The sequence below is a fragment of the Artibeus jamaicensis genome, unplaced genomic scaffold (assembly GCF_021234435.1).
Source record: "Artibeus jamaicensis isolate MK-2021 breed Jamaican fruit bat unplaced genomic scaffold, CSHL_Jam_final scaffold_1019, whole genome shotgun sequence".
NCBI lineage: Eukaryota > Metazoa > Chordata > Mammalia > Chiroptera > Phyllostomidae > Artibeus > Artibeus jamaicensis.
This window is the reverse complement of record NW_026522025.1, coordinates 6296292-6440470: the sequence shown is the minus strand read 5'-3', so window position 1 is coordinate 6440470 and position 144179 is coordinate 6296292. Positions and strand designations below refer to the sequence as shown.

Genomic DNA, 144179 nt, shown 5'->3' with positions numbered 1-144179 from the left:
AGGCGGAGTCCATTACATTCCAGCCCAAAGGGTCAGCTATCCAAAAGCTGTAAGCGTCACACACCCAGAGGTGAGCGGGCTGGAGAATTGTCGTCACAGTCTCTGATGACCCTGGCTCTGTAAATACCAAAGACATTCCTGGGAGATGAAAGCCAGTTTCACAGATAGCATCCTAAGCTCTGCCAAACTCCAGGCATGCACTGGTCATCCAGGCTGGCTCTCTCTTTAAATAGCCTTATAAAATATAGTGATTGCTGTGAAGGGTGGTACAGGATGAAAGGCAGAAATTTTATCAGAAGCATAATTTATTTTCTCTATGTAGCCTCTAGAGACTCATCCCATTATTGTATTGGAATGATAATCATAAAATTCACGGGCTCTGATGGAAAGTTTTGGGGTTGTACTGAGGCTTGCAACTCCAAAGTCTTCTTTCCTCTCCCAGTCCCCCAATGAGGAGGGCATTGTTATTATCCCTGCTTTTACCAACAAGGCAGCTGAGGCCCAGAAAGGTTTAGTCACTTGTCCTTAGGCCTCAGCTATCAAGGAGCCAGGTCTTGTGTCCAGGGCTAATCTGGCTCACATTTTTCCTACAAAGTGACTTAGAGATTTTTTCAACCTCTGGCTGCCTCCACCACATATTGGATTGATGGGTGTCCCAACTCTGGTTAAATATCTGGCATGGCTGATTCCAGGGTTAGATAGCCATAATCTAGTTCTCTTTAGAACTATCTTTATAGTAGTGCCATTTTTTTTGAGCCCTTGGTATGCAACCAAACCATATACTAATAAATGCACAGTACCTCTAATCCTCAGATCAATCTTACATGGTCTAAATTTATGAGAACTGAGTTTCATAGATCACACATGACTTGACCAAGGCAACACAACCAGTAAGAAATAGAGCAGGAATTCAAATTCAAATTCTCTTAGGTCAAACCCACAGTGCCACACTTTTTCTCTTATTGAGTAGGAATCCTCTCTAGTTTCTGGATTCACTTGTGTTTTATCACTTGGCTTCTGAGATCCTCATCTATTCCATGTGAATACGACTTAATTCTGAGGGTTGTTTTAAGAATACAGACTATAAAATTAAGGATGTACCATTTCCTCAGGAAAAAGGTGGAATAAAGAACATGGAAGTCCAAGCTAGTTTTATTTACAACAGCCCAGTCGATAAAAGTAAAGCCATCCACAATAAAATAGAAAATAGTACTAACTGATGCATTTTCCTCAGCATTTACCTCATCCTCCTTAACAGGAGAATGGCTAAGTATTAGTGGTATATCAGTTTGTTAGAATATTATTTAGACATTAAAGTTTTTCTTCAAAAAATGCTTATGATTTGATGCTAACTAAAACAAGTTAGATACGCCAGTTATACCTCAATTAAAAAAATAAGCCCAAGTAAGATATAAAACTTTGCCTCTGGCATGATCTGAATCTCAACTCCACAGGAAATAAGACTGGAGTAAAATATATCTCAAACACTAATAACAATTATTCCAACAATTATCTTAATGTGATGGACTTATAGATTATGTGTTTGTACACTTCTTTATATTTTCTGTTTTCCCAATTTTCTCCAATGACCATGGGTCATTTTGAAAATCAATAAAAAACATGGAAATCAGAATAAAGCACCAAGAACTAACCCAAAAAAGGTCTCACTGGCCAAAAGATCAATTGACACCTTTTCAAAGCTCTTTCTTTTTTAACTGCCTGTTGTGCCGAAGTGTCATTTCAGCATCTCTCCTCTGCTCACTCATCTCGTTTGGCACCACTATCTTGATCTGACTGGGTTTAAAGAGGAAGCAAACACAATAGACTCAAGCCAGTCTTAAGGAACTGTCTGAGCTCGTGTTGCAAATAGGATGTGCTGATGCAGTCTACAAAAAACAACCCAAACCCAACAACCTCTTCAGCATCTCACTGAACAAATAGCTGGATGAGAAATTTACCTGAAAGGTGATATTCTGGCCTTGTCACCTGCTCCTGGAGGGTTAGCTGTTCTGGGCATGCCAGGGCAGAACCAGGCAGGGCAGGTTGCTGGATGAATGACTCTGGCCTAAGATATTTGCAGGTGACCTGGGGACAGCTGATTCTTAGCAGGGCAGCTTCCTACATTATATCTTCTGTGCTTGATAATATTATAACTGATTGCCTCTAGGCAAAAATGTCATTTCCCACTTGGTGGGGAGGGTAGGAAGGGAAAGGAGAGGAAGAGAATGTTTTCTGGAGTTGCTTCAACTTACATGATCAGAACAGCAACAGGAAGCTGAGCTCTCTGTGTGAGCGTTAGGTTGATGTTCCTGAAAATGGCAGAAGCTTAGCCTTCTTCCTGTCTTGCTGTTGGAGTGGCTGGTTTCTGAGGACTTTATTTTTTACTTTTATACAATGGAACTGTGTGAGAAGGGAAAAAATGTAGATCTTAGAGGGTGCATCCCCTTTGTTGGTGCTGAGGGGAGGGCGCCAAGGTCTTGCCAAGGCCATCCAGGCAGCAAGACAGGATTAGGACCTAGGGCACCTTGCAGTCCTCATTTGTCCATTATAGCACATGAGGGAGAACTGTTGGTTATTTACACCACCATCTCTCTCCACAGCACCAGTGCCTAAGCGGTGAGCCAGGTATCATGCCGAAATTTAGAAACATCATTCCATCTGTTATTGGCTGAATTATGTTGCCTGTGAATTCATGTTGAACTCCTCATCCCCAGTATTCCAGAATGTAACTGCTCAGAGATTTAAAGGCTCCCGGCCTTTAAATAGATAATTAAATTAAAGTGATGTCATTAGGGTGGGCCCTAATACCATATGACTGATGTCCTCATACAGAGAAGAACTTGGGACACAGAGGGGAAACCATGTAAAGACACAGGGAGAAGACGGTAATCTGCAAGCCATGGAGAGAGGCCTCAGAAGAAATCAGCCCTGCTGATGTATCTTCATCTTGGACTTCCAGCTTCCAGAACTGTGAGACAATCAATATTTATTCTTTAAGCTGCCCAGGCTGTGGTAGTTTGTTGTGGCAGCCAAGCAGACTCGGGAATACACCATCTTAAATATGGCCCTGCCCATCAGGATTACTGGTCCCAGCCTCAAATGAGGAAATGCAGGCTCAAAGTGGTGAAATAACTTGTCCAAACTCATAGTCAATGAGAAGACTTGATTAGAAGGCAGTCTCAGTGAAACCTAAGGCTTGACCATAGCTTTTAGAAAAAGCTGTGTGCAAGTGCATTGTAAACTGTAGATGGTTGTTGAATGAGCAGAGCATCATAAGGCATCTCCTCTTATCTCTGCTGTGCTAATTGGTAGTCTTTTTACAGGAACTTCCAGGTTGAGCTTGGTCTTGCAGGGGGGTGCATCCTGGAGATGCTTTGGTCTTCAATCCCAGAGGCCCATGTTTGGGCTTGGAGAAGGGTCCCCCCAACCTGGCTCCCAGTTGAAGGGCATTGTGAGGCAGTGGACTTGGAGCCAGGGCTCTGGGGCTCCATTTCTCTCCATCTGCCAGAGGCATGGGGTGACCTTGGGTGAAGCCCAAACTCTCTTGGCATTTGAGTCTGACCTTCACACATTCTGGTTTGCTCTGCCAGCTTTTGCTACCAACTTCTTTATGGGCATTTTAGTGTGTAGGAACTTATATTTTCCAATGGGCAACCAAATGTCATTGTTAATCACAGAAAACTTTAAGTCTTTTCACCTTCTCCCTTTTGCCTCCTTAATGCTAATGCTGGCTCATCCCTTCCATTGATCTTGGCTTAGCTGTCACTTCCTCAGGGAAGCCTTTCCAGCCTGTACCAGTTTTGCCTTTTATGAGCCAGGTTAGTTCCAAAACAGAGGCATATTTCCTGGTGTATTTTTCCCAGAGCCTAGACCTCTGCCTGGCATATGGTGGGCTCTCAGTAAATATTGATATATAAATTAGTAGTCTCTTTTATTGGCCTGCCTTTTGCTATTTCTTCACAGCACTCATCATAATTCTAAATTATGCAATTGATTAATTCCATCTCCCTGTTCCTGGCCACTGGGTTCTAACTCCATGAGGACAGGGACTTCGCTTTGCTGACTATTCCATTCTCAGCACCCAGCAGTTCCTTGAACAGAAGAGACTCTTTAAGAATATTAGTTGAATAAAATTAAATGAAAAAGCTTAAGAGGTCAGAGAAGTTTTAATTTATCCAAAAGGCATGGTATGCAAGTGAATTTCTAGCCTTAGAAGAGCTCACTCTACACTGTTCATTATTGTTATTCATTCAACAAATACCCATCTCTCTCTTCTTGTGCTAGGCAAATCGTTAAGAATTGTCTCAGCCTCCGTGAGGTCAGTCTGGTGGGGGAGGCAGGCATCAGCACTGGGGGTAATAAGTCAATGTGGTCAGTGCTGTAAGCAGAGGCAGGACCTGGGTTCTGGGCAAGTGCAAAGCAGGGTGCAGTCGATGCAGGAATCAAAGGATCATGAAGGGTAGAGAGGAAGCAGATTTTGAGCTAATATGCTGAAGCCTAAGTGCACCTAAGAGGAAATCATGGAAGGGGCATGTACTTGAGCAAAGGCCTAGATGGGGAAAGGACATGGCTGGCTGGGGAAGAGAGCCGTTAGGCCGCTTTCCTGGAGCTGCGCTGGGGGGAGAGGAGAGCTGCTGGGAGGTGAGGTGGGAAGGTGGGGTGGGCCCCGAAGGACCCTGACTGCATGGTCTCCAAAGACCTTTGTGAAAGGAGGAGGAGAGCCGTCTAGCTGGGACTCAGCTTTTGTCCCCAGTCCGGGCCCAGCTCTCTTTGATCCCAGCAAGGCCATTGTTTCCCCAGCACTGGCCTCTCTGCTTCGCAGGGGAAAATGTGGTCTTTGTTCTCCTGGGACTTTTTATCCCAGTCTTGCCCTGGTGGGGACAGGCTGGGGAGGGGCTCTCTGGGAGGATCCTGTCCCTGGCAGCTGAGGGACAAGGGCCGCCCCTGTCTTCTTTCCTCTGCCTCCCCGCCTTGTGTGGGTTGCACAGAGTCTGAGCACCCTTTCCCTCACCACAAACCACGCTGTGTTGGGGGTGGCGAAGGGATTCTGAGCAAACAGTTTCAGCTCCTTTATTCTAAAAAATTGCCTTTGCTAACATTTTTAGGCTGATCTTAATATGAAGCAAATGCACAAGGCCTGGTAAAACCTGGGTTTCAATCTTAGCTCAGGCATTCACTGTCGGTGTCAACCCGGGTAAGACATTTTACCTCCCTAAGTCTCAGTTGCCCCTCTGCAAAATCAGGAAAAGGACAATATTTACCCTACAGCATTGCCATGAGGTTTAACTCATTCATTGAATAGATATCTATTAAGCACTTACTACATACCAGGCACTGTGGTAGGTGTTAAATAAACACTGGAGAATGAGATGTGCTCCAGTTGACTTGACTGTGCTCAAGTTGAAGCTTACCAGGGAAGAAAGACATCCAAGGCACACTTGAATCCTGCAAGAAGAAATGCGCATTGCTAAGGAAGTGTGTAATGGGACTTCACAGAGTCTTGGGGGGCCAGGAGAGGGGCCCCCAGGAAGGTGAAGCTTATGCTGAGATTCGATGTTCATAAAAAGAGCCTGTGACTGGCAAATGGTCTGCCAGTGTTAGTTCCCCACCGCTGGGCTTTGGACCAGACGCCTCACCACCACCTGCTGGGTTTGAGTTGGCCTACCAAACTCCCTCTCCCCGCCAGGGAATGTAGCTGAAAAGGAGTGAATGCTGGGAACTGCTTCCTGGGGCTTGGAAATTGATGAAGACACAGACAAGGGAATGAACACCGGCCAGCTGTGACATTTTCTGTGTGCCTTCATTAGAGTGCTGGGCATGTGCTATCAGAGCTGAACTCTTGGCCCAGCTCTCCAGGCCGGAGAGAGGGGGGAGGAGCTCACTGACTGCAGCGCTTTGTAAGGGAAAACAACTGCTGCGCCTGTAACTTGATCGAAGAAGGAGGGGTGGCTGTCAGAGCTGTGAGGGGAAAGAATAGCTTTTCTTCTGAGTGTCAGGGGGAGGAGCCAGCCTTCGGAGGCAGCAAGTGAGGGGATGGCAGAGCTGAGCTGACTCAGAATTGGTGGGCAGTGCTGCTTTGAGCATCCTTGGGCTGCAGTGCTCCTCTGTCTGGAGCACCTTCTGTAGGCCAGAGACATTCACAGAGACTGTCCTTCTGCTGCCATTTTTACGGATGAGAAAGCTGAGGCTCAGAGAAGTGAAGTAACTTGCCTGAGGCCACACAGCCAGTAAGTGGTAAAGGGGAAATTTATATTCAATTCTCTATGTCTTTAAATCCATATTTCTTCCACTATATGATGCTGCCACATACATTTTTCAACAATATTTTCTTCTAAATTTTCTACATATAATAATGATAAGAAGACTCCTGTTTATGTAACGTGTTTTACAAAGCACTCCCCGGTGCTACTATCCTCATATTCCAGATGAGGAAATAGATCAGCCAGGCAGTGGACCCCCGAGTGCCACAGAGCCAGGAAGCCAGGGGGCCATGGTAGATGCCAAACCCCATGTACTCCCCACCCTTCTCTAGAGACCCAGGTAGGCTCCTCAGGTCTCCACTGATATCCAGCTTCATCTCCTGAAACTTCATGTGAAAAGCCCAAGTACAAACAGTCTGTTTTTCTAACAAGCTTGGAGCCTTCATTTTGTTTCTAACACTTGATAAAGTCAGCAGCCAAAAATCCCCTTTCCGGGGGCCCCTCCTTCTGGGGAAGGGGTGGTTGGCCATGTGTATTTTTCACTGGGGCTCCCACAAAGAATGTTGCATATAATATGAAACATGTGTCATTGGTGTTTGCTGGAGTGCCCCACCCCAGCCCTTCCCTGCACAGCTGGGAGCCCCTTCTGCAGGGCCCTGTCCGAGGGGCTGGGGTCGTGCTCCCCCAGGACTGCCTCCTCCTGAGGCAGAGTCAGGTCCTGAGCTCCCCGAGCTCTCCTGTCTCACTCCCCACTGCAGTCCCTGCCCCATCGTGGTTCCATTTCTGACTATGGATGGTGGAGCTGGGACTCACAGTCGGATATGTCTGAGTTCAAGCTGGAAACACATGAAGCATGTGCTCAGTGTGTATCTGCGAGGAAAATTACAGAATGAACAAGGGGATGAACCTTCCACCTTCCCTCTCCAGATGCAGCTAGGTGTGCTGTGATGTTTTGTACACTGTGATGGGGACCTTCACACTGGGGTGGTACTGGAGAATTCGGAAGCTAAAGGAAGAATATTGCTATTTTGTCATTTCCCCTCTTAGAAGACAGGATTGTCTGGAGCACGGGTTCTTGAACTTGAGTGTGCTTTAGAATCGCCTGGAGGGCATGTTAAAGCACAGATCGCCAGCCCCAACCCCTGTTTCTGACTGACTGGTGGGGCCAAATGATTTTCATTTTTAACAAGTTTCCAGTTGACATAGTACTGCTGGTTTAAGGCCACTCTTTGAGAATTACTGAAAGAAGGAAGGGAGGATAGAAGGGTGAGTGAGGGTTTGGGAGAATGGAGCGTAGGAAATGAGACTATACTGTGCTCATAGTTATCTTTCTAAAGCTCAGATTTGGATACGTGACTAACTTGCTCAGCTTTCTCCATGGCTTCCCACTGCCTGCAAGATCAGGGCCCCATGGTATCGTTTGGCACGGAAGACCCTCCCCAGTTGGGCTCCGCCTTCATCTCAAGCTTACTTAGTTGCCTCCACTTCCGTCTTTAACTGCCACCTCTTCTGAGAAGCCTTCCCTGACTCTCTCAGATGAAGTTTTGGCTTCCTTCTCTCTACTTCTGCGATAATGGGGTTGCATCTCTACCCATGGCTTTATCCCTCTACACACTGCAGTGATTTCTTGCTCCCTTTAGCCTGGGTCTTCTTATTTATCATTCTATCCTGGGACCTAGCCCAGTGCCTGACACAGAATAGGCACTGGAGAAATACTTGAGGACCGAATGGATCAATAATGACATTGGTTGTGCCTCTGTTATGAGTTCAGTGCAATCTGTGGAGAGTAAGGTAATTTGTAGTAGGTCATTCATGCATCTGCCCTGCATAGACACTATGCTAGGTGATAAGACTATTACTCTGAGGAGTGGGAGGCATAAGTAAGTCCTGGCCCACATACGATTTATCATCAGACAGGAAGACAGGCATAAACTAGTTAATTTCAGCACTGGTAAGAGGATTAATGGGGGGGGGCGTGGATGCAAAAGGGATGTATAGCTGCAAAAGGAACCTAGTCTGAGTGGGGTTGGAGGCAGGGATCAAAGAAAGGCTTCTGAAGGAGGTGACATCTAAAGCGAGGCCTGAAGGATAAATGCAGGGAACGTGAGCCAAGGCATGGTGCATCCAGGGAACCGAAATGACCATGGCAGAGTGCACAGATGTGGAGGCCTTGGCTGGGGGAGGAAAGCGGGGCTAGGTTTGGAACAGGCAGAGGTGGGCAGAGAGGAAGGGCCCTGTAAGAGCGATGATGGAGGAGAAGAGGGGGACCAGATGGTCCCGGTATGAGTGAGGTAAGCTACAGCAGAATAGAAAAAGCAGAAGAGAGTGACTGTCTCACGGTGTGGTCCAGTCTGAGGACCTGTAGAGGCCATCAAGAAGGGTTTCCTGGAGACAAGGTTGTAAAGAATAAGGAGGACTCCCTGACCGATGTGGGTCAGTGGGTTGGGCATCATCCTGCAAAGCAAAAGGTCACAGATTCGATTCCTGATCAGGTCACATGCCTGGGTTGCTGATTCGATCCCCACTATGGGCAGTTAGGTCTTGAACAAGAGGCAACCAATGGATGTTTCTCTCTCACATCGATGTTACTCTCCTCTCTGTCTCTCTCCTTTCCCCTCTCTTTAAAAATAAATTTTAAACATCTTCAAAAAATGAGGAGGATTTGGAAAGTGAAAGGAAGAAGGGAAGAAAGGTGAAGGGGAACCTGACGGAAGGCGCAGAGGCAGCGCCGAGCAGGGGCGTGGAGGGGAGGAGCCTGTTTGCAGAGCTGAGGGGACAAGCAACCTTCCTGGTCAGGGTTGCCTGTGGATCCCAGCCTGCTGGACCCCTGTGAGCCCGTGCACACGGCCTGGCTGCCCTGCGGGGGCAGAGATCAGCACCCCACTTTCCTGGGGAGGAAATCACACAGGAAGTCATGGGAATTACAAGAGGGAGCTCAAGGGGCCACAGGGTTTGTGTCTGTTCTTGTGCGAGGAGCTGACCTTTCCCTGATTTTTAAAAGCTCTTAGCAGCTGCTTTACCGGGGCGGACAATACAGTCCACTCCACAGCGGGCAATGGTTTCTCTTTCACCTGATTTTTGTCCTGCTCCAGTTGGCACTTGAAAACACGGTCAACGCTCTTGCCTTCCTTAAGCCATTTGACTATGACTGCCTCCTCTTCTTGGTTCCCTGCAATACGTTTTTCAACCCACAGCCATAGCAAAGGGGGGAAAGGTTTCTTCCTTCCCTCCCAAAGCTCACCACGTGTCAGGACCATGCTAGGTACGTTATGTGTGACAACTCACTTAGTCCACACCACCAATGGCTGAGGATGTCGTGGACAAAGACATGGATGCTGAGCAAGAGAGAGCCACTTGCCTGAGCTCACACTGGGAGGTGGCAGAGCTGAGATCCGACCTTAAATCTGTTTGAATTCAGATGAGCAGAATAAACAATATCAGCTGGGAAAAAAGCTCAGAACACAGAGGCTCACCAGAGGGTCAGTGTGCAGTGGGAAATGTTTCTGAAACAGGATGTACTCTTTCATGGGTTCGTACCTATTCACGTGCTAGCCTCCTTCCTGTCCTTCCCAACCTCCGCCCAGCAGCTCCTGTTTATCTTTTAGACACTCTGATGATGCCTTCAAGGAGCTCTGCCTGCAGGAGCTCCTCTTCCAACCTCCCATTTCCTTGTATGTATCCTTAGTGCACAATCTGTTATGGTGAATGTTTTCCTGGGTTCTTTTTCAACTGAGTATAAACTCCCAGAAGCAGTGTTTTGGGGGGTCTCCAAATGCTCAATGCCTAGCGCAGCACTTTGCTTACCACACAGAAGCTGCATCAGTAGATTCTCGTTGCATAAATGAGTGAACAATTGAAAGACTGAGTCTTGTCCTCAGATTTATTTCACCAGGGTTGACCTAGTAGCCCCATCCTCCATGGTAGGCCTAAGGAGATTCAGAGAGATGAAGTGGCATGCCCAAAGTCCCATGGGTAGCCAGAACAAAGCTGGCTAAACAAAACTGAACAAAGCAGCAATAGCCCACTGCCACCAGCAAACAATGTCCGCTGTCCTATATCACTTTGCAGAGATCAACCACCCAGAAATTTTATCTATGACTCTGCTGCTCTGACGATCAGGTCTGGAACTGCAGAGATTGCTAGGTGCCTGCGCAATATCCATTCTCTTCTTCTTGCTTATGAATGTAAGTTAATTGGGGGTTGCAATATGCCCAATTTAAAAAGGACATTTCAAAGCCTCCTTACCAGCAAGGTGTGGCTCTGTGCCCAAGTTCTGGCCTATGAGATATAAGAAGTTTTGGGGTGGGAAGTAGAGGAAAGCCCCTTAAAAAGGAATAGGACAGATACAAGCCTCTTCCTCCTTCTCTTTTTTTCTCCTTTTCCTTTTAGAATGTGACATAATGCTAATGACAGAGTTGCAGAATCAATCTGGGACCATGAGACAACCTTGAGGGTGGATGTGGTTTATTTTGAGGTTGAAGGAACAGAAAGTCAGGAGGAAGTTGAGCCCTAAGGACCATGGAGCCCTGAAATGCTTGCTTCTAGACTTCTTATGTGGAGAAAAATACAGATGTCTAATTTGTTTATGTCACTCTTATCGGCTTCTGTTTTTTTATCAGAAGACACAGGAAGGCAAGTAAGGGGTCACTGGCTCTGGATCTGGTGGGCTAGGCTGTTTTCAGAAATAGAGTCCAGAAAGCTGCCAGAGGTGAAGCCTGGCTGAATGGGTGTCCTGCAGGTCAGAGAACAGTTCAGGGCTGCGAAGTCCCTGTTCACTCGCCAGCACCACCTCCCCATCCAGGAGGAACTGGGCAGGGTGTGGAGGCTGGGAGACAGGTGGGTGGTGTTTCAGCTCTTTCCACAGCTGTCCATGACCTTGGATTGATCTCAGGTCATTGCGCTTTGGGGCTTGAATAGACTTTAGAGAACCCGAGTCTGTGTCAGATAAGGGGTCGCCTGCCCAGCAGCCATTTCCACTTCAGTTTTCCTTGTCAGAACACTGATTTTGTTGCGTATTATGTTCATTCTTTTTCCCTTTCACTGACTTGTTTAGGTACAGGGCATGTGATCATCCTCCTGGCTCCGATCCCCCCACCCCCACTCTATGAACTACAGGGGGCACATCTGGAAAAGTTTTCTTGATTCTTTTCTAAAGAAGAGGCCCAAGAAAACGTTAACCTCCTCTTGCCTTTGGGCATTACTGAGTGAGGGTGTGAAGCTGGAAGCTGCGGGAGCCATCTTGACACCATTAAAGAATCACATAGAGAAGGAGAAGGGGGGAGAAGGTAGAGAGAATAAGTAGCATATACGGTAGGCAGAAAATAGGCAGGGGGAGGGCAAGATTAGTATGGGAAATATAGAATCTAAAGAACTTGAGACACGTGGTCATAAACTAAAGGGGGGGATGGTGGGGGAGGGGTGTGCAGGGTGGAGGGGAATTAAGGGGGGAATAGAACAACTGTAATGGCATAATTAATAAAATATATTAAAAAAAAGAATCACATAGAAACTGGCTTGTGGCCCTGACACCTTCCGTATGTATGTATGTATGTACGTACATACGTATGTATGTATGTATGTATGTATTTTTAGAGAGAAGGGAAGGGAGGGAGAAAGAAAGGGAGAGAAATATCAATGTGTAATGTGAGAGAGAAACATTGATTGGCTGCCTCTTACATGCCCCAGACCAGAGACCTGGTCTGTAACCCAGGCATGGGCCCTGACTGGGAATTGAACCGGTGACACTTTGATTTGCAGGACAATGTCCAGCCCACTGAGTCGCACCAGTCAGAGTGACCCTGACACCTTTGAGTCACTGCAATACCCAACCTGGGACACCTACATTTGGACTTCTTACTATGTGAGATAACAGATAGTGTTATTATCACTTTTTTTCTTGCAGCCATAAGCATTCTAATTTAGATAGAATTTAACCTCTTCATTTGACAAGTGAGAAGAAGGAGAATGAAGCTCAGAGAAGGAAAGAAACTCTCCCAAGGTCATACTGTGGTATCACAGTGGCAACCTGGAATTCTATTCTCCTATCTTCCTCTCTAATAATCAGAAAAAACATTTTTCTGCATAACACATGGAGTCATTTTAAGAACAAGTAAAATTCTGCGTGTGTTTGGGATACATGGATATTATCTCAAAGGTTTTTCCCTTTTCACATGAGGAGTCACAGGCATGGGGTCAAGTCCAATTCTACTACAATGACCATGATTCCTTGTGACAACAAAAAGAATAATCATTTCTCAAATTTATAGAGCACTTCATCATTTATAGAGCTGGCCAAGGTTTTCATATCTGTAATTTCAACATTTGCCAAGGTTTTCATAGGCATAATTTCAACATTTGCTAAGGTTTTCATAGCTATAATTTTATTAGATTCTCACTAATGAATCTAATGGATCTAATGGAACTATGGATCTAATTTCATTAGATCCATAACTTCATTAGATTCATTAGTGGGGTGGGCCAGGCCAGAATTATTATTCCCGTTTTACAGATGAGAACCCTGAGGGTTAGAGAGGTGAGCTGATCCAGCTGAGGGAATCCCAGGCCTGAGGTGTGAGTGGATTAGTACAGGCCTACCCTCTACTCTTCGAAATGCCCTGTTTCCTGCTGTGGTCTAGGGTAAGGGCCACAGGACTCTGAAAAACAGGCCAAATGAGTATTGTTATTGCCACTTTAGACTTGAAGATGTCGAGGCTTGGAGAGGTGGACAATATGCTTAAGATCAGAGCCAGGCTCTTTTGCCTACAAGTCGTCATCTTTCCATGACTCCACAGCATTATCTATAATCATTCTCAGTATCAATACCTGACCTTGTGATGAGCAGGGCAGGCAGTTATAGCCGCCTAGTGTAGGGAACATGTCACAGGGGGAGTGAGAAGCTCAGTGACTTGGCTGAGATAACTGTGCCAGTAGCAAAAATATGATTCTGAGCTTCCTGACTCCCTGTCCATTGCTCTCCTCCCTCTCCTTCCCACCTCTATAGCCACAGGTGATATTGGCTTATGTTACCACTTTTAGGAATCATTTTTCCTTTTGTCTCTCTAGGGAATGGGCCCGTTTTACCTACTGCTGCACCTGATTGCCTGGAACAATGTCTGGATCAATATAAATATTTGTGTTTTTTTTAAGATTTATTTTTTATTTATCTTCAGACTGGAAGGGAAGGAGAGAGGGAGAGAAACATTAATGTATGGTTGCCTTTCGTGCGTCCCCTGCCGGGAACTGCCCTGCAACCCAGGCATGTGCCCTGACTGGGAATTGAACCACTGAGTTCAATCCACTGAGCTACACCAGCCAGAGCCAAATATTTGTTGAATGAATAGATAAATCTATAAACTCCAAGCAAATATTTATTGGTGGTCAGCTATCTGGTGGGCCTTGGGAGCAGGTGAGAGGGTCAAGGTCAACAGTGACAAGGTACATATTGGAGTCCACTTATGAGTTCTCCTTGTCTGCCCTGCTCTATGGCCATGTGGCCCAAGTATAACATCCTATGCATGGCTCAGACCTGAGCAATCTGAGCAGCCCCAGCAATAGCTCTGGTGGGGCTTAGAACAGGCATTGCTGTCAATGTAGCCTAAAGGTCTACACATTCACTTTATTCACTCATGTATCCATTCACTTCATCCATTCATCATTCACTTGTACAACAAACAGACGTAATGTTGGGTCCTGGGGATACCAAGACACAGAGTTTCTGCCCATGAATTGCTTCCAGTTTAGTAGGGCCACAAGTAATTAGCAAATATCAAAACAGTGGGATAAATGGCTATCATAGCAATAAGCAACAGAAGAAGGGCACCTCATCCAATCCAGGGCCCGAGGAATGCTTCATACACAACTACAGCTGCCATTCATTGAGGTTTTCCATGTGCCAAGTTCTGTGCCACGCTCTTTACATTCATTAGCCAATTTACTTCTCATAATAACCTTGTGAAGAAAGTGTTATCATTTCCATTTTACAGATGAACAAACTCAAGCTCAGAGATGGGAGGTGACTGTCCCAAAGCTGCAGAGCTCACATGTGCTAGTGCTGAGGTCTGACTCAAACAGCTGGGCTCCTAACAACTGCCCTGCATGCTGAACAGACTGCCTCCTGGCTAACAAGGTTATACTTGAGTTGTATTTTGAAGGATTGGTATGAATCAACCAAGTAAATTGATTGCGGCAAGGAGATGTTGTAGGAATTGTGGATTAGAAAGATATGTAAAGGCATTTGAGACTAAAGGAAACTGCATGGGCAGAGGTAGAGAGGTTGAAAATAGCAGGCCGTGTCTAAGTGGGGCAAATGAATGGAAGAGGGGTCCTCCCCACTGATCTTCGTGGAGAAATTATACAGGGGATCTTCCTGTGTGATGGAGCCACGATGCATTGTCTCATTACCCTGACAATCCCATTGGGACTATAACCTTTGAGTGACTGGGTGACTGGCTACATTAAACATCACACAGGGAAGTCCTGTTGGAAAGACAAACCATAGCTGGGCTTCGTGAATTTGTAGTTTTTGGCCAGGAGGACTGAAAAATAAATATCTGGACCTAGCTGTCAGAGGGAGGAGTGAGAGTATGGCTCTGCCCCGTGGCTGAGGGGATGGGAGGAATGGCTGGGTGAGATGCTGGGTGAGATGCTGTTGGAGAGGGGGTGGTTTTATTCTTTCTCTCCTCTTCCTATCTTTCTTCTTACCTGCTATACACATTCACTGAACACACAGTGCGTGTCCAGTTTGGGGCCTTGGTAGATGCGTGGATGAGTCAGATCTGGTCATTACTCTCAGAGCATCTACAGTCCAGGAGGCGATGGGATATATTGATAGATGTCCTAGTTAATGATTCTGGAGGGAGCATCAGTTACAAAGTATTTTTAGTTGGACATACATTTCTAGGAAACCATGTGTGTCCAGGTGTAGGAAAAAAGACAACTATTACAGAACCCCTGTTTCTGAGGAGCCACGGTTGAGAGACAGTGTTACCATGGAAGCAGCACGGTGCACAGAGGATGGAGGAAGAGCAAGGGAAGCCACAGAGGTAAGAAGACATTTGAGCCAGACCTTGCTCCCAGCCAAGGGCAGTCACATTCATGGGTCATGCACATGTTCTCTGTGGAAATGGATTTTTGATCTAGTATTTCAGAATCCTTCACAGACTCTGTGAATTCCATAGAACAACCTCCATTTTTCTGTTGAGGGAACTGAGGCCCAGAGAAGTGAAATAAACCACCCAAGACCCCACAGCTGGTAAGCGGCAGAGGTGGGGGCAAACCCGGGGCTTTGGGCTCATGTTCTTTTCAAGACACCCTGCTGCCTCTACAAACACAGGGGAGAGAGTGACAAGGGCCATGTGCCCATGGGCTGTCTACTTTTAGCTCTTTCACTGGACCAAGGCCCAGAAAGTGTCCCATTGTGTCACATCTGTTCAAGGTTGCGGGTGATCTGTGGGCTCAGGCTTAATCCAGTAGGAGGATTTATAACACAGGTTGCCTGGTCTCGCAGTGGGAGAGCTGGTTAAACCTCCCAAACCCCCTGTTCCAGCTCCATCCCTCTATCATGCTGCTGGGGATGGGCTCTGAGCCCATTTGGAATGGGAATGGCTGCTCTCACTCTGAAGCTTTCCTTGAAGACCATTGCAGTGAAGGTGTGAGGCAGAGCTGCGTTGTCCAGGCAGCGAGGCATGCAAAATGGGTGGGGGCCCTTTGAAGTGTTGTGAGAAAAGGGAAGGAAAGGGCACTGAGGCTGACTGAGTTAGCACACTTTGCTAAATGCTTTACATACATCTGCGCTGGGCTCTGCAAACAGGGTCGAACAGAGAGATGCCGGCAGCCCCTACCCTTTCCAGGGGAGCTGGTGGGATCCCAGCTCTGGAGGGCAGAGGCCATTTCGCTGAGAGAATGACCTCTTTCTCTCACAAGGCTGCCTCTTTCAGAACTGTGGCTACTACCCTCCCCCCCCCCCGCCCCCAAGCCACTGAATGCAACTGCACCAAGAAATACACAGTTCTTTCGGCCAGAGAGATCCTTCTATACAGTTTAATTTGGCATAATGATAAGTTTCTTCGGCACATTTTCTTATGTGTGTTGTTGTTGTACCAAAACAATGTTTGGGTATATGAAGTTTTTTATTATCGAAAAAAAAATAGTAATTAAAAAAAATTGTTAATCATCCCCTGAAGGCTGATTCTCTCCCATAGTCACGTGCATCAGTGATAAGCACATTCTGAGGTTGCTTTCTCCTTTTCTCTACTGTATGTTTTGGAGCAACCAGGGGAGCCTAAATTATATGGGATGATTCTAAAGGCTGTGAATGCCAGGGAAGGGAGGAGGGTGCCTCCTGAAATGGAGCACCCCTGGGCCTGGGCGTCTCTGGCCAAGGACCCTGGCACACATGTTGTGCCCCACAGGCCCCCAGGAGCACTGGCTTAGGGGTCTGCTTATCATTCAAATCCTGGGTCTTTCCTTTGCTAGCTGTATGACATTAGACAAATGACTTAACTTTGCTTCTTTATTTCATCCAGTTTGCTCCCCAAACCGAGGTGCAAAATTTCTAGAAGGATTATGTCACTATGCCGAGAAATGCGAAGTGACCTAGTCCATAAATAATTAACTTCCTAATGAAGCACCTCTTTTCATCCAAACATCAAGTGGGGAAATGGGGGACACTTCTAGGGAAGTGCTGGGATTACTGAACACTGAGGAGGAGCTTGGAGTTGGGGGCCCGTGCCTGTGCGTGCTAGTTTTTGCTGTGTGCATGTGTGGGTGCTCTAGCAACAATAGCATAATATTTATACTAAACAAATCCAGCTAGGTAGTGAAGGAGACAGTTAGTCAAAAGCCCCTGGTGGAAGGCTGAAGAGGTAACTTTGAAGATATTTAATGTTTGTTTTAGCCTGTTTTGTCTACACATTCCCTCTTAGTACTTACACATTCTCTTTCTCTCTCTCTCTAAAGATACTTCTGAGACAAATGTGACAAGAAGCAATTTCTCATATCAAAATGGATGTAGCATCCCTTGCTTAAGAGCAGTGGTATCATGATTACATAAGGGAACATACTTAAAATCATTTGAGGCTTGGTAATGAGTTTTTGATACAACACCAAAGACATGACTCATGAAAGAAAAAGCTAGTGACTTAAACTTTATTAAAATTAAAAACTTATGCTCTGGAAAAGACACTATTAAGATGGTGAAATGATAATCCAGTGAGTGGGAGAAAATGTTTGCAAAAACATTTCTGATAGAGAAATTGTTTTCAAAACATACAAGAATACTTAAAATTCAGGGATAAGAAAATGGAGAAAAGACCTAAACAGACACTTCACCAAAGAAAATACAAAGAAGGTAAATAATCACATGAAAAAATGATCATTTGTCATTAGGGAATTGCAAACTAAAGCAACAATGAAGTCTCACTGCATGCCTATAAAAATGACCCAAATTCAAAACACCAACAGCACCAAATGTGGGTGAGGATGTGGAGCGACAGGAACTCTCATTTGCTGCGGGTGATAATGCAAATGGCTTGGCCACTTCAGCAGACAGTTTGGCAGTTTCTTATAAATATAAAAATATTCTCACTATTGTCCTGCAATGCAGTCCTAGGTATTTCTCCAACTGGTTTGAAAACTAATGTCCAAACAAAAACCTAGTGTTTATAGAAACTTTATTCACAATCACCTTACACTGGATCTCCTCACCGCACACACCCAAGATGTTCCTCAGTAGGTGGATAAACCATGGCACATACGTAAAATAACAATTATTCCACACTAGAAAAATAAAGAGCTATTAATCCATGAAAAGATATGTATGAATCTGAAGTGTATATTGCTAAGTGAAGGAGGCTTATCTGAAAATTCTGCATACTCTACAGTTCCAATTATGTGCCATTTTAGAAAAGGTGAAACTATAGCACAGGTGGAAAGATCAGTAGTTGCCAGGGTTTTGAGGACAGGGTTGACTAGGTGAAGCATAGAGCATTTTTGGAGGCATGGGGGTGAAACTATTCTGTATGATACTATAGCTGGATAAATGCATTTATCAAAACATGTAGGGTTGTACAGCAGAGTGAACTTGAATGTGTACAAATTTAAAAAATTACTTAGGAGGTCAAGAATTCCAGGATGGGCTGCAGAATGTGACAAAACAACCTAATTATATTACAAACGTATGAGAAAACTTCAGTAATGGAGTTGGAGGAGGCAAGGTGCTGACCTCAGTCATTTTGGAAACGAGTGGAGTTTGTAAAACTAAATGCCAAAAAAAAAAAGTACTGTATGTAAGCACTGTACTCTAGTGGAAAAATTGTTTCCCATGAGAACATAGATGAACTCTTCTGATTCTGCTATGCAGTATACGGGAATTGAGTAATAAGTGGGTGGTGGGAGCCAGTTTTCTTACCATTGGAGTGAGAATGCTCGGTGGAGCCAGAGGAGGAAGCTAGAATCATCCGTGAATTAGAGTTGGAGGCATCAGTATGAACTATGTTTAGCTTGGTATAGGTACAGATGGTTACATACAGAAATATTGCTAGATGGGTCACCAGTGAGTGTACACACACATATATTTCCGGGCTCTGTCAGCTGAGAACCTAGGAACAATGACGCTCCAGCCACAAGGAGCACACCTCGCATCATTCTACACTAAAAGGAACCAGTTCTCTTTAGAGAACCCAAGACTGGGACAGGAAGTGTGTAAGATGAGCCTACAGCAACTCGAAGTACCAGAAAATAAGAAAGTGCTCAAAACCAGAACAGAACAATGATGGAGTGTGTCAAAGAGATGCGGGAACCAACCGAACGAGCTCCCAATGGCCAAAGCTGGAACGGTTTGAGCAACCAAGTAAATAAGTACATATTGGGTTATGATACAAAATAGAAAAACAAATATCCATGAGTCCATACTAATATAAGCAAATGATTAAATAAATAAATCAATGGGGGGAGAACATACAAAGTTTCCATATAGTAGAATTCCATACAACAGACAATTTATGTAGCTTCTCTGCCTTCAGTGAGGTAAAGTGTATCTCCCGACACTGTGATTTCCTTCCAAAGAGTGCTGTATGGAAAGAGAGAAGGAACCAGTGACTTTACAGAGGAGAAATCTGACAGACACTACCTCAGCCAGGTGTTCAAGGTCAACTTCAACAGTGAGAAGTCAAGTTGGTGCTATGCATCTTTGACACAATGTGATCAAAATGGCACTTTACCTCTGTGGTCTTTCTCCCCAAACCCTGGTCTATCTAATGATAAGAAAAATATCAGACAAAGCCTAACTGAGGGACAGCCTACAAACTACCTGGCCAGCACAGGGCAAAACTATGAAGGCCATCAAAGACAAGGAACGTCTGAGAAACTAGGAGTCACTACTGCTAAATATAATGTGTTTTCTGGGATGGGTTTCTGGAACAGAAAAAGGATATGAGGTAAAAATTAAAGATACCTAAGTAAACATGACCTTCCATTGATAATAGTGTGTCAGTATTGGCTCACTAATTCTAACAAATGCACCCCATTCATGTACAATGTTAAAAACTGGGGGTCTGGGTATGACTTGAATAGCTGTGCTATCTTTGGGATGCTTCGGTAAATCTAGAACTGTTCTGAAATATGAAGTTTATTCTTTAACACCATACAAAACCATTTGGTGAGTCGTTGCTATGAAGTGGCAGTAAATGGTAATGAGACTGAGAAAGGTACATTCACTCAGGTGATATACAAGGAGAAGAGCCCCCAGTGCCACAGCCTGAGAAGGACTGTTTCTCCAGAAGCTGGAATTCCAAGGGCCTGCACCCTGGCAGAGGCCAAGGTTTCACAGAAGAGGTATCATTATTCTTCATGAGATAAAGGAAGTTTTATTTTCTTTGGAGAGGGAAGAGGGAGCAGAATAAAACAATAATGGACATTTGTAGAGTACTGAATTATTTGCCAAGTGCTTTGTCTGTTTTAAGTGCTTTATCTCATTGAATCTTGATGAGGTTGGCACAACTATTTCCTTATACGGTGGAGGAAAAGAGAGGGAAAACTGAGGCCCAGAGAACGTGACCTGCCTGATAACGTATAGCTGATAGGGGACAGGGCGTATCAGGCAGGATTTGAACCCAGGAAGTTTGGCTCCAGAGCCCTCTCCGTGAGGCTACTTGCTAGGAAATACGATGGTTCCCTGTGACCACTCACATCCTCTGCAAACGTGCCAAAGCTCCTGGAATGTGTGGTGTATGCATGTTTGTCGTAGAAACAAGAAAAGGACCTGATTTTTCTATCTAGGACGACTCTGGACCATCAAAAACCAGTAAGAGTTTAGGTCAAGTTTACTTAAGTCTCCGAGCGTCAGGACAAGGGGGGGGTGGTGGGTGCATAGCACTTAGCTGACACTGGACAACACGATCATTACTACTACTGGCCATCCCCTTCCTGCCCCACTACCTACTCACCCCTCACTCCAATACCCTAGAGCATCCTTCAAGCCGGGCCACTTCCTCTGGGGAAACAGGATGCCTTCCACAGGCTGGAGCCAGGTCTCTGGGGGTTGGAGGTGGGAAGAGGCTGTCTAATTGGTTGACACGGAGCTAGGCACCAGAGAGGAAGCAATGTTTCGGGAGTTGAGGAAACCGCCATTTCCTCCTCCAGCAGGAAGCGGCCCGGGCTATTCTCAGCACCCGTGGCCATGCGGAGCAGTGGAAATCACAGCCTGGCAGTGTCTCACATTTGCCTCCTGCAGTTTAACAATCTCCCAGTCAAAATAAACTGGCTCCTTAGGTCTCCGGGGCACGGTTAAGGTAATAATTGAGAGAAAGAGAAGCCAGAGGTCTGGCTGTAGCACAAAGACGCGGAGAGACTTTTAAAATATCAGGCTGGTATTGACTGGTGGTGCCTCATTAAAGTGGTTTAATTGAAGCATTGTGAAGACAAACAAACCAAGAGATTTAGTTACAGTTTCTCCAACAGCCAGTCTCTCCACCTCATGAGAATCTGGACTGGTGGGGACAGGGAAGATTGTTGATCCTTTAAGCATACATGTAGATGAATTTTCAACAGGAAACCTCTATGATTCAGTAGAAAGGAAACTGGAAAATGAATCAGAGACCTGGGTTAGAATCTGAACTTCAGCTGCCATGCCATTTTGAGACAGTTACAACATGGCCGGCCTAATCCTGTTCACGTAGCTCAGCCCACCCTGTTTACCTCACCAAGCTACTCTGAAATCAAGCTTAATTCCTTCTTTCTTTTATCTCTTCTTGTTCACTGGTGCCAGAGCCCTGGAGATTCCCTTCTCACCCCCTCCTTCAGTCCTTCAATCCTTCCATAAAAGTTTACTGAGCCCCTGCTTACTGTCTTGCCTTTGGAGATTCAACAGGGAATGATAGAGTTGATCTTCCTTTGAGAAAGCAGATAACAAACATATGAGATACTTTCACACTGTGATCAGGGCTATGAAGGACATAAGCATAGGCCTTGACAGAAAGTGACCAGGATGAGGGGGGAGGGGTGGGAGGAGGGGTTACTCTATGTGAGGGGGTGGAGCCCTCCCTGAGGAGGTCACATGTGAATAATACCTCAGGGGTGGGGCTGAGCCAGCTCTGCAAGGGGATGGGTCTCTGAGGTCATGGGGCCACTTTTCATTGATTTCATGTGATTTAGTGGGGGTTTCTGGAAATGAGAAATGCGGTGGTGAGCCAGACGGTCAAGGTCATTGTGGTCTTGGAGCTTATATTTTGAAAGGGAAAGAGAGAAAAATGAACACACAAATAAATACAACTAGGTATTGATAAACACTCTGCAGCGAATTAAGACAAAGGTTGGTCCCGAAGCAGAGTAACTGGTTGATCAAGCAGAGGAAACTACAGTGTAGACAGAGGGCCTGAGGCAGCAAGGAGCCTGCTGGTTAGATAAACAGAAGGAATAACATGTTCCTCTGACCAACACCTGGCCAGTTCTCCGTGCCCCACTGGTCATGTTCATCAGTGCTCAGATCACAGCGGCTCTGAGTCCCCACCCCATGTACGTGTTGACTTGAACAGAATTCCAGCCTGTTCCAGAGGTTCTTTCAAGGGAGTGCTTACAGACCTGCAGCTTGGGTGTTGCTGGGCCGCTGTCCCCTACTGGTGTGTCTGGAAATCCATAGACAGCTTGACCCATCTTCACATTCTGAACTGCCAAGCCCTCCCTGATGACGGTCTCCCCCAGGACACAGGTGGCATTGCTGAAGGTTTAACAACACTGATGTTGGGCAAAATGCAGAGCTACTTGCAGAGAGATGAGTTGATGAGATGAGACAGGGAGACCCCAGAGGGAGCCCAACAGGAGCCCAGAGGGCTGCCCTGCCTTTGGGAAGCAGGTCATGTGTGAGGGAAAGAGAGATCTGGGGCCATCATCCAAAAAAAAATTTTTTTTTTACAGAGTGCCTGCTCTATGCTAGATTGATGTGAGGGGCTAGCAATACCAGGGTAAATGCAAGTCTAGTCCTTACCCTCACTACTCGTTGATCTTACAGTTTCGTGGGCCTTTAATACCACGGTAAGGCATCTGGATGTAATTCAAAGAGCATCGGGAGGCATTTGAATCACCCGGGAGACTTTCTGTGGCAAGTTCTAGAGAACCTAGCCCATGCTGGCTTGAACAATAAAGCGGGTTTATTGGTTCACCATAACTGAAAGGTTGAAAGGTGGAGAGGCTTCAGATGTGGTGCGGTCAGGGCTCCAGCTCCGTGTCTCTGCGATTCCCTTGGCTCCGTCCTCATCCCCATAGGCCAGCGCCTTCCTCAGGTCATGGGATGGCTGCAGCAGACACAGAGGCTGTGTTGTTTTTCACTCAGATCCTGGAGGGACAGAGTGAGAGAGAAGGAGAGCAGATTACTCCCCACAACCGCAAAAGATACTCAATGCTGGGCTTCTGACTAGTAGTCTCTCCTCACACTCCACCCAATTTCTGCAGCCCAATCTCTGTGACCAAGAGAATGCAAAGCCCAGATTACCAATTTCTGCAGAGGGCCAATGGGACTCCCGGGACTGGTTAATTAGTCTGTCTTCTGGAGCAGGGGTGGATGCCGCCCAAACCACAGCAGGAGGGGTGCTGGGAAGTAGCAACAATGCCTATTACCATGGAAGATGTCAAACAGAAGGTTAATATAACCTGATGTGCATTTTTATATAGATCACTCTGAAGAGTGAAAAAGTAGAAGCAGGAAAGACCATTAGGAGCTATTACTCCAAAGAGAGATGGTGGTGGGTGGGACCAAGGGAAGGCAGGGGAGACACAGCAAAAAAGGACACATTTGAATCCCCTTTCTACCATTTAGCAGCTGAGTGACAATGGCACGTGCCATTACTTTCCTATATCATTTCCCAAATTTATATGGTTATATAATTCTTAGCTTTATGACTACTCTTAACATGGTTATAATTTTTAGCTTTCAGGATTTGAGAAATCCATTAAATGTGTCGACCACAATTTGGACCCTCAACAAATAGCTTTATTATTGTTAGTGTCCCAACTCCTTCGTGTGACATACAAGTCCCTTTATATTTTGGACTCAAGTGACTCTGGGTGGGGGAGGGAGAGTCTCCTGTGTTCAGCTGTTACTTGTGGTCTTCCCATCAAATGATGGCACTTCCCCAAATGGGAAAAAGGTCAATAGCCGGTTATACAACTTCTTTTTTTGTTCCCAGGGATTTTGTCTCTGGCCCTATCAGTCAGTGTGCACATCTTGAACAGCAAAGGAAGCTGTTTGTCATGTGTTTAGTTCACAAATATTGACCAAAGAATGAGGGTTGACTCAGTGCATTTTAGTGAGTAACGACCAAGCCAGCTTGCTCAAATTTCCAGAAATTTTCTCCTGAACTGAGTTGCATTGTGGTTTTTGCCGCTCCCTGAATCCAGTGTCCTGAGCTCAGGAAAGCCCCCTGCTTGTCGCTATCACTCCAAAATGTTTGCTCCAGAATCAATGGGTTGAGTGTTTCTCTGAAAATAAAAATTTTGCACAATACGAATAAAGTCTTGGTCTGCAAGGGAGATATGAATTCCCCGTGGAAATTGAGTCCACACTTAATAGGGGGGCTGTAGGCTTTGTTGGGGGAGCTGGTGGGAGGAAATGGGTTGGGGTGGAGAGAGGTACAACACTCCCTGCTTTTAGGCAAATTTTACCTGGTGGCCGCCTGTGAGTTTGAGGACTAGAAAGACTTGGGTTTTAATCTCATCTCTGACATTGATTGCCTGTGAGATTGTTATTCATTCAAAACAGGTGAGATACTGGGGATAAAAACTACAAAACCTGCTCCCAAGACACGACTATCCAACAGTGGATACAGAGAAGCAGATTTCAACAGAGTGTGACAGTGGGGGAAATGGCAATAGTGGGCGTGAGAGTGAGGGGCCTGAATCCCGTGTTGCTGTGGCATTTGGGGGACAGCATCACGGAAATCTTCCCAAAAGAAGCGAAGGAGCACAGAGCAGCGGGAAAGAGGAGGCATTAGCTTGGAGAAGTAGCTGGGCAGGGGGCCCAGGGGCTGTGTTCCAGGTGGAAGGAAGTACACTCAGAGTTCTGGAAGCAAAAGCGACTTGGTGTGTGATGGGACAGTGGGGGCAGACGGGGCTGAGTGGGGAGCAGGGGTCACACGGTGAAGGCCCCGTGAGCCATCTTTGTTTCACTGTATCTGAGGACGAGGGAGGGGGAGCTATCGAGGGGTTAGAAGCAGCAGAAAGGCACGGGCATGTGGGTGTTTTAAAGCAGGTTTGGCTGATGTGTGAAGAATGGACTGAGCGGAACAAGACAGGAAGCTGGGACAACGGTGCTGAGGTCATCCACGGTCTAGGTGAGAGATGATGGCAGCCTGGATGAAGTTTGTGGAGTTGGAGAGTAAGAGCAATCCATGGCATTGAGGGATATTTGGAATGTGGTCACTTGAGCTGAGAGGAAGAATGAAATGTGATGTGTTAGACACTCGGATTGCTTCATCCCACTCCTCGTAACACCCCTGTGAGGTAGGTGTGGCTCCCCGAGGTTAGGCAACTTGTCCACAGCTAGGAAACGGCAGGGGCCCAGGTCAAACCTAGGTCTGTCTGTCCTCCACAGCCCCTTGGTTTTCACCACTAGCTTGTGCTGCTTTTCTAAGTTAAATATAATAATTTATTGCTTACCGTGCTTCAATTAAGGGCCATAGAAGTTACACTAATTCTGAAGGATTTAAGTGAAAGGATGTCATGCAGATGCAGAAAGTTGGCGATTGATGTATTTGGCAGTATCATGCTGTTCTCAACGTCCACATCTGTGCAACCCCCACCCACCACCCTCACTGGGAGTTTAACTAAGTCAGTTGCCATGTTTACTAGGAAGCCTTCCTGGGTAGAACTCCTTCCCCATCAGAACTGATGGCATTTGCTACCCTCCCATCCTCTACTGTTGGCACGATTTCTCCCCCGCACTGGTCTGGAAGCTTCCTGGGGGCACAGACAGTGCTTTCATCACTAAGATACCCCAGAGCCCAGCTGAGGCTGTGTGCTTGTGAACTATTGGATGAATGAGTGACAGCAAGAAGATCACACTTGCAGTGATAGGGTCTGTTTGTCCTGGTGGCATGCGTAAGGGAAGGCTTAGTTCATGTCCATTATACCAAATGCTTTGCCCTCCCTTATGCCGAGTGTTGTTGCTTCTATGTCCTGAGAAATCATTCTTTGTGTTTTTGTCCCCTCTTACTCTGGGGAGCCAAGACTGCACAGCCGTGTCCCCTTCCGATTTATTTAATGGCATTCTTCCTTAGCCACTGTTCTCCTGGCTCTTTTGCACAAATTACATATTCCTCCTAGCCTGGCTTTAATCACCACAATGTTGAATCCTCATCAAGTTCTCTGCCCTGTCACAAACCAGTGCTTAAAGGACACTGGTTTCTGAAGAAATGGTATAATTTTCATAAACATGGGTCATTTCCCCTTGCATCAATGTCAGATATGAAACCACCACTTAGCAAAACGTACCAGAAATGAACAATGTCTGAACAAAGGCTGAGGACAATAGTTTTATTTTTTTGCCATTCTGTGAAATTGCTTTCCTAAGTAAAATATTCCTAATGCTTTATTTACTAAAGCTTTGGGTTTATTTTTGGAAAACTGTTCTGAACCTGAGTCTTCGGATGTGGTTCTTATCCTAGTCACATCCTGGGGAGTTGCTTTGTGACTGGTTTGAATGGGCTCTGGCTTTTTCAGGGAGCCCCTGGCACTGAGGAAGAGGCAGGGACCAGAGGACATCAACTCTGTGTTCATACAAAGACAGAGATGACAAACTATCGGCTTGGGTGGAAGTACCCCTTAGCCCCCATCAAAGGAAGAGCTGAATCCCCTGGCCTCACACACTCCAGACAATGGCAGAAGTGAACTCAGCTCTGACTTTATCAGTTATCTCTTCCAGGGACTGAAGAGGCTCAGAGTTTCCAACATCTGAGTGATTTGTGAATATGAGGAATTCTGACACTGGGTGAGTAAAGCCACCAGTGCTGGGAATTTTCTCATTTCAGGAAATTTTGGTGTGAGCCATGCTGGAACCTCACCAGCAGGCGGACCAAAGGGGAGGAAGTCTAGACAGGCGGTGGGAACGGCACTGTGAGGATGGACCAGAAGGCAATGCGAGGACTTGGCTCTTGTGTCAGACAGTTCTGTGTGGGATTCCTGTGTCCCTGAGCCCCAGTGTCTTCACTAGCAAAATGGGGATGATGATATCTAACTTGCAGGGATGTTAATGAGAATTAAATTCAATAATGTCATGCCCGACACAGTCAGGACATGGGACAGATGAGTTCCACTCAGTATTATAGGTGTGAGGTGAACTGAAGTATCGCCCTGGTGAGGTTGGTCTAGATTGAGGACAGATGGGTGGTCAGTGGTCTAGCTAAGCCAGACCTTGCAGTTTGAAGGACTGGGTCTGACTCTTAGAGGTAAGAGAAAGCAGCTGGCCAAGGTCAGGTGGGTTGTGGGGGTCATGTGTAGTCTGGGTTTAGGGTGGGGCTTTCATCTGAACTTTGATCCATGAGGAAGCTCACACAGCTCCAAAACATCCCAGACAGTCCCATACAGAGCAGCAGTTCTCAAAGCATGGTCTGAGGACCCTGGGGGAACCTGAGACACTTTCAGGGGTCCGTGGGATCAGAGTTATTTTCATACTGTGACGAAGATGTCATTTGCCCTTTCTCTGAGTTGGTGTTTGAGGTGATGGTGCAAAAGCAACAGAGGTCCAAACTGCTGTGCTTCAGGATGAGTCCAGGTGGTGGTACCCAACCATAGCAGTGAGCATCGTATGATTCACCGCCACACCTGTACAGAAAGTAAAAGCCAGTTTCACTTAAGAATGTTCTTGATGAAGCAGTACACATGGTCAAATACAGTAAATTTGACCCTGGGTATCTCTGCCTTTTTAATTTTTGTGTGATAAAATGGTGAGCACACTTAGAGCATTTCCACTAGACCCCAAAGGACAGGGACAGTGTTGGGGGAAAGAACTGGGCAGTTGTGGGAGTCAGGAGCAGGGCCTTTTCTCATGGAACATTATTTCCCTTGAAAGAGCAACTGGCACACATACTACGGTTACTCAGATGTGGGTGGGTGGCAGATTTTTAATTTTTCCCAAATAATGAAGTGGGGGGGTGTCACTTTAAGAAAGACAAGTGATGGTGTCTGCTGCGAATGGTAAAATTTGATTTCAAATAAAAATAAGAATTGGATAAAACTCGCATCTTTCACTATGAGCTGTTAGGTTCATCACAACTAGTCTTTAAAAAGACACGACCTATGTTTGGGTGTAGTTGTAGGACATTAAAAAGCTTTGCAACCGTGTGAAACATTGCTATTCATACTAATTGTTATATAACTGGATTTGATTAAAAAGCATGTTATTTAGATTAACATGTAATGAATTTACCACTGCTATTTTAAAGGAATTAATAAATAAATGTTCAACGATGTTCTCTATTCTAGTTTCTAATGCAGTAACTAGCACGAGACATGATTCACATGAAGGAAAGTTCCGCAGTATCTTCAGCCATTTTTAAGAGTGTAAAGAAGTTTCAGTTCAAGTCTTGGTTCTGCTATCCTAGGCAAATTACTTCTCTGTGCCTCATCTCCCCCTCCCACGGAGATCATTTTTTTTTTTTAAAGATTTTATTTGTTTATCTTTAGAGGGGAAGGAGAGAGGGAGAGAAACATCAATGTATGGTTGCCTCTACGGCTTCACCTGCTGGGAAATAGCCTGCAGGGAACTGGCCTGCAACCCAGGCATGTGCCCTGACTGGGAATCGAACTGCAATCCTCTGGTTTGCAGGCCTGCGCTCAATCCACTGAGCTACACCAGCCAGGGCCCACGGAGATCATTTTAACTTACCTCAGGAAGGTAGGCTGTGAGGATGGAAGAAAGCGTAACATACATGACTAACACGCCTCCTGTCATAACGTAAGTGCTGTAGAAGTACTGTAATAGTAATAGTCACCATAACAGAGCTTTACGGTGTGTTGTTCTGTGTCCCTGCTGGTTTTCCCCAGCAGAAGCTGATCCATTTATCTCTATACCCTGGCACAAAGTTTAGAACCCATCAGGTGGTTGTAAGATTTGAAGAGTGAATGAACGAGAAGCTGGGAGGAGACAGGGCAGATCCCGGCTGGATTCCTGATAGTGAATTGAAATCATGAACGAGGAAGCTCAAGGTCAAAGTGGTAAGAATGAGACTTCCAACAGGGGGAGGAGCCATGAACCAGACCTGAACTGAGGTGGGAGCACATAGGGATGAGAGAAGAGGGTTTCAGGTGTTTCCAGTCAATTCCACTTTGGTAGCCTTCCATGAGCTGCTGTCTGTTACAGGCCAGTGGGTGCACCAGGGTCTGTGGAGGTACAGGGTGGAGACTGGCCCCACCTGCTGGTGGGGCTGGGTAACACTACCTGCCTGACTCCGCCTGGATTGGGAGACAGGCTTGCTAACAATGGAGCTCCCTGATCCCACTGCTGCATGGAGTGAGGAGGTCAGAAAAGAAAGAATTAAGGGTAGAGCATTAGATATGGGTTCCTCCTAATTTTTCAAACTCACATTTTACATGATTCCGTGTGTGTGTTTGACCATCTCTTGTTCATCAGTTGTTATTCTGAGGTGTTTTTGGACATGCAGGAAGGAAGGGAAAAATGTCATTCAGTGTCTGCTCTGTGCCAAGTACTTTATTTATGCTTCCCGATTTAATCCTCACAACAGGCTTGTGAAAAATACACTAGTATCTTCATTTTAGATATGAGGGAACTGAGCCTCGGGGAATGTAAGGAACAGCTCCAGGGACACATGGCTAATCAGTGGCTTAGCTGGGGTTTGAAGCCATGTCTGTGTGACTACCAAGTCCATACTCTAAAAAAAAACCCCAGATTTTACTGCATTTTTTATTATATAAGTAATGCATATTTATGCCTAAAAAGGAGAAAATACTGATAGCAAGTCAATAAAAATTACCCATAAATTCCACCATTCAAATGTAGTCACATCTCTGTACTTGTTTGCTTCAGGACTCATCAAACCCTGTACTTGTTGCACTTTGACTGAAACAAAATGTTTCGGCACTTGGAGCTTGCTTGGGACTCATTGCACTTGAGAGAACTTGGATGAGTCACCATGCTGCCCTGCAAGAGAAAACGCCTCATTGTTCGGTACTCATCAGTTGCAGCACTCGTCACACGTTCCAGAACAAATTAATGACTGCGTAAGAGTATTAGTAAATCTTTTCAGGTTTTTTCCATGTATAAATTTGTAACCTTCTTCTCTGCTTAACAATATATTATAAACGTCTTCCTGCGTCTATCAATGTGTTTCTGTATCATTTTAAAAGACCACATAGTATTTCATTCTATAAATGTAGCATTTATTTAACGAATCTTCTGTTACATGTATAATTTATATGTAGTTTTTCACTAGTACTAAAAAATACTGCAAGAAACATCCTTGCAGATTAATCTTTGTGTATATCTTTATTTTCTCAGGGTAAATTCCTAGAAGTAAAATTGATTTTTTAAAGTACATTTGAGTTCTAAAGACATTTCAATATACTACACTGCCAAATTGTTTCCCAGCAAAGTTACAAGAATTTTATTTCCCACCAGCAGTGGGTGAACGATCCCGTTTCCCTGCTCCCTCAAGAGTTTAAATAAGACCTCTTCCAGTTGGATGGCCAAACACAAAATACCTGTTTCAGTAAATCCATATTCTTGTAATTCCCCCTTCTTCCTTCTTGATACAGGTCCAGTAACACCTAGGATATCCTCATATCCTAGTGTACTAGGATAGGAAAAATTTGAATATGTAAGTTACTCCAGGAGACAACCTCTGCTTCCTGTCTGAGCTGGGCAGGGTGGTGGTTGCCAGGGAGCCCAGTGGGAGGGAAGGCATGGGTCTCAGGGGGTTAGGCAATGAAACTGGTTGGATGGAGAGGAATATTGGAAATCACGCTCATCTACAGGGTGCTGGTCAGTGGTTAGAGTCTGGCCCAACTACACAGGGGGCAGGGTGAGTCCTGCCCATGGCGCTTGCTCTCCGGGGACTTTGGTATGCAGTCCAGATAGAGAGCAGCTGCCAGGAAGTTCACCAGAGCAGATGAGGTTTATGGGGAGAGCTGCCACTGTGGGCGGCAGCTTCAGGGAGACCAGAGAGAAGTGGAATTTCAAATGTAGAAAAGAGTACTTTTGGCAGCTAAATAGCCTACCCAATGATCCCAAAGGGATTGGCTGCTGAAGGGTCTGTCTTATAAGGTGACATTCTCTCCTTTGGTGAATTCTCTGTGATCCTGTGGGCATTCAGACTTAGACTTCTATTTTGTGAAGTTGCTGGCAGCCTATCTGTGACTCAGGAGTAGATTCTCCTCCTGAGATAGAAGAAGGTCTCAGGAACCAAATTATCCATGGAACTTGCTAAATTGAGGTTACAGGGATGGTATGTTTTCATTGTCATAATAGGCTCACGCTCTCCCTGCAAGCAGACCTCCTGGGAGGGCTGGGCAGTAAGTATGACATAGGAACACGAAGAAATAGATCCATCAAATGTTTAATGACATCTTTGTAAGACTTCTCAATTGCTAATCACATGGCAGGGGCAGTCCTGCCAATGGGCTTATACTATTACAAGTTGTTGGATCAAATCTTTGACTTTGTGACCTTCTCTTTTTTTTTCAATAGCAAAGGTTGGCGAGCTGTGCTGTGCTGTGACTCATCTTTCTCCGGAAGCCATGGGGGTTTCCAACCTCTCCTGCTTGGAGCCTTCCTAGGTCCTCCAGGTAAATTTGCATATCTCTGTTCTGATCCACTGATTTCGAAGGTCAACTCTGAGTGTAGCCTCAGCGCCTTTACTTCCAAGTTTGCGCACTTTGTGCTCATATCCTGGCCCCTGAAGGCCTCTGGGTTGGCTCGTGGACTCCAGGCTCTAGGATGGGGTCTGACAAGGGCAAAGGCCCAGTTCTGGAGGAACTTGGTGATTGAGCAGGAAATCTCAGCAGAGGGTAGGCACAGAGACTGATGGGAACTCAATGGCCTTGGTGGGGCCCTGAGACATAGCTTGTCAGAAACACTGGGAATGCCTTCAGTGAAACTGGGACCAGCCTCTGGAGGGGCCCAGCAGACTGATGTACTTGTTTCCCTAAATCCCGACTGCCCACATCAGGGCTCACCAATACCCCTAATGAATGAACTTGTAGATAGAGTGGGGGAGTATGAGTGGTCCCAACGTTAGCAATGAAAGGGCTTTAAAGTCAGGGGCCTCACAGAGAGTGAGGATTGAAACCAGACATTGGCCAACCAGTGTCTAAACCTGGCCTGTCTGTACTTCATTAGGGGTAGAGCAGAGCTGTGAATTATTTATTTATTCATCCTCTACCTTTCTACAAAATATACAAAGGCAGTCTACTTACAAAGATACACCCCCAAATAACAAGATAAAGTATTATTTCGAATCAAACAGTGTAGTAAAGAGAAAGAGTGTAGGGAAGCAGAAAGAAGTGAGGTTGGGCATGTGAGGCAAGTGCACACACACCACGGATGTTGGTAAGGCCCTTTATCTCGCTCTCGGGGAGCCACAAACTTGGACCAGGTTTTCCAGTAGCAAAGGAAAAAGGGGCATGTCCAAGACGTCTCTACTAAATATGTAGGGGCCCAAGGCACACTTTCATGTGTAAAGATAATGTCTCTCAAACACTTGAGTTTGCTCAAAGCAGAAACGATGTATGTGTCTTATTTTACTTCAGATGCATCAAACTTGGGAGATGTGATTTTGGAATTAGACAAAGCTGGGCTCAGTTTGGGCTCTAGACATTAGCTGTGTGACCTTGGAAAGCTGTTCAACCCCTCTGAGCTTCAGGAGGTTTCTGAGACGATTCAAGGGGGAATATTTTTGCTCTAATTTTCATGGGGGAAGAACCTGACACTCAGGGAAGGATTAACTTCTCCGGTTCTCTGTTTGCTTGCTATATATGTGGCTGACTCATATTTGTCTAACTTCTTAGACTCTTGGCAAAGGGGGCTCAGAAAGGTTTGAAGACGTGTTTAAGATCCCACAGCTGGGGGCAAGGACCTAAACCTGGACCTTTTGGTTCTATAGTTCTTGCTCTTTCTACTGCACACACTGCCTCTTCTCAACACCCTGATTTCAGCTGCCTGCCAGAGAAATTGCTTTTCACAAAGGGGCCCAAGTTAGCAAAAACGTCATCAGGTCAACAAGACAAGTGCCTGCTGACCTTTGCTTTGTGCTTCCATCGCTGGGTTATTTTGAGCCTTGAGGGTGTAAGGAGAGTAGCAATTGCTACCATTGCTTCATACTGGCAAGAACTACCAAGGAGAGAACTCTTGAACTGCAACCCGCTGAGTGCACGCAAGGATCCTGGCTTTCCTGGACAGCAGAAGATCCCCGCATTCTTGGGAGAAAAATTGGAGAAGTAGGAACCTTTCCATGAGACATTCTGGAATGCAGGCAAGTGGGAACAGAAGCTAGACTGGGCTCTGGAAGACCTCACTGTTGTGGAACGCAGAAGAGGAAGTGGGCGTCAGACGCTGGGCACTGGGGAACAAGATAGGGGTGGGCTTGGTGCTAGGGTGGCCTCCGTGGGGAGTCAAGTTCCTGTGCTAGTGGATGTTCACTCGCCCTGGGGATCTCTGGGGGCCGTCCGGGTGTGTGGGTTCAGTCTAGAAAAGCATCCCCTTGGCTGCAGCCTCTCAGTGGCTTCTAGCTATTTTCCACATCACCAACCAGGATAGGCTTCAAGTTCAAGGACCTCAGCCTTGCTGACACTGACAGTGGAGGGTGTCCTGGCCACATCTTCCCTTAGGTCTGTGGACTTGCTTCTGTAAGTAAAGTCCAGAGATGCTGAGGTTCAGCAGCTGAAAATACAGTGAAGTCACTTAACTTTTTTTCCTCACAAAAAGGTGAGAAGTGAAATAAACAAGATTAGGCTCCAATTAGGAGCACTTTGTCCATGATATTAATTAATTAATCAATTGATACAGTCACGATTTATGAAGTGTCCACCAAGGGTTGGGTGTGACTCTTGTTGATAGTGATACCGAAACAAAGAAGACATAGGTCCTGCCTCACAGGAGAGTCTTGGAAGGGACAGAGATACCTAAACAGGTAAGGAGGCAGGCCCTGGTCCGCAGGACCTTGTATCCAGACCAAAGAGCTGGTGGTCTTGGGAAATCACCAAGGGGTTCCCAGCAGGCAAATGGAAGGGTCTCTGGACACTTTTGAAGGTGAATTTGAGTGGAACAAGCCTGGGAGCAGAGAGAGCACCCCCCTACCCCCTGAGATTTCAGAAACATGCAAGAACTTAAGAATGATATTCAGAGGTTAAACTATTATAGGCAAAGTAATCTAGGAAGCGTTAACCGACAATCAACTTGAATGAGAACCTATATTGATTTTTCACTTGACTCTTTATGAAACATGTTTACAGCTTTTTTGAGCCCCTAAAACTCCTTTTAGATATCACCAAGTTCTCCCCATTAGTTTACTAATAGGGGATTCAGGATCTATTGCCAGAAGGTTCATAATGTCTTTCTTTGAAAGTGGGGTGAGTACTCTCATCTTGAAGAAGGGACACCTACTTGCTCCTTCCAAATGTCCTTGGGTTTTTCCTCAATCCTCCTTACCCTTTTCCTGTTCATGAGGCTGGGTGGCCTCACTGGTGTATAACTCAAGGAGGATGAGGTTGATGACTCTAGAGCATACAGAGCCACATCAGAGAGGTATTGACCCAAAATAGTTCAGGCTGGGAGGAGACCACCAGAATCCAGAGTGTTGTTAGCTGGGAGGGATCTCAGTATCTATAGCTGGAGAAAAGGTTTGGAGGGTCAAGTTCATTAGGCAAGGTGAAAATGTAAATGGAAAATGGGCGATGAAGTTAGAACCTAGGAGCAAGGTGGAGCGAGGTTGGAGGAAGAGATAAGGACAAATAGCTCACGACTTGGTACACAGAATGAGATTTGTGTGGTGTGTCCTCTTTTTGTGGTTCCTTGTGCTAGAGGTTCAGGCATGTGGTTTAACAGAACCACGCAGGGCATTCAAGGAAAACAAAAATTTAAATAGGAATGTAGGTCTAATAGGGTTTTAGAGAAATCCAGAGCAAGAATACATACATACATACATACATACATACATACATAGGTGTCTTCAAAAAGCATAAAAAAGTGGGGGGAAGTAGGGTTTAACACCTACTGTGTTAATGAACTCTAGTGGCTGAGAATACATGGCTTCTAAATAATTTTAAACACTGAACCTCTACTCAGATTACATAGACATGGTAGTGGAAATAGCTGTAAGAACAGGATATATATATATATATATAAAGACCCAGGAAAAGAGAGGCTGGAGGGGTTTGGGAAAAATATGTAAGTTAAAACCAACCAGCTTGAAGCCTTTAAAAACTGTTTTTTCTTGATGATGCAGAAGTTACCAGCTAAGTGTGTTGATGTGAGCATATTCATGACTCTCTCCTCTGCTTCACCCCAGTGGTGTTAGTGTGGGTTTCTAGATGGGGAGAGATCATTTTGGCTCATTATTTCTGACCTGGGTTGGGATGACAGGTGTCATGGCTGCCTTGAGGGCTCTCCTTGCCTCTTGTTATCACCAAGGCTGGTTGAGACCACCCTGAGGCCTCTCTTATTGCACAGATTCACCTTATTCTTAGAGGGGCACCATGATGCAAAGTTACCGTGAAGGTTGCAGAGGTGTTTCCTGGGCAAGGACGCTCCAACCCTGTGCTCCAACATAGAGGAAGGCATGAATTCCTTTAATTCACACAAAACAGCACACATGCCCACGGTGGCCTTGTCCTGATTTAATGGACTGATGTGGGCAAGTTGCTTGGTTTGTTAGAACCCGAAGTCAAATCTGCTGATGCCTGATTATGTATCTTAATGCTCTTTCCACTGTGCCTCCCACCAGCACCTTCCCTTTTCCAGACTCCTATCGTGCAAATTTCCAGCAAGCACACCTGTGACAAAGAGGGGCTGCCAGAACAGTGATCTGAGCTTGGCATCTAATAGCCTAGTGCTTTGTGTCCTTCTTGGAAACACAGCACTAGGCCTGGGAGAGAGCATATATGGGGTGTTTTTGCTGAACACCTGATCCAATCAGCCTGAAATTCTGTCTTGACTCTTCCTTAGCAACTTCGGGCTTTTTCCTTGCAGGGCAGGGTGAAGAGAGGCAAAGGAAGGTTAGGAGGGAAGGGATTGGGTGGGTTTGCAAAACATTAATAAGTATAATCTGTGTATTAATCAGTATAATCTGTGCCTTTTCCCTGACCTAGCTTGGCGCAGCTGCACTGGTCTGGAATTCCACATTCTGTTGTTCTAAGAAAACAGAACTGGCTCTATTTAGCCCTAGAAATTGTCTGTGTAGACTTTTTAAGAGAATTTGCAAACCAGATGGATTTACTGTTTACTATGTCTAGTACAAGAGAAAAGTCTTATTTCTGAAGGCCATCGACCACATGTTCTGAAAGGTTTCCCAACCACTGTTCATGTTCTGGTCACTAAACCTGGTTAATGTAGCTTTCTCACTTCTCACTCACCTGTATGCTCACTTCTTGCACCCCAGCCATGGTGCTCAGCTATTGGCTTTACTGCCCAATTCCTTTCTCTAGGAACTACACTTCTGTGTCAGTCTATGTGGGTACAATGATGGGGCTCTAACAGCCACTGCATAATCCCATCTATGCTGCTGCCCTCCCTGGTCACAGATGACTAGACCAGGAATGTGCACCCACTCATTCAAGCTTCTGGGAATTGGAATTGGGACAGTGAGAGAGATTCGGTTTTTCCTTGGGCTGCTGGCTCTGCGTGGAATAACCTGGCAGATGTTTCCACCATGTTGTTTGACGCTGCACAGAAGGGCAGATGCGGAAGTTGGTATAAATAGTATTATAAAGTCCAAACAGAAATACTGAGACCTGATTACGTGCCTTCCTCTGGGTTTCAGGAAATGCCCTTATATCCATGTGATAAAATACTCCTTTATTTTTTATTTTTTTGCACAAGTTATCGCCAGTTGGTGTCTATTAACTGCAACAATTAAGAGTCCTTTCTGATACCGTGAGTCCTTTCTGATACCGTAGCCAAATGCTTCTCAAAGTGTACTCCCTGGACCAATATCAGCATCTCCACTGGGGGACTTGTTTAAAATGCAAATTCTCAGGCTCGTCCCAGAACAACTGAATCAGAAAATCTGGAAGTGGGGCCCAGCAATCTGGATTTTAACAATCCCCCAGATACTGTCAATTTGGAGAACCGCTTACCTAGCCATCTCTTTAGTGGGTAGCAAGAGCATGGACTGGCCTAGATTTGAATCCTGGATCCGTGAACTAGTGATGTGACTCCAGGCAACTCACCTCACTTCTTAAAGACTCAGTTTTCTCAGTGGTAAATGGAGGATAGTTATGTTCATATTTGATAGCAGCTCTAAGAAAAGCATGCACATTTTGGTCCTTGAGAAGAATCCATCTTGTTCTTCTCTCTGTGGACCCTCTTCTAACATACGAGTAGTGACATTAAACTGAGTCATTCACCATGGAGACACAATCTGAACTTCTAAAGGACATCCATTGCCTAAATAGAACATGTTACTGCTCAGAGCTTATACTAAATCTGTACACCTAGATCTTAGTACTGGGGCCAGGATCCCCTAGGCTATCATTGGACAGTTGGGAATTAAACCCAATTTATCTGAAACTCATTTTGATCCTCCAGGTTTCACTGACTTGTTTTTCTACTGTGTTGTAAGAACCATGCACTATGGACCATCTCAGGATAAAACAAGGAAATTGACAAGTTTATATTTGAGGCAGGAAAGCTCAGGCTTCCGTCATTCATTTACGCATTCACTCATTCATTCACTAACACATTTATTCATCCAGTTAACACTCACGGAGTTACTTCTTGATCTAGACACCATGCTAGATGCGAGGGATTGTACCTCCTTCTTCCCCTACCGATTGTTGACAGATAACAGTAGGAGCATGGAGGTCAGAAATGGACAGGGTATGAGGGGATTAGAGTCAGGAGCTATGTCTAGCTGAAACAGAGGGTGGGTGTTAGGAAGCACCAAGGCTTGAGAGTCAGAGCCAGTATAGAATACAAATCCAGGGAAGTCAGCATCTGCTTTGGTTTCAACAGCATTCTGTTCTGCAATGAACAGCAGTGGATGTTTCCCAAAGACCTTTCAGTTGTTTGGACCACATTTGAGCTGATCCCAGATGGATGACCCCATGGTAGGTAGATTCACCCACCAAATACTGTTCATATTCTACAGAGGGTAGGCTAGTTAGCCCTCATTAAAAAAGAATCCAGTGTCTGCTACTACTTGACGGGTGAACCCATCCAACCCCAAGTGAACTCCTTCTGGTATCCAGAAAGTCTGGCTATTTTCTGGATGAATCTCCACCCAGTTCTTGGCTTTCATATCACTGGAAGTTCCAGTTATATGTAAGACGGAGTAAAAACATGGACCTTTTTGCAGGACTCTTCAGCAAATGCATGCACTTGGATGCTCCCTCCGACACGTCATTTAGGGAAGTCAGGGGCCAGTATTTCAGACACAGAAGAGGTATGGGTGGTCTGTGAGAAAAGATGTCTACTCAGTGCTTGAGTCTTGAACCCTGCCTGATATTTTAAGGGTGGTTCTTCTGTTTGCATTAATTTAAAAAATGGCTTACTGAGAGTCAAGTTGTGTTTTTCTTATTCCCAGACTTTAGATATTAAAGAAACTCAAACCAGAAATAATGACTAGCATGCCATATGGGGTTGCTGACATCCGTGACCTCATTTCACCCTTGCCACTACGCTGGAGGAGTTAATAACATTGTATTCTGACTTAGCAGGTGAGGAGGTGAGATTCATTGCATCAGAGTGTCTGAGCTTGTCGTTGACCCCAGTTTCTTGACTGCAGATTTATGCTCATTCCCCTGCACCAGGCTGTTCTCAAGGAAAATCAGTTGCCAGCACATGGGATTATAAGGAACTTGCTGGGAGAACTCAGAAATATGGAAACAAGATTATTCTCTGAGAGTTAAAATTTAAGATAGGCACAAGAGGATTAGTGAGGAGACAGGATGGCTCCCAGGACTCTGAGAGTCAGCTGATCTTAATCCAACCGTAGATTTAAACATATTTGAAGAAGGAAGGAAGGCAGAGTGACAGAGGGCAATTTGACACTCTGTCCCTGCAGTGTGCTGGGAATCCCGTGAGGTACTCCGAGTTAGGTGCTATTAGATAGTTCATTCATCTAGTTCCTCCTGCGCTGATACCTGGCTCACACGACAGCCTCCAGCGTGTGTGATGTGACATCCCAAGCAGTGTGGCCCACAGGGAGGGAACGTGCTAGCTGTGCCCTTGTCCATCAGTTCATCAGCCAACTCATAAGCTGTTGTGCACATGCCTTTATTTGTTTGTCACAACTAACCTGTGAGCAGATGCAAACATGGAGTCACAAGAAGTGAAGGGGTTTGCTGCCTGTCACAGGGCAATCACATGATGGGATGTAGATTTGACCCCTAGATAAGCTCTGGGAAAGGCTATCACTGGAGTTTCATCAAGGTGGGATTTACAGAAGAAGACTCAAGTTGTTCTGGTAATTTCTGCTCCTTACTATGGTTCTGTCCTGGAAGCTCATTAGAATGAGGTCCCCTGGGCAATTTGAAGAGCACTGTCTTCTTTGTTGGCTTTACCAGGGACTTGGACAAACAAACTGGACCCCAGTCCGGAGTTCCAGTCTAATATCAATTGACAAAGAGAGTCTAAGAACCATTTTCAGTAGCAAAAATTGTATCTTTGCTCAGATACTGCTGTACACACTGACTAAACTGTTTGGGCTGGAATTGTATCCATCCCCTCTAGTTACACTGGGAATCTCACACTTTTCATGAGCTCTGGGTAACTGGTAAGTATCAGTTCATTGAACTTCAATAAACACATCTGGAGTACTTACCTACTATGGGTAGGGCACTGAACGGTGTTCTAGGGATATGGAAACAAAGAAGACATTCTTCCTACTTCAAGAAACTTGCAGTCTAGGGTGGGAAGCATATTTTAAAACATTATAACAATACTACCTTCTCATTGCAAACAACTCAAATAATAGAGAGGCATTTAGTTTTTGGATGCTGGAGAGCCGTGGAAAGAATCATACTGAGGCCTCACACAGTGGGACTGGCATTTGAAAAGATCCTCAGCTGCAGCGTGGAGGTCGGCCTGCAGCTGGGTCCGGCTGGAAGCAGGAAGTCTGGGAGACCAGCAAGGAAGCCCTGGTGCAATCGCCCCAGAGATGAGGAGGCCTGAACTAGGGCAGAGGCCTCTGAGGTGGATTTGAGAACTCTTTGGGAGAAAAGTATGTGTTGGGTGGCTGAAGAGTAGGGAAAAATAAAACAACTTGGGCTTAGGAAATGGACCTTGCTAGACAAACTTTTTCACAAGTTAGTCTCCTGGAAGGAGAGAGTGCAGCTAACCAAACAACCCTCCTTTTTGGGCAAGGGCTCCCACCAGGTGAATGGTTTGCCATATTTCCGATTCCAGGAACTGGCTGGAATAACACTTATGCAATGGGAACACACGAGGCCCACATCCAGGAGCCCGGCCGGTGGAGAACTTGGCAAGGCTGCGTCCTCTGTGGGGTGGAAAGTCCTGCTGATCTGCTTCAAGTGAACTGCCCTTGGATGTCTGACTTCAGGGGAAGTCATCCCTGGCTGTGTGGATGACTGCAGGGATGACTGTGTGGGCAGCTGCGTGGGCCCAGAGCCACTGGCAGAGAGGAGCTAGGGGCCATGCAGGGAGGGATGTGATCACTCTTCACGGTCACTTCTATGGTAAAATAAACAGAGGACACCGTGTGGGTAGGAAGCCCTGTTCTCTCTCCTATGCAGTGAATGAAGGGAGAGCCAGGAGCCAAAATAACCTGGTCCATCTCTCCAGTGCTGCGTGACCCCGGGCAAGTCACTTAACCTCTCTGATCCACAGTGATCTTGTGTGTACAATGAGGGTATGCATAGTAGTCATCTCCTAGGGTTTTTGCCAGAATAAGAAAAAAGTGAGTGAAAACTACTAATACTACACCTAGAAACTTGGAAAAAGTAAATAAATAATAGTGCTTGAAGGGTCAGCTCCCAGGGGCTGGAGTTGGGGAGGTGGGGGGAGGCAGAGGGCCACCTGTCAAATCAAGGTACAAGTGAGGAGTATTTTATAGCAATAAAGGCAGACTAACTTTAAGCATCTGGGGTGAGTAGGCTCCTAAACACTCGCTGGCAAACCAAATGCATGCAAATCAAATCACTCTCAAAGCTTCAAGGCAGTTTCTTCTGTACAGGCATCCTGATGGAGGTCCTCTTGTGAAGCAGGTATTGCTGCTGATTACAGTGTAGTATGCTACTGTCTTACCTGGACCTCTTAGGGAGAAGAGACAATTTATCTGTGTTGACCTCAGCACCTCCTTGGTCCTCTTTCTTTTTTATTAAACCAAATAGTTTGCAGAGTCATGTATTTATGGAGTGTGCCTTAAGTAAGCCTGAAGTGTTAGTTGGACTGGATTCATGTCTCACTTTAACAGGTGAGGAAACTGATACTCAGAAGGATTGTGAAGTTCGACTAAATTCATTCAGCTGGGAAGAGGTACATTTAGAATCCAAGCCATGTCCTTTCACAGCCAGTCCAGTGTTTATTCTTGTCAGCTGTTAGCTCTTTCCGGAGACCCCTGAGTACATGTAAAAGGCATGACATGGAAGACCCCGGGAACGTGGGCAGGAAGTGAGGTGTCATCATCAGCATGGATGTTTTGTGACTGAGTGCAAGTATGTAGGACAAATACTTGGCTGAGGAGGATCCCTTCCCTTGCTCTCCACCCCGGCTGGGTATGTTGGAAAGAATTCTGGGCCACCACCACCACCTCCACCACCATTAGAATATCAATAACACGTTCTTCAGGGAACATCCTGAAAGTCCTCCCACCCAACTCATCACCAAGTTCTCAGTCTTAGACAAAGGGTCTAGCAAGAGTTAGTGAGAAATTCCTCTCAAACCTCCTGCTCTAGCCTCTCCCAGCCCAGATTCCTCTCTTTCAGTGAGCTGCACCATGGGGCAGGAGCATTCTGGGAACCCGACTTACTCACCTGCTCCATTCAGAGGCAGGACTCTTACCCTCCAAGCATTGCTCAATGCTAATGGTCATCACTGATGAGTGGTTTTCAAATTTGTGACAAGTGGGAAATTTACTCAGATTTTATTTTATAAAACTTAACATGATTGAAAAGTAGTTTCCCCATTGCTCCTCAGAAGATGGATGATCTAGCTTTGAATTCTGGTGCTTCCAGCTCAGGGAAGTGGGGTACTTGATTGAGGGGGTACGGCAAAGACTCTTGGAGAAGGTGGCATTTGAGCTGAGACCTGAGTGAGGCAAAGGAGCTAGCATGTAAAGAGATGGAGAAGGACATTCCAGAGGAAGGGAACAGTGGGTACCCAGGCCTTGAGGCAGGAAAAACTTCGGAGTGGTCAAGAAACAAAAAAATGAGCATATCTGGAACTCAGCGTGTGGCCAGCAAGCAAGGAATGGAGGGGCAGCTAATGAAGATGGGGAGGCAGGTGGGGCAGAGGCTGCAGGACCTCAGCTTTCCATTTATAAATGCAGGTAATAGCCATCCTGCTAAGACTGTAGATAGCTGAGGGAACATTGCTAACTGAGACACTATTACAAGTCTAGGTCACATGGTCTTGGCAATATTTCTCCAAGGACTAGTGGGACACCTCAGTACAAGGCTCACTGTGGGCTGCATTGTTTTCCTGACTTTCCTATCACCTGATAGGCAAATGAGCAAATGGCAAAACCAAAAAAGCTACTGGTGTGGTGAGAGTGCCCTTCTTGTGGCCATCTTGTAATTAGCATGTAAGTTGTCATTTTTTTTTTTAATCCTCATCTGAGGACATGTGTACTGATTTTAGAAAGAGGGGAAGGGAGGGAGAGAAAGAGAGAAACATCGATGTGAGAGAGAAACATGGATCGGTTGCTTCCCATACAAGCCCCGACCAGGGACAGAACCTGCATCCTAGGTAGGTGCCCTGACCGTGAATCAAACCCGTAACCTTTTGGTTTATGTGGTGATGTTCCAACCAACTGAGCCACACTGGCCGGGGCTCACACGTGGGTTTTCAGTGAGGAGCTCAGACAGGCATGTGATCACTGCCATCTCTAGCACCATCATCTTAGAACTGCAAGAGCCGAGGAAGGCCTGAGAGAATTGAACCTGACGTCAGACCTTTTCCGAGCAGCCCACTTTTCATACTGTCTGCAGGAGGTTAGTCCTCCCTCTGTCCATGTTTTGTGGCACAATGTGTCCTCTGACCAAAGCAAAGCTCACTTATCTTTGCACAATTTTTCAAAAACACATAAGGCTCTTCTTTCAACAATAGAGCCCAGGAAAGGTGGAGAGGGAGACAACCTTATTTCTGTTGTAAGGCTGACGAGGCACTGAATAATCCCAGGTGAAAAATACCATGGGCTTGCTTTGTCCTTCAATCTAGAGCTTACAGTCAGGCAATCATATTTAAGCTCTGGTTCCTAGGCTATGTACGTATCTCTTTTAACAATTACATGAGCACTTCAGAGATGTGATAACTGTCTCCCCTGCAGTCTAAGCACAGCCATGTCCCAAGAGCTGCTTTGAGAGGAAACTCACTGTTTCCTTCTCATGCATGGCTTCTGAGCCACATGGTGTGGCCCATTCTGCGTCTTTATACCACTTTTATGCTACTTTATACTACTTTCAAGTCCACTGCTTCCGCTTTACTTTCTGGCCTGGCCTTGCCCTTGGACCCTGGTGATCAGGTTTATTTATTCTGCCAACGCTGGGGCTCCCTCTCAACCCTGAATTCTAGTCCTTTGTAATTTGACTTGTGCCTGGGACCCCATCAGCCTTGGTGTGCTCCCACCATGGGCAATTCCACTGGGCCTCTGGGGGCCCCACAAGCAAGAACTCACATGCAGAATTACCCAGTTGGTCACTTGGTCTGCCCCAGGACACACTGAATTCATACTCCAGGCTGTGGCATCTTCCTCTAGCTCTAAGGGAATGCATTCACTCAATGTCCACACAAATTATCTGGCACTGTCCTGGGTTGGGATTACAAGGAAAGGGGGTGGGCTTGCCATAACAGAGAGAAAACAGACGACTTTGAGAAATTGGAGTTCAAAGTAAAGCTGCATCAGTTAGTCATGTGACCTTGGGAAAATTCCTTGACTTTTTGAGCCTCAGTTGTCTCATCTGTGGAATGGAGATAATTACTACCTTACATGGCGATGGGTGACTTAGAATATTCAGTGAGGTAAAGTATTTAAAACACTTGGCATTCAGCAGATGATGAATGAAAGATAGCTATGTGCAAACACCGGCATATCCACAGATACACTGGTCTATTTTTAAAAGAAAACAAACCCCAAACATAAGCCTTAAATGTTAAGAAATTACCTAATGTTTCTCCAACTTTCCCCCCCCGTGTCCTCTTCTTCCTTCTCCCTGTCTACGAGCATGTAACTGGTACATATCAAATGAGGTAGCCAATGTGGAATTGTTAACTTATTGGCAAACAAGCTTTCTAAAACGGGGCTCCCATCACTGCGTGCGCCCGTGGCTGTGTGTGCTTGTGCGCATCTGGTGAAATTAACAAGTGATCTGTGTGACACTAGGCGGGGCCCTTTTGTCTGTATTCTCCTATTTGCTTTTGTTTTTAAATTGTAAAAACACAAAACATAAAACTTGTGGCCTCCACAATTTCTACGAGCAAGTTTAGCATGTAGAAACATCCTCACCTGTTGTGCAACCAGTCTCCAGAAATTTCTCACCTTGCAAAACTGAAACTCTCTACACCCATTAAACACCTTCCAACTTCCCCATCCTCCCCAACCCGGCAGCCACCACTCTCCCGTCAGTCTCTGTGAACTGGGCTGCTCTAGGTGCCTCACAGAAGTGGACTCATACAGAATTTGTCTTGTCAACTGGCTTGTGTGGTCTCCTGGGTGACCCTCACAACCAGCCTGTGAGACATGCTTTGCTATTATTCCTACCTCATGACGGAGAGGAGATGAAATACCAGGGGCATAAGATATCATGCACAGGCAGGAGCCAACTCGTGTTCAAGTTGGGGTGTACAGGTATATGTACATGAGTATATACTGAAAGTTGTGTATAAAAATAGGCAACATACACTTATGTACATGTTGAAATCTCTCCTCACATATAAATAGTCACTTGTTTATAAACATATAACTGTAAGTGGCATCATTTTAAGAGGGAAGAATTTTTTGGTTCCCAATCTGTCCTGTGCGATTGTCGTGAACTTAGAAATAAAGAACATAAAGTAGTCCCTAGTTACTGCCACACTTTGCAAGTTTATTTGGGGAAATCTATGTAGTTGATGGAAAGAATGTAGGCATGGGAGCTTCAACCCTTATGGTACTAGCTGGGGAGCTCAGGTTTCCCTGTCCATTCTCTTTCAGGTGATAATACTTACTCTCTAGGGTAGCTCAGAGAATCTTGGAGGCTGGTATATTTGAGGGTCCAGCCCTGGCTCTTTCTTATTCCTACTTCCACACCATGCCCATCTCAGGAATTCCTTCCTGCCTCTGTGTGCTGGGTTTTAACAAAGGCTTGCCTTCCTTCCTTCCTCCCTTCCTTCCTTCCTTCCTTCCTTCCTTCCTTCCTTCCTTCCTTCCTTCCTTCCTTCCTTCCTTCCTTCCTTCCTTCCTTCCTTCCTTCCGCCATCTCTCCCTCTTCCCTCCTGTCCTTTGTCCTTCTATCTTTCTTCCCTCTAAGCTAAATGGTCCCATCTCTTGTGCCTGTGAAAGAATTCACTAAGAAATTTAATTCCACTTTCAGGCCAACTCCAGAACTCCCACTGCTGTCAGGGAGATTTCTAGGCCTTTAATGAGGGGAGAATTTGATCCTAAGACTCCTGTTAAGATAAAGGCCTGGTTGCTTTATTAACTCTATCCAGCTGGGGTACCAACTCACAGAGAAATAATTAAACACTCCCAGTCTAAGAAAGGTCAGGTCTCAGAGAAAACCTGGCCTGGATATTGTGAGAAAGGAAAGAAGGGTGATTATTTACCTCTCTACCAGGAATCATTTATTGAGAAACTAAACCTGATCTTTTCCTTTCTGGAAGAATGCTTTTCCTCTCTCCTCCACAACTCTGGACTTTATCTTAAAGTGCATCTTTACTCATTCAGCTGTCAACAAAACGTTGCTGCCACCAATCCAATGCCAACAGGTGTTCCCCATCTGAGGTGCGGTAAAAAGAGACTCTTCAGGTAAATAGTTTGCAAACTGGGGAAATGCAGCCTCAGGTGGAAACTGGCACTATGCTCTCCCAAGATAAATGGGGGACTTGTTTATAATGGGGGGGCCCAAAAAACCCATAATGATGGGCCCCTTATAATATAGGCTCCCCCAGCTGGGTGAGCATTCTAGAAACCCATCTCGATCAGTGTACCAGCTGGTGTTGTTGTGAGAGGCTGAATTCAGCTTCAGTGAATTTTTTGGAAGACTCTTTAAATGCATTTACCTATTTTGATGATGAGTGACTTATGAGCACACCTGCCCACTCCATGCCGAGTGTTCAGCAGTTTTTGAACAAAAACAGCATGACCTCCATGCCTCACCTTCCCTGTTCACCTGATCTTGCCTCAAGCACCTTGTATTTGTTTCCCCAGATGAAAAAACTCCTCAGATGGAACCATTTTGCCAATGCAGAAGAGGTCAAACGAAAAACAACAGAAGCACTGAAAGTCATCAAAATCGATGAGTTCGAAAACTGTTTTTTTCTTTCAAAATTTCTTTTCTTTTCAAAATTTTAATATATTTTATTGATTGTACTATTACAGTTGTCCCATTTCCCCCCCCTTTATTCCCCTCAGCCCTGTATTCCCCCCTCCCACCACCATTCTGCCACCCTAGTTCATGTCCATGTGTCACACATATAAGTTCTTTGGCTTCTCCATTTCCCATACTATTCTTAACCTCCCTCTGTCTATTTCCTACCTACCATTTACGCTTCTTATTCCTTGTACCTTGTCCCTTATTCTCCCCAATCCTCCTCCCCATTGATAATCCTCCATGTGATCTCTATTTCTGTGAACCTGTTCTAGTTGTTTGCTTCGTTTGTTTTTGTTCTTTAGGTTCAGTTGTCAATAGTCATGAGTTTGTTGTCATTTTATTGTTCATAGTTTTGATCTTCTTTTTCTTAGATAAGTCCTTTTAACATTTCATATAATAATGGCTTGGTGATGATGAACTCCTTTAACTTGACCTTATCTGGGAAACACTTTATCTGCCTTTCCATTGTAAATGATATCTTTGCTGGATAGAGTAATATTGGATGTAGGTCCCTGATTTTCATGACTTTGAATACTTCTTTCCAGCCCCTTCTTGCCTGTAAGGTCTCTTTTGAGAAATCAGCTGATAGTCTTATGGGAACTCCTTTGTAGGCAACTCTTTCCTCTTGCTGCTTTTAAGATTCTCTCTTTATCTCTAGTCTTGAGTAACTTAATGATGATGTGCCTTGGTGTGTTCCTCTTTAGGTCCAGCTTCTTTGGGACTCTCTGATCTTCCTGGACTCCTGGAAGTCTATTTCTTTTGCCATACAGGGGAAGTTGTTTTTCATTATTTGTTCAAATAAGTTTTCAATTTGTTGCTCTCCTCTTCTCCTTCTGGCATCCCTATGATTCGCACGTTGGAATGTTTAAAGTTGTCCCAGAGGTTCCCGAGCCTCTCCTCATTTTTTGAATTCCTGTTTCTTCATTCTATTCTTATTGAATGTTTATCTCTTTTTTCTGCTCCAAACCATTGATTTGAGTCCCAGTTTCCCTCCCTTCATTCTCGGTTCCCTGTGTATATTTTTTATTTCACTTTGCATAGCCTTTACTTCTTCCTCTATTTTACGACCATAGTCAACCATTTCTGTGAGCATCCTGATTACCAGTGTTTTGAACTGTGTGTGATAGGTTGGCTATCTCTTGATAACTTAGTTTTATTTTTCTGGAGCTTTGATCTATTCTTTTATCTGGGCCGTTTTTGTTGTTGTTGTTGTTTCAGCCTGCCTGTTACATGGTAAGGGGCAGAGCCCTAGGTATTCACCAGGAAAGAGCAACCCACATCACTGTGTTGTGGTGCTGTATGTGGGGGAGGGTTCTGAGAATGAACAGTGCCGCTTGCTCAGCTCTCTGGCTTTCAGTCACTTCCTCTGTTACCCACAAGAAAATTGGGCCCTTCTGGTGTTGATTCCTGAGTGGGTGGTTTTGTGTATGTTCTAGGACCCTGGGGGTCTCTCCAACAAACTCTCCTGTAAGGCTGGAGTTTCTCCTGTCACAGCAACCCCCACAAGTTTTTTCAGTCAGAGGTTTTGAGGCTTTATTTAGCTGTGTTGGAATCCTGGGTATGCAGTTTGTCTTGCTCCCCAGTTGTTCTTCCTGGTTTATCTGTAAGCCAGTGTGGGACCACCCACTCTTCCAGCCACCACCTTGTCTGCCCTGGTCCTCTAACCCCTGCCTTGCTGTGAGTCCTCTCCACTCTGTCTGCCCATCTCTGCCCCTCCTACAGGTCTGGGTGAATGTTTCTTCTTTAGCTCCTTGGTTGTTGGACTCCTGTACTGTTCAATTTTCCGGCAGTTCCGGTTATGTCTTGTTTTTAAATTTGTTGTTGTCTGCCTTTTGATTGTGTAAGGAGGCAAAGTGTATCTCCCTACACCTCCATCTTGGCCAGAAGTCCCCAAAACTGTTTTAAGCAGTTGAAAAATGTCTCAGTAGGTTATTGCATCAAATGGAGAGTGCTTTGAAGGTGACTGAAGTTTAAACATATAAGAATAAACACCCAATCTTTTTATATTTAAATAAATTTCACTTTGGGTCCCCCCTTGAATATAAAGTACTTGCCATGGTGATCTCTGGTCCATTTTTATGCAAATTTGCAGTTTGATCAGTCCACATAGCACTGTCCTGATTGTTCAGAATGTCGCATCCTGACTGATTATTATGGAGTCACTCTGATTGGTCAGTAAAGGTACAAATGGGGGACATAGCCTTGCAGGTCCAATTGGCTGGGGCAGGTCGAAGGATGATTCCAGGGACTCCTTTAGAGGGGTTGGATTAGAAGGCAGGAATATAGCGCAGGAGGCTTGGTAGCCTAATCTGTGGCTTTTCCCTGAAATGCAGCATGTGTGAGAGGCCTCCTGTAAATAACAGCTGCTGGACTCTAATTATGAATTTGGGCCCAATTAACCACAATAAGTCCTTTTTGACAGGTATATTTCTTCTTGGGGTCAACACAACAAATATTTATTGAGTACCTACTATGTGCCGGATACTATGTTAAGTTTGGGGTGAGGACTGGGGTACTTAGAAGATATCCAGCTCATTAATACCATTTTATATTAAAAGAGATGAAGGCCCAGAGAAAAGTAACTAATCTAGGATAAGAGACATAGTCAGGACCTGTTCCTACTGTCACCGCCATAAAATAATTCCTCATCCCAGGCAACTCTGACCCCCTCCTGTCTCCTCCCACACTCCCTGATCTCTCCTTTTTGTAGCTGGCACCTCAGAGTTTTTACTGTGCAAGTGCACTGCAGATGTAACCATTCCTATGCCCATCTTACCTTACTGCAGGTAAACAGTTTATTAAAATACATGAAGTTCAATGAATACAGCGGGATAAGGGAAGACTTTGTTCCAAAGGAAGAATTTAAATTGTCTTAGAAGGAAGAGAGCAGTGCTCAGGAGAGAGATGAAGGGTTAGATAGGGGCCTGTGTTGTGTGTATAGGTCGCTAAGGAAGGAGGTGATAACCTGAGTGAACACTGATAAAAAACCCAGTATGTTTGACTGGTCATTTGAAGGCCTGAACTTGAAGGCGTATTCATGAGGCAGGCAAGTGGGGAGGAAGACGGAAAGGGATGGCCCTGAGCTTGTTGTGGGGTGATAGAGTTCAGATAGTTATTCTATTAATTTGCTAGCTGTGTGACTTTAGGCTAGTCACTTACCTCAGCTTGTTCACTCTTCTGTTATGCTAACCGCTGCTAGGGGGCTGCAAGCCTCAAGTGCAGCTACACAGGTTGACAGCACATGGCCCATTCCCAGCTGGCTCTAGGTGTGCAGGACAAATTAGTGTCATCTTTCAACAGTGGAATGTTCTGCTTTGTGGGTTTGTAATGCAAGATCTATAAGGCAGCTAAAGGTTAATCATGAAGCATAAAATGGTAAACTTAGAGAGTTTGAACAGTGCCTCTAAGCCAGAAGATGTTGGAGGTTTGGGAGAAGTGAACAAATTATCCTTTCGTTTGCTTTTGTCTGTTCTTTTGTTTTTAGGAAACTGTGGTCAGGACATGTAAGAAATAGGAATCCGGAGGCAGATGGGGTGGGGAGTTGCTTAAAGGACTGAAATAAGAAGAGAAATTCCCTAAAACAATGTGCAAATTACTGGAGAGGAAAGGTAGAAACAAATTAGAAAAGAACAACAATAATTAAGATCCCTTGAGTACTTGCTATGTACCAGGTACTATTCTAAGAACTTTAAAGACTTAACACATTTAATATATCAAGTGTATTAACTTGTCCTGTATTCACAACATATCTCTGATGAAAATCATTCTCAACACCATTAGGAGGTGGGGAAACTGAGGCACTGAGCGGTTAAGGTGCAAAAAAGGCATGTCTCTCTTCCTATGCACTTTCAGAATGGGTTTTTAAAAATTTTTAAATGTGTGGGTGTTTCCTTTTAGAATATTTTAGACTATTTTCTCCACAACTTGCAGGTATTGTAGTAATGTGCATTAATGGATATCCTGAGCGTATTCCCCTTTGTCTTTATAATGATAATTTTAATGGTGGTCTAATATTTTATTGAATGGCTATATCAAGCTATTTTTTGCTGCTCGCACGAACATTTTGGGACATAAATCTTTGACAACACCGCTTATCATGTTTTAAAGATACATTTCCTGATGTTGAATTCCTGAATGAGATGAAGTAACCATTTTCATGGATCTTAACTCATATTGCCAATTTGCTTTTCCCACAGGGTTGGACATATTCACAGTGTCCTTGACAATGTAGAAGGTTATCACTTTCACCACATACTTGCCAGCATTAGGTATTATTATCATTATTGGTAGGTTTATTGGGGAAAATATGGTCAACCACTTCAATTAAAATTTGCATGTCTTTAATTATTATTGGGGTTGATCATTTTTCTTCATGTGGAATTGATACTTGTGGTTCTTCTTTAATGATATTGTGTGTGTGTGTGTGAAAGCAATATTTTCAAAGCAAAAATCTGCATGTCAGGAAGAGTGACACATATAATGAAGGAAGCTTCCGAGCCTGGCAAACCGGGAGAAAGGCCGTGCCCTGACCTTCCTGACACAGGGCGAGGGCGGAGCCCCTAGTGAACTCTGTGCCCCCAGTGGCCGCGCTGTTCGAGGAAAAGGGGAGGCTGCCGTCTTCTGGCTATTTTCTCCTTCCTTTTTATGAGACAAGTAAAATACCTTCACTACAAAAAAAAAAGGAAGATTAAAAAGAAAAATCATCCATATTGCCACCATTCAGAAATAAGCTCTTTATTATTTTATGAAATATGCTTACAGAATCTCTCTCTTTTAACTATCAACCATGTATACTATGCACACACACACCCCTCTGTGTAATGGCATCTACTTTGAGCTCTTATCCTCCCAACAAGGTGTTTCTGGCTCCTACCTATCCCTCCTCTTTCATTCTCTCTTATCACTGAAATGATCTAGCCTTTTTTTCATTCCCTTATTCACACTCGCTTAACAGGCCCTAGACCTTGGGGTCACAACTTTAACGTCCTAGGGGAATTATGTCTGACTCTGAACCAAGTGGTAGAGTTGCCTGCAGTTATTTCTGTTGTTTGTTTTTTAAACCAGATCCTATTTGCTGCCATGTCCTTTTAATTGACAGAGGACAGCTTGGCTTGATTCAGAAGTAGGCACATGAGCTACATCTTTTGTGTGTGCTATGCACGTGATCACTTTGGTGCAACTTTAGTCGATTTTCTCCAAAGATGTGATGAAAACGTCCATATGGGGCTGACCTCATTATTTCTGTGATTAAAGAATTACAGTTTCAAGGGCACATTTCTTCATAGGCCCACTTTATGAACGAGGAGCCTCATTCTTTTCTGAAAAAAGTGAGAGTGAGCTGGGCGGATAACCATAGGAAATACATTCCAGGCAGGGGGCACAGCAGCTGTGAGCTGAGAGGTGGGAAGGTGCGAGTGGGAGGCCCAGTGAGGAGGGGTGTGCAGGATTGCTTGGGCTGGCATGAATGGGAGACAGCATGGTGGGAGAAGAGGGGAGAGAAGTGCTGACAGTTTAGAGCCCTGTAGGATATTCTAAGGACTAGCTTATACTGAGTGAAAAAGGAAATCATGGAAGAATTTGAATAGAAAACTGATACATGATCTGATTTTATAAAGTATCACCACGCTGCTGAGTGAGAAACATCTATAAAGGGGCAGGGGTGGAAGCTGGAAATCCAGCTGGGAGGCGACTTCAGCAATAACCCAAGCAAGGGGTGATGGAGGCTTGGATCTTGGGGGCAATGGGGTAGGTGGTGAGAAGAGGTGGAACTGCAGAAGGTGGAGCAGGCTTTGCTGATGGATGGGAAGTGGGTGTGAAAGTACAATAGGACTTGAAAGTCTTGTACCCACACAACGAGTACAATGGAGTTGCCATTTACTAAAATGGGAAAGTCAGGGAAGAGCAGAAATCAAGAGTTTGGTTTAAGGCAAATTCACTTTGAGATGTCCATTACATGGTCTAGTTGAGATGTTAGGTATGGATTTAAATATTTGGGTTTTGGGGAGAGGTCTTAGACAGAGTATTATTTAAGTATTTTGGCATATACATAGTATTTAAAAACCATGAGTAAGATCATTAAAGAACTGTGAGCATAGAGAGAAAATAAAAGGTCCCTGAGGACTAAGCTATCCAGCATTTCAAAGTGGCACAGTGAGGGGGACCTATTGCAGAGGAGGAAATTGGAGCTTGGGGAGTTAAGCAATTTGCTTCCCAGTGAGTAGCAGAGATGGGAATCCAAGCTCCATGAGTCTGATCCCTTAGCACTACTCCAACTGCCGAGCAAAGAGGTCTCTTCCTGGAGTCATAATACATGGGTGGCTTGCCAGGGCCTCCCCTCTAACTAGGCTGGGACAGCAGGCTATGCCCTCAGGTGTGAGCAAATGACACTTCACACACTGGTAGAACCAGATGACACATCCATCAGCTCCACCTGGTGTAGTACTCAGGGATCTCAAGGGAGGAAGAAAGAGCTGGTAATTAAGAAAGATTCCTTTCCTGAGCTACAGTGGGTCACGGTGACTGTCAGGGTTGAAAGATTGATGGCTTAATAAAGACCACCTGAAAAGGCAATTGACCAGCAAGAGAAAAAAATCATTGCTACCCACTTACTGCCCATAGGATCTCAGAGACCCACTATGAAAGCAGAGCTGCTTGGAACTATCCATACCAGACATCACAGGGCCCCCTTTTAGTTGTGAATAATCCTCCACCAACCACAGGATGCATCCCTTCGTTCATTGATAAACAGTACCATCTGCCCCGTTCCATGGCTGGATATGTAGAGATAAAGAGGACACAGTCCTGTTGCTCTCAGGAGCTCAAAATATCCTGGAGGTCATGACTACATTCAAGATTCCAAACAAGAGAAGTGTTCCATGTTATAAGACTGAATGTGTTTTAAAAATTCATTTTTATTATGGTATAGAGAATTAGAGCCCAGCATGCAGTAAATCCTCAATAAGTTATTCACTGAAGTATGTGTGTGGATCCATGGAGAAAGGGCCCAGAAGTGAAAATTAGGACCAATATTACAGCTACACATTTGCTTAAAACAACAACTACAACAAACGACAACTTTATGACTTCAGATAAGTCATTCTTTGCATCTTAGTTTGCCCATCTGTTGAAAAGCAGGTTAGGTTAAATTATCCTTGCAGATGTTTTTATATCAAAGGCTAGAATTTGTTGAAAAATCTGAAAATCCACAATCAAAACTCCCCTTCTTAAAATGCTGCTGAATGCCACAATGCATGTTTCATGGGACAGGCATTCTAGAGGGCCTAAGAAAGAAGACAGCTGCAGGCATGCAGTGCCCCTTGCCATTCTGATTGTGGAGCCACCACTTCTCCAGTACTCTTCAGATCCCCCTTTTTCAGGAGTTTAGTTGATGGGGGCTTGGCTGGGCAGGGTGCCATACAGCAGCCCAACAGTGGCAAGGTCAAGAATATGTGAGTTACCTTTGCCTTTTTCAGTGCCTGCCAGCATCGGTACACATGTTGGCCAGGAATATGGCTGCTGTAGAGCTTCCTCACGGCTTGAGCCAAATGGCTGGTACCCCAGTCCAGAATTCTGGCAAATGGAAGGCATGTTGCAGAAAGGAAAGGTGCTCTTTTCAATGACACCTCCTGAAAGAGGATTTGCTGAGTATTCTCATTCAGTACAGAGGGTTCCTGTTTGGGAGCTCCTAGCCTCGAAATTTCCTAAGGAAGACAAGCCCTGAGGCTGCAGTTTCTCTGCTTGTCACCAGCCCATTTGTTCTGGCTTTTTCTCCACAGGGCAATTATATAGCCTCCAGCGAGGATCTGTCCTCAGTCTCCTTCCAGTCTATTTTCTACGAAGGAACTTGAGTTATCTTTTTGGGGGGGAGAGAGAGAGAGAGAAAGGAAAACTCTTCCTGCTATGAGCCCTCCAAACACCCAGCATGCCTGCAAGTCCCTTCCCAATCCTTTCTTGTCACATTGTGTTGCTGTCCTTTCCATCACCAATTCCATCCACTTTTGATTTCTTAAATTTGCCATGATCCTTCTCACCTCAGGAGTTTTGCCTCATCTTTTCTTTCTGCTTAGGCTTCTCTTCTCTCTGCCCTTCCCTTCTTCCTCCTCTGATTATGTTCAGCTGCTCAGACAGTCCTTCCTTGCCATTTTACCTGAAGTGAAAGCCCTCACTCTTTTCTGGCCTGGCTTATTGTACACTGCAGCATGCAGATATTTTATTCGTGTTTCTTTGTGTTTGCCCCACCACTCCTACTAAACTATAAACAGTAAACTCCCAGGAGAGCAGAAGCCATTTCTATGTTATTTATGGTTGCCTGCCTCTACAGTGCCTACCTTAGTACCAGGCACATAGTAGGTGCTTGATAAATGTTTGCTAAATGACCCATCTGGTTGTGCTTACCTTCCTAAAACCAATCCCCACCCCATCCCACTTAGCCCTGCTACACCAGCGTGTTGGCAGTTCCCCTCACAGGCAGCATTCTTCCTATCCCCTGCTTCTGTGCCTCTGCCCAAAATCCCCTTCTTTCCTATGCTTTGCCTGAAAAAGTGAACTCATCCTTCAATGCAGCTCAAATATCATCTCCTTCTTGATGTGTATCCATCTCCTTTGTCCAAACAAAAAGCACCTGTTCCATGGTCTGCACATACCTGAACCACAACCCCCATCACTCTGCCTTGTGCTCGACTGTTTCTACATCTAGCTAAACTTTTTGGGAGTGAGGAATATATCTAATTCGTCTCTTATACTCACTTCTTAAAAGTGTTTGTCACATAGTAAGGGGTGGATGAATGTGGAGGAAATGCATGTTTGGTGAAATTTCCCTGTGTGGAGTCTTCCTCTCTGAGAAATCCCTATGTACATACCTCCTGTTTGAATATTCCCTCTTTGAAATTTTCTCTGGGCCTCCTGGGTTCAGGAAGATCATCTCTCTGAGTTTTGTCTTTTAGGGTGAGGCAGTCAGTTTGGTTTAGAAAGCAGAGTTTGCTATTACCTGCTTTAAAAAAAACCTTTAGCAATTAGCACAGATCCCCTGGTGGGTAGAGTAGCAAGGAGCCAATGTTCCCCAATACTTTGTTTATTGCTCTACCCAGTGGTAGGACTGGTTGTTAAGGATTCATTCATTCACTCTATCCATTATTCTCCTGCTATGTGTCAGGTATTGAGTTTGTGCTGTGGTCATAGAGATGAAATAAGTCCTGCTCCTGAAGTATTTATTGTGGGTAGGGGAGTGCTGATAGACAGACAGAATAGTGTGATCAATGCTCTGATGTGGTATGTGTTTTAAGAGTCTTGTGGGAACATGGGGAAAGGAGAGCATTCATCTACCTGAGGAGTGGTTAAGGAAATCTTCTGAATGTAGGGGTTCTATTTGTTGACTTCTGGTAGGTGAGCAGAAATGCTTTGGTAGGTCAGGGAGGTCAGAAAGGGAGGAAAAGAAAACTAGGAAAGATAGAGGAAACAGCACTCACAAATGGCATGAAGCAAGGAGTAGTAGGTGTGGTTGAGAAATTATGAGGCATTCACTGAAATCCAGAACTTTGCTGCTTTGCTGTGTGGACCATCAGGGTTGGCATCACCTGGGAACTTGCTGGGTCAGCAGGATGTGGAGCTCTACCCTGGACCAACTAAATCAAAATCCATTTTCACAAGATTTCCAGTTGGTTCCTGCCCACATTAAAGTATAAGAAACAGAGGGTTCCAGCCAAGATGGAGGTGTAAGTAGAAACACCTTACTCACTTCTTTGCACAGACAAAAGAAGGATAACAATCAATTTAAAAACAATAGATAAGTATAACTGCCAGAAAATCAAACAGCATGGAACTCTGAAAACCAAGGAGTTAAAGAAACATTCATCTATACCAGAAGGAGGATCAGAGATGGGCAGCTGGACAGAGAGGAACTGCTGAAAGGCTGTGGACCACGTGGGCAAGGCAGGGGCTGGCTGACCAGGAAACTAAAAACTCAAAACCTCCAGCTAAGGCCCATGGGATCCTAGAACGTACACAAACCCACCCACCTGAAAATCAGCACCTGAAAGGGTACAAACTGCTTGTAGGAAGCAAGTGGGGCTACAGTGGAGTGAACTGCATTGTTCCTGACCCCTCCCCCACAGACAGCAAAGAGCGTTGCCTGCCCTGGCAAATACCTAAGGTTCCACCACTTACTATGTAACAGGTGCACGGAGACAAAGAAATATGGCCCAAATGAAAGAACAAATCAAAACTCCAGAGAAAGAGCTAAGTGATGAGGAGATAGGCAAACTGTCAGATGCAGAGTTCAAAACACTGGTAATCAGGATGCTCACAGAAATGATTGAGTTTGGTCACAAAACAAAGGAAAAAATGAAGGCTATACAAAGTGAAATAAAAGAAAGTATATAGGGAACCAACAGAGAAGGGAATGAAACTGGGGCTCAAATCAATGATTTGAAACAAGAGGAAGAAATAAATATTCAATTCGAACAGAATGAAGAGCAAGAATTCAAAAAATGAGGGGATGTTTAGGAACCTCTGGGACAACTTTAAGTGCTCCAACATCTAAATTATAGGGGTGCCAGAAGAAGAAGAGGAAGAGCAGCAAGAAATTAAATACTTACTTGAAAATATAATGAAGGAAAACTTCCCCAATCTAGCAAAGAAAATAGACTTTGAGGATGTCTAGGAAGATTAGAGAGTCCCAAAGAAGTTGGACTCAAGGAGGAACACACTAAGACACATCATAATTAAGTTACCCAAGATCAAAGATAAGGAGAGTATCTTAAAAGCATCAAGAGGAAAGGAGACAGTTACCTACAAAGGAGTACCCATAAGACAGTCTTAAAAAACTGTCTTAGAAAACAGTCTTATAAGTCATTTAAGAAATGATTTCTTAAAAAAACTTACAGGCAAGAAGGGGCTGGAATGAAGTATTTTAAGTCATGAAAGACAAGGACCTACATCCAAGATGACTTTATCCAGCAAAGAAATCATTTAGAATGGAAGGTCAGATAAAGTGCTTCCCAGATAAGGTCAAGTTAAAGCAGTTCATCATTACTGAGCTCTCATTACATGAATTGTTAGAAGAAGATCAAAACTATGGACAGTAAAATGACAGCAAACTCACAACTATCAACAACTGAACCTAAAAAAAAAGAAAAGCAACTAAGCAAATAACTGGAACAGGAGCAGAATCACAGAAATGGAGATCACAAGGAGGGTTATCAGTGGGTGGGGGAGGATAGAAGAAGAAAGGGACAAGGAACGAGAAGCATAACTGATAGGTATAAAATGGGGGAGGTTAAGAATGCTATAGGAAACAAAGAAATCAAATAACTTATATGTATAACATATGAATGTTAACTAAGGTGGAGAGATGCTAGAGTGGGGGGTGGTGCCGGTAGAGGAGGGAGAAAAAAATTAGCACAACTATAATAGCATGATCAATAAAATATACTTAAAAAGAAGAAAAAGTCTAAAAAACAGTGGGTAAAGAGGTATCTTTCAACTGTAACATGGATCAAAATTATCTGGAGGGTTTGTTCAAAGAAAAAACACAAATCGGAGACTTCCGCCAAGATGGAGGCATAGGTGGAAACACTTTGCCTTCTCGCACAACCAAATCTAAAAACAACAAAGTTTTAGCAATAATAAATAGCCAAACCATAGAAAATTGAACAATATGGACTCCGACAACAACAAACCACTCAGCTAGACCGGTAAGAGGGATGAAGCCAGCAGGGGAGTGGGTCAGGTGAAAAAGATCCCCTGACCCAGGCAGCCAAGGGCAAATCCCAGGTGTGGGGTAGGGACGGGCTGACCCAGTAAAGGCGCGAGGCGGCTGGCTGACCGTGGTCACACATTTGTGAGCAGGTAAACCACTGAAGGAGTGAGTAGTGAGACAGACCGGGCAGGCCCCAGCAGCAGGAAGGAGCGAGGGGACCGCCATTACTCCCTCTCTGACCCTGCCCCCACATACAGCGTCACAAACCAGCAACCTGGGTAGCCCTACCCTGGTGAACAACTAAGGGTCCTCTCTTCATACGTAACAGGTGCGAACAGATCAAAACATGGCTCAAGAAGACCTCAGAGCCCCACAGCCCATAAATCTAAGTGAACAAGAAATTGCCAACCTATCAGAGGCACGGTTCAAAACACTGGTGATCAGGATGCTCACAGAACTGGTTGATTTTAGCCACAAATTAGAGGAACAAATGAAGGCTCAACTAATTGAAATGAGGGGAAATGCACAGGAAAGCAATAGTGATAGAAAGGAAACTGGGACTCAAATCAAGAGAGCGGACCAAAAGGAAGAAAAAAATGACCAAACGGAAAAATATAAAGAAACAAGAATTCAAAAAAAGAGGAGAGGCTAAGGAACCTCCAGGACATCTTTAAATGCTCCAACATCCAAATTATAGGGGTACCAGAAGGGGAAGAGCAACAGTCACAAGTGGAAACCTTATTTGAACAAATAATAAAAGAGAACTTCCCCAAATCTGGCAAAGGAAATAGACTTCTGGGAAATCCAGGAAGCTCAGGGAGTCCCAAAGAAGTTGGACCCAAGAAGGAACACATCAAGGCACATCATAATCACATTAGCCAAGATTAAAATGAAGGAGAGAATTCTAGAAGCAGCAAGAGATAAGGGGACAGTCACCTACAAAGGAGTTCCCATCAGACTGTCAGCAGATTTATCAAAAGAGATGTTACAGGCAAGAAGGGGCTGGAAAGAAGTATTCCAAGTCATGAAATCCAAAGACCTACAACCAAGATTGCTCTATCCAGCAAAGCTTTCATTTAGAATGGAAGGGCAGATAAAATGCTTCTCAGATAAGATCAAATTCAAGCAGTTCATCATCACCAAGCCCTTATTATATGAAATGTTAAAGGGACTTACCTAAGAAAAAGAAGTTAAAAAACATGAACAGTGAAAGGACAGCAAACTCACAGTTATTAACAACCACACCTAAAACAAAGCAAACTAAGAGGACAACTAGATCAGGAGCGAACCATAGAAATGAAGATCATATGAAGGGTTAGCAACAGGGGAGTGGGAGAAGGAAAAGGGGGGAAAAGGTACAGAAAATATGTAGCATAGACCATAGATAGAAAATAGGTAGGGGGAGGGTAAGAATAGTAGGGGAAATACAGAATCTAAAGAACTTGAGACATGTGGTCATAAACTAAAGGGAGGGTGGGGGGAGGGGTGTGCAGGGTGACGAGAATGAAGGGGGAAATAGAACAACTGTAATGGCATAATCAATAAAATAAAAAAAAACAAAGTGCTAGGTCTTATATCAGAGTTTCTGAATGAGTAGTTCTGAGTGGGGCCTGAGAATCTGCATTTCTCAGAAGTCCCTGGGTGATGCTGATGCTTCTGGTCCAAAAACCATGCTTTAAGGACCACTGGAATAGAGCATAATGGGAAGGGTCATTTCTGGGAAATGAGCTTGGGCACTAGCTGGATTCCAACCCTGAAGGGCCTTGATTTGAGAGGCATGGCCTTTCTCCTGGAGTGTGGTGGAGCACTGTGGAGTTTTAAACAGGAGAGTGAGTGGTCAGACTTGTACGTTGGGACAATCACCCTGGCAGTGTGTGGAAGATGGGCTAGATAATGACGAGATGACTGTCACTATATTCCAGGTGGGGCTGATGGTTTCGACTTCCATTTGGATGTTAAAATGTATGGGAGTCAGAGAGTGATTGAGTGTGGGGGTGAGACTCACAAGCCTTCCTCTTCCTCGGCACCTGGGTGTGGGGCAGAGCCTGTGGTACTCTCGGTGCCCATGGCTGTTGCCCTTTCATGCCCAGAGAGCCGCCCGCTTTATTTGCCTTGTCTTCACAAGTCTGCCTGTGGCTCAATCTGGCAGGTTTCAGCCTGCAGTGTTTGAAGAAAGGGGCGCAGTAAACCATTCAGAAATAGGATTTATTAATGGGAGGCATGTAATTACTGCCAGGCACAGCAATCTGAAGAGTTTATGGCCTAAGCGTTTGGTGTCATTCATTAAAACAAAGTGGGTTCTTGGCATGGACCCTGTCACCCTGTGACCAGACCTGTCTGTTTATGTAATAGCCCATCCCCTCCATGTCTGCAAGTTGAGCCCAGCTGAAGAAGCAAAGACAGATAAATCACCAGGGCAGGGGTCTGGCTCTGTGGATGATGGGCCTCCCTTGGCCCCTTGGAGAGACAGGTCCTGGTTCCAGAGCAAGGCTCCTAGAAGGGATCATGGCCTGTCTGCTTTTTGTCTCCTGGGCTTCTGACTCTATAGTAATAAGTCAGCACAGGAGCTTTATGAAGGACAGTCCTGAACACTTGAGACTTCTCCAAAGCCTTCCTTGTGTCTATTTCACATGTTAGCAGACCCTCACAGAAGCCCATGAAATGGGCAGTCCAGGTTAGCATTGCCTCTAGAGCAATGAGGAACTGAGGTCCAGAAAACTTCCATGGGTGTCCCAGAGTCACATGGCTGTGGGAACAAGCTTGTGCTGAGCTTCTCTGAGGTCACTCACGCCTCTCAGCTGGGTAGGCCAGGCTGCCTCAGGCCTGCGATGAGGGCATTGGTTTGTCGTGAGGATGGACCTGGCTGTCAGAGGTTCTGCCTGCAGCAGGACTTGCGCTTGAGTCCAGGATTTCTCTTGGCTAGTTCTGTGTGCTTGGGAAATGTGCTCTCCGCCTTAGTTTCCTTAAACAGAAAATGAAGAGAGGGAAATAGGTCAGCTCCCCTCCAGGGTTCGTGAGGATGAAGGGGCACTGCTGGTCTTGGTGCTGGCCAGTCCTCTTCCCCCTGACATGTGACCGCCTCTGAGCCTCACAGAGAGCTGTGTACTACTTACACAGAGATCCTGACACTCCGATGAGATAATAGAGGGAATATGCTCTGGAAAATCCACACACACCATTGAAATGTGAGGTAATAATAGGAACAACGGGTCTGCCACAACCCTGCCAAAAAAACCCAGCAACTTTTGAGACGAAAAGCAGACCTGACTTCTAGAATCTTCATCATTGTGATTGCTTTTGCACAGAGAAACTTTTATGTCCTTTCAAACATCTATCTCAAAATGTTCTTTTATTTTGAGGACTGGAGAGACTGTGTAAAGCACAATATAGGAGCCATAGTAAGCAGCGGGTACATGGTAGGTATCAGTATGCTAATTAGGAGGCTCCGCTGACTGTAAACTCTTCCAGGGGCCTGACGTCTTATTTGTCTTTGTATTCCCTAGGGTCAAGCACAGGTTCTGGTGGATGGTGGGTGCTCAGCAATTATTTATTAAAGCTGAACCAAATTGGCTTTTCTCATGTTCCATGGGTTCTGTGAAGGCAGAGCCCATGTTTTACTCATTTCTCCCTTTCCAGAGCCAGGCCTAGTGTCTGGCACAGAGTAGGTGCTTAGTCAGTTCAGACTGGATGGAAATTAAGTACTGCAAAAAATCAGGCAGACGTTTCTAATGTCTGCACTGAACCGCGAGGGGAACCCAGGGCTCCAGGTAGGAAAGGAGTCTGGGATTTGTAGCCTGAGCAGGAACCGGTCAGATGACAGGCTCACTTCAAAGGCACACGGTGGGGAGGGAAGAGGATGCGGTTTCTCAGCGGCCTTTTTGGCCGTGTGGGAGCTTCGGTTGGCGGCAGAGGTGGGGCAGGGGGAGGTTGGCAGCAGAATGGAGACCTCAGCCAGGGCTATAGAGATGGAACAAATGAGCCAAAGGAGAGGCAGCAGCTCTAATGGAGACAAAACGTGCTTAAAATCTCCTTCCCCTCTCTGCATCTGTAGGACCAATGTGGCAGAAGCGTGTGCGTGTGTGTGTGTGTGTGTGTGTGTGCACGTGCTAGAAGGGAAAAAGGTTTTGCAGCCAAATAAATCGGAGAGCAGGTCCTCCCACTGCAAGCCAAGCCAGGGCTGTGGGAGCTTAAACATGTTTTTTTCCCTCCCGAATCTCCATTTCCTCCTCTTAAAAAATGGGATCCATGATTCTTACCTTACAGGGTTGTTGTGGATATCAAAAGAGTGTTTTGTAAGCAATAAAACAGCCATTTATTAAGCACCTGCTCTCTCCTAGGCACTGAGCCTCATAGCTGCATGGATTTAGTGTGTAATCCCTTTAATCATCTTGAAAGGTAGTTATTATTATCATCTCTGGTCTCCACTTTAGAACAGAGGAAACTGAAGTTCAGAGGTATTGAGTAATTTGCTCAAGTGATAGTGCCCGAAATCCAACTGGATTCGTTTTGTAACGCTTACACGATGAATATGTACATGATGATTATATTTTGCGAATTGTTGTCAAGCCTAAAACTCTCTCATAGGGGCAGTTTTTCTTTACTGTCAGCACTTTTCCTCCCCCATCTCCCTTTTTTTCTGAAAGTGCAAACTTTGGCTAACCTGGCAGTCGGCAGAAGAAGGGTGAGTTCCGCTAGGCCATTTAAACATGATCTGGTTCTCTCTGTCCAGGCGCACTTTGGCTTCAGTGGGACATAGATCAGGGGATTATTTCTAGGAGTTTGTATGAGGGAAAGCTGATGAAAGTTAAACTCTTGGATGACCCAAGAACATCTGAAATATCAAACTATTCCTCCAAAAGAAAACTATCAACTCGACGTTTTTTGGAATCTTTCTTTGAAGCTGTAGCCAAGTGGGAGACAAATGTAGACAATCAGGAAAGCCAATTAACTTTTATTGAACTCTACCATGGGCCTGTGTTTGATGTATTGTCTTCTCGGTCTCTTAGAGTCACCCAGTTTGGTAGGTACCATTAGATCTGTTGGACAAACAAAGATGCTCAAAAGGTAAACATTTGTCTGAGATCACACCACAATCAGGTGTCGGCCAAGATTCAGACCTTAGCTGGTTTGGTCCTGAAACACAGGCCTTTTTTCCTACTACTCTCTGCTTCTCAGTCTGCAAGTCTGCTGATGAGAGCTGTTGCCTCCCCTCAACTCCCCCTGAAAGGAACCTGTCCCTTTGTCTTGTACAGCACCAGAAAGATGCAAAGAAAACTTCATACCTGCAGATTCAGAAGGAAAAGGACTTTGGCTTTGAGACTGCAGGAGACCACCAAAAGGCTGCAGCAGCAAACACGGGTGAGCTCAGCTTTTGGAAGGTGTGCTTTGTGAAATGAACACCGGCTGGACGTTTCTATTTTGGGATGTGGGTCTAGGAATCAGGAACAGGCTGAATCTCTCCCTCTCTCTTTTTTTTTTGGCAAGGTAGGCTGAGCTTGAGGGGAGGAACAAGAAAGAAGCAGGGAAGGAGAGCGCCTTCCAGTTCATTCAATTCAAAGGGAGTAGCATGTAAGTAACCCATGTGCAGATTCCATTATTTAGTTCTATAAAGTAGAAGGTGTCCTACTTGCTCCACCCCATTTAATTTTTTTAACTCTTGAACTGTGTCTGAGAAAAATCAAATGAGCTTTTAAATACTTGGTTTGCATGCCATCTTCAGAGTTCTCCTTCTGGGGCTGCAGCAAGCTCACAGTCATTGGAGTTCACAAGGCACAGGGTTTACTTTCAGCCATGTCACTTACCTCTCTTTGTGGCTTTGTGTTCACTATCTAACATCTCTGACCTCAGTTTTTTCATCTGTAAGACGAATATATTAATGCTTGCTTTTTAAGGTTGGCTTGGTTATAAAGTACTTGATACTTAGCAGACACTCTTTAAACATTCATTACTTTTTCCTCCATGTGTCGCAAAGTGCAAATTCTTTATCTGTATCCTCTTAGGTAAAGAGGTGGGCATGAGTGATGACCTACAATTTTTAGGACAACTTGGATCCACCCTGATTGTTGGCGGGGACCATCCTCTGTGGTTAAGACTTAAGCCAATGCCCATTATGTCATTATGGAGCCTGCAGAAGTGATTACTAATGTTGCTTTTCCAGTTCACTGCTGAGCAGAGAGGAGTTTTTCACACTGCTGGCGGTTTGTTGGAGCACAACGATACAAATCACAGATGGCTTCCTCGGCAGATGTGGCTCTGTAGAGCTGCAGTGTGGGTTTACAAGGGGTTTAATGAAAACCTGGCAGCCTGCCAGGCTTAAATCAATCCTCTGGGGTTCTCAGCTCATACACACACAGGCCAATCTGCAAATGTCCACCCTGTTGATGGTATGGGGAGTGCTAGGGTGAAAAGTTTTTACCTGGGAAACAAAGCCAAACGTATCTGGCTGACTTCACAGGCTTCGGGCCTGGGAGATGGAACAGTGACGTGGAAGGGAAGTTGGTAGGAGGGAGGCCTACATCTGGAAGATGTCCAGGTGGCTACTGCCCAACTGGGGGTGATCTGGGTCCAGGATAGCACGATGGCTTTCCCAGCTGCTTGGGGCTCACATTTTCTTCTCCCTGACCATGGGTTAGTCTGAAAGGAGTAAGCAGGAGCTACAAGCAGTGTATGTGGAATAAGAAAATAGTTTCAGTTTAGTTGATGGTGTAGACTGGAGCTGGGCTTGACTATTGTTGCCTCTGCTTGAAATACTTTTATCCTTCAAATGGTCCATTTGCTATTTTTCATCTGTTTTATTTAGGTTCTAGTGTCATCTCCTTGAAGAAGCCTTCCTTGATCACCTCCCTGAAAGAGAACCTCTGGGCTCTTAGCTATGCACTTGTTTTATAACATACCACAACTTATTTGCCTGTTTGCTTTCTGTTTTGGTCCAGGGAGCAGGATGTAAGCTACCTGTAAGAGCTCCAACTAATGTGGCCCAGTGCCTAGTCAGGTACCTGGAACATAGCAGACATTCAATAAATGTTATTGGATAAATGAATACATTTTGGACAATAATAAATTAGATTAGCGTTTGCAGCTTCATGCCACCACTTATAATCTGTCTGTCTAAATTATTTAATCTTTCTTAGTATGGGTTCTTCAGCTGTAAAGAAGGTTAAAATACAACAGAGGGTATCTGTTTGTGTCATATCTGGCACGTAAGAAACACTTGATAAATCAAAGCTATTATTCAGCCATTGAGAAATTAAATTAACCACAAACAAATATTTACCACATCCCATAGGAAGCATTTTTGCGTACATTATCTTACATGATTCTTCACGAAATCCCTGTGAGACAGTCTTCTTGTTTCAGGACAGTAAAAGAAAAAGCAGACTTGGAGAGATTAAGTACCTTGAACAAGCTCACATAGCTACTCAGTGGCAGAGGCAGTATTGATGCATTTCTATTTTTAAAGCCATAATCTTTCCCCATAATTCCAGGCTGCTTCCTATTAACACTCACTCTGAATAAATAAACATAAGGAAGCCACATTCTCTGTTCTCTGGGGGCTCTGGTTTAGGTGATAAGACATATGTAAGAGTAAAACGAACACTAATAAAAACCAACTCTTTTAAAATGCTGCTTTGAAGTTTACAGAGCTTGTTCCAATATTTACAATATATTCAAGTTTTAAAAGATTATTAACCAGGATATATAAATAATTTAAACAAGTCAATAAGAAAAAGACAACTCAATGGAAAAATTGACAAATTATGAATAGGCAGTTTGAATGGCCAATGATCACATACAAAGATGTTTAACATTACTAATCATGGGGAAATTGAAATGAGGCTAATGATCAGACTGGCAAAAATAACAGAAGAGATCAAGGGTTGATGAGGGCAAGGAGACACATATCATATCACGCTAGTGGTATTATAAATTGATAAAATCAGTTGTGGAAGCCACTGGCAATACCTAGTAGAGGTGAAATTGAACATACCTTGGGACTAGGGCTTCCTCTAGGAAGTAAAATCATTGCCTTGGAGAAGCTCTTGAACATGTGCAGAAGATATACAAAAATGAAATGCTGTTCATTGTACCAAGCATTTCATATAGTGTTGTAGTAAGTATTGGAAATGATCTAAAATACATTAATAGGGGAATGGATAAATAGACTGGTCATTTGTAGATGAAATATAAAAAAGGAGCTGAATGAATAAATTAAGGCTCCACTGAGCAATGTGGGTGAATTGGAGTCACCTATTGTTAGATATAAAGGAGCAAATTGCAGAAACACAGAGATAATTTGATATAATACATGTACATTTAAAAACTGTGTATGATTCTTGGCATCCACTCCACAAACAACAGTTACTATCCCATCAGCATCATCATTCCAATTTGTTTCAACCAGTCTTCTATAACATGTTTTATTACTCTGTCCTTACACCTTCCTGCTCTGCCCAACCAAAATCTGGACAGTTTCCCATGGGCAAGCATCTGGTTTGTCTGTGTCCAAGAATTGGTCTCGGCATTTCAGTTGAGTCTGCCAAACCCAGGGACAAGCAGAATGATTGCTTCTATTTCTCTTGCTCCTATGAGTGTACTCAGAGGTCCCAAGCATTGCTTTTGGGCCCTTTCAGAGTGGAGCTAACATAAATATATGAGTATGTGTGAGTGTGTGTGTCTATCTCTATCTCTCTCAGAGTCTTTGATGGTCAATTTTATATGTCAACTTGGCTGACCAAACATTATTCTGGGTGTTTTTCAACTTTGAATAAAGCAGAATGCTATTCATAATGAAGATGGGACTCACCAAGTCAATTTTAAAAAAGACTGATTTCCTCTGAGCAACAGGGAATTCTGCAACAGATAGCTTTTCAACTAGAACCATAACATCAGCTCTTTCTGGGTCTCCAGGCTGCTGTTCTACCTAGTAGATTTTGGACTTGGAAGCTTCCATAAAGATGTGAGCCAGTTTCTTAAATAAATCTCCTTCCATGTGTATACACAACCTCTTGGTTCTGTTTCTCTGGAGAACCCTGAGTAATACAGAGTTTGCCATCTCTAGTTCGGATCCAGTACCACTGGGCTCTTGATATTCTTGTATCTTTCATCTTTTACAGTGAGAATCCTGGTTTCCAATAAAGTTAATGTATTTACTCATTTGTTCTAACCCAAATATATGTAAGAAATCAACTATTCTGGGTTCTTCAAAAATGTCAATGTCATGGAAAAAAAAGCAGAAGTAATGTCATATATTAGATAAAATTAAGAAACATGAAAACCAAATACACTGCATGATACTTGTTTGGGTTCTGGATTGGAAAAAAGAAAAAATCCATAAAGGCCATTATTGAGAAAGTTTGAACATAGAATATATATTAGATAATATTTCATAAATGTTAAATTTTTGAAGAATGATAATGATATCATGTGAGGGAATATAATTGTAAGAGATAGGAGATGCATGTTGTATTATTTAGAGATGCAGTGTTTTGATGTTGGAAAGTTATGCTTGCATGGCTCACACAACGTGTATGTATTATGTAATATATACAGAGAGAGATGGATAGGGAAAGAGAAAGAGTGGTGTGTATGTGTGACCATACATGAGAGAGAAGGAGAGAAAATAGCAAATGTGGCAAAATATTAACTTTTGCTAAACCTAAGTGTAGAAAAAATAGGAGTTAATAGGACTATTGATTTTTTTGTTGAATTTTTTGGTTTGAAACTTTTGGAAGACAAAATGTGGGTGAAATGGTATCAAATATTATATTTCAACTATTGTATACCTATACAATTGTTGTGAGAACATTATACATCAAGTATTATGAGTTTGTAACAAGTATTATATGTGGGGGACCCCTGCAAAACCAGAATTCACTTACAAAAATTGTGTATTTATTCTCACATGTTTAAACTTCAGTCACCTTCAAAGTACTCTCCATTTGATGCAATACACTTATCAAGGTGTTTTTCCACTGCTTCAAACAGCTTTTAAATTTATCAATTTTGATGCCTTTTAGTGCTTATGCTGGTTTTTAAAAAATATATTTTATTAATTATGCCATTACAGTTGTCCCCTTTCCCCCTTCATTCCCCTCCACCCTGCACACCCTCTCCCCCCATTCTCCCCCTTTAGTTCATGTCCATGTGTCATAAGTTCTTTAGCTTCTACATTTCCCATACTATTCTTGCCCTCCCCCTGTCTATTTTCTACCTACCATCTATGCTACTTATTCTCTGCACCTTCTCCTCCCTTCTTCTCTTCACACTCCCCTGTTGCTAACCCCTCCATGTGATCTCCATTTCTATGACTCCATTCCTGATTTAGCCATCCACATAGTTTGCTTTTGTTCTAGGTGTGGTTGTTAATAACTGTGAGTTTGCTGTCCTTTCACTGTTCATCTTTTTTATCTTCTTTTTCTTAGATAAGTCCCTTTAACATTTCATATAATAAGGGCTTGGTGATGATGAACTGCTTTAACTCAACCTTATCTGAGAAGCGCTTTATCTGCCCTTCCACTGTAAATGAAAGCTTTGATGGATAGAGCAATCTTGGATCTAGGTCCTTGCATTTCATGACTTGGAATACTTCCTTCCAGCCCCTTCCTGCCTGCAAGGTCTCTTTTGAGAAATCAGCTGACAGTCTGATGGGAACTCCATTGTAGGTGATTGTCCCCTTATCTCTTGCTGCTTCTAGAATTCTCTCCTTCATTTTAATTTTGGCTAATGTAATTATGATGTGCCTTGGTGTGTTCCTCCTTGGGTCCAACTTCTTTGGGACCCTCTGAGCTTCCTGGATTTCCTGGAAGTCTATTTTGTTTGCCAGATTGGGAAAGTTCTTCTTTATTATTTGTTAAAATAAGTTTTCCACTTTTGGTGTTCCTCTTCCCCTTCTGGTATCCTGATAATTTGCATGTTGGAATGTTTAAAGATGTCCTGGAGGTTCCTAAGCCTCTCCTCATTTTTTAAATTCTTGTTTCTTCATTTTTTTCTGTTTGGTTGTTTCTTTCTTCCTTCTGGTTCACTCCATTGGTTTGAGTCCCAGTTTTCTTTCCATCACTATCGGTTCCCTCTGCATTTTGTTTCATTTTACTTAGTGTAGCCTTCATTTGTTCCTGTAATTTGTGACTAAAATCAACCAGTTCTGTGAGCCTCCTGATCACCAGTGTTTTGAACTGTGCATCTGATAGGTCGGCTATTTCTTGGTTGTTTAGATGTATTGGCTCTGGGGCTTTGATCTGTTCTTTCGTTTGAGCTATTTTTTGTTGTTGTTGCACCTGTTAGGTATGAAGGGTGGAGCCTTAGGTGTTCACCAGGGTGAAGCAATCCAGTGGCTGCGTTGTGATGCTGTATGTGGGGACAGGGTCAGAGAGGGAGTGATGGTGCTTGTTCCTTTCTCTCCCGATCGAGGTCCCCTCTGCCACTTCCTACAAGCAAATTGGGCCCTTCTGGTCCTGGTTCCTGGGTGTGTTGGCTTGTGTACAATCTAGGACCCTGTGGGTTTTCCCACTGAACTCTCCTGTGAGGCTGGGAGCCTCTCCTGGCACTTCAACCCCTGAAAGTTTTTCTAGTTGGTGCTTTTAGGCTTTATTTCCCATTGCTGGGGCCCTGGGTTGCACGGTCTGTCTCACTGACCATTTTTAAACCTGCCTGGCTTATCTGTGCGTGAATGTGTGTCCGTGGTCAGCTAGCTGTCTTGCGAGCCTTACTGGACCTGCCCAGGTCCACTAACTACCGCCTTTTCCTGCCAGGACCCCTCTCCACTGGCTACCAACTATGCTCCTCTTACCGGTCTGGATGAATGGTTCATTGTTGTCGGACTTTGGTACAGTTCAATTTTTCTGTCTGTTTTGGTTGTGTTTTTGTTTCTAAATCTTTGTTGTCCTTAAATTTGGTTATGTGAGGAGGTACAGTATTTCCATCTACAAGTCCATCTTGGCCGGAAGTCGCTTCTGCTGTTTTTTGTTTTACCTCTTCCATATAAGAAAAACATTTTCCTTTGAGGAATTTTTTTCATCCAGGGAAACAAAAAATGTTATTTGGGGTGAAATTGGGTGAATGGGGAGGGTGGGACATGGGGGTCATGCTGTTTTAAGTCAAAAACTGCTGAACACTCAGCATGGTGTGGCAAGTGTGCCCATAAATCACCCATCATGAAATGGGCAAAGGCATTGAAAGAGTCTTCAAAAAAATTTGCTGATGTGAAATTCAGCTTCTCATGCCACGATCAGCCAATACATTGATACAGAGGGGTTCCTAGAACACTCACCTAGTGGGGGAAAGCCTGTACTACAAGGGGCTTGCCCTCCAGAAGATAATTCCAGTTCTTTGTTTCCCCTTGTATATTAAGTACTGACTTTATTCTAAGTAGTTTACATATATCATGGCTTTATTAAATTCTCATTATAACCCTTTGAAGTAGCTAACATTACTTTACAGTTGAGGGATCTGAGGCTCAGACAGATGCAGAAACTTGCATAAGGTCACCCAGCTTGCAGGAGGCTTCGAGAGAGGAGTGACCTGCTCAGGCCATCAGCTGGATAGTGGCCATGGCAGGATTAGGACTGAGGTGTGTGATTCTTCTGGGGCTGGGTCTATTACCTCAGAAAGGTTCTTCCTTTTTGTTTTCTTAAGTACTGGAGCGCCATTTAGAGAAAGTTGCTTCCAGCTTATTCAAAAAAGAAAAGATTCTGTTTCCCCATTCTGCTTTGAAAAAGATAAGGCATCCAGCTTCCTGTCCTTGGCTCTTGCCCAGACCTTTTATACTCATTCTTAGCAATGCATGTTCTTCCTGGTTTTTGGGTCACAACTTTATCAGATGCCAGAGATTTGAAAACCCAAGCAGGCAGCAGATGCTTCGGACTAAAGGCCAGCATTCCTAATCATAAGCTGAGGGACAGTGATTCTTTGTTTGCTTCTAGCTATTCTCACGCTATTCACTTTAAACACAAGCATAGAGTTAGCCTGGTACAGTGTTCTGCAAACTGAGGGGCATGACCCACTAGCGGGTCTTGAAATCAATTTAGATGCTGGCTGTCAGCATTTAAAAATGATTTAGAATCAAGTTAGATAGAAGAGAAAATACCAGTACATGCTCATTTTGAAGGCAGGTATTGTTTTGTCAATGCATATACACAAACACACAGAAACACGCACATATGTTTGTTTTGAATGATGGTATAAATTTTACTTCTTACTATTAGTCACAATTAAAACAATTCAAAAGTTACTTGTTCAAGGGGACAGTGACCAGAGGGGAGAGGGAAGGGAATTTAAGGGGAAAAAGGGGGAGGGATTTGGAGGAACAAATAGGAAGGACACAGGGACGAGAACTAAGGGGGTGGAAATGGGAGGGAGGTGGGGAGCACAGGGCGGGGGAGGCTGGGATGGGAGAAATAGACAAAAAACTGTACTTGAAAAATTACTAAATAAAATTTTTTTAAAAAGCCACTGGAAGCTCTTCACAGTTAAAAAAAAAGTTACTTGTTCAGAGCAGGGGCCAGCCAATGCCTGTCCTGTTAGAACACAGGCATACCCACTTGTGTGCGCATTGTCTTCAACTGTGCTCACAGTACAGTGTCAGAGTTCAGTGGTTGTGACACACTATATGGCCTGCAAAGCCTAAAATATTTGCTATTTGGACCTTCACAGAAAAATGTGTTGGCCCCTATGGTCCATAATGAGGCAAAAACTTCTAATTCAAAGTCAAATAAAGCTTCCATTGTATACAATCTCTAGACTGTCTCTCTAGTGTTTCTCCCCCAATAACTATCTAAGTTGTAGTTGTCACGTATGGATTTATGTAAATGCATATGCAAATACAGAAAAGTAGGCATGATGAGAGCAATTCTTGCCTAAATATCTATTTCTAACATAATATGCAGAGTATTCAGATGCAGTGTTCTGCTAGCACCCAGCAAACAGGATGGCCTTTCCATAGTAGGAAAATATTTCAGTGTTTAACCTCATCGCACTCAACCAGACATTTCCTTGCACAGATTTTCAAGTAAAATATTTCAATCCTGCATTCATCTTGGGGGCCACATGTCTTATCCAAGTTAAATATTTCCAGAAAATAAATGTCTAGACACCGTCTCATATAAATTAAGCACCCGGTTTTTAAAAGATTTCTAGCAGACCTCCTTTTTGGTGTGTGGGTGAGTATAATTCTACTCCTGTGAAAAGTTATGGGTAAAATCTGATGAGCCTATGTCTGTGCACCTGCAGGTAACTAAGGAGCACTGCCCAGACGTTAGTGGACAGTGGGACAAGATGGGGGCAGACAAGACTCGGGAGTGTATTCCATAGAAGAGGAGAGTTTCCTTTTTTGATATCATCTTCTACAGGAATCTTGGATGGAAAGCACATGTATGTTGAAACCTTACCACAGAGAGGCTGGCCATAAGTGTTGAGTCCTCTTATTGAAAAATGAAGAATGTGTCAGTGACCACACATGAAGATGAGATTCGGCTGCACTGCTTTGACTTTCCATTTTATTCATGTTTGAGGTCTTTCAAATCATGGGCTTTGTTTAATCAAGTGAGCCATTTTTAATGCTTTTGATACTTATATTTTCTTTAATATATACTTCTGTGTCACTGTGATGTAATTTGGTAATTTTACTAAAAGTGAAATTTTAAGAAAGATCAAATACTTAAAAGAAAAATCATAAAGTGTTTTTAAAGCTACTTTTATATTTTAATAACATATTTATGTTTAAAATAAACATTATATTTATATAAATGTAAATTTTATACTACATAAGTATAAAAATTATAAAATGTTTAATATAAACATTATAAATATAAATATTTATAATTCATATGAATATACAAATATACATTTTATGTACAAATGAATTACATATTATACTTTATTTGGTATAGTCTTATTACCTATTTTAGCTACATTTATTATTATAAAGAAAATAATTCTACATGAGAGAATTTATAGTGGAATATATTGAACCACCTGAAATTCTACGGAGAAGTAATTCAAGAAGCAGTCATTACTTTCCCCCTTCTAGGTTTTTATAAAATTATGCACAGTACTCTTCTGTGCATCATATTTTTTTTAAGGAAGAAGACTTGGGAGAATATTCAGGAAATGGAGAGAAGAAAGAAAGAGAGTTTACGTTTTATTGAAATACATGTAAAAGCCTTTTATTTTCCTTAGCCTAAATCCTCCAAACAAAAAACAACAAGGTTTCTCGGTATGCCTTCATTTCCCTGTATTCATTCAATGACTGGTTTATGGATGTCTACTGTGTGCCAGGCATGAGGCTCGGTGCCAGAGAGCAGAAAGAGCAAGGCCTATGCTCTAACGAGATGTCCATGCAGAGGGAAGGGTGTGAGGAAAGACAGGAAACAAACAAGGTAATTTCAGACAGCGATAAAACTAGGACTAGAACAAGACCTGATGATGTGCTGGACAGAATGGGCATGTTAGCCTGGGGAATCTGGGAAGGCCTCTTCAAAGAGGTGATGTTGGAGTTGAGTTCCAAATAAAGAGAACCCAGCCTTGTAAAGACTGGAGGAAAAAACTTGGAAAGCAGAGGAAAAGAGCTGATGTAAAAGTCTTGAGGGGAGATGTGGGAAAGAATTTATTTTGAGTTTGCATCTTGTATGAATAACTTTTGGATCATTATTTTTAAAAGTAAGCTTATCGGATCCTTGTCATTTCAGTCTCACAAGAAAAAGGTTCAGTGGTCAAATGATTTGGAAATTGGGTGGAGCTAATGATAATGCCTTTTTGCTGAGCTGGCATTTCTTAGCAAGCTCCATGGTAAGGTGACTGGTCTCCACAGCTGAAGATTCTCTGAACTCTGCATAGGACATTCTGTGCAAGACTTTATTTTCCAAAGATAGCTACAACAATCTCTCTCATCCCACGTAGTCTTCCTATAATATAACCTTGACATTCACAATTTTAATTAGGGACATTTCGTTTTTTCCTCTGGAATCTGGATGGCCTTGGACTATACTAGACATGACTCCATGTGACATCAGGTGCCAAGTCACAAAAGGCAATATGATACAGCTTCCTTTTGGTTCTCTTGGGATGGCAACTCTTAGAACCCAGCTGCAGTGCTGTGATGAAGTACAGGTAGACACATGGAGTGGCTTCCTGTAGGCTGTAATTGACAGCCTCAGTGGAGGCTCTCACCAACATCTGCATCAGCCCCAGACATGATCTCTGCTCCCACCTGTTAGCCTACTGTCTTCCAGCTGAGGCCCCAGACACTAAAGAGACACATTAAAGAGAGCAGCTGTGTCTGCTATGCCCTTCCCCAATTTTTGACTCACAAAATCTTTGAGTGCAATAAAATGATTGCTGTTTTATACTATAAGGCTTATTTCATATTGGTAGACAACTGGACAGGTCCTTAGTGCCTTATTGTCAGCTGTAGGCACTGGTGGTCTTTTTAGGCAAGAGACACTCCCTTCAGGCTCTAAAGCCATTGTACTGAAAACTCAACCTAGTGGGATCCCAGGGATCAAGTCCTTTATCACTAAGATGAATGGGAAGCTGGATCATGCAAAAAGCTGAGCTGGGTAGAAAAGAGGCAAAAGTCCCACTCCTGCACATTGTTGCTGGTAGAAAGCCAGCTGCCATCCATATCTGTACAGTCTATCTGCTGGCTTTCATGCTCTCCAAAATGTGGCCCTTATTCCACAAGAGCACTCAGAGCCAAAGGACAGGCATCATCTTCATATGTCCCAACCAAACTAAATTATTTGTCACCTTTGAGAGTGGTGTGCAAAGTACCCCTCCCCCAAAAGTTTTGTTCAAGCTATTCCTCCAATGCATCAAAATCCACATGCAAATGCATTCCCCACTCCAGTTGGGAAGGAGTTTACTATTTAGTCTCTTTGAACTCTACAGCATAGAGATGAATAATAGCCTCTGCAGATATTCCGCCTGATTCAAACCCAACTTATTAGATCATGGGCACATTACTTAAAATGTTTAAGGTTCATTTTCCTCATCTGTAAAATGTGGGTGATTATGTTAGTGCATATTTCATAGAGATATTGTAAGAATTAAATGACTTAATTTGTGAGAACATTTCAAAAGCACCTGGCTCATAGTAAGCACTATAGTAAACTATACATATGAAACATATATTTATAATATAAATATTTGAAATGTACAGGATATATGAGTTTTGTATCTGTTTTGTTTGTTCATTTATTTTGTTTTTGCAGATTCCACATATAAGCAAAATCATATGGTATTTATCTTTCTCTGTCTGACTTATTTTACCTAGCATAATACCCTTCAGATCCATTTATGGTGTTGCAGATGGTAAGATTTCATTATTTTTCATGGCTGAGTAATATTCAATTATATATATATAATTCAATTATACACACACACACAGGTTGCTTCCATATTTTTTTTAATTTTAATTTTATTGATTATGCCATTACAGTTGTTCTATTCCCCCCTTCATTCCCCTCCACCCTGCACACCCCCACCCCTACCGTTCCCCCTTTTAGTTTATGACCATGTGTCTCAAGTTCTTTAGATTCTATATTTCCCATACTATTCTTGCCCTCCCCCTATCTATTTTATACTTACCATCTATGCTACTTATTTTCTGTATCTTTTCCCCCCTTCTCCTTCTCCCACTCTCCTGTTGCTAACCCTCCATGTGGTCTTCATTTCTATGGTTCTGCTCCTGATCTAGCTGTCCTTTTAGCTTGCTTTTGTTTTAGATGTGGTTGTTAATAACTGTGAGTTTGCTGTCTTTTCACTGTTCATCTTTTTTAACTTCTTTTTCTTAGGTAAGTCCCTTTAACATTTCATATAATAAGGGCTTGGTGGTGATGAACTCCTTGAATTTGATCTTATCAGAGAAGCACTTTATCTGCCTTTCCATTCTAAATGAAAGCTTTGCTGGATAGAGCAGTCTTGGTTGTAGGTCTTTGGATTTCATGACTTGGAATACTTCTTTCCAGCCCCTTCTTGCCTGGAAGGTCTCTTTTGAGAAATCAGCTGACAGTCTGATGGGAACTCCTTTGTAGGTGACTGTCCCCTTATCTTTTGCTGCTTCTAGGATTCTCTCTTTCATTTTAATCTTGGCTAATGTAATGATGATGTGCCTTGGTGTGTTCCTTCTTGGGTCCAACTTCTTTGAGACTTTCTGAGCTTCCTGGATTTCCTGGAAGTCTATTTCCTTTGCCAGATTGGAGAAGTTCTCCTTTATTATTTGTTTGCATAAGTTTTACACTTGTTGCTCTTCCTCTTCCCTTTCTGGTACCCCCTAATAAAATTGTTGAAACACTTGAAGATGTCCTAGAGGTTCCTAAGCCTTTCCTCATTTTTTTGGATTCTTGTTTCTTCATTCTTTTCTGGCTGGTCATTTTTTTCCTCCTTCTGGTCCACTCCTTTGATTTGAGTCCCAGTTTTCTTTCCATTACTATTGGTTTCCTGTGCATTGCCATTCATTTCAATTAGTTTAGCCTTCATATGTTCCTCTAATTTGTGACTAAAATCAACCAGTTCTCTGAGCATCCTGATCACCAGTGTTTTGAACTGTGCATCTGAAAGTTTTGCTATTTCTTCGTCACTTAGATTTATGGGCTCTGGGGCTTTAAGATCTTCTTGAGCCATTTTTGGTCCGTTCGCACCCATTAAGTATGAGGAGCGGAGCCTTAGGGGCAGGCCGGGGCCTCCAGGGCGGGGTCGCTGGGTTGTGACGCTGTATGTGGGGGCGGGGTCAGAGTGGGGAAATGGTGGCCCTCTCTGCCGCCTCTTGTTGTTGGGACCCGCTCAGTCCCATCTCACTGCCTACTCCCTCGCCAGTCTATCTCTGCAGAAATGCGCCAGCACAGTCAAACCACTGCCCTTCATCCTTGCAGGATCTGCCAGTTGCTCACTGGGTCGCACACTGGGTCCACACTTTGCAACCCCAGGCCTGGGATCCGCACGCCTGGGATCCGCACGCCTGAGTCAGTCTGACCGAGTTTTCCTGTGCAACCCTGCTCCACCAGCTGCTGGTTTCACCCCTCTTACCAGTCAGGCTGAAGCATTCATTGTTATCAGACTTCCGAAAAGTTCAATTTTCTGTGTTCTGGCTGTGTTTTCTGTTGCTAATATTTTATTGTCTCTAAATTTGGTTGTTTCTGCTTCCATATCTTGACTATGGAAAATAATGCTGCAATAATCATAGGAGTGCATGTATCTTTTTGCATTAGTGTACTGGATTTCTTCAGATAAATACCCAAAAGTGGAATTGCTGGGTCATATAGTAGTTCTATTTTTAATTTTTTGAGGAATCTCCATACTGTTTTCCATTGTGGCTGCTCCAGTTTACATTCCCATCAATATTGCACAAGGTTTTTTTCTCTACATCTACACCAACACTTGCTATCTGTTGATTTATTGATAATAAGCATTCTGAAAGGCATGAGGTGATATGTCATAATGGTTTTGATTTGCATTTCCCTGATGATTAGTGATATTGTGCATCTTTTCATATGTTTGTTGGCCATCTGTATGTCCTCTTTGGATAGATGTCTTTTCAGGTTCTCTGACCATTTTTTAATTGGATTGCTTGTGTTTTGGGTGTTAAGTTGTATGATTTCCTTTTATATTTTGGATACAAACCTCTTATCAGATGCATTATTGACAATTATCTTCTCCCATTCAGTAGGTTGTCTTTTTCGTTTTGTTTCATCAACTTATTGTTCAAAACCCATCTCCAGAATCATCCCAGGAATGAAGTCTTTGATGACCCATCTGAGAGAACTGGCCACATCCTCCTCAATGTTGCCACTCAACAAGCTTCTGCTATTCTACCTGTGACATTGGACTATAAGCTCCTTGAAGACAGGGGCTGTGATTCTGTCTCCAGATTCTTTGTCTTAGTAAATGTTCAGCAAATGAGTGAATGGATGCATTTATCACATCACATTGTAATTCATCTGCCTGCATGCCACTATCATTGTGCATCGTTGTGTATCATGAGCCCCTTGAGGGCAGGGGTTTATTCCTCTCATCTATTCAATCTTGTCTTTTCCTATTTATCCTCTCTCTAGTGCTGCTACTCACATTGAATAAGTAGGATACTATGTTTATTAGGTGAGTGAGTCAGGATAAAGAAAACTCATGTGCCTGCATTTGGGTTATTTTTTAACTTTTAAGTGAAGTGAGATGGCATGAGAGAGTCTATGGTGGATTCAGAAGGACACCTTACAAGAAGCCCTATGCTCTGGGCTTTACCATGACCTTAGCCAGCCACTACTCAATTTGGATGTATTGACTAGTCAGCTACACTAGGGGTTCTGAGAACTGAACAAGACACTATACATGAAATGCTTGACACTTGGAGGTGCTCAACCTATGTTAATTTTCTTTTACTAGGTTAGTGTTGTAACATGGATTCAACTTGGTTAGTTCCTTAAAAGCAAGATTCTGTAGGTCTTCAGGCATAATAGACAGTTTAAATTGTGTCCCTCTGTCAGCTGGAAATCAAATAGTGTCCTTGAAACCCAACACTATTCTTTGCCAGGAAGATATTAGCCTACATCCAACTTCTACTATTTTAGGATTTGATGACTTTGGAAAGAAGATAACAGTTGACTTTTATGCAGATAGAGGATGGCTGTGCTCTGGAAGAAGGTGCCAAAACCTCAACTAATGCCATTTGGAATGAATTCAGCATGCTCTGAAGTTGGGCATTCAAAAGCTATTATTTTTATGCCAACATAACAGTTTATTCAGGAAGTTGGAAGAAAAAATCAAATCTCATAGCAGCTAACTCCAAGGGAACTGGAAAAATTTTAACCCTGCTATTTATACATGTTCAAAAGTCAAGAAAATGCCTGCTGTTTATACATGTTCAAAAGTCAAGAAAATGGGGAAAAAGTTGTATTTTTCAGGATAGTCTTGGTAATGCTATGGCTACAAATAACTTCAAAATTTCAGTGACTTCAAAGAGCAAAGATTTATTTATTTTTATTAATACTCTGTGTTGATTATGTGAAAGCAGGGTTCTGCTGTTCTCAATCCAGAATGGAGGTGATGAGGCTTCTACCAGATGCAGCGTTGCCAGTTTCTGTGGCAGGTGACATACGAGGTCATGGTGAATTATGTACTGACATATGTCATATCTGCACACATTTCATTGGCCAAGCAGGTCATATGGTCTTACCAACTTCATGAAGTGAGGAAGTATGATCTTACTATGAGCTCTAAAAGAGGAGTACCAGAAATATCAGCAAACCACAATAAAACAGAAAAAGTAGATTCAAGAGGTATTTGGGAAGTAGAATTAATAGGGTTCAGCTGAAGAATAAAGGGAAAGGAAAACGTCTACAGGGATAGCTTGGTGTCTGACTTGAATGTCTGAGTAAAGATGGTGCAATTTACTGAAAAAGATATGCTAAGTTTTGGACATGTGGTATTTGCTCCAGCTGAAGGCAACCAGGAGAAGGGATGTTAAATAGGGAGCTGGATATATGGATTTAGAGGTTAGGAATAATATGTAAACTGGAGGTAAATGTTTGGTGGTCATCAACTCAGAAATGATGGTTGAATCTAATGGAGAATGGATAGAGTGAAAATAGCTAACAATATCAAAGTAGGACAATATCAAGTGTTGTCATTGGAATATTTTGCAGTGATGATAGATATACAAATTGATATAAGTTATTTGGGAAAACAATACTCGATTACCTAGTAAAGATGTGCAAACTCTCTCACCCAAATATACTTGCTCTGGTGTTATGTCTCAGATAATTTCAGAGACAATGTATAAAAGAGGTGCATAGTAGCATTGCTGTACTAGCAGAAAAAAAGAAAAAGAAGAGGGAAACAATCCAAATATCCATCCATAGGAGAAAGGCTAAATAGATAATGGAGTAGTCATACGATAAAATGAGGCAGCAATAAAAAATAATGAAACAGAGCCTCATAAACAATGTGAATTAATCTCAAGAACAAAATGTTTAGAAAAAGGAAGTTTCAGAAGAGAATGTCCAGAATTATTTTTTACATGTTTTTCAAAGGCTTACAAAACTAAACAATTGTGCTAAAACTTAAAAAAAATAAGCAAAGAAATGACAAACGCAAAAATCAGGGTAGCAGTTGTCTCTGCAGGGAAAAGGTAGAAAATAGAACCCCAAAAGTTCAGCCAGGGGTTTCAAAGATGATATCATATTCTATTTCTTGAAAAAGGGGGCAAGAACGAGAGTATAAGTTGCGCTTGTTTCCTTTTCAACCCACATCTATTTCACATTTTTTTGTTTCTGCTCAATACTTATTGATTTTTGAAGTAATAATCTAAAATGTAGAAAAAAATAGACACACAGACCAGTGGAACAGGAGAGCCATTATTAAACCTCTGCATATGTTGTCAGCTAATATTCAACATGAGAGCCAAGAACACCCAGTGGGAACAGGATAGTCCCTTCAACAAAAGATGCTGGAAAAGCTGGATAAGCAAATGAAGAACATGGAATTGAAGGAAATTTGAAAATTTTCAAAACAAAAATTTGCTTGAAATGAATCAGAATTCAACCGAGACCTGATACTATAAAACTCCTAGAAGAAAATGTAGAAAAGTCTCCTCTCATTGTCTGAGCAATGATTTCTTTGGATATAACACCAAAAAATATAAATGAGAAAAAAATCAATAATTAGACTACATCAAAATTAAAAGCTCCTGCATAGCAAAAAATAAAATTAAAAAATAAGAAAATGAAAAGGTTACCTACAGAATGGGAAAAAGGTTTTGCAAACACTATTGAACAAGTGGTTACTATCCACAACAGATAAGGAACTCGTACAGCTCAACAACAACAAAAACAAATAATCCAATTTTAAAAACGCCGAAAAAACTGAAATGAGGGAAGATGGTGGCATGGTAGGAGGGAGCAGATTCCACTTTCCCCCACACACTGGAGAAAAACCTAGCCGATCTATGGAGGAACAGAGCAGACAGCCAACAGCACCACAGCATATACGAAAATAGATAAAAAATTGTAGCGAACATTGAAAAACCAAACAGTAAGGAGACCGCTTCAGGACAATAAGGGCCTGGGGATCAGCGCAGGGACCAGGGAGGCTGCAGTTCCAGGCCCAGTGCTCACTAGGTCTGCTACGGAGTTCTAGGGACAGAGCTGGGCCAACTGCTCCCTCCCTAGCCAAATAAGGTTTGAGCAGCACTGGGAGAGGCCTGGTTGCTTGAAGTCGCAGAGAGGGGAATAAGGACCAAGTGGCAAATGCACAGGGGCTGTGAGCACCTATGCAGAGCCCTGGGAAGAGTGTGCGCCCAAACCCATGTAACTGGAGGTGGCCTGGCAGCGCACCCGTGCCAGCAACCTGGGGACAGTGTGCTTTGTGGAACACCTGGAGCTCACAACTGTAAACCCAGGGTGAGTACACGCTTAGGAAGGCCCAGATCTGGCACCCAAGGCCCTGCGGAGAGGCGCCAGGCTAGCCCTGGGGAGAGTACACTGAGTGCTGAACAGGAAGGGAGAAAGGGATACCAATTGCCCCTCAGCCTGCTGCAGCCAGCAAGACCAGAGAAAACTAGTTCGGCCACTGTGAAACCAGCAAGAGGTTTTTTTGTCTGTTTGATTTCTTTTAAGTAATATTTTGTTTTTTAGTTCTTATTATTTTTATACCTCTCAATTTCTTTCACTTCTCTATCCTTCTTTCTTTCTTTCCAACTTTATCTCTTCTTCCTTCCTTCTGTTTTTTTTCTTCCTTTTTCTTTTGAAACACCCACAAGTGAGACAAAAAAACCTGGAACTGTGAAAAGTCCAGAGTTGGACGTAAAGAGGGGGCATCCCAACAGCTGAGACAGTGAGACAAATTTCACTTTCATATTACAGAGAACCTGAAAGTTATTGCATATTTGTAATATTATTTTTCATTATTCTTACATCTTTTATTTTAATAGTATTTTTGTATTCCTTTTCTTTCTGTGTAGTCTTCTTTGCTTGGCTGGTTAGATTGTATCATTTGACAGGTTTCCCTTGTTACCTCATTTATGTATATTGCTAATTAACTGTCCTTCATTTCACTTGTGTTCCACTAGCACACTACTCAAGGGCCTGTACTCCCTATTCTTGTTATTTAGATCTCATAGATTCTGTCATATGATTGTCACTCTAATATTATTGTAAATAATAGCTACTCCATACAATTGTAAATACTGCACAACACCCCTCCCAGATCTTAGCCCACACCACAGTTTCCTGAAATCTAATACAGTAGTGTTAACTCTATTCTCTCACACACTACACCTATTTACTATCCTTTACTCTCACCTTACCTCAGAATCTGAACTCCCACAACCTCACTGCTTTCTAGATCCAACTCACAATCCATCCCTCCCCAACAAGGGTCTTATCTTCTTTCCATCCTTTCTAAAAAGTGGCTAGTTGGGTGGAATATCATGGTTAACATTATACATAGTGAAAGGATCTCCTATCTCTTCTCTACCAGCTGCTACTTAAATGTAAATATCATAGAATACTCTCTTACTGTCTAAACCATTTTGGCTTACCTCTCCAACTGATCACAAAAAAGAATAGGTAGAAGCTGTGAACACCAGGATACCCCAAGGAGACTGCGCCACTGAATCTCACAGGTATTCTACCACAGAAATTCACACCATAAGCCCAGGGAGCCAGAATAGATCAATTTAAGAAGCTGGAACTAACAAGAAGAGTCTCACAAATAATGGGAAGACAAAGAAATAATCTCCAAATGAGGGGAAAGGAAGAAGCCTCAGAAAGAATGCTAAATGAAATAGAGGCAACTCAACTATCAGATATTGAGTTCAAAGCAATGGTTATCAGGAAGCTCAATGAGCTCACAATGAGCTACCAGAAACTACAGGGGAGTTACAATGATGTCACTGCAAACTATATCAGCATGAAAAAGGAAATGGAAACTATTAGCAAGGGACAAGAGGAAATGAAGAATACAATTTCCGAATTGAAGAACACAGTAGAAAGTAGTAAAGTAGAGTTGATGAGACAGAAGATCAGATTAGTAAATTGAAGGACAAAGTAGAAAGCATCTCACAGAAAGAGCAGGAAAAGGAAAATAAGCTCAGAAAGAATGAAGAGGGATTAAGAGAAATGCAAGACTATATGAAATGTAATAATATCCGTATAATAGGGATACCAGAAAAAGAAGAAGAGCAAAGGATAGAAAACCTATTTGAAAAAGTAATGATGAAAAACTTCCCTAATTTGATGAGAGAAAAAGTCACACAAATTCAGGAAACACAGAGAGTCCCAATCAAGAGGAACCCAAAGAGGTCCACCTCAAGACACATCAAAATTAAAATGGCAAAATTCCAAGACAAAGAGAGAATCTTAAAGGCAGCAAGGGAGAAACAGAAAGTAACATAGAAGGGAGCCCCGATAAGGTTAGCTGCTGACTTCTCAATTGAAATGCTCCAAGCAAGAAGAGAATGGCAAGAACTATTCCAAGTAATGAGAACCAGAGGCCTGCAACCAAGTCTACTTTACCCAGCAAGGTTTTCAATCAAGATAGCAGGCCAAATAAGGAGCTTCATAGACAAAAGAAGTCTAAAAGAATACACCTCCACCAAACCAGCTCTGCAAGAGATGCTAAAGGGACTGCTTTAAGGTAAGGAAGGAAAAGAAAGAGAGGAACACAGGTACAAAAATGGTGATGAATAAGTACATATCAATAATAACCTTAAACGTAATAGGAATAAATGCTCCAATCAAAAGACGTAGAATAGCTGAGTGGATAAGAAAGTATGACCCACACATATACTACCTACAGGAGACCTACTTCAGGACAAAAGACCTACACAGACTGAAAGTGAAGGGCTGGAAACAAGTTTTCCAAGCAAACAGACATGAAAAAAACGCCCAAGTAGCACTACTCATATCATACAAAATAGAGTTTTAAAAAAAAGGACCATAAAGAGAGACCCAGAAAGTCACTTCATGATACTCAAGAAAAGAATCCACAAGAAGACATAAACATTGTAAATATATATGCACCCAACATAGGAGCACTCAAATTGGTAAAAAAAAAATCTTTTAACACCCTACTGTCAAAAATGGACAGATCTTCCAAACAAAATACCAACAAAGATATTGTGGCACTGAACAATGCCCTAGATGAAATGGACTTAACTGATATATAGAGAGCCTCCATCCCAAAGAAGCTAAATACACATTCTTTTCAAATGCAAATAGAACATTTTCAAAAGTAGAATACATGATAGGACACAAAACAAGTCTCAACAAATTCAAGAAAATTGAAATCATACCAAGCATTCTCTTGGATCACAAGGGACTAAAACTAGAAACCAACCCCAAGGAAAAAAACCCAAACACTCAAAATCATGGAGATTGAATAGCATGCTATTAAACAATGAATAGGTCAAGAATGAAATTAGGGAAGAAATCAAAAAGTTTCTGGAAACAAATGAAAATGAACTCATGACAAACCAAAAGTTATGGGACACAGTGAAGGCAGTCCTGAGAGGAAAGTTCGTAGCTATACAAACCTACCTAAAAAAAAAATTCAAACAAACGACCTAACCCTAATCCTATAAGAACTCAAGGAACAACATCAAAGACAGCCCAGAGCAAGTAGAAGGAAGAAAATAACCAAGATCAGGGCAAAATTAAATGACATACACACTAAAAGCACAATTCCAAGGATTTATGAATCCAGGAGCTAGTACTTTGAAAAGATAAACAAAAATTGACAAGTCTTTAAGCAGGCTCATCAAGAAAAAAAGAAAGAAAACCCAAATAAACACAATCAGAAATGAAAGAGGAGAGATTACAATTGACACCACAGATATACAAAGGATTGTAAGAAATTACTATGAAGAATTGTATGCCAAGAAATTTGAAAACCTAGGTGAAATGGACAAATTTCTAGAAAAATGTAATCTTCCAAAACTCAATGAAGAAGAAGCAGAAAGCCTGAACAGACCAATAACAACAGATGAAATTGAAGCAGTAATAAAAATACTCCAGTCACACAAAAGCCCTGGACCAAATGGTTTCACAGGAGAATTCTGCAAAGCATTTAAGGAAGATCTAACCCCTATTCTTCTCAGACTATTCCAAAAAATCCAAAATGATGGAAGTCTCCCAAACTCTTTTCATGAAGCCAGCATCATCCTAATCCCCAAACCAGATAGAGACACAACAAAGAAAGAAAACTTCAGGCCAATATTGCTGATAGATGCTAAAATCTTCAACAAAATGTTGGCAAACCAGACACAACAATATGTACAAAAAGATTATATACCATGACCAAGTGGGATTCATCCTAGGGATGCAAGGATGGTTGCAAGGATGATTCACAAATCAGTAAATGTAATACATCACATAAACAAAAGCAAAGACAAAAATCACATGATCATATCAATAGATGTGGAAAAAGCATTTGATGAGGTAAAGCACCCACTTATGATAAAATACTCAGCGAAGTGAGAATAGAGGGAGCATTACTTAACATAATAAAGGCCATATATGAGATACCTATACCCAACATCATACTCAATGGGCAAAAACTAAAATCTTATTTCCACTAAGATCAGGAACAAGACAAGGCTGTCCACATTCACCATGTCTATTCAACACAGTATTGGAAGTTTCAGCCACAGCGATTAGACAAGAAAAGGAAATAAAAGGCATCAAAATTAGAAAGGAGGAAATAAAACTGTCGCTGTCTGCAGATGACATAATAGTGTACATAGAAAATTTTATGAACTCCACCCCAAAACTGCTCAACCTAATAAATGAATTTGGCAAAACAGCAGGATACAAAGTCAATATCCAGAAATCAATGGCATTTTTGTATACAAACAATTAAACAGCAGGAGCAGAAATCCAGAAAAAAATCTCACTCTATACAGCAAAAAGATCAATAAAATAGGAATAAACCTAACCAAGGAGGTAAAAGACCCATATTCAGAAAACTACACAACACTGAAGAAATAAATCAAGGAAGACACAAGCAAATGGAAACATACACCAGGTTCATGGATTGGAAGAATTAACATCATCAAAATATCCATACTACCCAAAGTAATTTACAGATTCAATGCAATGCCTATTAAGGTACCAATGGCATATTTCACAGACATAGAACAAATGCTTCAAAAACTTATATGAAACCATGAACGACCCCAAATAGCTGCTGTAATTTTGAGAAGGAAGAACAAAGTAGGAGGGATCACAGTACTTAATACCAAACAGTATTACAAGGCCACTGTAATCAAAACAGCCTGGTACTGGCATAAAAATAGGCACATGAACCAATGGAATAGAACAGAGAGCCCATAAATAAACCCAAGTCTCTACGGTCAATTGATAGTTGACAAAGGGGCAGCAACATAAAATGTAGTAAAAATAGCCTCTTCAACAAATGGTGTTGGGAGAACTGGACAGCTATGTGGAAAAAAAAAAAGAAAAGAAAAGAAAAGAAACTCGAGCACCAACTTACACCATACACAAAAATAAATTCAAGGTGGATAAAAGATCTAAGTAGAAACTGTGATACTGTGAAAGTCCCAGAGGAGAACACAGGCAGGAAAATCTCAGATATTTCACATAGTAACATTTTTACTGATATGTCCCCTAGAGCAAGGGACATAAGGGAAAGAATAAACAAATGGGATGTCATCAAAATCAAAAGCTTCTGCACAGCTAAAGAAAACAGTATTAAAATAAAAAGAAAATCAACAGTATAGGAAAACATATTTGCCAATGATACCTCAGACAAGGGTTTAATCTCCAAAATATATAAAGAACTTACACAACTCCACTCTAAGAAGACATCTAACCCAATTAAAAAATGGGAAAAGGACTTGAACAGACACTTCTCCAAGGAGGACATACAGAGGATCCAGAGACACATGTAAAGATGCTTAATATTGCTAGCCATCAGAAAGATGCAAATTAAAACCACAATGAGATACCACTTTACACCGGTCAGAATGGCCATCATAAACAAAGCAACAAACAGCAAGTGTTGGAGAGGATGTGGAGAAAAGAGAACCCTAGTGCACTGTTGGTGGGATTGCAGACTGGTACAACCACTATGGAAAGCAGTATGGAATTTTCTCAGAAAACTAAAAATGGAACTGCGTTTTGACCCAGCAATTCCACTGCTAAGATTATATCCTAAGAACCCTGAAACACCAATCCAAAAGAACCTATGCACCCCAATGTTCATAGCAGCACAATTTACAATATCCAAGTGTTGGAAGCAACCTAAGTGCCCATCAATGAAGGAATGGATAAACACAATGTCATATGTATGTATGTATCTATCCATCCATCCATCCATCCATCCATCCACTATTATTTAGCCATGAGAAAGAAGGACATCTTGCCATTCATGAAAATACGGATGGACCTGAGCACATTATGCTAAGTGAGATAAGTCAGACAGAGAAAGACAAGTAGTATATGATATCGCTTACATGTGAATCGAAAAAAAGCCAAACTCATAAAAAACAGAGAGCAAAATGGTGGTTACCAGGGGACTGGAGGTGGGGGAACAGGACAGAAGTTGTTTAAAGGTACAAACTTACAATGAATGAGTAATAAGTCCTAGAAATCTTCCACAGGTATTAAAATCCCGTTAACTTGGAGACACTATTTCAAAAAGGTTTCATAGATTATGGGACAGATATTCCTAGATCAGGAAGGGAATTTGGAGGATGAGATCAAAGTAATTTCATGGTGTCATTAGGAATATTTTGAGTGTATTAAATTTTAAAACTTGGGCAGGCAAATTTTACAAATTAGGGGCAAGGACTGCCCCTAGATTTTATGATAGGTGTCAACCTTCTCATTTGCAAGTAGTAATAAAAAACAAAACTAAACAATTGCTTTGGTTCTTTTGTTCGTTAAAGTGGAAAAAGTTGAATAAGAAAATAATGATAGCTGTTGCATTTTAAATACACATAGTCTTTTTCTCAGTGAAAGTAACTATTTATTATTTCTTTTTTGTTTGTTTTTTATTTTTTATTTTTTTACTTTGACATATTTTTTATTTTTAATTTTTTTTAAATTTTATTTATTTATTTTTCAAGTACAGTTTTTTGTCTATTTCTCCCATCCCAGCCCCCCCGCCCCGTGCTCCCCACCTCCCTCCCATTTCCTCCCCCCCAGTCCTCATCCCTGTGTCTTTCATACTTGTTCCTCAAAATCCCTCCCCTTTTTTCCCCTTAAATTTCCTTCCTTCTCCCCTCTGGTCACTGCCCACTTGTTATCTATTTCAGTGTCTTTGTTTTTATTCTGTTTGCTTGTTTAGTTGTTTAGCTTCCTGTTAAAGGTGAGATCATATGGTATTCGTCTTTCAATGCCTGGCCTATTTCACTCAGCATAATGCTTTCCAGTTCCATCCATGTTGTTGCAAGGGGTAGTAGCTCCTTCTTTCTCTCTGCTGCATAGAATTCCATTGTGTATATGTACCACAATTTTTGATCCATTCATTTACTGACGGGCACCTAGGTTGCTTCCAGCTCTTGGCTATTGTAAATTGTGCTGCTATGAACATTGTGGTGCATAGGTTCTTTGAAATTGATGTTTTAGGATTCTTGGGATATAATCCTGGCAGTGGAATTGCTGGGTCAAAAGGCAGGTCAATTTTTATTTTTCTGAAAAAATTCCATACTGTTTTCCATAATGGTTGTACCAGTCTGCAATCCCACCAACAGTGAACTAAGGACCCCTTTTCCCCACACCCTCTCCAACATTTGTTGTTTGTTGCTTTGTTTATGATAGCCATCCTGACCGGTGTAAAGTGGTATCTCATTGTGGTTTTAATTTGCATCTCACTGATAGCTAACGATATTGAGCACCTCTTCATGTGTCTCTGGATATTATGTATGTCCTTCTTGGAGAAGTGTCTGTTCAAGTCCTTTTCCCATTTTTTAATTGGGTTAGATGTCTTCTTAGATTGGAGTCGTGTAAGTTCTTTGTATATTTTGGAGATTAAACCTTTGTCTGAGGTATCATTGGCAAATATGTTTTCCCATACAGTTGGTTGTCTTTTTAATTTAGTACTGTTTTCTTTAGCCATGCAGAAGCTTTTGATTTTGATGACATCCCATTTGTTTATTCTTTCCTTTATATTCCTTGCTCTAGGGGACATATCGGTAAAAATGTTGCTGCGTGGAATATCTGAGATTTTCTTGCCAATGTTCTCCTCTAGGACTTTAATGGTGTCACGGCTTATATTTAAGTCTTTTATCTACCTTGAATTTATTTTTGTGTATGGTGTAAGTTGGTGCTCGAGTTTCTTTTCTTTTCTTTTTTGCACATAGCTGTCCAGTTCTCCCAACACCATTTGTTGAAGAGGCTATTTTTACTACATTTTATGTTACTTCCCCCTTTGTCGAATATTAATTGACTGTAGAGAGTTGTGTTGATTTCTGGACTCTCTGTTCTGTTCCATTGGTCTATGTGCCTGTTTTTATGCCAGTACCAGGCTGTTTTGATTATAGTGGCTTTGTAATACAGTTTGATATCAGGTATTGTGATCCCTCCTACTTTGTTCTTCTTTCTCAAAAGTGCAGCTGCTATTCGGGGTTGTTTATGGTTCCATATAAATTTTTGAAGCGTTTGTTCTATGTCTGTGAAATATGCCATTGGTACTTTAATAGGTATTGCATTGAATCTGTATATTGCTTTGGGTAGTATGGACATTTTGATGATGTTAATTCTTCCAATCCATGAACACGGTATATGTTTCCATTTGTTTGTGTCTTCCCTGATTTATTTCTTCAGTGTTGTGTAGTTTTCTGAATATGGGTCTTTTACCTCCTTGGTTAGGTTTATTCCCAGATATTTTATTTTTCTTTTTGCTATATAGAATGGTGATCCTCACAGCAACTTCTTAGGGATAGACAGGGCAACTATTTCTACCTCGTTTTATAGCCAAGAAAAGGAATTTTCAAGTCCACAAAGGTAAAATGATTTGTCCAAGGTCATGAGCTCAGAAGTAGGAGACATGGGACTCGAATTCTTGTCTTCTGATTGTAAGTCCTCTTTGAAAACACAAGGCTGTTTCTCTCTTCCAGGCCTTTGCTTATATTGTCCCCTCTGCCAGAAACAATGTAAGTGGAAGAAAGAGCTTTCTAACAGCCATGTTTTCCAAAGATGGGATGAGGTAATGAACTCCTCATTGCTAGAGAAGAGTAAGCAGCGATGTTGGAGATGAGATCCTATTATTGAGCCATGGGTCAGACTTGACAGCCCAAAAGTCCCTTCCAAATATATGATTCAGTACAGTTAATGTGAAAGTATTAAAGCCATCACTGTAATCTGTGCACATGGAAGCCAGGATAGGAGAGCAGAAGTGTGGGGTACTAGAGAGATCCTTCAAGTCACAGAACCCCAGAACATCGTAATCAGAGGGTACCTTGGCCCAGCTTCCTGCACCAACTGTAAAACTCTCCTCCCACTTTACCACATGCTAATTAGGATAGTCCCAGCAATTTGAAAAAAGAAGAACCTCCTTGTCTGTTCTGGCTCTAAGAATCTAGGCAAAGGTGCAACTTGATGGGTCCTGGAGTTGACCAGGTCTGCAGGATGTCATAGGAAAAGCTCTTACAGATTCCAGCTGTACTGGACTTCCTCATAACACATAGGATTGAAGACAATTTCCCTACTGATTTAGCCTGGTAACTTAACAGGACTCTGGCCAAAGTGGATTGAGAGAAATAATACACTTCAAAAATTAACCAGTAAATATATATGTACATATCACCAGAAATGAGCAGGGGGTCAAATCAAGTCTAGTTACTGATTTCTAGAGCAGAGGTAAAGTGGGCGACACATGGACAAACTGTGCTGGGAGCAGAATAGCTTTGAGTTGAAATTCTGGTTCTGTCACCATGTCTTGAAGTGACTTGGCAAGTTAGTCACTTGTCTTTCCCTGTTTCCTTATCTACAACTTGGAAACTATTCACGCCCACCTCTCAGAGGAATGAAACTGCAGATGTGCATGTACACACATGGCCCATCACAGGTGTTCAACAAATTCCAGTTTCTTCACCTCTTCCCAGGTGGCAATAGAATGTCCAATTCCTGAAGAACAAGCTATTGTATGCCATCAAGAATACATGAAAATACTAAGAAAAAATGTAGGAAATTGTCTGCTGCTTTTCTGAGACTGACTATTTGAGTGAGAACCACGGGCTAACGTTGAGTGTCCATCACTTAGTGAATCTGAAACACAAAGGCAATCTGTGGGTCATTAGTCTGGCTCAAGGGGTCACCCTGCTCAAGGCCAAACCAGTTGTTCTTCTCAGCTTTGCTGTAAGCTGGGTTTTCCCTGCACTCTGGGAGCTCCTTCCCCCACCCCACATCCCCTGTCAACATGACTGATGAATTCAATATCCCCCTCGCCCCAGCTGACAGCCCAGAGAGCTCACTCCAAACAGCAGGCCCCCTGGTTGCCTGACTCAGGCCTCCCCAGTCAAAGCCGGGGTCTGCGGTGGACAGACAGACAGGTCTGGAGAGCTGGTAAGTGAGAACTCCCCAAGTGCCTCCTCCAAGAACAGATTTGATGAGGCTGCCATTCACTCTGTCAGGCGGAGGGTGGGATTCATCAAGATCTAGCCCTTGACTCCTTCAGCCCCGTGGATGTGCTCTAAAGGATTTTTCTTTGAACTGGATTGCTCGGAGAGCATTGGTAAATCCACAGGTTTGTGATCCATCAGTGCCTGACAGCCCGTTATTCCAGAGGCGTTAATGCCCTGAACCAGAAGAGTAGGGAAGGCTTCTTGGTGCCATCAAGGAACAGAGATTCATTGGTTTATTGACTCATCCCACAAATATTTGCTCAGCCTGCTGGCTAACTACTGGGATGAATCGAGGAGGAGTATGGCTGGGGGGGGGGGGAGGTGGCTCCCTATAAAGGAATGCCACTCAGTGAAGTGGAGCCCAGAAATTTGGGTGGAAGGACTGTGACTATTGAATTGCTATTGACAATGTGATCAGAGTTGGGCATTTTACACAAATCTCCTACCTGACGCCGTGATGTCTCTGTATGTAATACTGTCACCTTCATGTTATAGGTGGGGAAACTGAGGTTCATAGAGGCTCTGTGACCTACTCAAGTTCCATGGGTACTAGAATGTGTCAGAAATGGGATCCAGACTAGTTGGGCTCCAAATCCCATGATCCTAACCATTTTTTTTGCATTGCCTTTTCCCTCACCTTTTTTTTTTAGTTGTTGGTAGGATAAAAAAGGAAGATGAAGCTGTTTATGGAAAAATATAAAGGTTTCTGCTGTAAGAGAATAATATTGTGTTGGGTGTAATTTTCAGTGGGTAATAGAGCATTTGGTCGACTGACCTCTCTGCCAAGTTCAAGAGGCCTCTCAGGTTTCAGTCATCAAGGCTGACTAGGAGCCATCAAGGCTGACTAGGAGCATTGGGATTCTGAACTATTTCCTTATGTGTTTCTCCTGGACTGAGGCTTCTGAGTGTGGCCTGAACCTGGTGGTACTCTGCCGCCCACAGAGAGACGAGGTCGGCTGACACTGTCCTGGGGGTTTTGTCCAAATAAGTACTTGAATAGGCTACATTCAACCTGGTAAATGTTTATTTCTTATCTCTATTTGAAGTAAGATTGATTTCCAAAGGCTCCTCACTAAAATAGGAAGTAAAGAGGGCTTTTCTGTGTTCAGAGAGATTTCTTTTGCTTTCCTTAGTTATTTGCTATGAAGGCTGAGTTGTTCAGATCCAGAAGACATCAAGACAGGCCTTGAGACACAGCATGCAATAACAAAATGCACTGAGCTAGGGGTCGGGGTCCCATCTATTTAGTGACTCACTCACCCTGTAACTTTAGGCAAGTTGCTCCACTCCTTTTTGTTTCCATTTCTCCCTCTATAAATTGGTGGTAATAATGGTTTTCATCTTACACAATTATTATGCAAGACAAATGGGATCATAATGCCATTTATTGATTCTTTCATTCATTCTGTAACTGTAAGAAACTTGATACATAGTGATGAATAAAACAGTCACGGCCTATGCTCATAGTCTGTTTTATTATATACCAACCACCATTCCACATTCTTTATGCACATTACTCAAGTTAGCCTTCACATCAGGCATCGATATTCCTGTTTTGCAGATGAGGGATCTGAGCACAGAGAGATGGAGTCTCAAGCCCAAGTCCCCGTAGCTGGTAAGCAGACTTGGACCGAGGTTGCTCTGGCTTCAGTTTGTTCCCGGTTTGTGCACAAGGCACCGCCACTGACAGAATGCCATATCAAGTTTTCCCAGGTCATACTTACAGAGTACTGGCTCCATGCTGGGCACTCACAGACACTTTTATACAATTTTAAATTAGCTTTGCTGTGTAATTTGGGTGAGTTATTCAGTCCCTCATCTGTAAAATGGGAATAATAATAGCACTTAATACAGAGCATGATCAGCAGCAAGCACTCAGAAAGTGCTTGGTGAATAATCTCCATGCTTCCATGTTATGTAGTTACTTCATTTTATGGTTCCCATTTTAGCTTAGGGATGGGTACTCTAAAGAAAGCCAAAGGTATGACTTCCCTCTGAGTAATGTAGCCTCTGAGCTACTTTTAGCACCATAGGTACTATTTTTTCCTCTCCTTCTTTCACATACAATGAACTGGACATATTTCAAGTGTACAATGTGGTAAGTGTATGTATATACCCGTGAACCCATCAATCTGAGGTAGCGAACCTCTCCTTCATGCCCACGCATTTCCCTCTGCCCCCCCAGAATCCTTTCTTCCTTCTCTTATTTGCCACTTTCCCCATCCCCACCTCAGGCAGTTACTGATCTGCCTTCCATTTCCATACATTAGTTTGTATTTCTAGCATTTTATATAACCAGAACCATATAGTCAGTATTCTTTTTAAATTTAATCCTCACTTCTTTTACTCAACACAATTATTTTGAGGTTTACCATGCTATTTCATGTATGCCTAATCATTCCCTTTTATTGCCAAGTACAAGTTCCTTGTAAATATAGATCATAATTCATCCATCATCTGTTGATGAACATTTGCTTTGTTTCCAGGTTTTGGCTATTAGAACTAAAGCTGCCAAGACATTTGTCTTGTTAAATTCCTAGAAGTAAAATGGTTGGGTCATGTGGTAGATGTGTGTTTAACTTTTTAAAAAGCTGGCAGACTATTTTCCAAAGTGGTTGTGACATTGCACATTTGCACCAGCAATGTGTGAGAGTTCCACTTGCTCCGTATCCTCACCAACACTTGGTGTGTCCCTCTTTGAGGACTTTAGACATTCCAATAGGCGAACAGTGTGTCTTACTGTGGTTTTAGTTTACCTTTGTCTGATGACTAATGACGGTGAGCATCTTTCATGTGTCTATTTGCCATCCATATATCTTTCTGGATAGAGTGTCAAATCTTATGTCTATTTTTAAAATCGGTTTGTTTGTTTTCTTATTATTGAGTTTTGAGGATTCTTTACATGTTCTGGATGCAAATCCTTTATTGAATACATGATTTGAAAATAATTCCTCCCAGTGTGTGGTTTGTCCTTTCATTCTTAAACAGTATTCTCCCAGATCTTGACCTTGCTGATAATCTGTTCATTGTTTCCAGCATTTTTTTCTCTCCGAGTTTTTTTTTTTTTTTGGATGGTCTTCATGTTCACTATGTTCTGCAATGTTGAATCTGCCATTAATACCATCCAATTCACTTCTCGTCTCAGATATTGTAATTCAGCTTGAGTCTTTCTTACATCTTTCATATCTCTTTTTAATATGTTCAGTCTTTTCCCTTAGCTTCTTGAACACATGGAATATCATTATAATAATTGTTTTAGTGCACTTTTCTACTAATCTTATCATCTAGATTAGTGTCAATTGATTGATTCTCCTTTTTATAACCGTTGGTTCTTTCCACTGCCCTTGACTAGTTTTCTGACATACACACCCTGCTCAGTGCTCAGCAGCATATTTATAGGGAACCAAATGCAGATCTCTGAAATTCTCTCTCCCTTGCAAATCCCTCTTTCTAGTACACTACCTTATGAAATTTACCCACCTAGCTCTACCCAGACTCACCTTTGTTCTGCAAATCATGGAGCCCATGACTGGCTTCCACCTGGGTTCCCCATTCTTTGCTGTGACCTAGAAACTCACTCCAGACTGCAAACAATTAAAAAATTTATGATTGTTTTCAGACTCATAAGAGCAATGTAAGACTTACCTTGCTTGGTTCCTCAATGATCACCGCCCTTCATTGCCTAAATGTCCAATGTCTTGAGAACTATTCTTTCCTTGGTTTGTTTGGTTTTGTTGTTGTTTTTAGTTGTTTCAGGTGGGAGGGCAAGTCTGGTCCCTGTTACTCCATCTTGGCCAGTAGTAGAAATCCTCATAGTTTCTTTAGTTAGAGAACCCTTATCAAACCTCTCATTGTTACAGATTAGGGAATGAGGAGTGGTGCATATATTAACCACGGCAGGTTGTATGGTTTTTAAGGGATATACTGTGTAATATTTGGTGTTGGGTTTGAGAGAAGGATGCTGTTAAGGCTGAAGGCATAGGTAGAAGCAAGATTGTAAAAAATACTGAATGCCATACAAGGAGGAGGAATTATCCTGTGGTCAGTGGAGGAGGAACTGAACAATCTTTTTAAGTGTAGAGATGACATAGTCTTGATAGCTAAATTAAAATGTGCTTTTTTTTTTTTTTTACAAATTCAGTCTGTATTCACCTCTAATCCTAAAGGTGAGGAGTTGTTTGTTGAGTTCTAGTCTGCATTCAGATCCTATCTGTGTGTCTTTGCACAAATCATTTCAGTGATCTGGGGTCAATTCCACAAATGTGAAATGAGAATGCTAACACCTGTATCTTATCCACTGAGGGCAGTGAGATTAGATAAGGTAACAGGTCAATATTTGAGGGCTAGATGAGATTACATACATTTGAGCAGAGATTATAAGTGCCCAGTACAGAGTCTGACAGGCAATAAGCCTTTACTAAAGATAAATGATTACTACTTGAGAGAACTGAGGCACAGTGAGGCTGTTTTAATTGTGGAAACAGAACAAGTAAAGGGTAGTACTAAGCCTCCAACTCAGTGTTCCAATACCTTTCCATGCCTAGAATCCTTGAAAGCAGGATTTAATACTAAGGACACAATAATGGTTGATAGAACCAAGTACCCACAGGGCCACAGAGCTGTACATGGAGATGGCGCGGGAGCATTCGCCTCCCTTGGGCACTCCCTGATCCCACAGTTACAGCCCAGCCTGACACGATCTCCTGAGCAGTAACTGTTGGAGGCTGTTGGATCCCGGACACACAGAGGGTTACAATGAACAAGCTAAAATAAAGAACCAGAGCGAGGCCATGGTGTGCATTGGTTTCCGGTCATGTGTTTTGATGTAAAATTTTGAGAATAATGGAAACTATAAGGGGTTCCATTGTGAAATGAAAGCTTTTATTTGTGTGTGTTCTCTCATGTTGCCAAACCTTTGTACAGGCTACTCTCGTGAACTAAAGTGCAGTATATTGTATATTCCATATTCTTTATATGTCTGGTTGTAGAACATGTATTCGTCCTTCAATTCTGAGTTCAAATACTATTAAACCTTCCCTGACCTCCCTAGGCAGGTTTTGTATTCTTTCTCTTTTGAGTCCTTTGCATTCTGCAAATGCTGCCATTGTCTCCCACTAGACCGTGAACTCTGTATCAGCAGAACTATATCACCTTTGCTTATTATGGTATCCCTGGAACCTGGGACAATGCCTGGAACTGTTAGTACTCACTAAATATTTTTGAATGAATAAATAAATGGACATTGGGAATATAAGTGATATACATAAAGACCTTTGCTCATCCTAGAAACTCCTCTGTGTTTTCATTTCTCTCTATTGTATTAATGTGAGCTTTAGGGGCATACATGAAGTCTTACTTATCTCTATTTAACTTTATTTATTATTAGAGAATACAGTAAAGGCTCAGTAAATGCTGGTTGAATGAACAAAAAGCTTTGAACCGTAGTTACTTTATCTGTTTTGTGAAATGGTTAGATTTAAATATCATAGTCACTCAACCAATATTTTCTGAATTTCTACCATGTGCCAGGCACTGAGACTGCATCAGTCATGGACAATGTCCTTGAGAGGTCTGTGAACTACCGGAGGCTCAGTAGAACTGAGATGGGGACTATCGCGCAAGACAGAAAGCAGCTGAGATTGACAGGGAGTGGATGAGACTTAAACCCAGGTTTAAGTAGAATGGGCCAGGTTCTCAGGAGATGGAACAGCTGCAGTTGTAAGAATTAGATTCAAATATCTTCTCTTCTGCACCTCTCAGCCAGAAGTAACATCTTTCATATTAAAAAATGTTCTAGCTCTCTAAGTAATCCTTTTTTAGAACACCAATTCTTTTCTTGGAGGATGTGATGATTAATTTTATGTTTCAAGTAGGACACAGGATGCCCTGACATTTGGTCAAGCATTATTCTTGGGTGTGCCTGAGGGTTTTTTCAAATTAGATGAGTATTTTTTAATTGGTAGACTCAGTAAAGCAGATTGTCTTCCCTAATAGGCTGGGCCTCATCTAGTAACTGAACAAAAATGTTGCCTACCTGCTAAGCTGAGCCATCAGTCTTTGCCTATTTTCAGATGCAAACTGAAAAAAAATAGCTCTTGGGTTTCAAGCCCATTGGCTTCTGGATTGGAACTATACCATCAACTCTTTGGCTCTCAGGTCTTCAGACTTGGATTGGAACCACACCATTGGTTCTTCTGGGTTTGCAGCTTGCTGACGGCAGATCTTGGGACTTCTCAAGCTCCATTACCACATGAGCCAATTCCTTGTAATCTCTCTCATTCTCTCTCTCAGCTATGTTTTTCTGAAATACCTTGACTAACACAGAGGCTAAGAAGGAACTTCCCTTTCCTGAGCCTGTATATAACAGGAACTGGGTGAGGTGCTTTATATCCATTACATCATTCATTTCACATAACACCGCTCTGGGTGTGGATGTCATTTCCAGCTTGCAGATGAGAACACGGAGGCTCAGAGAAGTACAGCACCATTCCCAAGCTCTCACAACTAACAAATGACAAAAGCAGGTTAAAATCTCACCTCTTTAGCTCCAAGGCCCATGCTGTTTTTCCTCCACTCAAACACATCTTTCCCTGCATGTTTAATCTTTGTTCGATAGTGAGATCTTTGTGGGTAGAAACCAGGTATAACATTTTTCTCCTACTTGCCCACCTTTAATTGTTGTGCCTAGTGCAGTATCTGGCACAGGTGGTGAGAGAGGGACTTACTGAGTGATCTACCTGGGTCATGGGACTTCTCTGAAGGGAAAGACTTTGGAGATCACCTAGGTCTACTCATTGCTCCTTCTCTTCTTGTTTCCAATTCCATCCCCTTTCTAATGCACGCTGTTGTTAATTATTTCATGGCCATACATTCCCCATGGAAATTCCAGGGTTTCCTAAAAATTTCCCGGAAAGGTCAAAGAGCACCCTTTCTCAGCAGACTCTTCCTAACGCCCCTTTCGGCACTTTGACTTGCCTGTGCCACCCAGGCCTGGAGCCAGCTCCGTTGTTGGGCTGGAGCGGGGAGGAGAGAGTGAGAGCTGAAGAGGGCAGGGAGACCCTGACAGGCTAGTGGGGCTCCTGCTGATTGAACTCTGGCTATAAATAGAAAGAATACTAAGCTGAATGTCTTTTTTAATATACATGTGGTATTAATTTATTTAATGAAGAATTTTCCTGGAAAAGAGAGCTGAGCTATTTTTTTGAGTAGAATGTGAAAGAAAAACTCAAGGCAATTATTTGCTGTTTGATGCTTTTAAAATGGGTCACACTAAATGGTCACACTGTAGGGGCAGAAGTAAGATCAGTGTACACCTTAGGCTGGAGGTGGGAGCAAGGCGCTGATGGGAAAGGGGAATAAAGGAATTGGGGGGGTGGCAGCATTCTATATCGTATTGTGGTAATAGCTACATGGCTGTACATGTTTGTCAAAACCCATAAACTGTTCACCTAAAAGGAGTATATTTTACTATACAGTAGACTCTTCTTGTCCATGGGATACATGTTCCAAAACCCCTAGGTGGATGCCTAAATCCTGCACCTACTTAAAATATGTTTTTCTATACATACATACCTATGATAACGTCGAACTTATAAATTAGGAACAGTAAGAAAATAGCAACAACTAATAATAAAATAGAAAGTTTTAACAATATATTGTAATAAAAGTTATGGGAGTGTGGTTTTTGTCTCTGTTCATGTCCTGCACCCACAAATTTAATGTGTTTTTAATTTTAACTAAGCACTTATCACACACTGCGTATAACATGCAGTTAGAGGTGTGACAGCAAAACTGGCCTAAATTTATTTCTTCTTCACAATTTTATAGATAGAAGATCTGTTTTTATTGTAGATCTTAGCAATCTCAGCATACATTTTTTTTCTTTCCTTGTGAAATCGAGAACTTTCTTTCACCTTTTCACTTAAAAAAAACCACTTTAGAACTTCTCTTTGGCATATCCAGACTGCCAGCATCACTGCTGTTCTGCGTTCGGGCCACTGTTCAGCAAGGTAAGGGTTGAGCACAAGCACTGCAGTCCTGGGGCAGTTGGTCTGACAACCGAGATGCCTCCTAAGTGACAACCGGCTGGGTAGCGTATTCAACGTGAACCCGCTGAACAAAGGGATGATCAACGTCCCAAGTGGGATGGCCTGCGATTTCGTCGTGTCGCACTGAACAGCATGCAATGTAAAACTTATGAATTGTTTCTTCCTGAAAATTTCCACTTAATATTTTTGGACTGAGGTTGATTGTGGTTAACTGAAACCACAGAAAGTGAAACCATGGATGGGGGGGGGCTGCTGTATGTAAATTATAACTCGACAGCTCTGAGTTACAAACAACATATCACGATGTTTCTTTCAAGGGATAAAGGGAAAGGGTGGGGAATGAATGCTTTCAAATACCTACTTTGGGTGGAGTTGGCCAAAGCCTCCCTCCCTTCCTTCCTTCCTTCCTTCCTTCCTTCCTTCCTTCCTTCCTTCCTTCCTTCCTTCCTTCCTTCCCTCCTTCCTTCCTTCATTTATTTAAATTGTATTTTTTTTTATCTCACCCAAGGAACTTTTTTTCATTGCTGTTTTGGAGAGAAAGGATGGAAGAGAGGAAGAGAGAGGAAAACATTGATGTGAGGAAGAAGCATTGATTGGTTGCATCCTGTATGCACCTCGACCAGAGTGTCCAACACGCAACCCAGGCACATGTCCTGGCAGGGAACTGAACCCCAACCTTTTGGTTATAGGGTGACGCTCCAACTAACTGAGCCACACTGGCCAGGGCTCTTTCATTTTTTTATTAAATGTATTGTGGTGACATTGATTGATAAAATTGCATAGGTTTCGAGTATACAATTGTACAATACGCCATCTGTACATTGCATTACGTATTTACTATCCAAAGTCAGATCTCCTTCCATCACTGTATATTTGACAACCTTTACTCTTTACCGTCCCCCAGCCCCTTTCCTTCTGATAACCACCACACTGTCGTCTGTGCCTATGGGTGTCTGTTTGTTTGTTTTTCTTGTTTGTCCATGTGTTGCTTTCCGTTTTATATCCCACATATGAGTAAATTCATATGGATCTTAATTTTTCTGTCTTAATTATTTCACTTAGCATGAAATTCTCAAGGTCCATCCATGTTGCTGCAAATAGCGGCATTTCACCTTTTTTTCTGAAACTTCTTTTGGTTATTAACCTTATTTAATATCTGTAAAACCACAATGAGTTAAATTTATTGTCCACATTTTACAGATAAAACACCTGATGTTGGGAGAGCCCAAGTTACTTGCCGAAAATCACACGTAATCTCCTACTGGGCTTTACATGGAGGTTTTAAAATTCCACGGGGACTTTCTTCCACCTACGTGAGTGTTCAGGAAGACGGAGCCTAGAAGTGTTTGGGAATAGACAGACTGAGTTTTCCCTCCTTACATAAAATGCTTCAGACAGCTTTGTGATTTCTCTCAAAAATGTTCCTTCATTCTGTATTCTTTGGCTGTTTCTGGCCACATTCGGGAAAAGGTCTTAATAAGGTGCTAATGGTTTTTAACAGCCTTGTTTAGTACCCTTGGACCTCCCTTCTTATCCAGTGTGCTTAACTTTGGGCAGATTTTGAACTCTTAAAGGGGGTGGGGTGCTCTCTGTAGGGCCTGCCATCATTCCTGGAGCGCATTCCCATGGCTGACGCCACTAATCAATCATGATTCTCTCTGACCCCTGATGTGCTCTTGCAATCCTTCATAACGTGGTCCTTTGGGCAGTAATTACTAACCCATTTGAGTTGGTACTCTTAAAGTAAAGACCTATTTTTCATTGTACCTGCGTTGCTAGAGCTACTATAGGTGCAGTTATTAATTGAGGATGAAATCTTACTCTTTCCTGTCCTTGAACCTGAAACACTGAGAAAAGTTGGTATGTGAATCTACAGGTAAAAGTAGAAGGAATATGACTAGATTTATATTTAAAGAGTGATCACTTTATAAGTTATAAAAATGTCTAATCAATATGTTGTACGTATGAAAATAATACAATACTGTAGGTATATCAATGATAATTTAAAAAGTTAAAAAAGTAAAACAAAAACATAAGAAACATGGATTAGAAAATTAGAATTGGAATTAGATATCAACTCTGAACCACTTCCTCCTATCTCACCTCCAAGTCTCATTTTCTTTATCTGTGAAATGGGGAAATCTTTTTAAAAATATATTTTATTGATTATGCCATTATGATTGTTCTATTTCCCTCCCTTCATTCCCCTCCACCCTGCATACCCCCTCTCCCACCATTCCCCCCCTTTAGTTTATGACCATGTGTCTCAAGTTCTTTAGATTCTATATTTCCCATACTATTCTTGTCCTCCCCCCTATCTATTTTCTACCTACCATCTATGCTACTTATTTTCTGTACCTTCTCCCCCCTTCTCCTTCTCCCACTCTCCTGTTGCTAACCCCTCCATGTGATCTTCATTTCTATGGTTTGCTCCTGATCTAGCTGTCCTCTTAGTTTGCTTTTGTTTTAGGTGTGGTTGTTAATAACTGTGAGTTTGCTGTCCTTTCACTGGTCATCTTTTTTATCTTCTTTTTCTTAGGTAAGTCCCTTTAACATTTCATATAATAAGGGCTTGGTGATGATGAACTGCTTGAATTTGATCTTATCTGAGAAGCACTTTATCTGTCCTTTCATTCTAAATGAAAGCTTTGATGGATAGTGCAATCTTGGTTGTAAGTCTTTGGATTTCATGACTTGGAATACTTCTTTCCAGCCCCTTCTTGCCTGCAAGGTCTCTTTTGAGAAATCAGCTGACAGTCTGATGGAAACTCCTTTGTAGGTGACTGTCCCCTTATCTCTTGCTGCTTCTAGGATTCTCTCCTTCATTTTAATCTTGGCTAATGTAATGATGATGTGCCTTGGTGTGTTCCTTCTTGGGTCCAACTTCTTTGAGACTCTCTGAGCTTCCTGGATTTCCTGGAAGTCTATTTCCTTTGCCAAATTGGGGAAGTTCTCCTTTATTATTTGTTCAAATAAGTTTTCCACTCGTGGCTGTTCCTCTTCCCCTTCTGGTACCCCTATAATTTGAATGTTGGAATGTTTAAAGATGTCCTGAAGGTTCCTAAGCCTCTCCTCATTTTTTTGAATTTTTGTTTCTTCATCCTTTTCTGTTTGGTCATTTTTTTCTTCCTTCTGGTCCACTCCCTTGATTTGAGTCCCAGTTTCTTTTTCATCACTATTGGTTTCCTGTTCATTTCCCTTCATTTCAATTGGTTGAGCCTTCATATGTTCCTCTAATTTGTGATTAAAATCAACCAGTTCTGTGAGCATCCTGATCAGCAGTGTTTTGAACTGTACATCTGAAAGTTTGGCAATTTCTTGTTTGCTTAGATTTATGGGCTCTGGGGCTCTGAGTTGATCTTGAGCCATGTTTTGATCTGTTTGTGCCTCTTACGTAGGAGGAGTGGAGCCTTAGGTGTTCACCAGGGCGGGGCCGGCCAGGTCGCTGATTTGTGATGCTGTATGTGGGGGCAGGGTCAGAGAGGGACAATAGCGGTCCCCTCTGCCACTTCCCGCTGCTGGGGCTTCACTGCTAGCTCCTTCACCAGTTTACAGTTTATCTGCGCGCGAATGTGTGACGTGGTCAGCCCTCAGTGGGTCCACCATCTTGCATCCTCAGTGGGCCCACCTGCTGCTACTCCACACCTGGGATCCGCCTACGGTTGCCGGCATGCCTGGGTCGTGTGCTCAAGTTGGTCCGGTGAGTCTTTCCTGCTCGACCCCGCTCTGCTGTTGGCTTTGCCCCTCTTACAGTTTTGGCTGAAGAGTTCATTGTTGTCAGACTTCCATATAGTTCAATTTTCTGTGGTTTGGCTGTGTTTTTGTTGCTAAAACTTTGTTGTTTTTAAACTTTGTTGTGGGAGAAGGCAAAGTGTTTCCACCTACGCCTCCATCTTGGCAGAAGTCCCCTGAAATGGGGAAATCTTGTGTTGAATGAGATAACACATAAGAAATAAATCTTACTATATCTCAGGCTCTAGGCTAAGCATGTTTACATGCATTATCTTATTCAACCCTTACAGTAAAGTTATACATAAGAAATTTTTTCATCTGCATTTTATTTATAGACAATACTAAATTCGTTCAAGTCACTTGGTAAAAAGTGAGTTCAAAACTTAATTCAGGTCTAACCCCAAAGCTCATATTGTTAATGACAAGCTGTATTGCCTCTCATTCCAGGCATGGGGCAGACTGTATCATAGAGGCTGCGTCCTGTATTGCAAGGCTCAGTGGTTTGGCAAGGAATCAGGCCAAGAACTGGCTCAGACAGTAAGATGGGTGCTGGCACTGAAGAGATAAAGAAGTCATCTTCAGCAGAGAAATCTGGGAGTGCTAACTGGTACTAGTACCATTTTGGGGATCCCGCTAGTCTGTATGGTACCTTTGTACAAGTTAGAAAAGAGTGCTCACTCTGGGTGATGAATTAGAAAATTCACTCTTTTTAGGAAGACACAGAACAATAGGAGGAAGGGCTTAGAGCATTTGGATGAAAAAAATGGAGCCCCTTCCTCCAGGTGGAGGCATTCGTACAGGGTGGAATTTCAGAAACATTGTCTTTTGACCAGTGTCTTTTTGCAGTTGTACAACAGTACAAAGTAGCTGGATCTTGATGCAGGGAGCCCTCAAGATCTTGAGGGATCTGGGAACAGGTGAAAGGTGAATGTCCGGATAGACAATTTTGTCAGCTGGTTACATCATTGGTTGAAGGTGAATTGCAATCCATCTCTGGATGATTCTAAAGCCAGGGTGACTGATCACAAGAATCACTTTGGAAATCTGATAAAAATGTAAGTGACCATGTCCATCCTGAAATAATGCAACTCAGTGAAGTGTTGCAACTGTCTCTATTAGCATCATGGTAACCATCTGGCCTGCCGTACTCTCTTCAGGGCCACGTTTCATTCAAGTCCACATCCCTAGCACTTAGAGCAAGACCTGACGCATCAAATGGGAAAAAAAGTCAATCAGCAGAAAAATGATGCATTCATTAAATCACTTCATAGCCCATGTAAGAATTCTGACTTACTCATGTTATTATTCCCCTCTGCCAAGTTAGCTCCAACTACATGTTTTCCTTCCCTGCTTCCTCTCTTTTCCAATTTTTCTAATCACCATTTTTTCCTCACCTGACCCCATCAGAACAGGACCCACCATTGGGGTCCCACCATTGTGGGACAACCTATCCCACTTATCTGAGTTTAATTCTCAACCTTACTCTTTACTGTGTGACTTGAACAAATTAATTATTGCCTATAAAGTGCAGATTAAAAACTTGTTATACATAACTTTGCTGTAAGGGTCAAAAAAAATAATGCATGTGTTCCCTGATATTTAGGGAACCCTATGATGTTAGGAAACCTAACATCTATGTTAGGGTTTGGGCTCTGCTTCTAACACATTGTCTGTGACAGTTCCTCTTAAGGCCTCTTTAACCTCTTTATAGCATGGAATGATTTGACAATATGATTTCTGAGGTCTCTTCCAACTCTGACATGCTATAATTCTCATTGGAATCTAGAGTTTCTGGCAACTTCTGTAAGATGAGATGACCTTATTTGAGGCCTTCATATTGGCGTCACAGAGCCTGTTGGTTGGAACTTGGGCAGTGAGCAGCTGCAGTCTGGAATTTTCTGGAGGTTTGCTTTGCTGGTGAGAAGCTTTCTTTAATAGACATGCTCTAGCAGGCTGTGGCCACTCCCACGAGCAACTCAAGAAGTACTGGCTGCCTGGTGGTTGTGTTGGACGAGGAACGTGCTAGGAGCCCTGGAAAACTCAGCTCAAAGGCGGAGGGCTGTGCTGAGGTTTCCAAACACACTTATCCTCTGAAGCTTTGAATGCAAGCTCTATCGGAAAAACACAAGTGTCTGATTCCAAGGGAGTAGTTTCAAGTATAATAATAATAAAAAGGGACTTTGAAGGTTTCTTGGAAATCAGCTTCTATAGAATAGTGTTGGAGAAATTGGGTGCAACTCAGGCAGAAACATGGATTGAACTTCTCCCTTTGCAAACTCATTCTTTTAAAATATTTTATTTATAAATATGAAAATGTGTGCATATGGTTAAAGAATCTAAACACTACAAAAAACTACAAGATTCAAAGCCAAAATCTTCCTTTCTTTCTTTCTTTCTTCTCATCTCTAGTCCCACAAGGCCACAGTTTCTTTCTTGTGTGCAATTGTTATGTAAGTTTACAAGAGCTGAAAAAATATCATGATAACATATGCATAACAAAGTTTACCATCTTAACCATTTCCAAGTGTACAGTTTGGAGGCATTAAATACATTCACATTGTTGTGCGACCACCACCACTCATCTCCAGAACTTTTCCATCATCCCTAAGTGAGACTTTGTACCCATTAAACACTAACTATCCATCTCACCTCTTCTCTCCCTAACCTCTAATCATTACCCTGCTTCTCTCTGTCTATCAGTTTACCTACTCTATGTACCTCATGTAAGTGGACTCACATACTACTTATCTTTTTATGGCTGGTTCATTTCAATGAACATAATTTATTTTGGACTACTTTTTATTTTAGGTAGGTTACTATCATAACTAATTTATATTCTTATATGGTGTTAATCTTTTAAACAGTGTTTATTGATTCCTTGCAGTAAAAGATTTAGCATGATTGTTCCACTTCCAAAATCTCTTCATACTCTCCATCTCTTGTGCTATTATTTTTACCTCTCCAATATTTTTAGTCTTTCAAGTAGGTGGATCTCTCTGCTGAAACCGTAGACTCTTATACCGAACTGCTTGCTCGATATCACCACTTGAATATCTAATAAATATCTCAAACTTTAAATATCCCAAACTAAATTTGTGGTCTTCAGCCCTACTTCACCCTGCCTTACCTCTAGCCTGCTTTCCCTTGATCTGCCCACTCGGTAAACACCAAATTCATGTTTGTAGTTGTTTGGTCCCCAAATCTTATAATCACTCATTCCTTTTAGTCCCCCTCATATCCAAAGTGATGGAAAACCCTGAAAATCCTATTGACTTTACCTCAAAATATATTCAGACTCTGATCACTGGTTTTTATCCTCCCTTACCCAAATCATCATCATCTCTCATGTAAATTATTGAGATATTCTAACTTGTATTCCTGCTTCCTCCATTGCCCTCCTATAGTTTAATTACAAAATAGTAGCTAAAGAAGTTGCTTTAAAATGAACATTAGATTGTGTCTCTCCTCCAAATCAGCCAATGCCTTTCATGTTCATTCAGAATGAAAGCCAAAATTTTTATGGTGGTAGCCCAGGAGGCTCTGTAAGAGTGCTTTTCAAACTTGTTTTATTGATTATGCTATTACAGTTGTCCCAATTTCCCCCTTTGCCCCCCCAATACAGTACGGCCATGCCCTTCAGCAACTCCCTGACCTTAGTTCATGTCAGTGGGTCATGCATATAAGTTCTTTGGCTTCTCCATTTCCCATACTAGTCTTAGCATGCCCTTGTCTATCTTGAACCTACCATTTATGCTTCTTAATCCCTGTACCTTTCCTCCCATTCTTCCCCTTCCTCCTCCCATCTGATAACCCTCCAAATATCTCTATATCTATGATTCTGTTCCTGTTCTGGTTGTTTGCTTATTTATTTATTTATAGATTCAGTTGTTAATAGTTGTGAATTTGTTGCCACTTTAATGTTCATAATTTTGATCTTCTTATTTTTCTTAAATAAGTCCCTTTAATATTTCATGTAATAATGGCTTGGTGATGATAAACCCCTTTAGTTTTATTTTGTCTTAGAAGCACTTTATCTGTCCTTCCACTCTAAATGACAGCTTTGCTGGCTATAGTAATCTAGGTTATAGGTCCCTTCTGTTCATCATTTTGAATACTTCTTGCTAGTCCCTTTTAGCCTGCAAGGTTTCTTTTGAGAAATCAGCTGACAGTTTTATGAGAACTCCTTTGTAGGTAACTGCCTCCTTTTCTCTTGCTGCTTTTCAGGTTCTCTATTTATCTTTAAACTTTGGCATTTGAATTATGATGTATCTTGATGTAGTCCTCTTTGGGTCCAACTTGTTTGGGACTCTCTTGTGCTTCCTGGACTTGTATGTCTATTTCATTTACCAGATTGGGGAAGTTTTCTTTCATTGTTTTTTAAAATAAGTATTCAATTTCTTGCTCTTCCTCTTCTCCTTCTGGCATCCCTATGATTTGGGTATTGGTGCATTTGGAGATGTCCCAGAAATAGTATAAGATACACCTTATACTACCCTCATTTAAAAAAAATTCTTTTTTCTTCTTGCTGTTCATGTTGAATGCTTATTTCTTCCTTATGTTCCAAATCATTGATTTGAATCCTGGCTTCATCCCCTCCACTGTTGGTTCCCTATAGATTTTTTCTTTATTTCACTTACTTTAACCTTCATTTCCTCCTGGGCCTTTTTTTATTTTGTTGTACTCAATGAGTTCTTTGAGCATTCTGATCACCAGGGTTTTGAACTCTGCATCTGATAGGTTAGTTATCTCCATTTCATTTAGTTCTTTTCTGGGGTTTTATTCTGTTCTTTCATTTGGGCCATACTTCTTTGCCTTCTGGATTTGGCAGCCTCCCCATTTTTGTTTCTGTGTTTTAGGTAGAGTTGCTTCGGCTCCCTGTCTTAGTAGCATGGGCTATTGTAAAAAGGGCATTTGTAAACTGCGTGGGACATTGATTTGTTGCCTCCCATATGTGCCCTGACTGGAGATGGAAACTGCAACCTAGTTATGTGCCCTTTCTGGGAATTGAACCTTCAAGTTTCTTGGTGTACAGGATGATGTTCCAGCCAACTGAGCCACCCAGCCAGGGCTCAAGGACCCCCCTTTTAATGCAAGACTACACGATCTTCTTCACGACCTCATGCTCATCCTCTCTTGCTTCTCAGGCCTGTTTCTATTTTACTCCTCCTCTGTCTTCTTGTTCCAACTCCTAGCCTCATTCTCTATACTTGTTCTCTCTGCCTAGATCACTCTTCCCACAGATATTTGTAAGGCTCACTCTCTTCTCTTCTTCAGGCCATTTTCCAAGTTTCTCCTGAGGCCCTCTCTCAACTTCTTATTTAAAATGGCAATCTTATTTTTGATGGCTCTCCTTAGCACCTGTTTATGCTTAATTTTTCTTTATAACAAGGGTATACAAACTATGGCCAGTAGGGCATGGGTCAGATCTGGCCCACTGCTTGTTGTTGTAAACAAAGTTTAATTAGAACAGAGCCACGTGCGTTTGTTTATGTACTTTTTTTTGGATTCTTGCTACAATGGCAAAGTTAAGTACAAGCGGTCCCTGACTTAGTGATGGTTTAACTTGCATTTTTGACTTCATAATGATGCAAAAGCAATATGTGTAAGAAATTCCATGAGATGTTCAGCACTTTGTTATGAAAGGCTTCGTGTTAGATAGTTTTGCCCAACTTGGGGCTAATGTGATTTTTCTGAGCATGTTTAAGGTAGTAGGTTAAGTGTATTAAGTGCATTTTTGACTTAACAATATTTTTAATTTATGATAAATGGGTTTATCAGAAAGTAACCCTTTCATTTAAGCTGAGTAACATCTGAATTTTTGACAGAGACCTAATGGCCTACAAAATCTAAAATATTTACTATCTAACTGGCTCTTTATAGAAAAAGTTTGCTGACCTCTGCTTTGTAGCTTTGACCGCTATCTGACTTACTAGATAAGTCAGTCAACGTGTTTGTTTATAATCTGTCTCTCCTCACTTAAAAGTGAACCCTGTCATAAAGGTTTTTTTTTTTAAATTTTGTTCACAGTCATATTCCTAATACTTTCAAAGATGCCTAACATCAAGTCACTGAACAAGTATTTGCTAAATGCAAGATTAATTATCTTTCATAAGTTAAAAATATATCTTTAAGTTTCTGTCAGCCATTTGGACAGTATCTACTGACTGCCTACCATGACAGTGAGGGCACTGTTGGACCCATACTTTCTGCCCTTCCCAGGGCTCCATCAGGCTGTGCAGCTCCCATGCTCACTGTAGCTTTTGGTTGTGTCTCTCACAGACCTCTGGTGCTCTGGATTATGCCTTGATGATCCCATTGGCTTTCCATCCTTCTGAAATTTGTGTGGCTATCACCACTTTCTCTCACTCTCTCTGTCTCTTAAAATATGAACCACCAAAAATTTGTGTATTCTATTTTGTACACCTTTTCTGTCTGTTCAGTGGAGTCTTATCTGGGAGCAATGTCCAGTCTGCCATCTTGAACTGTAAACCTGAAATTTTATAAGTCAGAACGCAATTCATATTTGAAGGACACACTAATATTATCTCCTCTTAGAAGTATCTTTCTCATCTCTCTGCCCACCCAGATTGTTCAGGGCCTCTCCTTGAGACCCCAGGAATAGTATTTTGTGCTTCTTTTTCACTGTGTCATTGTATTATCATTATTATTTGCCTGTCTCTGTGTTGGCTGTCCCTCTAGGCTGCAGGGTCTTTGATTGTAGGGTAGATGTTCATCTGTAGATTACATCTGTAGCACACATAGTAGATGTTCAGTGAGGTTTCAGACTGTCTGTGCATGCACACCTACTTTATGTACATGAATCCAAGGTTATATAATATAGCTTTAGCTTTGGAGAAATTCAAAGCATAGTGTGGGGAGTAAAAAACACACTGATAATTCTAAGTGTGAACAGAGTTGGTGCAAAGTGTACGGACTGCACACAAAGGAGCAGATAACTGCTTGGGGTGGGCAGAGAGGTCAGGAGAGGCCTTGAAAAGAGGATTACATATATGGTAATTTTGAAGGGCACATGAGGCTCTCAGGTAGTGCCAGGTATATTAAAGCATTCCAGGAACAAAAGAGAAGTTCAAAGTTAATTATGGTTGGGGTATAAAACACAAAGGGGGGCGGCGGCAGAGGAGGAAACTGAAGAGACAGGCAGGGGTCAGAACATGCTGAGGGTCAGCTGCCAAGATTAGCATCATGTAATTTATTTTTCAAGGAGCCACTGGAGGACTTTAAGCAAGTATGAGCAAACTGACAGATTATAAAGATTTTGACTGCCACATAGCGGGTGGACTGGCAGAGTCCTGAAGATATGGATACCACTGTGATAGTCTAGGTAAGAGAAATGATGAGGGTCTTACTGAGGGAATAAATGCTGGGACAAAGTTAGAGAGATGGGTTTTGGAAACAGCAGGAGAATGGAACAGGTGGGATTTGGTGACTGTGTGATGTGATGAGTGGATGGAGAGGGAATAGGCTGGCTTTCTGAGGGTCCTTCCAGTGCTGGGGCTCTGGATCCAACGATCGAAGGAAAGGACAGGAGCTCTTTTGTATTTTTGTAAATCTCAAGTGAAAGGCAAAAAGGCTATGACAGGAGTAATTTATGAGATTCCACTGGGCTGTATAAATCCTTTCTGAAACTGGAAATCCTTTCAGATTCCACTGAAAGGATTTCAACTGGAATCCTTTCAGATCCCAGCTGAAATAAGGAAAAGGCGTGTCTTCAGTTCTGTTTTTGACAGCCAGGCTGCCCATTTCCTTCCCAGGAAATCAATGGGGAGTGGGATGTTCTGGTAAGATACGTGAGATCAGCTTCATGTCAAGTTTGGATTAATTTTAAAAAATTGGATTAGCATTCAACTGAAATGAATGTCAACTGTTTGGAATGTGTCCTTGGATCAGAGTGATTTTGATATGAACCAAATGTGATTGCCTAGTAAAGTTTTTAAGTTTTTATTTATGTAGAACCCTCTTGATGTCTTAACTATGTTCCAAGTTTAAACTTTAGGAACCCCCCAAGGAAAGGAACACATGTCATTTGTTTTGCCTTTGTGCGGCTCTACTTTTTAAAAATGTTTTATCATGTTCCTTACCTGTTCTTAACCATGACAATCAACCCAAAAATGTTCAGGAAAAGTACGGGAATAGGTCTTACCACATGCTGAGTGCCTTCTCTGGTTAGGCATGTCCATTAATACTGCACAGACCTTAACAGTCACATCAAACATAATGATTATTACCCCCATTTGACAGATGTGCAAATCAGGCTTCATTGGGGTGTCTAAGTTAGTTAATGAGGGAACTTTAATTCAGACACATCGGATGTATTGAGTACCTGTCACAGCCTGACATTATACCTGCTTTACTCTATTTCATCCTTCCAGCAATGCTAGAGACTTAGAGAGGCTTAAGAAAAAGATGCTTAACAAGGTTAAATAACCTGTCCAAGGTCATTCACCATTGAGACCTTCTTTCCCTTCTTTACTTGCAGGCCAAAGACACACATTATATGCCTGAGTGTGTTCAGAAATAATATGGGCAATATTAGAAGCCATTGCTAGGAAAACTTGCCATGATAAAACATATAATTCTAATACTCCAAACAGCCCTTTGGGGTGGTTGTCATGATTCCTGTTTCCTAGATAAAGAAATTGATGTTTAGAAAGATTAGATAAAGGTTAAATAGCTTGCCTGAGGTTCCTACCCAGATCTGGCTGACTGAAAACCTACAGGTTTTCAGGATAGTGCTAACCCATTTTGAGGGCAGTTATTTAGAGAAACTTGTAAGAAGGAAGAAGGTGATCAGAATGCAAGCTCTGTGTTGGCATTCACTTGGCCCATGAAGTTTCCTTGGGTAGGTGAATAAATGCCCTTTGATTAAATTTACAGATAATTCTAAATTAGGCCTCCAGTAAACATGAACTACACACAAAAAAAGCAATACAAGTGATCCCAAATGAGGGAGGTTAGAAGAACAGGCAGGAAATAACAAGATGAAACTGATTACCACACAGGAAATTCTCAGTTAAAACATCCGGGCAGGCCATGTGACTGACATAAGCAACTCATACAAGCACCTTTCAGAAGCTTGAAGTTGTGCAGGTGGAAGGTTGTGAATGGTCACTGTATCTAGTTCTTTCATCTACAGATGAGGAAACTCAATCTCAGACAGGAGAAGGAAGTGACCCAAGGTTAAGCTCAACCTGGGATAAACCCAAGGTTTTCTGCCTCATAAATTGACTTCTTTTTCCAGTATGGCCATGGGTTTTGGAGACAATGGTACTTAAACTTAACTCTACCATTTAGATGCTGTGTATCTTCAGACACATTGCTTAACATTCTGAAAGCTCACTTTTATTACCTAGAAAAATGGTAAACTAATAGATATTCCTTGGTATTGTTTTGAAAAATAAGTGAAATAAGAATTGGCACCTGACTGATCCTTGAATCCTTGGGGTTCAAGAAAGATTAACTCCCTCTTTTATTTATAGCAGAAAAATGCCTTAAGGACAATAGCTCTGGCACAGGTATGCGGTATCTGTATGCCATGCATGAATGGATGCTGCAGTCTCTTCTTGGGAGATCTGCAATAAATACTGTGGGCATAGGTAATGCAATTCAGTTGCAGTTGACAGTCTCTTCAAATAAATTAATAAAAAAATCAGTCACTGAAGGTCAATTACGTACAAGGCAGTCTTTGTGCCACTTTGTAGCTCAAACAATGAGGGAGGCAGGTGGGCCGAGCAGAGTGACATCAACATATGCTGAGATCACTGGGGAAGACAGCCTAAAGGAGTGAGACTAGATCAGGAAAGACTGCTTTTCAGAAGGAAGATTCCACATAAGATCCTATTTGAGAAATGATTTCTACATTGTACATTGGCTAATGTGAAAAGCAGGGACACATAGCTTGTTTGTATGATAGGATGTTCAGGTGGGAGTTGACCATCACACCAAGATAACCTTAAGAAGCTACATTCACCAGAGGTAGAATTTACAAAGAAGGTAGCCCCAAATTGATTCTATGACTCTTGGATCCTACATTCAAGAGGATATAAAAGACTGGGGAAAAATTGAGAGACTGGAAGTTAAACAAGGATTTGTAAGGAGAACGTCTTTGATATGAAATGTGCTTTGATTCTGACTCTCCAAGGGAAAGGGTAGGGTAAGAGCATCCCCTTCCCTTCAAAGGAAGACAAAGGGCTTCACTGGGGCCACCTGGAGAGGTTGGTAGAGGTCTTCTGAAGTGATAGACTGGCTCTGCCTCCTGCCTGAAAGAACCATCAGCAAAAGCAGTGCTGCCAGCTGTTGATGGCCGGGAAGAAGGAGAGGTGGTAGCTCTGAGAAGCTGTCATGTCAAAGATTCCTGTGTATCTCCTAAAGAACAGCTATGACCCAGATGGGAGACAGAGCAGGCTAGAGCCACTTGAAGTTCTACCTGACCAACTTACTTGGGATCAATACACTAGAGATCTTATGTGAACCAAACCACTGGAAAAGCGGACTGGGCATGTGGAGGACACAGCCAGCTTAAGAGAAACCCATCACTCACTTCCTGGAAGTGTCATCAAATGCTCCCAGTAGGGGCCTTTGCAAAGACCACAAATCCCATTCCCTCTTCCAACTTTAATACCTTTAATCAGGTGCTAAGATCAGAGAGCCAATGCTAGTTTATGACAATATGCATGAAATAGAAGCTCTCCTGACCTGCCCTTTACCATTTTCTTTTCTCTCTTTGTTTCTCTACCAGTCCAGCTCCAGGATGTATTTGTAGACCAGAGTCATCAAGGTGTGAGAGGAGGAGCTGGGGGGTAAAAGGAAGAAGACGTTGTCTATAACTCTCCCCTGGACTACAATGGGCCAAGGATGGAGGAAGATGTATTATCTTAAATGAAGACAGAATCTTTGGTTATTACATTGACTCTATGGAATTGAGATTGTACTTAACTGCCAAAATTTTGATTAACCAGGACTAAACAAGGAAGTCAGGGGGCCTACCTCAGCTTTCATCCAGAAATATAGGAAAGACCACCCCCACTGAGTAGGTTAAAAGGACAGGGAGAAACACATATAAAGCTACTTTTTTGATTTCAGCCTATGAAACTCACATGTGAACTGGTCAGTTTTGTATATTTGATTCATTGAATTGTACTCTTTATATTGGCTTGTTCAATTTCTTACTGGATGTGAGTTCTTTGATTTATGGTTGTAAACTTTTTCAAGCACGTAATTTCTCCTCAAAATGTTGTAAACTGAGATGAATAGAGAAGTTACATGGGTAGTTTAGTAGAGCAAAGACTGTATTCCAAATGCTGACCTCTTTTGTTGTCCATATTTTTTTTCTAGCATGAACATGCAATACATTTTTTCTTCTTCATTTTTTCTCCACCACTCTCCCTCACCCCTTTCATCCTTTCAATGAGAACTTAATGATTGTTATGTCATTCCCAAATGCACTTTTCTTTTGTGTCACAGTGAGTGCATATGACTCCATTCTAACCAACTCAGGTTTGGGACTCATGAGAAATGCAGTTTTATTTTCTCACCTTCTATCATTTGCATCGTTCTTTCTGAGGGCCAGGGCAATGTTGTATGTATATCTCTGGGTCCCTAAAATAATATCCAACACATTGCAACTGCTTGATAACTGTGAAACAAATGAATGAATGGAGCAAATCTGATATCACTTTGAAACTCTAGGCATCAAGCCTGCTGAACCAGGAAGAAAGATACCTCCAATACTTCCATTATATTTTTTGAATGCAGTCCATGTAGGGGTAAGATTAGAAGCTATGGTTCATAGGAAGGGGCCTGGATCCCAGATTCACTGACTACTTAGTAGATGTATAATTTGCTTCTAAGACTTAGTTTTGACAATAATCATCATAAATGAGATATGTAAAAATATTAAAAGCATGTATAGTTTAGTGCCTGGGAAGCAACAGATTCTTCTCTCTGACACACATACATGTAAATGAGGTCTGTCTGGAAAAGGTCCAGCTATTGTTAATATAACAAGGGTAGTGTGTGCAACATCGATATAACCTGGCAGCCAAGGGGAGTGGACTGGAATGCCCATATGTGAGCAAAGATGGCTTCACTGTACTAGTCAGTGGGGGTGGTAGATGCTATTGAGTGAGCATGTGTGGCTGTTGAATTCAGAATGACTGAGTGAGTAAAGCAATGAATTTGCATCAAATTTTGCATTAAGCTTGAACATTCCTTTGTGGATACTATTCAGATGATTCAGAAGGCCACAGCTATGGGCAACTGGTGATTGGTAGCTTCATCATGACAATATGCCCACTTATGCATCACACCTCTTGTGCAGAGTTTTTTGGTGAAACATCAAATCACCCAGGTGACCCGGCCCTGCTACAGCCTGGATTTGGTGCCCTGCAACCTCTGGCTTGTTCTCTAAACTAAAATGAACTTTGAAAAAGAAGAGATTTCAGACCATCAATGATATTCAGGAAAATATGATATGGTAGCTGATGGAGATTGGGAGAACTGTGTGAGGTTCCAAGGTGCCTACTTTGAAGGGGACTGAGGTGTCATTGTCATACATACAATGTTTCTTGTATCTCGTGTCTTCTTCAATAAATGTCTCTAGTTTTCATATTACATGGCTGGATACCTTCTGGACAGACCTCGTGTGTGTGTGTGTGTGTGTGTGTGTGTGTGTGTGTGTGTACTTGATCTTTATTCTCCATACTTGAAAGCCAAGCAGTCTTGGGGTAAGAGTCATAGAAAAAAAGTTAAAACTTAAAACTTAAAGGTCAAGATCAAGGATATGATGATGTTGGGGGAGAGCTGAACTAAAATATCATTATGTGATAACATGGTACAAATAACATGGCAGTTGGAGGGAGACAATTCAGTTTGGGCTTGAGCCCTGTCCCTGTGACATATTGGCTGATGACTTTGGCAAATCAATGAATGTCCTGAGCCTCTTTTCATTCATCTTTAAATGAAGTTAGTAAGCTGCCTAGGCCCTTCTTGGGAGTAGAATCTGTGTCTCATTTATTTTTCTGTGCTTAGCACACATCAGAACATTTAGCATACAACAATAACAATGTAAATGATAATAAATGACTCTTTTCTAAACATTTGCACTAATTTAATCCTCACAGAAACACTATGAGATAGGTGCTCTTAAGTTTTAATAAATACTTGGAGAATGGAATATGATTAACATACCAGTAAATCAACTCAGAAGCAACCATGTCAACTAAAGGTAATTTGTAAACCTCAACTGCTGTAAGATTATAAGTTAGCATTTTAGTTTTATTTCTTTACTTTGATCCGGAGGATGTGTTGCTTGGACTTATCACAAAAGAGGGAAGGGAATCTTATCTAGAGATATTATAAATATCACTCTTTGTTTATGCTATTTTATTCCATCTTCATCACAACTCTTTGAGGAAGAAATAAGTACCTCGTTTTAGCTTTGGAACTGAAGCTCAGATGAATTGAGTAACTCAGTGACTTGCTCAGTGGCAAGGTTAGGATCCTCATCTCCGTTGGCTGTCTCTGGGGCCAGGCACTTCTCCAAATGGCTAGGGAATGGAAGAAGATGGAAAAAGGAGGCTTCCAATGGGTCTACAGTGAGTTAAAAACAGTAAAAGAAGAACTGGAGCCTTGTAACATCTGCCTCCAGCACTACTTCAGATGTTTTTCCTATCCTGAGAGTCAGAAGTAAATGTCCATAGGGCACCTCTGTTCCTAGGAAAAGGCCAGTGATCACTTTGCTGGGAACTGCAAAAGATAAGGAGACTTATTTTCAAAGAAATCTTAGAGGGCAAACAGGGGTCAGACTGTGAGACGTGTGTCTGTGGTCTTTTCTACATGTGAACATGATGATTCTTCTGGTTGGGTTATATTTTTTCTTCTTTCCCCAAGGGCTGGGAAGTCAGTGCAGTACAGGGGAAGAACCTCAGATGAGCATGTAGGTGAGACCCCCGGGGATGGGTACTTTGGTCTAACCTGCTTTGGGTCCTGCCCCAATTCCTCCTCCCTGGATCTCATTTTCCAGAACAGGTAAGAGTGGACTGGGCCAGCTGACATGTAAAGGCCCTTCCTGTTCTATTTTCCATGGTCTTAATTTACCACTTTTTATTCTTACTTCCCATGCCCTAGGGAGGGTGATTCAGGCTTCACTGTGGGAGAGCAAAGGTATTCCCAACTATTATTTCTAAAGTGTAAGTTTCATAATCCTTAGCTCTCTAGTATGGCTTTGTTTCACAGGTTTCCCTTTTAAGGATCCCATTTGTTTTAGGCGCTGACTAAATAAGTCAGGTGTTTAAGTTATCTAATTAGGTGCATGTTTGTGTGTATTTACCTAAAAGGTAGAGTCTCTGTTTCTAACTCCAAGCCCACCCAGAGCTAACTGTGAAAGTTCAAACATGCTATTAACTTTGGTAGGCTTCAGTTTCATCCTCTGTTAAAGAGAGTAATAATAGCACCTACCTGATGGGGTTGTTATGAGGAGTAAGTAAATTCATTTCTGTAAATCACTTAGAAGAGTGCCTGGTGCATAGTGAACAATCAATGATATAAGTTATTTATTTTATGAATTCTTATTAACTCTAACTCTCGTTCTACACAGGAGGAAATGGACCCTTAGAAAGTTTAAGGAACTTGCTCAACGTCCTACGGTAAGCATATGCTAGAAAGAAGGGTGAGAGTTTTAGGATATGCTGAATGTATTTCAGTCTCAGTTTCAGAACTGCCTGGGTTGTGACCTTTCTGGCCTTGGTCAGTTTCTGCCTGGAACCTAAGGCAGGTAGGCAAGGAAGAAAGCAGAGGGCATGTATGATGGCCTCAAGGCACAGCCCCCACCCCTAGAACAGCATGTTCCCTGAAGAGTCTGGGACTTGATTGTTACACTAAAGGTTCTTCCCAGGAGCCACGGAACTGGTGAGTAGTAGGGTGGGGGAGTCCTGGGGAGAGGATGGTCTTTCCTCAACAGCACTTCTTTCACTACATCTTGCATGGGTTCTGGGCCATTCGCAAACTGTCCTCATGCTCACTTGTCAACTTCAATCTCCATGCTATTGTCAACATAAGAAACATCCAAGCCTGTAAGAATCCTTATGAATTTATTTGAACCAAACTGATGACAATTGCTGGGAAGAAAATTCTCAATGGACTGAGGAAATGCTCCAGACAATGGCAGTTTTGCACATTATTTTATACATTATAAGCAAAGTAGACCTAAGGGGGTTACATGAAATCCACTGATGATAGATTAGGGAGGCAGGAGAAAACAGAGTGGGAAATCTCTGGGGCTGTATAAAATGTAAAACAGAGACACAGGTATTTCTTTTATAATGGTGGGCAAAGGATAGTAAGTAGCCACCAATTAACATGATAACAATAACAATGAGGGGTTCTGTGGTCTGTTCTAGTGGGAGTTTGTGCCCTGAGGGGTCTGGAAAAAAGGAAATTACCCTTCCTCTCCCCTCAGTATCTCCTGAGGTCCAGGCATGGGTGCTCTCCCAGTTGGGTATCCAATGATTTCTTGAAGGCTGACAGGTATTTTGAGATATTGCATAGTTATCTGAGTAACTTCTAGGGCTCACTAAGTTGATTTGGGGGTTTGAAATCTGGCGGTGAGGAGTCTAGGCTCAGGAAGGTAAGACCTTAATTTAGGCCTTAAGCTGATGGTCTTCAACCTGAAATATATACCCTGTGAAGGTACCTAAAGACTTTTATGAATTGTGCAGACATGGGCAGTTTTAGAGAATCAATTTCTAGCGCCTCAACTTCCATGTATATTCTTTCCTAGCATTGATCTCCCCAAAAGATTTCCTTCTGGCAAAAGAGACTCCTCTCCTTTTCCACCTCCCTTTTATAATCTCCCTCCCCTGCACACATGCTTATTGTTTTATGGTTCTAGGAAACTAAATAAATTTACTAGTTTACACACAAACATGCACACATACCTTACAGAAGTATAGATGACCAATAAGAGACTAGGTTATAGCATAAAAATTAATGCATCAGGATAAAATTCTATGAAAGAATTAAAATAAAAACAGAAATTCAAGGAGTTATTTAAGTAGAAAAATAATGTAAAATCCCCAACTTGTTAAAGAAGAGCTTGTTTATACATTTTTCTAATGGATTGTGGTAGGTCTTAACTAACTATGATATTTAGACTAAATTGGGTACATGCAAAAGCATGAAGTAACTATTTTATTCCAAAATGTCAATATTTACAACATGATGTTTAAAGTTTGATGAAAAATTTCAGATGTCAACTTAAAGTATGTGTTTTGTAAAACAATGTTTTAAGGGCACATGAAGAAAAAGTGTGTAGACCATTGCTCTACTGAGCCTGCCTGGCTAGGTGTTGCTGGCCCAGGTACTGGATTCTGTTCTCTGGGCAGCACCCATTATGCCCACTGTCAACTACCCGAAGGAGAGGGATCCACAGCCCCATTCAGGGGCTCCTTTCAGGGGATAAAGGAGCCCCTGAATTGCCAGTCTCCTTTCTGGGGGAGAAATATCTGAGAATTTCTAAATTCTCAGGAAACTTCATATACCAAAGCCTTCATTCTGCATATTTTCTCTCATTATTATGTCCAATGCCCATGTAAAGAGATTAATGGTCCCTTTGAATAGAACAAAAACCCTTAGCAATGTGCCCTTTAGGTAAGAAAACCCTTTAAAAATAAAAAAAATACAGTATTCTTTATAATCTCTTTGAAGAGAAACAAAAAGCTTCTATTTCTTCATGATGTGTTACCCTCCTTCTCCCTCCCTTGCACTGTTTCACTCCAGCTAAAAGTGCAAACAGCAGACTGTGAAGATGCATGCAGGCCGGTGCTGGGTAGGGAGAGAGAGAGAGTGTGTACTCTTTGGTCCTAATGCCACTCCCCACCACTGAACTGTGAGATCTTGGGTAAACTTCTCACCTTCTCTGAGTCACACAATCATAACTGTAAGGTAAGATTATAATGTGAACCTGTTATGATTTGAGTAAAGATTATATGAGATATTTATGAAAGTGTCCAGCTTAGGGTATGAAATGTAGGAGGCAATCAACAAATAATTATTCTGAATACTGACTTCCCCAAATATAAAGAAGTGCTATTCTTTGTACTTCATGTGGGAAAACAGAGACGAAGAGGATAAAAGTACATCTCACAACGTAGTGAGAGAGTGAGATGAGTCTAGTAGGCAGTTACAGTGGTGTGATAGTAGGTTGGTTATAGCTACAGAGGTAAATGAGGAGAAGAGTGAGGCAGAATATGAGGGCAGCTGCTCATCTGGGGTTGGGGTAGAAGATGGCTTCTTAGAGGCCCCAACATCTAAGTGAAGAACTGAAGGCTAAGAAGGAGCTGACCAGGCACAGATGAGAAATGCCACTGTAGGCACAAGGAAAGTTCTAAGAAAAGAGCCTGGGAGCAGAGGCCTCGGGGAGGGTTGGATGAGGGTGTTGAGATCATCTAAGGAGCTGAGACCTATTTCCTCTTCACAAGGAAGAGCCGTGACAGGGTTGATCTGGGAATGACCTGGCCTGCTTTGTGGTTTAGAAATCTCCCATTGTAGCAAGAAGTAGATAGCAGGGTGCCAATCAGGAAGACCAGTAGTCCTTTTAGTCCATGAATCATTCAAGGGCAGAGAGAATGTTTTATATACCTTCATAAATTCAGGGCCCAAGATTGTGCCTGTTAAGGAGTTAGAGTCTGATAAAATGTGTATTGAATGAACTAGTCAATAACTCAGAAAACTAATTTCCCTCAATTTTATATTAACTAGGAGAAAATTACTGCTGAATATAGTTTCTCATTACTGCCCACTTTGGTTGCCTCCTCAATGTTCTCAGCAGGTACATGCCTGTAAAGAAGGCAGCAGATAAAAGTGATTACAGCTGCCTGCTGATGACCACTTGGACATCGTACCTTCTCTCTCACTACTGCCCCCTGGTCTGTCTTATTTGTCCTCATCCTCATGACTTCTTTGCTGAGCTCTCCTTGTGTTTACATGCGCCTTTGATCGTGTGATCTACCCAGCTCAAATCTGACACTCCAAGAAGGTGCACTTTTCTCCCCCTGAGGCCATTCCCGCGTGTCCCAGGAATGTGATCAGACAATCAGCAAGCAGTCTGTAATGGGAACATGACGAACTGATAAAAAGCCAGACAAAAATGGAGACAACAAAAATCCCTTTTCAGCTCACTTAGCCTGGTGGCCCTGTTATGAGTACAATATGATTTCCTTGAAGCTTTGTGCAATTTTGAGAGTTAGGACCCCCTGGGCTATTTCACTTTGGGGAATTTTCTCTGGGACTTGTTTTATAAGGCTGAACCTCAGGGCTTGTAATTATACCACAGGACAGCAGGAAAGCAGTTGAGGAGAAAAAAAAACCAATGAAAAGGATTCTTATCATAAGCTCCTTCTCTAATTTGGGGAAACAGAAATCTCTGCATGTTTTCTCAATAAGCACTCCATCAGAAGCCTTCTTATCCTGACAGGCTTCTCTCTTTCATAAACACAGCAAGAATAACCTCTGGACGCTGGCCTGCCATAGTCAAGTATGAAAATGTAAATTCCACGGGTCACTGTTTTTCCAGCCGCCAGATGTGGATGAAAGGAGAAGGGTGTTTTATTGTGTTTTCTCAAGAAACAGAGAATGGTCTGTCCTGAGATGGGGCTGCTCTCCTCCCACACAAGTGGCCACCATGTGGCCAGAGGACAGCTAGCTAATTTGCAAGATTAAGCTTTTCCAAATATTTGGAATTGGTCTATTCTGTCTTCAGCTAATAAAATGGATTTCTACTCTAAAATGGATTTAGGAAGCAGACACAAGAGCTCCTAAGGGCTTGTTGGCAAGTTACCTGTTAACAGGGTCCATCTGTCAAATGGATGTATAACGGGTAGAGTCTATGTGAAGTGTCTCCTACTTGTATTTCCAAGGGTGTCTACCTTCATGCAGAGGTGCTGAGGGCAGATGGAGGCCACTGCCAGTTGATGCTGATAAATGTCCTATGACATAAGCCTCTGCTCTCTATTGCACAGTCACACCCTTGAAGTCCATAAAGAACAAGCATGCATTAGAAAAAAAGAAACTTATCCACCAAGTGAGAAATCTCTATTAATTGCAAATATCTTTATTTGATTCAGTGATTCATTCATTAATTTAATATTGAATGTCTACAATGTGCCAGAGTCTCTGGCTAAGTACCAAAAAAATAGATGGAGTGCCTTGAAGGGGCTGGTAGTTTATTTGGGGAGATAGTTATAAACATCTATAATACAAAGTGCTATAAAATATAAACTGTAGAAGGAGCTTTGTTAAAGGAGGCCAAGAGTCTGTCTGAGGGAGGCAGGGAGTGTCACAGTGAAAGTAGCCCTTGAATTGAGTCTTTAAGAATGAGTGGGAAGTTTCCAATGAGGGAAGTTGGTGCAAGGCAAAAGGATGGAGCTTTCAGAGAGAATTCTGTGTTTGGGGTGTGACAAGTGTTCATGTGGCTAGATTGTGAAATGGAAGGGAAGGGAGAGGTGGTTGTGAGGAAGTGAGGAAGGCAACAGCCAAATCACCAGGGACATTAGTCATGCTGATACATTTACAGTTGTCTCTGCAGGCAGTGGGGGAAGGGACAGCAGTGGGACACTGAACAAAACTCGGAGAGCAATATGGTCACATCACGGTGTAGAAGATGGTTTGGAGATGTGGGAAATAATACATTATCAGTTCCGGGAGTGAAGCATACATACCTGCAGACAGTGAACTATAACAAAGGGTAATAAGATCTAATATGGAGGATGGAGCTCTTCCCTCTGCTCTTCATATCTACTCTTTACCCTTATTTCTCTACACCATAGGGGGTTGAATTCTATGGACTATATCAGTGGCTTCTTAGCCCTCAGAATCTAGTTAGGCTCTGCTAATGGAAACCTGGGCAGGAGATGAATAGTAGAGAAGAGAGTGAAATTAAGCAGGGTATTTATTCTCTTTGGTCCCTTTCTATGGGGTTATTTTGAACTGATTTTGTCCCTTGGTAAAAGTCACAGCTCCTTTCCATATGATCCTTTACTGCTAAGTTCCTACCACCTCTCCCTGTCTTTATCTTCTCAGGTATAGGGATATTAAAAGCCTTGCTAGCCCTTGAGTACTGTGCTATTTCTTATATGTCCTGCCCACACCTTTCTAAATAATTCCTTTATTAAATCCTCCTGAATTACCAGAACTGATTGGGTCATTTTGTGGGGGGAATCTGACCACTACTGTACTAGGTAGCACAGGACTAGAGTACATAGAGCAGTCTACTGCTCTGTCTAGGGCAGGATAAAGGAACTAAGAAGACTTCATAGAAGTGTGGCATTTGAGTCCTGTCTTGAAAGATGAGAAGACTGAGTTTCCCTGTCATCAATGGTGTGAAATACAATCCTGGAATGAAGGAGCAGAATATACACATGAATGGTGGAATGAAGGAACAGGGTGCATGGTCAAAGCCATGGATGATGGAAGGAGAGGGTGCCTGGAATGTGAGGTGAGACACAGCAGGAGATGAGGAGGCGAAGATACAGTAGGCCAGGGTGGAAGAACCTGGAATGCCAGCTTAGGAGTTTGTGGTTTGACCTTAAAGAAAAGGGAAAGAATGGTGGCAGCACTGGGAATTGAATTATATAATATATAAAGAGTGATAGAAGGATCTGAGAGTGTTTAGCTGGTAGAAAAGATTGAGAGCATGGTTATTGTCTTCAAATATGTGAAGGATTTGGATAACAGTATGGTAATATGTTTCATGAGTTCACATTCTTTGGCCCAGTAATTCTATGTCTAGGAATTTAGCTGAAGGAGATCATCCAAAATACAGACAAAGCCTTCTTGACCAAAACTTCCATTGCTAAATTATTTATAATAAGCAGGAATTGAAAACAACCTAAATGCCCAGTTGTTAACCAGATCTTTACATTATAATATTATGTCATTGTTAAAACAAAATATATACAAATTTAAAGTCATGGAAACATGCTTTTAATGTCATGTTAAGTGAAAAGGTAGGATATAAAATGTCTATACAGAATGATCTTAAGGACATAAAAATAGGAACGAAATAAAGATACCAAAATCTTATCAGTGTTTATTGCTGTTGATAAGTTTATAGGTGACTGATATTCTCAGGATGTTCCAAAGATCATCCAAAGAGAGGCTGTATACTTATCTCAATGACACTATTACCATCATCACCATCACCACCACCTCCTCCACCATGTCTTCCACCACCACCACCTCCTTCACCACCACCATCACTTCTACCATCACCTCTTCTATCACCTCTACCACCTCCTTCACTATCTCTTCCACCATCACCACCTCTTTCCACCACCACCACCACCATCACCTCCACTACTGCATCTTCCATTACCACCTCCTCAACCGTCTCTATCACTGCCGTCACCATCACCTACTTTATTGAGTGTGTACTATTTTTTCCCTCTCTATATTACATCTTTTAATCTTCTTAATTCTGTAAGGTAGGTTTTATTTTTACTCACACTTACCATATGAGGAGACCAGCTCAGAGAAGTCATGCAAATTGTTGATGATCACAATACAAGTAAGTTCTAGAGATGGGACTTGAACTCAGGTTATCTGACTCCAAACTGTTATGTTATTCTGCTAGTCCATTACTTTTGCATAGTCCTGTCATTGCCTCCAGTAATACGTTATTGGTAAGAAATTTTCACAATAATGAACCACAATGCTCAAAATGGCAACCATCTTGGTGGCACCTTGTAGAGGCTGACCGCGTTTAAAGTGGATGACCCAAATGCAATAGGTCTTATGAGGGGAAGATGGATCATAGTAAATGCAGTAAATACTTATTTTAAAAAGCAAATATTCATATTTATTGAGATCTTATTTTGTGCCAAACAGTGTTCTAAGGCTTTTACCTATATTAACTTATGTATTTTTATAAACACTCTATGAGTTTAGTATAATTATAGTCTTCACTTTATATATGAGGACACTGAGTTTAAATAACTTGCCAAGACCACACACCTAGAAGACACACAGCAGCAAAGACATGCTATATAGCCCACTCTACTCCTAAGCACATACCATAATGCATCTGTATGTGTACAATGATGTAATTATTATTATTTTTATTTTATTGTCCAGTACCAGAATCCCTCTCAAGGCTATAATTGTCTTTCTTATAAAAGTACCCGGATAAACTATTTGGGAATAAAGGTGTTATCAGGAGTTCTAGCAACAGAAGAATAGTTAAGCTCTTCTGCCAGAGAAACTGAGAGAAATTTGTTTGCTTCTTTTTCTTAGTAGAAAAGAAGAAGGAGGGGGTGCAGAGAGCTGCAAGACTGAAGAAGTCAGCGAGACAGGGCATGGAATATAAAGTGAAGGAATACAGGGAGGCCATGGGACATTTAGGAACAAGTCACACCTTCATGTGGAAGTGATTTGTGTGTTAAACATAAAACTTTCCCTCCAAAATGACAGTAAGTACTACTATGCTCACAAACGCTACATGAATAAATTATTATTTTATCATCATTATTATGGGTAGGCATTGAAGAAGTGCCTGAATTTTACATCTGACTCAGTGCTGCGTGAAATGGAATCAGCGAGTTTCAGTAGTGCCCTGGAATCATGTATGTACAAGCAAGGACTGCCCCCAGGATTACAGAAACTCGGCGCAGGGTTTTAGACCTTCACAGGCTCTGGAACTGAGGACTCCAGCTAATCATTTCTGAATTTATTTAGAAACAGAGGCCCAAGCCAACATCTGAGTTACCTACATTATCAGGGTTAAACTTTCTAACAGTCCTATAATCCCTCACTCTGACCATTTTCTTTTGAAAATAAACAAACATGTTCAGAGATGGTATGGAATTTCCTTGGGTCTATACAGTAAGAGGAGGAGGCAAGACTCAAAGCCTGGTTGATTGGATTTCAAGGCCCATGAACGAACTACTCACTGCCTCACCTGTCTTCATTTTGCTTCTCTGTCGAACCTCTTAGGGAGGCCCAAATAGATTCGGTGGTGGAGATTCTGAATCTCTAGCTATTGGGATGGCCTAGGTCTTAGTCCATAGGCCAGAGCCTTCCACTAAGTCAGCAACCAGGGTGTGATTCCTCATTTGTTTTTCAGCGGGACCAGTGAATCTAGACCAGCCCATGTGGGGGTGAGCCAGTGACTAACTTAAGGTAGCAATGGGTTACTTTAAAGATTTTGAAGTAAGTTTCCTAGTCTTAAAAACATGCAAGTTACATTTGTCCAGCCTGAAACATGCACATTTTAATAAGATCTGCTTAGCCTTGTAAAAGAGTTCTCATAATGTTAAAGTATTTTTAAAATGAAAAAATGAATATACCTGAAAAATACCAAAAAAAGTTTTTTAAAAAGCCCAGTTTCTAGGAATTTTAGTATATCATTATCACTAAAACTATATCTTTGGTAATTTGGTTCATAAAAACCATCCTTTGTTGTTTGACTTTATAGTGCTTTGTATCCTTAGTAAGACCCAGCATCTTTCCATATGTTAACTGATGACTTATCTCTTCTTTTATAAATTGCCTTTTCAGCCCTTCACCTACTGTTTTGGATTTGATTTATATTTAAATATAAAGTAGAGGTTTCTTTTTTTTTTAAGATTTTATTTATTTATCTTTAGAGGGGAAGGGGGAAAGGAGAGAGGGAGAGAAACAGTAATGTATGGTTGCCTTTTGTGCGTCCCCTGCTGGGAACTGGCCTGCAGGGAACTGGCCTGCAACCCAGGCATGTGCCCTGACTGGGAATTGAACCGCGATCGTGTGGTTCACAGGCCCGAGCTCAATCCACTGAGCTACACCAGCCAGGGCTCTTATAGCCATAGAAAGAGGAGATTATCCAAATCTCTTTGTGTGTCTCCTACATAGTAGCTGTCTCTCTTTGCCTCCCCCACCTGAAGTGATAGGGAGGAAGTGAGTGAGAGCAATCATGGCAGAGAGCAGTGTTTTTCAAATTGGGTTTTCTAAAAAACATAATTCCAGGAGAAGTTACAGGGCGTTATGAAGAAAAGAGCTCAGAAAAGTTGGAAAGTGCTGCATTAAATAAAACACATAATCATCCTAAATTGTGCTAAACTATAGGGTTTTCTATAGCCTTTTGGTGTTGACAGAGATGAGGAGTTCTCTCAGAACTGGGAGTGGAAGATACATAACATTTCCCAAGCACCCAGGACACCATGCTGTTTGGACAACCCTGGTGTGAAAGAAAGAATATAGGCCAGGGTCTCTAGAGTCCTGTTCTTTTCTTAGTTTGCCACTGACATGTTTTATGACCTTCGACAAATCCAAAATTTGACCATTGGTAACATAAACAGGGACATGTTTGAGATGGGGCTTGAAGGGTGCATAGGATTTTGATATGAGGAGCAAAGACATTCTAGGTGAAGACAGTTGAATGGGCAAAGTACAAGGCACTTTCCAGGGACAGGAAACCCCATCATTCTGGCCTCTGTTTCGTAACAACTCTGCTCTCTGAGTAGGAAAGACAACGGGCATGTTTACTTCTGAGAGGCAGACTTTCACCAAGTTCTTACTACTTCTGTTTCAATGCCCAGAAATCCACCTGTCTTTTCCTAAGTGTTCCTGCCCACATAGGTAGACCACATCATAAAAATTTGTATTTGAAATAAGAAACCTCACTACTTCAGTCTCTTTGACAGCCAGACTTTGGGCTTATGGAGAAATTACAAATGAATGTCTTTAAAATCCAGTGAAGAATTTTTATGATCCGTTACTTGAATGGCAGGTCTAGAATATTCATTCATGGTTTATTTTTACTAATTGTAGAATATATCCAGGCAAACTTCTTAGAAAGGTATTTATTTTATTATGAAAAAAAAAGAACATAAACCAGAACGTTATTTAGACTGCTAATTATGAAATAAATTTCCCGGGTAAAAAAATCTTGAATTTACAGAGGACCTGCAAGTCAATTCCCCCCAGTTTCCTCTCCTTGGTGCCTGGCACTGTGGGGGACAGGGGAGGTACAGAAATGGGTAACACAGGACCTGTGCTGTCAAGGAGTCCACAGTCTGTGGGGAGACAGCCTAGAACCCAGCTAAAGATAGTAACAGGGTCCTCAAAGCTGTGTTAGTGTCCATGAAATAAAACCTAGAGATCCCAAAGGAAAAAGGTGACTGTCTCCTAGGGGAGAGGCAGACAACTTCAGAGCAATGATGTTTAAAGTGCCTTATAAAGCTAAAAATGGTTTTGTCTCTGAAAGGAAGGACATAAAGGCGTTATTTACTCCAAGAAGCCTTCTCTGACCTCCATAACTAAATCAGTTTCTTCTACTATTACGCTCATAAACAATATCCTCCCCCAACTCAGTGTCAGATGTATAACCTTTGACTTTTCCATTTCTTTATAACATTTTATAGTTAATATCTGTCAAGTTAATCTAGTTAATGTTAGACTACATGTCTATGAGAATGGAGACTATGTTTTTCTTTCTTTTTTTTCACTACCCAGAACATAGGTCATAGAAGGAGCTCACTAAATGTTTGTTGAATGAATGAACAACGTGAGTAAAGACGAAGAAGCAGGAGATAAGGGCATTTGGGGAGAATGAAGAGTTGTTCATTTACATGGCTGGAGTAGGATGCAGAGTTGGGCATGAGACTAGAAAAAACTTGAGCAAAAATTTATTAGCTGTCAGTTAGAGTAACCAGATGAAAGTGCGAGTCAACCAGCATTTCTAAATAGCTGGTTGAACTCTTCCTTCTCTCACTACTCCTCTCCAGGTAATCTGTTGTTTTGAATGTAGTGTTTAAAAGTCATTCCTTACCCTAAAGCCAGGGGAGCAGAACTCTCTGTTCTTTTTTTTTTTTTTTTTTATTAACTTCTTTTTGATTCAGAGACATCTCATTCTGTATACTCACTCAAAGTGAAGAGGAACTTTCAGGAAACAAAATTCTTTTCAACCTTCAAAGTGAAGTTCACGTACTGCCCCATGGAATCCTTGAACCTCAGAACTAGAAGGGATGTGAGCTGAAGAACCTGAGGCTCAGGTTGAGGAAATGACTTGTTGGAGGTCACACAACAAGGAAGGAGCAAAGCTGGGACTGGAATCCAGATGTGTCTGACTCTATCCCCTGTCATCCTTCTCTACTTTTCTGAAACCACTTGTCTTTCATTTGGCAAACTTCTGCACTTCCAGGCTTCCTGCCCCAGAAGAGTTTCCTGTTTCACCTCCAAAGCCATCAGCAGCCCTTAGGCCCCTGCCAAACATCTGGCACTTGACAGGGATGTTCCCTGCTTCCCCCTCTCTGCAGGGTGCTGAAGGGGGTGGGTCAGGAATTATGCCTTGATTCTGTCCAGCCAAGCAGAGTGTAAATAAACAGGAGCAGGAAAGCACATGTGTAGCTGGATAGTGGACGTTAGGCATTTCTCTCTGTGCGGCTATCTGCAGGAGAGCCTCGCCGCTCATCTCCGTAGGTGCCTCAGACCTCGCCTCTCTCCTTGGTGGGGAGTCCTTGAGACTGCTGCTCTCTGTACCCTCAATTTCCACTCTTCATCAACCTTCTTTTAACTCTCTGAAGTGCTTATGTGTCCCATGACATGCCATGTTCCATCATATGCCACATTGTTATTCTTGCTATGTCCTTGTGATACAGGGTGCAGCGGGGGGGGGGGGGGGGGGCAAAAAAGATTTGGAATGGTGTCCAGAATTCAAAGTGTATAGGAATATTGGAGAGACATATAAGATGTCCTCTCCCCTCCCCCCAGGGGGAAGAAACGAATGGAGCCAGGCCATTGAGAGCTGTTTTGCATAGCAACAGTTTTGCAGCTAACCTCTGGAATGATTATTTAACGTATCTATAACCTTTAACTGGTTTCATAGATATGTTAAATAGCTGTGGCCAAGTTTTGAGCCAGGGAGAAGGGAGTGGCTGCTACCCAGGAGGTAACTAAGGGCTGGGCCCCTGAGTGAGAGTGCTGGTGTGAGAGCTTGGAAAAGATGGGCTCCAGGACATGAGGCGATAACTGCCCAGGTGAAAGGGAAAACCATGCAGCTTTGCCAGAATGGAGATCCCTGCAGCCAGGTGAAGAAGAAAGCCACATGCTTTTGGTGGAGTGCGAACACCTGCAGCTTTGGTAGAAGTGCTCCCTTTGGCCGCGTGGCCTGGAAAGCAGGAGAGACTTTGACCGGAACTTGGTAGAAAGAACTCTTGCTAGTGGACCGTGAGAAGGTGTCACATGATTGGATTAACGAGAGATCCTGCCTACACAGTGACACAGCTGACGGTGCCAGCGGCCTGAAACACAGACGTGTGCTCTTTTCCTGATTTACGGTACCTGAAGTTGGGACAGTGGGAGAGGGGAGCGCTGTGTGGGTGTAGGTGTATACCCTAAAGGACTTTGCTATTTTGGTGGAGGTGTCAGGCCTGAATAGCATTAAATAAACATTTTGTTTCCTTTTCACAAATCTCTGGCATTGAGAGATGTCTTTCCAATTGGCGGTGGACAGAAGAGCCCAGTAGATTTTAGTATTATGACCTTGGGAAGGGCCCCTGTTATGTAGCAATTTTGGGCATCCCTAGGTGGGCCAAATATTGTATTGCCCCCCCTCCCTGGGACCTCTTGTTCGGTAACACTTGGTTGGGAACTCTTTCTCTTGATCTGTGGACCTTTAAGAAAGCTAAGTTCAGGAGAAACTTCCTCTGTGAAGCATCCTTGATTCCTTCAAACTTAAGGGCTTCTTCACCTGTTCTCATTTTGCATGTTCAATCACTTTATACTTCTATGACAGCATTTACCTTATTAGGTTATACTTGTCCATCTTCCCCATCAAGACTGTAATAGCTCATTCTTGTGGACCTCAGCGGGTCTACTCTTCTGCTACATGTCCCAAGCATCTGAGGTGTCAGCAAGCAATATTATGGATCAGGTAATGCAGTTTGTTGAGCCAAGTCGGCAGTCTATGAAGGATTCAATTTGACTGGTTAAAAGATGCACCAAACCTGGTCTTAAAGAATTCAGAAGATTGCCATGGCAATATCAATAGGATTTGCTATAATGGGGTTCATTGGCTTTTTTGTGAAATCGATCCATATCCCTATCAATAACATTATTGTTGGTGGCTGAATACCTTTCTAGATGAGGGGTTTTTGTTTTGGTTATTGGTTTTGAGTGAGGTTTTGAGAAGCTCATTGAGTAAAATATTGCCTACATATTTTGTATTCTTCTTTCATTTTTTCTTCCAAGATGTTTTTATTTCTAAATTAAAATAATTTCAAAAAAGGATACAATAGCTAACATTAATAACTACCACTTACTAAGCACTGACAGTGTTAGGAAATAGCACACATATTGCCGTAGTTAACCTTTGGGATTCGGTGTTCTAATCTGGTGGCACTCAGAGCAAAGCCTGATACAGGAGATCCCAAGAAAGAGTCGTGAGGCCACAGAGAGAGGGAGACAGGAAGGAGGAAAAGGCAAAATAAGAATGTGTTTTGGGGTCACCGCTGTAGGCAATGGGGGTTCCATTTGGTCTCCGACAGGAGTGGGAGGCTGTAGCATCAACACACCAGTTGCCATGCCTCATTGATTAGGAGCTGTGTGGGAAGTCCTCCTGCGTGTCTGGGCTGAGATTACCTACACAGGTAAAGTAGATTAAGGCCACATTGGAGAAAGCACAGAGGCAGAATGCTGAAAGATAGGAGATACTTGCTTGAGGTGGGAAGTTGATAGTACAAGATGATACTGAGCTTATATGGAAACATCCATCACAGTTGAAATCAGGGGTGAGTCAACAGGATGTGATGAAGATACCAGAGAAATTGGCTGTAGCCCCATTTTACAGGTGAGGGAACCAATGCCTCTTACTCTAAAATGTGGGCTCTTCAGTAGTATATTAAACTTTGAGTGCCCTGAGGGTATGGGTCATGTCCCTTTAGTTTCTGTAGCTTCATTACCTAAGAAAGACCGGCAACTTGTGAGACTTAGTGGATAATAGCTGAATAAATAAATGCATTGTCAGAATTGTAATGTTGGGAATTATAAGGCTGATTCTTATGTTAAACATTCACCTAACTTAGGATAAGCAGAGCTCAAGGAGTTTACAACCAATCAGGGAAGGCAGACTAGTAAACAAGTAGTTAAAAAAAGCACCTGATGAGTGTTTTTAAAATAAAATTATCTGTTATGGGGCTCACTCAACTACTTTATGGGTTGGGAAGGCCTTTGGAGGAAGTAAAGTTTAAGCTAATACTCAAAGAATAAATATGTGATGGAGGAGGTGGGTAGGAGGAGAAAAAGCATGTTGAGAGACTAGAAACATAGAGGAAGTATTGAGGATTTGAGAGAAGAGAGTACAAATGTGTTATGGTGGTGCTGAGAAAGGGCTGGGTGCAATAATCAAGGCTGGAGAAGTTGATGGGGCCAGTTTGCAGAGAACTACTTTGTAAACTAAATTGGAAAAAAAAATGTCCATTCTGGTTGTGATAAGAAAAAGGGATTGGAGGAAGGCAAGATTGGAAATGGAAAGACCAGGTAAGGGAGCTGTTGCTGATTTTTAGTAGAAAGGTGGTAGTAACTTAGTTTGGTATCCTGGGGATGGTGGGATTAGAGATGTGAATGGATTCTGAAGACATGTATGAACTTAGTGATTGGCTGACAGAAGTGATGATAAGGTGACATCAAGGCTGATTCCCAGGATTCTAGCTTGAGCAGTCAGGTAAATGGTAGATGTTAGTATTATTTCCTGACCTAAAGAGCATAGGAGGACAAGGTTGGGGAGTGGAAGCTGATAGGCTATTTCTTAATCATGCTGAACTTGAGAAGCCTATGGCGTACCCCGGGTAGGTCAGTGGCCAGTACACAGGCCTGAGGATCAAGGGTAAGATTAGGGTGAAGCAAGAATGGCACACAAGGAACAACATTTAAGGAGGCACTTTTTCTTAGTGTTTTGCAAGTACAGGGTCAGCACTTGAGAATGACTGTCTCCTTAAATTTTAGACCCTAGGGACCTTCCTTGCCTCACTCTAGTCCTGGCCCTGTCTGAATCCCAGGAGAGAGGTTTGGTCTGGAGTTACAAATTTGGATGATGTCAACATATAGGTGATGGACTGGACATTTACCATTGTTTGGCTTCCCAGCATTGATTTCTACTTCCTAAGAGCATTTGATTTCATCTTGGGAACAAAAGTCTTGGTTGTGCTTGCCTCCAACAATAGAAGCCCAAGAAGGCCCTGGAGGAACCCACTCTGAGTATCAGAGCTTGAATCTGAAGTCCATTGTAGTTGATGTAAGTCCTGATCTAAGGGCTCTAGCTAAACAGGGGAGTCATGCTCAAAGAAGAAAATGAATAACTGGGCCATTTAACTTTGCCAGCTTATCTTTCTGTCTTCAGTGTCCAGATTGCCCCTTTTCAATGCTGGTAGAAGAAAACATCACTGTTCTCTAGAGTGTATTTTGTGAAGATTTGAGATTGGTACTGGATGCAGCAATTTTTGTTCACATCAGGGGAACCCCTGAAGCTATTTTGGGGTTGGAGTTAGGGTGGGTTGAGGAAGTAGGAACCAATGTGGGAAAGGGACATGTGGAGTCTGACAATAAGATACATAGCAATGGTAGCAAAAGAGAGACAATGAAAGAAACCAGAGCCTTGGTGACATTGTTAGAGATGGCCAGGTCAAGTCTCACATGAAATTGTGTTTATAAGTTAAAGGCTATGCTGCTATAACAATTGCTCCAGTTGACCAATTTCTCAACCAAGGGGAAGAGCAAAAGAAGCCATGGAGAACAATGAGCTTCTTTTTAAAGAAGTGACCTAAAAATTGTACTTATCTCCTTCATTTACATTCTACTGCAGGACTACTCGTAGATGTAAGGGAAGATGGGAAATATGGTCTCTAGGGTGTGCGTGGAATTGATGGGTACAACCTTCTGGTAACTTGGAGACAGTGAGTTCTATTACTAAAGACAAGAATGGGAGAATAGATATTGGGAGTATTAATCAGTTTTGCCAAAGCAATAAATTCTCCCCGCCAACCCCCTGCCAAGCCAATTTAAGTTGAGATTTCTGATCTTTGCAATAAAAATGTGACTTATAAGAGATGGGATCAAACTCCTAGCCTTTGTTCTTCCCACCATACTGCCTCTCTATGACCTCTAAGGGATGTTGCAGTGCTGTGCTTGTTTGAATGCAATTGAATTTAATTTGTTAAGGGAGGAAGAGGAATGGAAATAACCTGAGATTATCCTTGCTCTGTGCCAGCTTTGGTTCTGGGTTATTTACATAATTATATCCTTTAATTCTCCCAGGTTTCAGTGAGAAAAATTTCAGTGAGAAAAATACACTGTCTTTTATTTGAAAGCTCCTGTTCTCTTCACCCCATCTCCACTGTGTCCTGTGGTATTGAGGTGCATGATGGTGTGAGAATTAACAGGGACAAGAGGAGTCAGGAAAGGTTCTCCATGGGGAGGTAATGGGTGTGAGTGCAGGGAACAAGAGAGCCAGGTGTCACGTGTGTTCATGTGTGTGTGTTTGCTCATGTACAGAGATGGGCAGGCAGTCAGGAGGGAGGTATGTACTGAAATGGCTTGTGAGAGATCAGCCCTAACAATTGTCACTTTCCCCAAATCCCCTCCTTGTCACCCACACTCCTGATCCCTCCTTGAGAAGGTGCTTGCTTATCGACTGGGTGTTTATTTGAATGGGGCATTCTGCAGACCCAGAGCCTTCCTTGCTCTGACAAACTTAGGAAGGCTGGTTGAAAGTAGCTGCCTTACCTAGGAGTCTGGAATTCAATGTAGAAAGTCACTTGAGTTCCATCCTGGCTGTGAGGGATGCCTGGGAGGCTGCTGCTTAGCAGAGGAAGTGGGAGCTGGAAGCACAGGGAAGCCAGTAGGGGTAGGAGAAGGGTGGGGAGGCATTTGTTAGCAAACTGGATTTCCAGGAAGGAAAGCCCACCCTCCACCCCACAGGCTAAATTAAAGCTGCCTTAGGACTTCTCATTCCTGAGAAGGCTCTCTCAGAAGAATTCTATTGTCTGCCCTTCAGGAATGAGAGGAAACTTGTTCCTTAGGGGGCATAATAAGGACACAGCAGCCAAGGACATAAGGAGGAAGCAGGGAGTCCTTGAGTTCTCTAAGAACCTGCTCTAGACTGCCTTTTGGCAAGTGTTCAGTGGCTGAACACTTGAACCTGGTGGAGCAGCCCTGGCCCTGGGAACAGTGGTGAAGTGGAGGAGTTGGCCTTGTGCTGACTCTGCCCCGCCCAGAGTGTTGGCAGATTCTCAGTGTCACAGCGACACTATCCCTGGAAGTATGCAGCCCCACTTCCGCCACACCCCGGTGACGGAACTGCTCACTGTTCCCAGATAAGCATCATACACTTTCCTCATCCCAAGTTCACTCTAGTGTCCTGCCTTTCCCACCTATATCTATTCATCCTTCAGGACTTGATGAAATGCCATCTCTTTTGGGAAGACTTCCTTGATTGCCCAGGCAACCATTTATATCTACTTTCTTCTAGCCTGTATTAGTTTTACCTGTATATCCTCACACCTAGCATATTGTCTTAACATTTTTGTAGGCACCTGATAAATTATGTTGGTAAATGAATATCCCTGACTTACTTTAATGCTGTTACTATGAATAAAGCATAAATATGAAATCATTAAATAAGATCGCACCTGAATGTGTTCATTGACAAAATTCACAAGATCTTTAGTTGAACATTGTGCTTTAATTTTTCCATTTAGGGTGTGTGGTGACTGTATCTATCCAAATCTGCCTTCAAGTGACTTGTGACATGCTAGATGGGTGACATGTCACTTAGTTCTGATTGTGTACTCTTTAAGAAGTCATCTTTCCTTCTGCTTTTTATCTCAGCTTTTGCTGAGCCTCCTTCTAGCTGGAAAAATGCTATGGTTCTAGGCCTGAAATATTAAAAATGTGACCATCTAGGAACATTTTCATTTTAAAAGGGTCACAACTGGAACCAAGAGGACTTAGTGTAGGACTTCACTGGAAGATGAAATAGGGTTCCAAAGGCAAAGATTCACAGAACTTTCCAGAGAGAGACAAAGTATGAGTATCATCATTCAACTTTGTATGACTATACATACCCCTTATTAAAACTTAACCAAAAAAAAAAAAAAGAAAAAAGAAACTCATGTAGAAAACTTAAATGCATATTGCCAAGCCAAAGACAGAAATGTGAAAAAGCTGTATATACCAAATAATTCCAGCTATATGGCATTCTGGAAAAGGTAAAACTAGAGACAGTAAAGAGATCAGTGGTTGCCAGGGTAGAGAGGTTTGGGGGAGGAACAAATAGAACATAGAGGGTTTTTAGGGCAATAAAACTATTCTCTGTCATATAGTAAGGACCAATACATAATACGCATTTGTCCAAGCCCACAGAATGCACAATATAAAGAGTGAGTGAATCCTAATATAGGCCATGGACTTTAGTTAGTGATAATGTCAGTATTGGAACATCAGTGGTAACAATAACACCACACTAATGCAAGATGTTAATAATAGAAGGAGTTAATATAGAGAGTGGAGGGGGCAGGTATATGGAAAATCACCATACATTCTGCTTAATCTTTCTATAAATCTAAAGCTGCTAAAAAAATAAGCCTATAAATAAAAAAAACCCTTAACCACATATCTTCTTAAACCATCACTAACATTTATATAGCACTCACCACATCTGTTACTGTTCCACGTACTTTGTATAAACTGTTTTAAAATTCTCACATGGAGCTTGGGAGCTAAGTGCTATTATTATTCTCATTTTACAGATGAAGAAAGTGAGGCGCAGTGAGATCAGGGAAACTTGCCCAGGTTAACACAGCTAGTAATTGGCAGAGCCCACTCTGACCCCAGTCTGTCTGGTTCCAGAGCTCGAACCATGCTGTACTACACGTTTCTGTTCTACACTCTGTCACGTACTGGATGTCTGTATTCTATTCTATTCAGGTGTCTCTCCTTCAGGTGGCCTTTCAGACTTATCACAGCTTGGGGTAGGTGATTTTCTTTGGTGTTCTAATAACACCCTGGCCTCAACCTCAACTCTGTGGACACACTGCATTCAGCATGTGTCCATTGAGCATATGTTAACTAATGGCCAAAGAAGAGTTTAGCACACGTTTGTTGGATCTCAGACTCCTGCCTTTTAACTCTGCTGTCACTTTTCACATATCCTCAAAGCTTTATATGAGCGATTCTCCTTTCTGGGACACAGTTTAACCTAATCCAGGAGATGAGAACTCATTCAGAGAGACAAAGATTTCACGTATTTGCTACTTATTTGCTCTCCCGAAGCTCATTCCCTTGTCAGTGAAGGTAAAGAAAAGGAGTGGGGCAATTCGGTGTCCCACTCAGTAGACCACTGTCACCTCCCCACTTCACAGTGATTCTTCTATTCACAGTAACCAGACTCTGGAGATGTGAGTGGATGTGTCTGAATTCTCCTCCCTGACAAGTGGCTCCTTGAACTCTGTGCTTAGGTCTTACTGAGGACTGTAGGTTATGAAGCTTGGAGCCGAAGATGGTCTGAAAATTGTGTTTAGCCTAAAAATCTGGAAATCAGTGTAGTGATTGGCTCTCCCCTCCCCTGGATCTGGGTCAGTGGTGGCTCCCCTCATTCACTTCCTAGTCGCTACAGCCAGATACGGTTCACTCCTTCTGTGTCTCTAGTTTCCTGCTCCCTCTGCGCTAAGCCAACTCAGCCTTTTGTCCAGTTCTGGCTAAACTACCAATTTTTTCAAAGGTACTTTTCAACTCTCTGCTATATATCCTCATTAGGTTTTGGACTTTACCTAGCATAATGCCCATTATACTTAATTGTAATAAAGAAAGTCATGGTTTTACTTTCCAACTAGTTGTAAACTGCATAAGGGGAGAGAAAGGCTCTATCTCATTTTCTGTTGTATCCCTTACGACAGTGTTGAGAATAGATAAAGTGCTTATTAAGTACTGGTTGAATAAATGAATAAACTTGAAAGCACCAGTATGAAATGGGTATGCAAAGAGATGGGCCTTAGATACAAGGTCATGGGTTAGAAAGCACCATCAGGAAGGCAGCTAACTATCCAGTACATTAGTTATATTCTGTGCTCCATTACTGTGTGTTGAATAAATGAAAGAACACTGATTTGACTATGCCTGGAGTTGGACTACCTCCCTCCACCCCAACCACAAAGAAAAATTAAGTAAGTCTTCAGTGGAGCAAAGCATCTTTTCCCCCAAGAATCAGAATGGCCTGGGCTAATATATTTTGGGGGAGCTTTGGATTATAGATTAAAAAAAGGGAGAGTTTCTCCCCTCCAAACCACTTCCTTGAGGATGCACTGAATCACAGTGAATGGCCGATTGAGCTGCCAACAGGCCCCTCAGAAAGTGAGTGGTCAAAGACTCATATTACGTAGGATTAATATTAGGCATCTCTGTCTCAGCCCAGTGAAAGGCCTCAAGTGTCCTTGGAATTTCAGCGACCTTTCCCCATCAATGATGACATTGTTCTCCCGGCTCCGTGGCTTAATTCATAGGAAATGCAGCACACTCCTCATCACTGCTGCCCACCACATCTGCGATGGGCGTCCCAGGGCTGGGAGCACTGAGCTCCAGGCACTGCAATGTTACATTTCCCTTGCTCAAAACCTCCCAGGCTTCAGGGCCTCCTGATTGTTGTTTTCTGAATCTCTGCACTCTTTTCAATGGTCTTAGCTGAGAATTAGGAGGCAACGGCACAAGGTCTAGGGGCCTAGCAGGTCTTAAACCTGTCATCAGCGGAGTGCCTCTGATCCAACAGGGCGAGGCTGCTGATCAGAAAACCACCTCCAACTGAGACAACAGTGTAGGATCTGAAGCCCCGACATACCACTTTCATTTAGGCAAGGCACAAAGAAACTAACAGGTTGTTGGCATCTTTGCTTCTAAATCTTCTTTACCACCCTAAGAATTTGCTGTTTTACTGCCTTCATTTTACAGAGGAGGGGACCGTGGCTCAGGACACACAGCAAACTGAATAGATTGTGGGAATTCAAATGTACCTGCCTGACTTTAAACATCAATTGGGTGGTGGTGGTGGTATCTACTGAATACCCACTGTGTTTCACAGTGTATTTGGGTTTTAGATTCTTTTCCTTCTGTATTTCTTATTGTACCCTTATGATATAGAAACTGAAGCTAAGGCAGAGTTTGCTAATTCTGTCCTTTTGCAATATAACAAACTTGGGCAAACTTCTCCAGTGGTTGGGCAGCTTAAGTAGAAGAGGATGAGTGACTAGGTAGAGCAGAATGCAGGGCCTATAGGCTGGTTAGAGGACGGACAATGTTGGGCAGGAAGGGAGGCAAAGCTAGTCTGTGAAAGTAGGGGTGGATCTTGTTTAAGGTGAACCTCTCATGCCTGGAATATGATTGACACTCAGAACATGTCTTCTACATCTGTATGCAAATGTTAGCAGGGGATTCATGGATGGGCAAGTCAAATTCATGGACAGCCCAGTGGGGCCTTACAGCAGTAATTGTGGAAGTGAACTAGTAGGAGTTGGGGGTCTTAAAGGGGAATTGTGGGCTTTAAGAGTCTCAGGGAGAAAGCCATTTGGAGTGATGACAAAGGCCACTCTGGGGCTACTGCTGAGTGGTTGCAGAAGCCTATGGCAATGGCCATTGAAGAGAAAGAGGCCCATGTGGCCAGAGCCTGGGTTCACTCCTTTCACTCAGGTATTGGTTTTCCACACAATTCTGGGTGGTCATGGTGCATAGGGATTGAATATGAATGCAAGTCTCCAATCACTCCAAAGAGTTGAGTGTTAGGTTTCTCCAAAGCTCTACTGCCAAGGGGAGGAAAATGTAAACATCTCTTTGTCAAGGTCCACTTTGCCCTTTGTGACATGTGTGTCACTTGCAGTGTATAACCTGGAAGCTCAGACACAGGCTGTAGTACCTCCCCCTGTGGCTTTCTATGAATCTGGTTGCTGGAACGTAAAGACTGGAGCTGATCTACAAATACATGTTCTTTTTCATCCAGGCACTGCCTTTACCTAATCAGCCCTGGCTTCCTGAAGCAGAGGTCTGGGCTGTAATAGAGCTGTTCTTATTTTATTTTTTATTAAGTTCATGAACTTTAGAGGAAGGAACTTGGAAAAAAAAGGTCTCATTACCTCAGGAATGAAGGCTCATGCTTCTTTTAATGCCAGACATTGGTGTGGCCCTGCTTGTTATAGCCACAAATAATCCAGGTGGAAAATTGCAGCCGAGTGGCAAAAAACAAACAGGATGGCCTCTTGCGGTGAAATAGGTGGTGTGGGGGGTAAAGGTCAGTGAAGGGTCAACCTAAAATGGAAAGATCCTGAGTCAAGACTTGCAGACTTGCAAACTATGGCTAGTCATTCATACTGATGGACTTTGTAAGGACAATATCTACTGTAGACCCTTCCAGAAGTCAGGATAATGGGGAGAGCAAGGGCTCTGAATTCAGATACACTTGGTTCAAATTCTGACTTAGCTACTTGCTGTAAGCTGCGTGACCTACAAGTTTCCCAAATCTCTTGTGTTTTGGTTTCTAAATCTGTACAATGTAGAAAATATCTACCTTACAGGATTGTTGAGGGGATTAGATAAGACCCTGTAGAGAAAGTGCCAGTCAGTGGGCCAATAAAGACAAATGTGGTACGAGGTTGATGACTTCACAAGTCACATTGTCTAATGAAATTGCAGTGATTCCTGCAACTTAATTGTTAACTGACCAGGAGGCTTAATGCTCTGCTGGAGTCCCCCTCCGTTGCAGAGATTTGTGGGAGGAGTGCTGACCTTCAGGGCCCAAGGTAACTCAGTGTTTGCTAGACTTCTCTGATGAATCTCTTGGGATACTTGTTACATGTCATGAGTTCTTGGCTTCATTTCAGATCCACTGAATAAGAAACTCCAGGGAACCTGGAAAGCTGTGCTTTTTATTATATTTATTATCCAAGAATTTGGGGAAGCACCACCAATCTTAACTATACCACTGATCGATTGGTCATAAAAAGCTGGTTTATTCTCTTGAAGTGTAAAATAAAAATTTACTACAAAGATGATCTCTAAGATCCAGACTTATTAAAAAACACCCCTTAATTGATTGATATTTTGGGGAAGACTGTATCAATATGCTTTTAGGAAAAAGATGCTTTTTCCTTCCTCCCTGCCTTTGCTGTTCCCTCTGCTTAAAATCCTCTTTCCTGCTTTTTCTTCAAGAATCAGTTCAAATATTCAATCCATTTCCTCTGAAAACCTTCCATGACTCCCCCAGCTCAATCAGGCGCTTCTTCTGCTATGTTCCCTTTGTGCCTTGCTGATATGTCCATCATAAGATGAACTGCATCAAATTAAGCATTTGTTTTTATGTTTCTTCCACACTTTTTTTGTGCATGAGGGTTAAGAGGATGGGTTCTGGAACTGAAGTCCTAGATTTGAATTTCTCCCTGGGGGGTTAAGAGGAAACAAAACAGGAGATCACATTGAATGGTGTGTTGGAGGACAAATAAAAGTTGTCCAGGTGGAAAAGGGAAATTTCCAGTGAAGAGCGGATACAAACATGTGAAGGTTGTAGAAAAATACACCTTTCCCACCTTGAACCATTTCTAATGAGAAAATCATTTTTGCGATGATATCTTTTGATGTCTTGAAAACTTCCAATAGAACACATTTGGTGCCTTTCCATTAGGCTTTATTTATAAAGACCAGAAAAAGCTGTTATAATTCTGAAAATAATGTTTTAAATTGTTAAACTGAAAAGAGTATGGATTAGTCCCCAGATACCCCATGTGCTGTATTGATTTTGCAAAGCATGATAACAACAGACCTTGGCTTCAGAACAATGTGGCATTACTTGGACAAATTAAGTTTGCATATGCTCACGACCCATGAATCCCACTCTTCCTTTGTAGCAAATTCTATAGATTTGTCCACCCAACTTTCTTTTGCCTCAATATAGAACATGGTTTCCCACACACTGGGTGATAGGAGGGTAAAGATATATATTGTTCAGATACCTCGTTGCTTGGGATTCGTGAACGACTTAGTGCCCCCTCCAAGTAAATGCATGCATGTGATATTTGTAAAGTAGGAGTGATTGTTGTGAGGCAGAGATCTATTTTCTGTGTGGCTCGTAGTTTGCTAGTATGCATACTCATGAACACTTTCATATTGCTGCAATTTATTTTGCAGGAGGTGTAGCCATTGTCCTAATGTATGAGTATTGAAAAGCTAGGCAATGGACATCTTCTTCTCAAGTGTTGGTTTCATAGCGGTGGTGCTGGTTTCCGGGTCCTCTAGCCCCTGATGGAGGGAGAGGCCATTGCTCCCAGGTGGGCCACTTCTGCTCTGTGTTTCTGGGAGTTATTCTTGGAAACTCAGCCTAGATTCTACTCACTTCCAACCATTTAAAAGTAACAAATTCCATTAGATACCTTTTTTGGCTCAACTAACTGGAGCAGATTCTGATGACTAAAACTGATCCAAGAGATTTTTCTCATAAAGGGAATGAGAATGAGGATGTTCATCACAATATTATATGTAGCAGCTAGGAGTAAAACATCGTCTGTTTATCATCACTGAGGGGATGGATTTAGAAAATGAGGTGGATATACACTCAGGAATAGTATGCATAAGTTAGAAGGAAGGAAATAGATGACTACATGATGATATAGGCAGATTTTAATAACAGCCTTTAATTCTAAAAATAAGAGAGAATGAATTGTACAGCATAGTGCCACTTAAGGAAATTGAAAAATATATAAATAAAAAACAACTGCATGATTGACAGTGACACAAACCCTCATTTAATCTATTCCACATTAGAATGAGTGTGTAAGTGAGGGAGAGAAAGAAAAGTAGTGAATGCAGACAATAGGAAATAAATAAACAAGGGGCCTTGCATATAACATGACCAATGAAATTAGGAGAACGGTTTACAAAAATCTTGGCTCCTGAGACGGAAGAAGAAGAACTGATGTTATGTATCGGAAGAGAAAATACTTCAAAGTGCTTTCCCACCATACCTACAACACAGCACAAGTGTTTTGTGCCGTACACTAGTGCAGACACTGAGAAAGAAATTAATGCCTATGGGGAAGTATAATAAGATGATGGGAGGATCACAGAAGGTGTCATTATGTCTGAAGGCCATGGGGATATTCATCCTGGGGAAGAACAGAAATGGGGGTAAGCAACCATCTTGGTTTGCCTGAACATTCCCAGTTTTAGCACTGAAAGTCCTGAATCCCAGGAAACCTCTGAGTCCTGGGCAAACCAGTATGGTTGGTAACCCTAGGGTGATACCACTGCTAACTTCAACTATCTGAGTAGCTCCTAGACAAAGATAGGATGCAAATTGACTCTATGAACCTTCAGAGGGAAGACTGTAGACCACTGGAAATAGCAAAGCTAGAAGAAGGAAAATTTTGGCTCAATATGTGGAGGATATTCTAATAACCAGCTGTGAATCAGTGAGCAGCCTAATTTTGATGATACTGTTGATGACTAGCATTCAGCGAGTTCCT

At 42.4% G+C, this 144179-nt stretch overlaps 1 long non-coding RNA gene and 1 pseudogene across 3 annotated transcripts; both read left to right on the top strand.

Annotated features, from left to right (window-relative positions):
* The first annotated feature begins 24849 nt into the window (after positions 1 to 24849).
* LOC119055716 (uncharacterized) lies at positions 24850 to 72831 on the top strand. Of its 3 annotated transcripts, none has more exons than XR_008389707.1 (8): positions 24850 to 25018; positions 26608 to 26673; positions 29728 to 29921; positions 31387 to 31484; positions 46439 to 50869; positions 63549 to 63654; positions 63785 to 63864; positions 72520 to 72831. It is a non-coding gene; the product is annotated as an uncharacterized LOC119055716 (long non-coding RNA). The 3 variants fall into 3 exon arrangements; XR_008389706.1 differs by lacking the exon at positions 72520 to 72831 and adding an exon at positions 65096 to 65379; XR_005083741.2 differs by lacking the exons at positions 46439 to 50869; positions 72520 to 72831 and adding an exon at positions 65096 to 65379.
* Positions 72832 to 131521: 58690 nt separating this feature from the next.
* On the top strand, positions 131522 to 131763 carry LOC119055710 (protein transport protein Sec61 subunit gamma-like; annotated as a pseudogene).
* The last annotated feature ends 12416 nt before the right edge of the window (positions 131764 to 144179 follow it).